This window comes from Pongo abelii, chromosome 3, assembly GCF_028885655.2.
Source record: "Pongo abelii isolate AG06213 chromosome 3, NHGRI_mPonAbe1-v2.0_pri, whole genome shotgun sequence".
Lineage (NCBI taxonomy): Eukaryota > Metazoa > Chordata > Mammalia > Primates > Hominidae > Pongo > Pongo abelii.
The window spans coordinates 135,750,175-135,894,353 of record NC_071988.2 but is presented as its reverse complement, the minus strand read 5'-3'; the positions used below and the strand labels follow the sequence as shown (position 1 = coordinate 135,894,353).

The 144,179-nt window shown below is 37.5% G+C and overlaps 1 protein-coding gene across 8 annotated transcripts in view; it reads left to right on the top strand.

Annotated features, from left to right (window-relative positions):
* The first annotated feature begins 135,149 nt into the window (after positions 1-135,149).
* The window catches only part of ARSJ (arylsulfatase family member J), a 92,792-nt gene continuing 83,762 nt past the window's right edge, over positions 135,150-144,179 (top strand). For 4 of the 8 annotated variants that reach the window (XR_010139767.1, XR_010139768.1, XM_054554389.2 and 1 more), the window contains exon 1: positions 135,150-139,484. Coding sequence is in view for 6 of the 8 variants with exons in the window: in XM_054554389.2 (XP_054410364.1) it covers positions 139,087-139,484 (398 nt within the window). In the remaining 2 variants the exon portion in view is untranslated. The remainder of the gene's footprint in view (positions 139,485-144,179) is intronic. The other 4 variants (XM_063723610.1, XM_063723611.1, XM_054554388.2 and 1 more) reach the window with 4 other exon arrangements.

The following is a 144,179-nucleotide window of genomic DNA, read 5'->3' as shown; positions in this document are numbered from 1 at the left end:
ATTGATTTGCGTATATTGAACCAGCCTTGCATCCCAGAGATGAAGCCCACTTGATCATGGTGGATAAGCTTTTTGATGTGCTGCTGGATTCTGTTTGCCAGTATTTTATTGAGGATTTTTGCATCAAGGTTCATCAACGATATTGGTCTAAAATTCTCTTTTTTTGTTGTGTCTCTGCCAGGCTTTGGTATCAGGATGATGCTGGCCTCATAAAATGAGTTAGGGAGGATTCCCTCTTTTTCTATTGATTGGAATAGTTTCAGAAGGAATGGTACCAGCTCATCCTTGTACCTCTGGTAGAATTCGGCTGTGAACCCATCTGGTCCTGGACTTCTTTTGGTTGATAAGCTATTGATTATTGCCACAATTTCAGCTCCTGTTATTGGTCTATTCAGAGATTCAACTTCTTCCTGGTTTAGTCTTGGGAGGGTATATGTGTTGAGGAATTTATCCATTTCTTCTAGATTTTCTAGTTTATTTGCATAGAGGTGTTTGTAATATTCTCTGATGGTAGTTTGTATTTCTGTGGGATCGGTGGTGATATCCCCTTTATCATTTTTTATTGCATCTATTTGATTCTTCTCTCTTTTTTTCTTTATTAATCTTGCTAGCGGTCTATCAATTTTGTTGATCCTTTCAAAAAACCAGCTCCTGGATTCATTTATTTTTTGAAGGGTTTTTTGTGTCTCTATTTCCTTCAGTTCTGCTCTGATTTTAGTTATTTCTTGCCTTCTGCTAGCTTTTGAATGTGTTTGCTCTTGCTTTTCTAGTTCTTTTAATTGTGATGTTAGGGTGTCAATTTTGGATCTTTCCTGCTTTCTCTTGTGGGCATTTAGTGCTATAAATTTCCCTGTACACACTGCTTTGAATGCATCCCAGAGATTCTGGTATGTTGTGTCTTGGTTCTCGTTGGTTTCAAAGAACATCTTTATTTCTGCCTTCATTTCATTATGTACCCAGTAGTCATTCAGGAGCAGGTTGTTCAGTTTCCACGTAGTTGAGCGGTTTTGAGTGAGATTCTTAATCCTGAGTTCTAGCTTGATTGCACTGTGATCTGAGAGACAGTTTGCTACAATTTCTGTTCTTTTACATTTATTGAGGAGAGCTTTACTTCCAAGTATATGGTCAATTTTGGAATAGGTGTGGTGTGGTGCTGAAAAAAATGTATATTCTGTTGATTTGGGGTGGAGAGTTCTGTAGATGTCTATTAGGTCTGCTTGGTGCAGAGCTGAGTTCAATTCCTGGGTATCCTTGTTGACTTTCTGTCTCGTTGATCTGTCTAATGTTGACAGTGGGGTGATAAAGTCTCCCATTATTAATGTATGGGAGTCTAAGTCTCTTTGTAGGTCACTCAGGACTTGCTTTATGAATCTGAGTGCTCCTGTATTGGGTGCATATATATTTAGGATAGTTAGCTCTTCTTGTTGAATTAATCCGTTTACCATTATGTAATGGCCTTCTTTGTCTCTTTTGATCTTTGTTGGTTTAAAGTCTGTTTTATCAGAGACTAGGATTGCAACCCCTGCCTTTTTTTGTTTTCCATTTGCTTGGTAGATCTTCCTCCATCCTTTTATTTTGAGCCTATGTGTGTCTCTGCACGTGAGATGGGTTTCCTGAATACAGCACACTGATGGGTCTTGAGTCTTTATCCAATTTGCCAGTCTGTGTCTTTTAATTGGAGCATTTAGTCCATTTACATTTAAAGTTAATATTGTTATGTGTGAATTTGATCCTGTCATTATGATGTTAGCTGGATATTTTGCTCGTTAGTTGATGCAGTCTCTTCCTAGTCTCGATGGTCTTTACATTTCGGTATGATTTTGCAGTGGCTGGTACCGATTATGCCTTTCCATGTTTAGCGCTTCCTTCAGGAGCTCTTTTAGGGCAGGCCTGGTGGTGACAAAATCTCTCAGCATTTGCTTGTCTGTAAAGTATTTTATTTCTCCTTCACTTATGAAGCTTAGTTTGGCAGGATATGAAATTCTGGGTTGAAAATTCTTTTCTTTAAGAATGTTGAATATTGGCCCCCACTCTCTTCTGGCTTGTAGGGTTTCTGCCGAGAGATCCGCTGTTAGTCTGATGGGCTTCCCTTTGATGGTAACCCAACCTTTCTCTCTGGCTGCCCTTAACATTTTTTCCTTCATTTCAACTTTGGTGAATCTGACAATTATGTGTCTTGGAGTTGCTCTTCTCGAGGAGTATCTTTGTGGCGTTCTCTGTATTTCCTGAATCGGAATGTTGGCCTGCCTTGCTAGATTGGGGAAGTTCTCCTGGATAATATCCTGCAGACTGTTTTCCAACTTGTTTCCATTCTCCCCGTCACTTTCAGGTACACCAATCAGACATAGATTTGGTCTTTTCACATAGTCCCACATCTCTTGGAGGCTTTGCTCGTTTCTTTTTATTCTTTTTTCTCTAAACTTCCCTTCTCGCTTCATTTCATTCATTTCATCTTCCAGGGCTGATACCCTTTCTTCCATTTGATCGCATCGGCTCCTGAGGCTTCTGCATTCTTCACGTAGTTCTCGAGCCTTGGTTTTCAGCTCCATCAGCTCCTTTAAGCACTTCTCTGTATTGGTTATTCTAGTTATACATTCTTCTAAATTTTTTTCAAAGTTTTCAACTTCTTTGCCTTTGGTTTGAATATCCTCCCGTAGCTCGGAGTAATATGATCATCTGAAGCCTTCTTCTCTCAGCTCGTCAAAGTCATTCTCCGTCCAGCTTTGTTCCGTTGCTGGTGAGGAACTGCGTTCCTTTGGAGGAGGAGAGGTACTCTGGTTTTTAGAGTTTCCAGTTTTTCTGCTCTGTTTTTTCCCCATCTTTGTGGTTTTATCTACTTTTGGTCTTTGATGATGGTGATGTACAGATGGGTTTTTGGTGTGGATGTCCTTTCTGTTAGTTTTCCTTCTAACAGACAGAACCCTCAGCTGCAGGTCTGTTGGAGTACCTGGCTGGCCGTGTGAGGTGTCAGTCTGCCCCTGCTGGGGGGTGCCTCCCAGTTAGGCTGCTCGGGGGTCAGGGGTCAGGGACCCACTTGAGGAGGCAGTCAGCCCATTCTCAGATCTCCAGCTGCGTGCTGGGAGAACCACTGCTCTCCTCACAGCTGTCAGACAGGGACATTTAAGTCTGCAGAGGTTACTGCTGTCTTTTTGTTTGTCTGTGCCCTGCCCCCAGAGGTGCAGCCTACAGAGGCAGGCAGGCCTCCTTGAGCTGTGGTGGGCTCCACCCAGTTCAAGCTTCCCGGCTGCTTTGTTTACCTAAGCGAGCCTGGGCAATGGCGGGCGCCCCTCCCCCAGCCTCGCTGCCGACTTGCTATTTGATCTCAGACTGCTGTGCTAGCAATCAGCAAGACTCCGTGGGCATAGGACCCTCTGAGCCAGGTGCGGGCTATACTCTCCTGGGGCACCATTTCCTAAGCCCGTCGGAAAAGCACAGTATTCGGGTGGGAGTGGCCCGATTTTCCAGGTGCCGTCTGTCACCCCTGGAAGGGGAACTCCCTGACCCCTTGTGCTTCCCGAGTGAGGCAATGCCTCGCCCCTGCTTCGGCTGGCGCACGGTGCACTCACCCACTGACCTGCGCCCACTGTCTGGCACTCCCTAGTGAGATGAACACGGTACCTCAGATGGAAATGCAGAAATCACCCGTCTTCTGTGTCACTCGCGCTGGGAGCTGTAGACCGGAGCTGTTCCTATTCGGCCATCTTGGCTCCTATTGTTTATTTATTTTTATTTTTTATTTTTTTTTTGAGATGGAGTCTTGCTCTGTCTCCCAGGCTGGAGTGCAGGGGCGTGATCTCAGCTCACTGCAAGCTCCGCCTCCCGGGTTCACGCCATTCTCTGCCTTAGCCTCCAGAGTAGCTGGAACTACAGGCGCCCGCCACTTCGTCCAGCTTAATTTTTTTTTTTTTTTTTTTTTTTTTTTTTGTATTTTTAGCAGAGACGGGGTTTCACCGTGTTAGCCAGGAAGGTCTCGATCTCCTGACCTTGTGATTCACCTGCCTCAGTCTCCCAGAGTGCTGGGATTACAGGCGTGAGCCACTGCACCCAGCCCTTTTATATTATTTTTAATGTTGAAGATATGTCCATAGACCTCAGTTCATTGGATTTTTTTTCATCAGTTGACTCATTCTAGAAAAGAGAGAGATTTATGTAGGCCAAATGTCTACAGGACAGAAGGCCCTTGGAATCCTTCATTGACCATCTGGTTGCTATTAAAACTCTGTTCTCAGATATGAAGTTTTGATGGAAGGCTGTTTGATAAAATTTCACTTCCCCAATTCAGGAAGCCTGGGGAGAATTGCAAAGAAGCTGGAGGCTTTGAAGGAGAACTCAGTCTCTCTAGGCATACTCTTCTTTCTAGTGAAACTGTAGCACTAATGTCTAAGTCTGATTTCCAACTTTTTTGTTGTGCAGCCTTCTATGTCAAGTATGAGATGTGATTCTACCTGCTCTCCTTTCTGGTTGTAATACCAGCCAGATCACAGGGAAACTGCCTCACCCTACTAGATTTCTGTAGTGGACAGTAGCAAAAATATATGTCTATCCTTAGGTCTATGGCCTTCTCTTGTCCTTCCATTTTATGGGGTTTTTCCCTCTTCAACCAAAAAGAAATAGAGTACGTTGGCATTAAAAAGTTTAGAGAGTGGTATAAAAATTTAAAGAAGATGAAAGTACAATTTTTTTCTCACCATAGTTTGTAAAATCAGTATTTACTCCTTTAAAAAAATCTAAGTAATCTATAAGGAAAAGGTTAAACTTCCTAGAAACTTTATTACCATATTCTGACTGTTCAGTTACTAAAGAAGAGTTAGTATATGGCGGATACATTAAACACTTGCCTTTGGCTGGTGAGTTACACAGTTTACTGAATAATCTTGGCTTTTTCCTGGATGTGTTTGCACTGGCAGCCTCTCTACCATTTTCTTTGCTCACCTTTGTATCCTGGGAAGAGAAGGCTGTAGGGGTGTGAGATACTGAGTCCTGTGCAGCTGCACTTTCCAGATTTTCATGTATCTTGGCTTCTGGCTGTTTCTCACACAGGAAGGCACTGGAGGGACATTGGAGAGTGGAAGAAGGGAGAGGCAGCCAGCATACTCCCGCCTCTGGGCCTCAGGTGGCATTTTCAATACTTTGTTACTCTCTCTCCCGATTCCTCCTGCTAGACCCATTATAATTTCATCTCCTGGTTGATCCTGTGCTCTGGAATTCGGGAAAACTACTTCTATTCTTTGTTCTTCAGTATAAGATTGGTGGCTTCCAGCAGTTAAATTCTGGGTTGCCTTGCCAGCCTGATGGCATCTTAATTCCTTTATCACATCTGTAACCAATTTCCTACATTAAATTTCTTCTGTTTTTCAAGTTCTTAGCGTTTTCCTACTTATACTCTGATACATCCCAAAGTCTCTGTATTAATATACATAGCTATCTCAAATTTATATCCAAATTAGTGAACTACGCTGATTCACTTTAGTGCTATGTTCTCAGTAGTCATTTAATCCTATTGACGATTAGGATTATATAAAAATAAATGCATATTTTAAACGCGTTTCTCAGATTCCTCCTCGAAGCCAAAAAAAAATGTTTCCTATAAAGGAGTTTAAATTTTTAAGAAGCTATATAACAGCAATAGCAGGTGAAATAATACTTTCATAACTTTTGCTTTATATAGAGTAGTTTTTATAAAACATACAGTTTTCTTTCTATTTTCCTGTATTTAACTGTGTATCAAAACTGAGCAAGTGAGTATCTAGACCTGATTTAGTTACAGAATCTTAAGGCATCAATTAATTATGTGCCAATTAACCAATAGCTGAATGCTATTATTTCAAATAATTTTAAAATATTAAATGATGTGGTATTTATTTTCTGAGCAACAAAATATTTTTATGTGATATAACCTGCATATATTCCCTTTTTTAATAAAAATAAAATAGTCTCTTAATTGAAAAAGTGTCAGATTTTATCTCCATGTTTAGTAAAGGTATCAACCCCCATTTTGTAGTTGAGAAATGGTTAGCTATATACCCTTAAGCATTGTATTTTACAAATCATGTGTTCTGGTTAAACAGGAAGAGCAATTCATAGTTAATAAAAACCAGTAAGAAATTTCCCTTAGAGTCACTTAAAAACTGAACTGAAGCCAATAGGTGTTTCCTTATAAGTACAGAATGGCCCATTTACACAGCTTTTGCTAATACAGTAAGGTTTCAGTGGGCCAAAGTCTTCTGAGCTTTTGCCAATAGACTTGAAAATTTCCTGTAATCATTACATCTGGGTATTTTGCTAGAATAATGTATGTGAAAAGGATTAGAAAAGTTATTGGGTAAATTGATCTGATAATTGTGACAGCTTTGTTATATTTTATCATTTTATTACAGTTTATGAGTTCAGCTGCTAATGGCTTTGGTTATTTACTTTGCATGAGGCTTGGAATTTTTTTCCATGAGACACTCTCTGCTCTTACGTACATAGCATGTTCCTCTATCGAAACCATTCGCTCTGTAACTTACTTTTTCTCTAGCTAGAACTCCGTAAATAGAACAAATTGACGCCCTGACACAGTGAGAAAATTATATACATACTTGGCATGATCCACATTTTTATTCACACAGAAGCACATATTTTGTCCAGATAATTAACACCAGGAAATTCTTGATAGATTTGTTTGCCTGCTGCCCTATCACATTACTCAATACTCTATTCTACAATATCACCAATCATCTAAGAACTTCAGAAATAAGTTAACCCTAAGTTAGCCCAATTTTATTCCCATACTGGAGATTAAAGTCACTTTCCTATATAGTAATACATGTGGTTATGAAACATTTTAACAAAAAATATCACGAAGAAACTAGAAGTCACAAGTAGCATTGTAGTCAAGAATTCTGCAAAGCAGGAGATGGGCATGATATGTCGGTATGGATGGGAGTGTGATGTTAAGGATTCTAAAAGTATAAAAAAGTGAATGAAGAAAAATTAGCAAGTAGTACAGGGAAGGTTTCCCTATGCCAATTATTAAGCTGTTGCCTCAGGGCTCTGCTATGGTCTGAAAGTTTTTTTCCCTCCAAAATTCATGTGTTGAAACTTAATCCCTAATGTACTGATATTAAGAGCGAGGCTTTAGAAGGTAAGTAGGTCATGAGGGTCGAGCCCTTGTCAATGGAATTAGCGTCCTTATAAAAGACGCATGAAGAAGTCTATTTGCCTCTTCTGCCATGAGAAGATATATAGAAGGCACCAATTATAAGCAGCAGGCCCTCGTCAAACACTTAATTTGCTAGCATCTTGATTTTGGACTTACCAGCCTCCAGAACGATGAGCAATAAATTTCTGTTGTTTATAAATTACCCATTCATAATTTTATATTTTGCTATAACAGCCCAAATGGAGTAAGACATGCTCCAAATCTATCTTTTTCTTCTCTGCATTCTGATATTGAATCTCAGACTTCAACCTACGTTTCTGCTTTGCCAGGTAAGATCAACGTTAGACTCTATCAACAGGAGGTACTGAAGGAAATTGAGAGCCTGGAAGAGGGAGGAGGGACTTGCTCCTTCCTGTTTGTTTCCTGTGGTCTTCCTGACTTCCTCACTTCTGTCCACCTACCAATACATTTTTTTTATTTTTTTATTTATTTATTTTTTTACCCAAACAAGGGCAGTTCCTTCTCATAGAAAATACTAAATCCTGGTTTCACTTTTTCCAACACTTGCAGAACCAGCTTCATCATGCACTGTTCTGTGGATGCACTAGCTCCAGCTGGCTCTTGCTCCTGTTTTCAAGGTCTGGTCCCCAGGCCCTGGGAGCTCTCATTTAAGCTTCTAAGTTTTAATAATTTCTATCTCTTCCCCAAGGGTGGTAGCTATTTCTTGCAGTTGCTCCCTCCACAAGAGCTTATAGTTCTCTTTTTACTCTTTCAATTACTTAAGTAACAATTGTATCCTTCCTTAACAATTCTTCATATTAAATTTTCTCTTTTTAAATATGTAATGTCATTTCTGTTTTCTAAATGGACCATGGCTGATAAGTTCTCAAAAGATGCAACCAGGTTATGAATTGTTCTTTAGATAATTGTAAATCCATTCTATCAAGACAAAAAGGTGAAGAGAAGGACCCAGGATGCTAGCAGAAGAAAAATAATAGTTACCATAAAAAACTTAAGCAATATTTTTTGAAATATGCATTGTATAATGGAGGAAGCCAATAAATGTCAAAGAATTCAAAGAAACATGACCTTGAGGGGAGCAATGGCACAGAGGCTGTGGCTTCTATTTCATCAGAGCTCACCCAATTCCCGTCTCATCTATGCTCCAATGATACTGAGTATGAGTTTTATAAAGATAAGCAGACACCAGGAGAATAAGGACTTCATGATATATGTAGTATTAATGATGAAACATATGTAGTATTAATAATGAAACATAGTAAACTCATAACTGTTATATATCTCATTATTAATTGTATTTCTATAAGTCAGCTAATATTCTTTTTAGGGAGGTGGATAAGACTATCTTTTCCATTAATATGCTAACATTCCTGGAAATTTGGGGAGACAATAAACAACATGAAACTTGTCTTTACCAAACTAGTCACGATGAGATCTAATTAAAAGATGTGGCTGATTCAGAATCTATAAAACAGAGTTTTATGAATAGATCAATGTGTTATTTCCGGTAAAACATGTGTAAAATAAAAAGCTTAATGAATGCTATGGTTTGAATATGTTCCCCAAACAGCATGTTTAACTTAATCCCCAACACAGCAATATTGGGAGTTGGGGTCTAAGGAGTGGCATTCATGTCATAAGGGCTCTGCCTTCCTAAGTGGATTAATGTCAGTTATAAAAAGGACTTACGGTTGCAAGTTCACTCACATGTCCTCTCTTGCCCTTCCACCTTCCACTATAGAATGATGCAGCAACAAGGCCCTCACTAGATGCCACTTCTCCAATCCTGGAATTCCCAGCCTCTAGAACGGTGAGCAAATAAATTTCTGTTCATTATAAATTACCCAGCCTCAGTTATGCTGTTATAGCAACAAAAGTGGACTAAGGCAATGAAGAAATGAAGCAAGCAAACAACTGAAAGAAACTGTAGGTGAATATTTATATAATTATGGAGTGGAATAGGACTTTTGAGACAAAATAGTAAGGTCAGAGACCATTGAAGGGAAACATTATAAACTTAACAACATTAAAACTTAAAACATTTGTACCTCCAAAATGACCACAAATAAAAAGTAAAGAGCAAACTAAAAATATTAGTCACATAAACCTTACTATATTTCACAAATCAATATAAATTGATGAATATGCTAATGGGAAAAGATGGTTAATATGTAATTCATAAAATAGAAAAACTAGTCAGTAAACATATATAATAATAAAATTTAAAAAATAAATGAATTAAATCAGATAAAGTTCTTTAATCTATCAAACCATTGGCACCTTTATACACTGTCAAGGAGCAAGGGGTGGAAGAAGAAATTGTCTCAACAGTTTCATCAAACAACTTGGCAAGAGATATATTTCTTAAAAACTTTGACGTATTCATACCTTTTAACCTAGACAATATTTTTCTACAAATTAATCCAACAGAAATATCAGTAAAGTGGGCAAAAATCTATATACTCTATAAAAATATATATCTTTATGTTGTTTGCAATTCTAAAACAACCTAAATACCTGCATTAGAGAATGTTATAATGTGTAGTTATAATATTACTAAAAAATTAGAATAATATAACAGTATCTATTGAGATGAGGAAAATTTAATATATTATTTTCTGAAAAAGCAAATTATAATAAGTGGGAGCTAAGCTATGCATACACAAGGGCATGCAGAGTGATATAATGGACCTTGGAGACTCAGAATGGGGAAGGTGGAAGGCGGTTGTGGGGTAAAAAACTACATGTTGGTTTCAACATACACTACTCGGATGACAGGTGCACTAAAATCTCAGAATTCATCACTATGTAATTCAGCCATGTAACCAAAAACCACTTGTACCCTAAAAGCTATTGAAATAAGGGAAAAAATTTTTAACAAAGAAAGCAAATTATAGGGGAGTATATGCCTTATGATGCTATTATTAGACTTCTATTACTCTGTCAGTATGCACTTTTCTGCTAAAAGGAACTATATTAAAATGGTCATTTTGATGGTGGGAATATGGATAATTTTGAAATTTTGTGCTTTTCTATGTTTTCCAAAGATATTAAATGATTAGGCATGGAATTTTTTCTAATTATGATTAAATTATTTTGTATAAGAAAAATGCTCAGCTGGGGACAGTGGCTCGCACCTGTAATCCCAGCACTTTGGGACACCAATGCGGGCAGATAGTTCAGTCCAGGAGTTCATGGCAATACCCTGTCAAGAATAGAAAAATTAGCCAGGCCTGGTAGCACACACTTGTAGTTTCAGCTACTCTGGAGGCTGAGCTGGGAGGATCACCTGAGCCCGGGGTGTGGAGGTTGCAGTGAGCCAAGATTGCACCACTGCACTCCAACCTGGGCGACAGAGCAAGACCCTGTTCTCCCACCCCTGAAAAATGCTAATTTTTATTTCTCATTTAAAAAGAATATGAACATGCCACCATTAGCAGGGTTACATAAACATGAAATGATATTTTTGATTTATATTAAAAAGATGTTCAATATATAATGGTTTGTGTTTACATAAATTAAAACAGATTGGTCGGGTGCAGTGGCTCACACCTGTAATCCCAGAACTTTGGGAGGTCAAGGCTGGCAGATCATCTGAGGTCAGGAGTTTGAGACCAGACTGGCCAACATTGTGAAACCCCGTCTCTACTAAAAATACAAAAATTAGCCGGGCATGATGGCACGTGCCTGTAATCCCAGCTACTCACTAGGTTGACACAGGAGAATCACTTGAACCCGGGACGAGGAGGTTGCAGTGAGCCGAGGTTGTATGCCTGCACTGCAGCTGGGATGACAGAGCAAGATTCCATCTCAAAAAAAAAAAAAGATTATAACTATATAACATTGGATATTTGGAGTTCAAAAGAGAGATTGAACTAAATATTTATCTAGTTCATTTGAAAATATTATTTAATATAAAACTTTACAATTCCAAGAGTCTTTTTCACATATTATCATGTATTGTTTGATATATGAGCAAAACCCAGTCTTTTGAAACAGACAGACATGACTTTGTTTCTAATTAGTATTCTTTTCAAGTTACTTAAACTGTCTAGTAATTTGGATCTTTCATTTTTAAAATAGTTACAATAATTCCTAATCCAGGGGGCTGTTACCAGGGATTAATGAGATAACAATATAAAACTGAGTATAATTCCTCAAATATAATAGAACAGTGATTTAGTACTGCAATTAATCTTAACAATAACTTGTGAAGTTGTCCATTAAAGTTTATAGTTAAGGTTGAGAAATTTAGTCTTCAAAAGATTAAGTTACTTGTTAATGTGAGAGTCAGAGGGTCCAATTGATCAAAACCTTCATGTTCTTCGAGATTTCTGGTGAGGGTTAAGGTATTATTGCTGGTTTACTTGGACTGGAGAGGGCAGCTGGACACAAGCCTCCTACTCCTTCCCTGTATGCATTGAACACACCCACTCACAGAAGCTGGAGAACTGCAGGGCTGCCCTGGGGAGTCGACAGATCCTGCATTTGGTCAGCACGTGGCACAGGGTCAGAGGACAGTACTCCTCCAGTACACTTGCTAGAGGCCAAAAGATAGGATCATACATGACCCCTAAAATTGACTTATTTTCTACTTGCTCTCCATAGGAAGTGCCCACTATTCACTTCATAGGAAAGAGTAAATGTGACATGGAAAAAGGGCAAAAGCACTCTCTACAATCTGTCCCCCATAGGGCAGAAGTGCAGATGATCCCCAACTTAAAATGCTTCGACTCACCATGTTTCAGCTATACAATGGTGAAAACTATTGTTTTTCACCTTTGTACAGAATTCAATAAATTATGTGAAATATTCAACAGTTTATTATAAAATAGGCTTTGTGTTAAATGACTTTCCCTAACTGTAGGCTAATGTAAGTGTACTGTACTGAGCATATTTAAGGTAGGCTAGGCTGAGCTATGACGTTTGGCAGGTTAGATGAATAAAATGTATTTTTTACTCAATAATATTTTCAACTTATGTTGGGTTTATTGGGACAACCTCATCATAAGTCAAGAAGCGTCTCTATTGGCAGAGTTTAAAATTGGAACAGGAGAAACAGGAGCAGTAAAATCTTACATTTGGTTAGTGAAGAATTTACTCCATTCAAGTCTTCTGGTTCCAAACTTCAGTACATTTATTAAGTCATAATGCTTGACTTGAAACAAATAAGATCTTGAGCAATCTTACCCATGTAAGTTTGGGTAAGATTGTGTTTTCTTTGATCATTACCTGGCCTTTAAACTTTAAACTAAACCAACTTTAAAGTTTAAAGGCCAGGTAATGATCAAAGAAAACACAATACTAAAAATACATAGTAAGGCTCTTTACAAAATATGTAAATTTAAAGTGAAACATTTAATTTCCTAAGGCACGAACATATTTTAAAAATAATTATATTAATACCTTGAAGTTGACACAAAATCAGCTGACAATTTTAGGTAAAATCTTAAATTTGGCCCATATATATGAAAAGGGGAAGGAGGACCTAATGTGTATGCTCCCCAAATGACAATCCACTGTGAATAAACTACTGAATAAGATTATATTTTGGCTGAATTTTTTAAATTCTCTTTGCCTTCCCGAATTTGTTCAATTATAGTGCTAAAATGTCTGTGTCCTTCTGTTTTTTCAGTTCCATCTCAGATTGCAGTATTTTTGTCACTGTTGTTAATCGTTGTTTGTTGGCCTTACTGCAGAGTTAAGGAAGAAATGTAAATAAAGAAGCATGTAAGCAATAAATATTTTGCAAAATTAAATAATAGATTCATGTTTTATTTTTATTATGTAGCATTATGAAATGGGTCTACAAGTTACCTCACCACTGAAAATATTCTATTTTCTCTCATTAAATTAAACCCTCATTCTGAACTCTAGTTCTCTTTTTGTTTAAAATGATTAAAGAAATAGAAGATAAGAGTGTGCATTATTGAAAGGAAAATTATCCTGTATTTAAAGTTATATATGCCATATTAACAGTTTTACATGTATACAGGTGTTTACCTTGAGAATGAAATTAGTCCTCTATTATTTTCTTAAAAGAATTCGAATTAAAATACTAGAACACTTTAAAATCAGTTTAAAAAATTGTTAAAGATATTTCTCTCTAATCTCAAGTCTTCTCTAAAAGAGAAAAAACAACAACAACAAAAAAACAATACAATCCATTCCTTAAAGTCCTGTGTAATAGTCAACTTGAAATATGTAAGTTGTGGTCAACAATACAAGGGAAGCATTTTTCCTTCAACATTTCCTGAGGACATTAAACAGAGTCAAACAGAGGTGTACAGTTTCGTAGAAGAATCTACAATGTGAGGACATTATTTAACCAGAGTGAAAAAACACTTCTCTTATTCCACACTTTTGAAACAAGGTTACCAGTGTTTAAATAGAAAAAATATATATTGAAGATGAATGGAAAGCCTTATCAAGTTAATTTCATGCCATTTTACCATAAATTCCTCTTAGTCCCCTGGGATTATACATTATGGCATGCTGGTAAAGTACATATTAGAAAATGGTTACACCATTGAACAGTCATTGAGGGCCACATTAAATTTAATAGATGGTAGTTGAAAGATTTTCCAGTGTAAATGCTACTTTTTAAATTGTGAAGGAAGCATGGGTTGGATGGTTATATATGAGATGGTTTTAATCTAATAAAGGAATTAATGCTAGAAATAACTAGTAATTTTGAAAAAGTTACAAGAAATCTATACATGCAAAGCTTTCTTTTATTTAATGGTGGAGTTGGAAGAGAGTAATTAGAGAATGTAACTATAACAACCAGAAACAGAAATAGTGACAATTACTTTTCACCATATATATATAGTGAAACTCATATCCTTAAGAATAAATGTGTCAGCTGGGTGCAGTGGATCACACCTGTAATCCCAGCACTCAGATCATCTGAGGTCAGGAGTTTGAGACCAGCCTGACCAACATGGTGAAACCCCATCTCCACTAAAAATACAAACATTAGCCAGGTGTGGTGGTGCATGCCTGTAATCCCAGCCACTCGGTAGCTGAAACTGGACAGTCGCTTGAACCTGGGAGGTTACAGTGAGCCGACATCATGCCACTGTGCTCCAGCCTGGGTGACAGAGTAAGACTCTGTCTCAAAATAAATAAATAAATAAATAAATGTGTCCTTGAAAATGCACCTTATTAATTACAAATTCACTTATTATTTTTTCAGTTGACTCTACAATATAAACATATATTTGTAGAGAGAAATTGGAATAAAATATTTTAGAATATAACTTATTGTATTGATAAATTCAATTTCATACTCTCTTACAGAACCAAATATTTTATATAAAACTAAGTTGAAATGTGTATCTGATACAAGCAGACCTTTTCTGTCATTTCTTTACTATCATGTAATATAAGTATACCACATGTATACAATATGATATCTGTACAGGATAATATAGATTTTACCTATCAAGCAAAAATCTAATTTTTTTCAGAATGAAGAACCATTTTTCTTCCAAATCCCATGCTTTTCTTTATATGGGAATAATTACCAACCTTTTCCAAGTGAAGAAGGTTACAGCTCTTAAATGCTATAACTTGAAATTCTGCAAGAGGATGACTTTAAACTATGTAAGATACCCTATTTCTATCCCGGTATATGATAAACAAAACATTTGCTTTAGCATTTCCTAAAATTACTCCAAAATCAATTCTCTTTCTACAGTGAGAAATATTAAACTCAGACTTTAAAACTTTGTTGTGATTTCTTTGCTTTAAGTTCCTAATCAGAGCCTTAGAGAATACATCTTTCTAGAATATTCTCAATGTGGCAGCACTAGTGTCAGGGAGAATGAATGGATTGAGGTTTTATAGCCTAAAAGAATGATGTTAACATCATTCAGTTAATTGCCAGACCCAACAAGCAACCAGGTTCTACACACCAGAAGAGACTATTTTCCTCCACAAACATTACTATCTAATCAGTTCTTGAATGTGAAATCATTGATCTTGGAACTTCCTTCTTAGCTTTGTTTATGAAATGAGGCAAAAAATGAAAACCTTAAGGAAAAAAAGCTTCATTTATACTGTCTTTTAAAGAATGCTGTTAACCTAGTTTTTCTTTATTCTTGGCAGTAGAATTTCTGCCCTATTAATCAGGGAAGGTCCTCTTGGTTCATCTCCCTACTTAGAAACAAATATTTTAATTCTCACTTCACTACACTCTAGCTAAGAATTAAAGGCCGGGTGCAGTGGCTCATGTCTGTAATTCTAGCACTTTGGGAGGCCAAGGCGGGCAGATTGCTTGAGCTCGGGAGTTCGAGACCAGCCTGGGCAACATGACAAAACCATGCCTCTACAAAAAATACAAAAATTAGCTGGGTATGGTGGCACGTGCCTGTAGTTTCACCTACTTGGGAGGCTGAGGTGGGAATAGGGCTTGAGCCCAGGAGATGGAGGTTGCAGTCAGCCAAGATCATACCACTGCACTCAAGCCTGGGCAGCAGAGCCAGACTGTTTCTCAAAAACAAAACAAAATGAAACAAAACAAAAAACGTCAAGAATTAAATATGTTACTACCCATGATTATATGCAAAGTACCATAGTAACTATAAGGAATATACAAGATACAATTCTGATATCTGATTATGGCCTCTCCTCACTTAGGATCTAGGGGTAACTTTAGACTGTTCTAAACTGATCTGGCTCTTTGTCTGCTTGTCTTACAACACTCCTGGTACTGTCCAATATGCTCTTGTTCTAGGTTCATTAATCAGACAATTTAACTTGAATCCTCTGTGTCTGACTGTTGTTGATATTTTTACACTGGTTCAACATCCAACAGTCAAAGATTATGGGAAATGGGTGTTACATTATTTATTTTTTGAAAAAGATATTCCATCCCCAATAGGAAAGGAAGCTTAAAATACATAAAATATTGGACTGAAAAAAGAATACAATAATATTCCTTTTGCTATAGTAAATACTATTTATATTCTCCACACGTCACCCAGAAAAGCATCTGAAAGTTTTACAGAAGAGAATTACTTCATGCTTAGTACCATTTGATTTACACTATGCTTTGTCCCACTACAAATTATACAAAACATCTTTGTAACTGAAAAATACATTTGCTTTTTATATTTCTTCTATCACACCTAACCTCTTCTACTCTTTAAGATGATGAAAATATTAATTACCAGTGGATCTTCTGTTCACTGGCCTTTCTCATATTTAAAGATAGTCTTAGGTGCTGGATGTGGAAATACTGGACAAATACAGAAGCCTGGATATAACTCTCTATTATGTTAGGGTGGTCTAGACATCAAGAAAATGAGATTCAGAGGATGAGCAGGAGACAGTGTGGGGAAAAAAAAGTTGATAATCAGTAGCTGAGGAGAATCTTGAGGAAGAATCATTTTGATATGAAATTTATTTGCAGGTTTATTTAAATTATTTACATATGTATTTTGTCTACTTGACATAAAAATAATCAGATTAAAAATCTTTCTTTGCTTGTAAAATATCCTCTTTTACTATTCCATACTTCCAACAATTTTTGCTTTGCAGATTTTGAAATTATGTTATTTAGGGCATGAATGTTCGTTATCTCTGTATTTTAACTGTAAGTTGGACATTGCAAATATAAGCCATTCTTTTTGCTATTTTAAGCCTTTTTGTCTTGAATTTTTATATCATCTGTTATTGATATTGTTGTTCTTGATTTTTTGTGCTTTCAATGCCTGGATAATATTTGCAATGTTTATTTTAGCCTTCTTAGTTTAATATTTTATTTTGTGTATCATAAGCAGAACGTCATTGAACTATTTTATAATTTATTTCTTTACACTAAGTCTCTTATTTTAATAAGACTTTGAACTCAATCATATTTATCATAAAAACTGACAACTTTGTTTATTTGTAATCTTATTTTATAATTTCTTATATTTCTCTTTTCGTTTTTATCTTCACGTATTGAGCATGGTTTCTTAGCTCATGCTTTTTCTCTAAAGACTCAAATGTTCTATATTTTGTTTTTAACTCTATTAATAGTTATCTACACACTTTTTAAAATGTGAACATATACTTTTCTAACATTATAAATCAAAAAACAATAATTACTCATTCCCTCATTTTAACATAAAAACTTCATTTTATACCCAGTTGCTTCTCTCATACTTTATTTTTGCTGTTGTTGTTGGAATAATCCAAAACTTACTTCCATATTTTGTTACTACTTTACAACATGTACCATTAATTTATGAACAATTTCACAGCTATATTAGTCTATTTTCATACTACCATCAAGAAATACCTGAGACTGGGTAATTTATAAAGAAAAAGAGGTTTAATAGACTCACAGTACCACATGGCTGGGGATGCCTCACAATCATGGTGGAAGGTAAAGGAGGAGCAAAGTCACATCTTACATGGTGACAGGCAAGAAAGTGTGTACAAGGGAACTTCCCTTTATGAAACCATCAGATCTTGTGAGACTTACTATCACGAGAACAGCACGGGAAAAACCTGCTCCCATGATTCAGTTACCTCCCACCAGGTCCCTTCCACAACACTTGAGGATTATGGGAGCTACAATTCAAGATGAGATTTGGGTGGGGAGACAGCCAAACCATATCAACAGCTGCATTATTTAGTAATAATAACCACAACTTTTAGACAATAACTTTAAGTTTCACTGGTTTTATTGCCCATTTCTTTTTATTATGCTTCCCCTTCTTCAATCTTGAGTGTTCTGATTTATTTCTCCATTGGCATAATTTTTCAAGGCATTTTTTTTCCAGGATGATTATGGGAGCTGTAATTTTTTTCTCATTCCTCATATTCCTAAGACTTTCAATTGCCTTCACACATAAATAATAGCTTGGTCATCTTCTCATGTAATATATTTCCCTCAAAACTTTAGGGATTTTTTTCCCAAGGAACTGTGTTAGAGTTTGATACTAATTAATTTTTATTATAAGACAATGTTTTTATTGCTTGAGTTATGTAGATTTCTCTACACCCTTTATGTTTTATCATTTCAGACTGCCCACACACATTTGTTTCCTGCACATCTTCAGCTCTGTTGTTGCTCTTTGGTCCCATTATTCCACATATCAGAAATTCTTCCCATTGAATCATGACTAAGTAGTTTGCAAAACATACACCACTTTCTTCAACAAGCCTTTTCCTATTGCTTTAGCATATTTAAAGTTTGAGCTTGAATCCTAGCTCTGCTGATTGTCTGTGTGACTTTGGGCACATTGCTTAACCTCTCTATACTTCAGTGTCCTCATATGTAAAATGGTATAATGCATACATTAAGGGACTACTTTAGAGAATAAATAACATAATGGAAGCAATTTTATATTTAATAATATAAAGTGAACACAATGGCTGTCTTCTTGAAAGGGGTCATTCTCTGGTCATTGTTATTGCTAATGTTACCTATTGTAATAACAATGTCTAAGTATTAAATAGAGAATTAAGCCATTGTAACAGTCTTGTTTGTTTAACGAAATTTAACCTATTCATATTATCAAACTAATATTAATGTGGGATTTGGGATAGATTGAAGTAATAGCTAAAATGCTTATTGCTATGTGATATATTGGTGTTTTGTTTTTTTAAATAGGATTATAACCATATGCCTAGTAATATACAGTGACAACATTTGAAGTGATGTGAACACGTATGCAGTGATGTAAACAGAATGATATTTCAGCATAAAGGGAAGGTGATAATTGCAAAGATGCCTCATTTTCCTGTTCATAAATCATTAGCAGAGAGGAATGCTTTGTGTTTCTACAATAAAGCACAACATGTCTACATTACTTTTTTTTCCTGGCAAAATTCCACCAGACAAATCTGTTTGCTATTCCAAAATGATACGGATATCTTCCCAGAATTGATTTCGGAGAACAGAATTGAGCATATTCTCAAGTTTTACAGGATAATTTTCCCCAGTTTTTCATGACCAGATTTAAAGGATACTGTTAAAAAAGTCTGCAGGGAAAAAATTCTCTGAGAAATCTCAGTTTAAAATTACCTCATCCAAAAGAAATCCCACTGCCATATGTTTGCTTGGCCTAGATTTCATTCAACAAGGTTTCCTCCTCATACATTCTTCAGGGAGAAACAAAATTAAGAGTAGTGTGGTTGCCAGCCATCAAATGCCTATGGCCTGTGTCAATTTTTAATCAGACAGATCCTGTAGTAACTTTAACAGATTCTTGCTTTATAGCTTTAAAATCATAGAGAGAGCAATGTGATTGGAATTTTTAAATGCTAAGAATTCTTAGTTCCTGCTTTTCTTTCAGTAAAAATATTGTCTTTTTTCCTTATGGAAATGCAAAACTCCCTTCATGTTCACAATCCAAGTTTGTTTATTTAAAATGTATGTGCTGTCTTCCTTCTTGTTTTAATGTCACCCTTGATGATTTGTTTGCTTCTGATAACTTTATGAGGATTAGTTATTGTTGTGAAAATTGAAGCTATTTAATAACATAATATATGAGGAACCATTATTCTTGACCCACAGTGTACATTCAATGTTGAATGAACATTAAAAAGAGAGGGCGGGGAGAGAATATAAAACTGAAGTATTGGGCAAATGAATTGATGCAGAGTTACCATCTCTACTTGAAACTGAGGTGATAGTGCAGAAATCAGTTGCTACAGTTAAAATAATATAATTGTTAGAAGTATAATTACCATAAAATACTTGGTAAAAAAAACTTTAAAAACTTGTACGCTGTCAGTATTAAAGATTATATTTATGAAAGCCTGTCACTATTATTGCTGGACTGAAATTTACAAATAATACCTCATATTCCAGGCCATAAATATGGTGAAACTTTCTCCATAGAATCATCGAGCAGAAAATTTTCGTTGACAATGACTATCTACCATCTCTACACGATGTCTGTTCACCTGTTAAGAGTCAGGATTCATCTGGTATTAGGTTTCCCTTTTATTATCAATAAGGCCACCAGCAACTTTATGGGAATGTTATTTTACATGCTCATAAAGACTTCCATCCTTTTCAAAAATTTCCTGCATCATGCCTCACCAGGATAATTTGCTCTTATAAAATTGAAATGTTGGTATTACTCTGGACTATGCCATAAACATTCTGAAGTTGCAGAAATAACTCTCATGCATAGTTTGTGGAGTGCTTTAAGGAAGTGTCCTGCATTTTTTGTCAAACCCTCCTGAATCCATTGGTGTACAGGATACTTAATCTAATGGAGCCAGGTTCTATGTACACCACTCAATGCTCAGGTTTAAACACACAGTAAAATAATCTAGTATTTTGTTAAGTAGGAGAACACAAAATATGATGTATGTTTTTATTTTTAAAGAACCCAGGGATCAAAATTTTCCTTTATATTGCATTAATAATTATTTCTAAAAACAACCTAAAAGACAAATGCAGAGGCATAATTTAATTATCCATTAATATACTACACTATATTAATGCCAAAATATTCAATAATGTACCCCAAAATTCTCTTTGTCCTCTATTCTAAACATTCTTAGTTAAAAAGCATCTTTCCTGCTCTTTAATAAGGATTGAACACAGAGAAGCCAGTTATTGCCTGCTATTCTCAATGGAATTCTTTTTAATTGCATTTTGAAATTAACTACTAATGAAAGGTGAAAATATATGCAGAGCCCTGGAGACAGACAAAAAAATAAAAACTGGAGGTAGACACCTAAAGGAATACAAACTATTTTGAAAATAAGTGTACTCCAGAGGATTATATAATATGAATAAAATATTATATAGTACAATATGAAACAAGTGGTTTATGACAAAATTGAGTGATACTCTGTAGAATTTAGACCACTGCAGAAAAGCGAATGTATTTTTTACAAAGGGTTTTTTTTTTCTTATACTTTCATTTATAAGACAACAAAAAGATAACATTGCAAGCCCTGCTTAATGATTGAAGATGACCTCAGGGAGCTGTTGAGCTTGCTGTGAGCTCCAGGATAACAGACAATCGCTGGGAAAGGGTTATAGAGAAGAGAACACAGTAAGATGTGTGAAAGTGGTTAAATGACAACATGACTATCTGCAGCAAACTGTAACTCTCAAATGTCAAGTGTTGAAAAATTAGATGATCTCCAAGGGACATTGCAGAACATGTATCCAAAAGCTTTAAGTTCAAATAAATTATTTAATAAGTGAACTATGAGAATCTCCATTTAGTCTAATAAGCCTTTTCTTATCAACTCTAATATGTTATTTTACATTTAAAAACTCCTTTTTCTGTTATTTCATTAATTATGCTTTGTTCTTGGTTCAGTGTGTTTAACAAAAAATGTTTGAGTTGTAATTTAGTGGGAAAAGAAACACAGCTAATTTAAAATAATTATTACATGCAGATTTGTTTTTCACCATTATTCCTGAAAAAATAAAGTGTAGATGGTCATGAACAAAAGCTGCTTTTTAAGAATAATTATTTTGCATGTTAAAACCCTTTGAAATCTGTTCTAAGCAATTTTGAAGTATACATTATTATTAGCTATAGTCACCATGCTGTGTCATAGATCTCAAAAAACATATTTCTTCAACTGAAACTTTGTACCCTTAGAAAAATATTTTTATAGCACCCATTGCAAAATAAAAGCATTACTTGTTTATGAATTCTGTATAGAAAAATAGGGCTTGTCTTTTCTAGCTGTGTGACTCTGTGCAACTCAGTAAATCCAATTAATATCCATTTCTTATCAGTAAAATAGGGGTAGTCACATTTATTTTACCTGTTTTCATGAAGAGTAAGTGTGAGAGCCTGTGTAAAGTGCTCCACACATATTAAATTTGATAAAATTATGTCTCCTTGCCTGTCAACTCTGGGCAAGGTACTGTTGCATCGCCCCTAAAGAGTCTTTATTGACTCTGGAGTTTATATGAAGAGTTATTATCATTATTATTATACTTTAAATTCTAGGGTACATGTGCACAACATGCAGGTTTGTTACATAGGTACACATGTGCCATGTTGGTTTGCTGCACCCATCAATTCATCATTTACATTAGGTATTTCTCCTAATGCTATCCTTTCTCCAGCCGCCCACACCCCGAAAGGCCCCGGTGTGTGATGTTCCCCGCTCTGTGTCCATGAGTTGTTGTTGTTCAACTCACCTATGAGTGAGAACCTGCAGTGTTTGGTTTTCTGTTACATGAAGAGTTTTTAAATGAGCAATTATAAAAAGAGGAGGGGAATTAATAAACTGTAAATGAGCGATTTCAGTGCTATTAAACACATATTCTTATTGAATATGGTTTAAAGTAATTTAAGATGAATGATTTTAAACTACATGACTTTGTTGAGTTGAAAGAACATGGAATCTGAGATTTTAAGGTTCTAAAAATTGGTCATTAATGTAAGTTTGAACTATAGTAATATTAATAACCATCTAATGGTTTGGTCATTTCCTCAGAAGTATTAAACATTTTTTAATCTAATTCACATTCATAAATCATCTGCTCCTATGAGTTTCTTTATGAAAACTGTGATTTTGTGAATTTATTGTAGATGAGATTGGATAAGGGGCATAATGATTGAAGAAACAAACTAACAGAGTGAGTTTAGAATCTAACTATTTCTCTTGCCTGCTTTCTTCTTTTCATGTGTTCCCTCTTTTTTTGACCAGAGACACTGATGTTATTAATAATTCCTCCAAGTCATAAAAGAGTAGAACCAAATAACACACACTTCTGTGTGTGTGTGTGTGTGTGTGTGTGTGTGTGTGTGTGTTAAGTGATAGGAGAAAATTAAAAGGGAGAGAAAATACAGAGACACAAAGAGTGTTTGTGGTGTGAGGGTTAAGGGAGTCCTCTCTGACAGGTGACACTCAAGAAGGAATCTGAATAAAATGACTAAGTTACATGGGTATCTGAAAGCAGAACATTCCAGCGAAAGGGAATAGTAAGGATCTGGGCAGAAATGTGGTTGGTATGTTCACAGAAGGCAGTGTCATTTGAGCAGTGTGAGGGAGAAAGTATTCATTGCTAAGGCTGCCATAACAAAGTACCACAAACTGGGTGGCTTAAACAACAGAAATTTGTTTTCTCACAATTCCTTAGGCTACAATCTTGAGTTCAATGTGTCAGCAGTGTTGGTTTCTTCGGGGGCCTCTCTCCTGGGCTTATAGATAGCCATTTTCCTATGGTGCTTCCTCTGTATGTGTCTGGGTCCAAATCTCCTATTCTTATAAAAACATCAGTCAGATTGAATTAGGGCCCAGCCTCTTAACTGTCTTTAATTTAATTATAGGTTGAAAGACTCTCCAAATATATAGTCACATTCTGAGGTACTGGGAGTTAGGACTTTGACATGTGAATTTTGACAGGCACAATTCAACCCATAACAGAGGGAAAGACGGTAAAAAAGAACAGTTGCTTATTTAATTTGTGGTTTTATTTTATGTGTGTGTGTTGGTTTTGCCTTTTGTTTTTGTTTTTGAGTGTTTGGGGTAAGCCAAAGAGACAATGGAAGGAGAAGTGGGACAGCGAGTTTGGGGGAGTGAGTTTGGGGTAGTATTGTGGCATGGAGTTTTGATACAAAGAGGAGCAGCAAAATGCAGCAGTAACCTGAGAAAGCATGTGGCAAAAGGGAGGGCCCTTTTTAAACTGAGAGATTGCATATCGTGCTTCTGTTCCCTTGGAGAAAAGAAAATAGATAATTGTAGGGAAAATGTCTTTTTAACACAAAATAGAGATGGTGTTTATGCATTCATGAAGAGGTTCAATTTAAACAGGAACATGGACAAGCAACTCCACTGTACCTTCATTCTTGGGCTTCTCCATCTGTTTAAATGCATCTCTCTATCTCCTACTCCCACAATCTTTTAAAAAGCAAGGGAGAATGGGAGGGTGGTTAAATGTTTAAGGCTTATGAATTGGACATTTTAAAAAATAGTTATCCCAATACTTCTTAGAAAAAGAGCTATCTTTGGAAACTACCTGTTGGCAGGAGTAGAGCAGGAACTTTGAAAACCAGCTAGAATGGAAGATTTAGAGAAAAGGAGCAATTGCTGTGTCAAAGCTAAAGGAAAGGGCTTTGGAAAGAAAGACAAGAGTAGAAATGGGCTGCACTGAGGGACATGGGGGAGGGCAAAGGACCTTCAGTGGCAAGAGAGCCAGAAAGCAACTTTTGGAGAACAAAGAATGTGTAATACAAGTTTTTAAGTGGTTTCATTACTTCCTGTGGCCAAGATAGATTAATAGGAACCAGATTTACCCTCCTCCTGCCAGCAACAACTAAAGAACTAGATAATTTCTTTTTGACAGAGTCTCGATCTGTTGCCCAGCCTGGAGTGCAGTGGCATGATCTCGGCTCACTACAACCTCCACCTCCTGGGTTCAAGCGATTCACCTGCCTCAGCCTCCTGAGTAGCTGGGAATACAGGCACCTGCCACCACGCCTGGCTAATTTTTGTATTTTTAGTAGAGATGGGGTTTCACCGTGTTCGCCATAATGGTCTCGATCTCCTCATGATCCTCCCACCTTGGCCTCCCAAAGTGCTAGGATTACAGGCGTGAGCCAACACGCCCAGCCCGACAAAATATTTTTACAAAAAAAAGGCAGGGCAGGACAGTGATTCCTAAAAAAGCAGTGACTGAAATCATTCCTGTAATTAGCCTAGCTATTACCTCCAGAGAGTGTGGCAGCCTAGGCAGGGGGAATCTTGGTAGATCCCAAAGGTAACCCTAGGAGGAAGAGACAAAGTTGGAAGACCAGAAAAGCCAAGCCAACATTTAAAAGGCAGAGGACAGAAGAAGAGAGAGCTGCACAGAGAGAGAGCTCCAATGACTCTCTGATGAGCATATTTGCACAAGAAAACCACCCAAGGCCAGGCAAAGAAATACTAAAAGAAACAATCCCTAGACCTCAAACAGGTCTGGGAATAATTATATTCTCATATTCTCACTACAAATTCTCCTTGATTTACAATGGGGCTATGTCTGATAAACCAATTGCAAGCCAGAAAATATTTTAAGTAGATATGCATTTAATATACCTAACCTATCAAACATTATAGCTTAGCCTAGCCTACCTTACATGTGCTCAAAACACTTACATTGGCTTACAGTTGAGCAAATCATCTAACACAAAGCCTATTTTATAACGAAGTTTTGAATATTTTATGTAATTTATTGAGTACTGTACATTACATTGGAGTTGTGCCAGTTTCACACCATTGTAAAGCTGAACCATGGTAAGTCAGGGACTGTCTGTAGTCAGATTGGAAAAAACTTGTAATTTGCAGGGTGTCAGGTAGATCACCTAAATGGTGCAGTAAAATTAGCTTTAGACTAAAGGTTGTTCCATGTCCCACCTTAAAGAAGAAAAGGAGGAGGAGAAGGAGGAGGAGGAAAACAAGCCTCAAAAAGATCAAACTGTTTTGATGTAACTTAGCTACATCCCAGATCAAAGCTCAAAACATCCAACAAGGTAAAATTCTCAGTGTCTGCCATCCAGCTGAAAATTACCAGCTATGCAAAGAATCAGTAAAATACAACACTTAATGAGGAAAAAAAATCTGTCAATAGATGCACACTCAAAAATAACAGAGACAAACCTAGATGATAGATTAGGACATTAGAACAGTTTTTGAAGCTTTTCCATAGAGAAAAAGTAAAGCCGGAATATACTGAGTAGAGATATGAGAAGACGTTTTTCTAAAAATACAAAAATCAAACTTATAAAGAAAGAAAGATAATATCTAAAAGAAAAATATGCTGCACTAGGTGAACTGCAGATCAGACACCACAGAAGAAATAATTAGTGAACTTAAAAAAAATAGCAATATGAACTACCCAAAATGAAAAACAGAGAGAAAAAAGGACTGAAGAAAAAATTCAAAGAGCCAGTAAGCTGCAGGATAACATCAAGTAGCCTAATTTACATGTAATTTAAGTCCCCAAAAGAAGGCAGGGAAGGTGGAGACAGAACAAAATATATATATATGAAGAGGTAATGGCCTAAAATTTTTGAAGTTAAATAAAAGCAATAAATCCATAGATCTTGAGAAACCCAATACATCTCAAGTACAAAATTTAAAGAAATTACCCCAAGGCACATCAAAATCAAATTGCTTATAAACATCTAAAATGAAATCTTAAAGGGCAGCCAGAGGGAAAAACATATATATGAGATTTACAGAGGAACAAATAACCAAAGATTTCATGTCAGAACAAGGCAAGCCAGAAAACAGTAGATCAATATCTTTAAAGAACTGAAAGTTTTTTTAAGGTAACTAGAATTCTCTACTTAGTGAAAATAATTTTCAAAAATGATGAAATAAAGACTTTCCCAGATATACAAAAGCTTAACAGTAGACCTTCACTGCAACATTTTACACATGCATGTATGAGGCCTTCATGCAAAAAGAGGATGATAACAGATAAAAATCTGGATCTACAGAGAGGAATGCAGACCACTAGAAATGGTAAAAATGTGGGCAAATATAAAACACTTTTCATTTCTTTTTAGTCTTTTCTAAAAAGATAATCAAATACTCAAAGTAAAAATAATAACAATATATTTAGGGGTTCTTAACCACATGTGGATGTAACATACACAGTATTATAAAAATGGCAACAAAGTCAAGTGTGACCTTCTGGTCTCCAGGTGACCTCATTCATTCTGAGTCTGCTGTGCTTTTCTATACGTCATATTTATCCCATCCTTTAGTCAAAAAATTACATAAAATGGGAAAAGCATGTCTTTATATAGAATATTTTTTATATATTCGACTTTATTGAAGACCTAGGGACAGGTGAGTAGGTTTTTCAATGTGTGGTCCAACAAGGTAGTCATAAATCCAAAATAATGTGTGTTCCTTTTCCTTATACAGTTTTATTGAGGTATTAACTGACATATAAAAACTGCATGTATGTAAAGTGTACATTTCCTTTTGAGTTTGGGGAACTTGTTTATTCCTGAAAAACTGCTTCACAATCAAAATAAGGTACACATTCAGAGAATGAATCTAGTTATGTAGGAGTCACAAGGCATCCATGTCAATTGATCTAGAAATATGCAGAAAGGCAAGGTAGAATTAAGGATATTTATAACAAATTTTCTCAGTGATATGGGTTGGCTTTGTGTCCCCACCCAAACCTCATATTGAATTATAATCTGCATGTGTTGAGGGAAGGAACTGGTGGGAGGTGATTATATCATAGGGGCAATTCCCTCATGCTGTTCTCATGAGAGTGAGTCAGTTTTCACAAGATCTAATGGCTTTATAAGGGGCTCTTCCCCCTGCATGCTCTCTCTCTCTCTCCTGCTGTTTTGTGAAGAAGGTTCCTCACTTCCCCTTCCACCATGATTGTAAGTTTCCTAAGGCCTCCTCAGCCATGCAGAACTGTGAGTGAATTATAAACCCCTTTTTATTTTATAAATTATGCAGTCTCAGGTGTTCTTTATAGCAGTGTAAAAAGAGTCTAATACACTGAGATATTAAAAAAAGAGTGTGGCCCCCAGCTGATCAATGGGTTATTTGAAATAGATTTCAGTTATTTCCTATTTTTCTTTTCAATAAGAAATTGTGTCACATTTTGTCATAGTTCCTGAAGTTCCACTTGCCAGACCATCACACAATTGCTGAATAACATCTACATGCAACATGAGTTACAATACAGGAGAGAGACCCTGAGCTTAGGGAACTCAAATCTTTTATTATGAACAATAAGCATGCGGGCCCTTTACTCCAAATGGAAATAATATTTCTATCTCCCAAGGCTGTTCCTATACAAACATCTGTGTAAAGATAATTCAGAATAGTCAGTCAGCGCCTTTGCTCACAAGATGCTAAAAAACATGAGGCAACCTTATTGTGTCCCAACAAAATCCACTCCTCACTTTTACATCATCTTAACTTCTGGTGAATTTTTTCATGAGTACACCATTTCACAATTCCATCAGCCACTTTGATTAATTTGACTCACAGAGCCTCAAACCAAATCCATTCCATTTGTCCCATGCAACATTTAATTAACACTACCATCACAGGATGAGAGCAACTAGCAGTACTGACCTCAACCAGGCCCCTAGAGTTCTGGACTCAAATAGCTTCACAGATGCCACAAATGCTTAAGGTCTACCTTAGAAAGTGTTTTAGACTGCTAGGGCTGCCATAACAAAGTAACCACATATTAGGTTGGCTTCGACAACAGGAATATATTTTTCTCACAGTTCTGGAGGCTGAAAGTTGAAGATCAAAGTGTCAGCAGATGGAGAATGACTTTGACGAGCTGAGAGAAGAAGGCTTCAGACGATCAAAGTACTCTGAGCTACGGGAAGATATTCAAACCAAAGGCAAAGAAGTTGAAAACTTTGAAAAAAATTTAGAAGAATGTATAACTAGAATAACCAATACAGAGAAGTGCTTAATGGAGCTGGTGGAGCTGAAAACCAAGGCTCGAGAACTACGTGAAGAATGCAGAAGCCTCAGGAGCCGATGCGATCAAATGGAAGAAAGGGTATCAGCCATGGAATATGAAATGAATGAAATGAAGTGAGAGGGAAGTTTAGAGAAAAAGGAATGAAAAGAAATGAGCAAAGCCTCCAAGAAATGTGGGACTATGTGAAAAGATCAAATCTACGTCTGATTGGTGTTCCTGAAAGTGACAGGGAGAATGGAACCAAGTTGGAAAACACTCTGCAGGATATTATCCAGGAGAACTTCCCCAATCTAGCAAGGCAGGCCAACATTCAGATTCTGGAAATACAGAGAACACCACAAAGATACTCCTCGAGAAGAGCAACTCCAAGACACATAATTGTCAGATTCACCAAAGTTGAAATGAAGGAAAAAATGTTAAGGGCAGCCAGAGAGAAAGGTCAGGTTACCCTCAAAGGCAAGCACATCAGACTAACAGCGGATCTCTCGGCAGAAACTCTACAAGCCAGAAGAGAGTGGGGGCCAATATTCAACATTCTTAAAGAAAAGAATTTTCAACCCAGAATTTCATATCCAGCCAAACTAAGCTTCATAAGTGAAGGAGAAATAAAATACTTTACAGACAAGCAAATGCTGAGAGATTTTGTCACCACCAGGCCTGCCTTAAAAGAGCTCCTGAAGGAAGTGCTAAATATGGAAAGGCACAACAGGTACCAGCCACTGCAAAATCATGCCAAAATGTAAAGACCATCAAGACTAGGAAGAGACTGCTTCAACTAACGAGCAAAATAACCAGCTAACATCATAATGGCAGGATCAAATTCACACATAACAATATTAACTTTAAATGTAAATGGACTAAATGCTCCAATTAAAAGACACAGACTGGCAAATTGGATAAAGACTCAAGACCCATCAGTGTGCTGTATTCAGGAAACCCATCTCACGTGCGGAGACACACATAGGCTCAAAATAAAAGGATGGAGGAAGATCTACCAAGCAAATGGAAAACAAAAAAAGGTAGGGGTTGCAATTCTAGTCTCTGATAAAACAGACCTTAAACCAACAAAGATCAAAAGAGACAAAGAAGTCTATTACATAATGGTAAAGGGATTAATTCAACAAGAAGAGCTAACTATCCTAAATATATATGCACCCAATACAGGAGCACCCAGATTCATAAAGCAAGTCCTGAGTGACCTACAAAGAGACTTAGACTCCCACACATTAATAATGGGAGATTTTAATACCCCACTGTCAACATTAGACAGATCAACGAGACAGAAAGTCAACAAGGATACCCAGGAATTGAACTCAGCTCTGCACCAAGTGGACCTAATAGACATCTACAGAACTCTCCACCCCAAATCAACAGAATATACATTTTTTTCAGCACCACACCACACCTATTCCAAAATTGACCACATAGTTGGAAGTAAAGCTCTCCTCAGCAAATGTAAAAGAACAGAAATTATAACAAACTATCTCTCAGATCACAGTGCAATCAAGCTAGAACTCAGGATTAAGAATCTCACTCAAAACCACTCAACTACATGGAAACTGAACAACGTGCTCCTGAATGACTACTGGGTACATCACGAAATGACGGCAGAAATAAAGATGTTCTTTGAAACCAATGAGAACCAAGACACAACATACCAGAATCTCCAGGATGCATTCAAAGCAGTGTGTAGAGGGAAATTTATAGCACTAAATGCCCATAAGAGAAAGCAGGAAAGATCCAAAATTGACACCCTAACATCACAATTAAAAGAACTAGAAAAGCAAGAGCAAACACATTCAAAAGCTAGCAGAAGGCAAAGAAATAACTAAAATCAGAGCAGAACTGAAGGAAATAGGGACACAAAAAACCCTTCAAAAAATTAATGAATCCAGGAGCTGGTTTTTTGAAAGGATCAACAAAATTGATAGACCGCTAGCAAGATTAATAAAGAAAAAAAGAGAAGAATCAAATAGATGCAATAAAAAATGATAAAGGGGATATCACCACCGATCCCACAGAAATACAAACTACCATCAGAGAATACTACAAACACCTCTATGCAAATAAACTAGAAAATCTAGAAGAAATGGATAAATTCCTCAACACATACACCCTCCCAAGACTAAATCAGGAAGAAGTTGAATCTCTGAATAGACCAATGACAAGAGCTGAAATTGTGGCAATAATCAATAGCTTACCAACCAAAAAAAGTCCAGGAACAGATGGGTTCACAGCCGAATTCTACCACAGGTACAAGGAGGAACTGGTACCATTCCTTCTGAAACTATTCCAATCAATAGAAAAAGAGGGAATCCTCCCTAACTCATTTTATGAGGCCAGCATCATCCTGATATGAAAGCTGGGCAGAGACACAACCAAAAAAGAGAATTTTAGACCAATATCCTTGATGAACATTGATGCAAAAATCCTGAATAAAATACTGGCAGACAGAATCCAGCAGCACATCAAAAAGCTTATCCACCATGATCAAGTGGGCTTCATCCCTGGGATGCAAGGCTGGTTCAATATATGCAAATCAATAAATGTAATCCAGCATATAAACAGAACCAAAGACAAAAACCACATGATTATCTCAATAGATGGAGAAAAGGCCTTTGACAAAATTCAACAACCCTTCATGCTAAAAACTCTCAATAAATTAAGTATTGATGGGACATATCTCAAAATAATAAGAGCTATCTATGACAAACCCACAGCCAATATCATACTGAATGGGCAAAAACTGGAAGCATTCCCTTTGAAAACTGGCACAAGACAGGGATGCCCTCTCTCACCACTTCTATTCAACATAGTGTTGGAAGTTCTGGCCAGGGCAATAAGGCAGAAGAAGGAAATAAAGGGTATTCAGTTAGGAAAAGAGGAAGTCAAATTGTCCCTGTTTGCAGATGACATGATTGTATATCTAGAAAACCCCATTGTCTCAGCCCAAAATCTCCTTAAGCTGATAAGCAACTTCAGCAAAGTCTCAGGATACAAAATCAATGTACAAAAATCACAAGCAATCTTATACACTAATAACAGACAAACAGAGAGCCAAATCATGAGTGAACTCCCATTCACAATTACTTCAAAGAGAATAAAATACCTAGGAATCCAACTTACAAGGGATCTGAAGGACCTCTTCAAGGAGAACTACAAACCACTGCTCAAGGAAATAAAAGAGGATACAAACAAATGGAAGAACGTTCCATGCTCATGGGTAGGAAGAATCAATATCGTGAAAATGGCCATACTGCCCAAGGTAATTTATAGATTCAGTGCCATCCCCATCAAGCTACCAATGACTTTCTTCACAGAATTGGAAAAATCTACTTTAAAGTTCATATGGAACCAAAAAAGAGCCCGCATCGCCAAGTCAATCCTAAGCCAAAAGAACAAAGCTGGAGGCATCACGATACCTGACTTCAAACTATACTACAAGGCTACAGTAACCAAAACAGCATGGTACTGGTATCAAAACAGAGATACAGATCAATGGAACAGAATAGAGCCCTCAGAAATAATGCCACATATCTACAACTATCTGATCTTTGACAAACCTGAGAAAAACAAGCAATGGGGAAAGGATTCCCTATTTAATAAATGGTGCTGGGAAAACTGGCTAGCCATATGTAGAAAGCTGAAACTGGATCCCTTCCTTACACACCTTATACAAAAATCAATTCAAGATGGATTAAAGACTTAAACATTAGACCTAAAACCATAAAAACCCTAGAAGAAAACCTAGGCAATACCAGTCAGGACATAGGCATGGGCAAGGACTTCATGTCTAAAACACCAAAAGCAATGACAACAAAAGCCAAAATTTACAAATGGGATCTAATTAAACTAAAGAGCTTCCGCACAGCAAAAGAAACTACCATCAGAGTGAACAGGCAACCTACAGAATGGGAGAAAATTTTTGCAACCTACTCATCTGACAAAGGGCTAATATCCAGAATCTACAATGAACTCAAACAAATTTACAAGAAAAAAACAAACAACCCCATCAAAAAGTGGGCAAAGGACATGAACAGACACTTCTCAAAAGAAGACATTTATGCAGCCAAAAAACACATGAAAAAATGCTCACCATCACTGGCCATCAGAGAAATGCAAATCAAAACCACAATGAGATACCATCTCACATCAGTTAGAATGGCAATCATTAAAAAGTCAGGAAACAACAGGTGCTGGAGAGGATGTGGAGAAATAGGAACACTTTTACACTGTTGGTGGGACTGTAAACTAGTTCAACCATTGTGGAAGTCATTGTGGCAATTCCTCAGGGATCTAGAACTAGAAATACCATTTGACCCAGCCATCCCATTACTGGGTATATACCCAAAGGACTATAAATCATGCTGCTATAAAGACTCGTGCACACGTATGTTTATTGCGGCATTATTCACAATAGCAAAGACTTGGAACCAACCCAAATGTCCAACAATGATAGACTGGATTAAGAAAATGTGGCACATATACACCATGGAATACTATGCAGCCATAAAAAAGGATGAGTTCATGTCCTTTGTGGGGACATGGATGAAATTGGAAATCATCATTCTCAGTAAACTATCGCAAGAACAAAAAACCAAACACCGCATATTCTCACTCATAGGTGGGAACTGAACAATGAGAACACATGGACACAGGAAGGGGAACATCACACTTTGGGGACTGTTGTAGGGTGGGGGGGGGGGGAGGGATAGCACTGGGAGATATACCTAATGCTAGATGATGAGTTAGTGGGTGCAGCGCACCAGCATGGCACATGTATACATATGTAACTAACCTGCACATTGCACACATGTACCATAAAACCTAAAGTATAATAATAATAAAAAATAAAAAAATAAATAAAATTAAAAAAAAGGAAAAAAAAAAACCACAAAGTGTCAGCAGGTTTTGTTTCTCCTGGGGCCTCATTCCTTTTCTCACAGATGGCTGTTTTCTTACTGTATCTTCACATAGTCTTTCCTCTATGTTCATGAAGCCTTTGTGTTTCTTCTTCTTCTTATAAGGACACCAGTCATACAGGATCAGGACCACATGCTAATAGCATCATTTTAACTTCAGTTCAAGATCAAAGTGTCAAAATGGTTAGTTTCTTCTGAGAACCTTTCTCCTTAGCTCACAGATGGCTGTCTTCACATGGTTTTTCTTCTGCGTGTGTTTGTGTCCTGATCTCCTTGATTTATACAGACCACAGTCATATTGCCTTAAGGTGCACCATAATGATCTTACCAAACTTAATCACCTCTTTAGAGACCTCATCTCCAAATATAGTTACATTCTGAGGTACTAGGGGTTAGGACTTCAACATACGGATTTTAGGGAAACATAATTCATCCCAAAATAGAAAATGAGGTGGCTTTCTGTTTAACTTTCTGTATTGGCCTTTCCACTTGGTGATTATAGAGTCCACAATGGCATGTGAGGATAATTCTATCATCTATAACAATCCTGGACAGTGAGAGGAGGCTAAACTGTATGCCTTCCAGGGCTTTAGCTAAAGTTAGGGACAAATTTCTCACAATGCTTTCCTAAATGAATGATTTGTATCACAGGGATAACTGCCAACAGGGGCCATGTAATTAATGACTCAGTGATTCATCCAGGAAGTTCCCCAGAGTAAGCAACAGCAGCTTCATATTGGAAAGAACTCCATGTCATCTGATAACTACGTGATCTACTAATGGTATTCCTTAAAATCTAGAGAATCTCAGATGACTGCCTCAGAGGAACAAGTAGTTGTATTTTCAGGAGGGAAGCAAATGAATGCCTAGAATCCACACAAAATGTTCAGTCCCAGAGACACATATGGTGACTCTAGAAAGAAAAGGTTGTTTGCAATAATTGAGCCCTCAGTTGGGGTAGCACATGTTAATAGTGCTTCCAAATTGTTCTCATATCCACATGATGGATCTTAGGGTTCCCAGTTCAGTTCAAAAACTGAATTGAGTCCTTTGGTTTTGGAGACAGCAAGTGAGGGAAGTAAGTCCAAGCAGTTGTCTTGCCTTATACCATAGCTGGGTGGGATTTGTGTGCTCTGTGGAACAAGCAGCAGCTCCAGGAGTGGAGCTGATACAGACATCTGGAGGTGGTGACAGATGTTTTGCATGGAAGATGCAGGAGCTCGGGCCATCCTCTGTTATTTCCAATAAATTTCTTAGTAATATTAAGGGGAATGATTGTCAAATTGTAGTCAAAGCTGTCCAGCAGAGGACAGAAGATTCACCAGTATGCTAAATTTAATTGCAACAGTTTGGAAAAGCCACCCAAGTCATTTCTCATTCATGAGAAAGGCTATAGGGCTGATTCCAAAAGAAAAAAGATGATTAATATCCTTCCCTTTCCAGTATTTTCTGTGGTCTGAGTAATTTCTTTCCCATGCCAAAGTCATTGTTTTCCTTTCACTGCCACAAAATTGATGTGTCTCATTCCAGTAGCTATAACTTTACCTTTTTTAAAAAACATTTTTTAATCACACCTAGGCCTTTCTTTTGTAAGAGTCTGATACAAGAAAGGCAACAGCATTTTTTTTAATTTTTTTTTAGTTTAATCAATTTTATTCATACAAAAGTTTACAGTTATAAGTTTAGAACAAGTCACTGCTAAAATACAGATTGGATTGTTTTCAGTATTATGCTTTGGGTATATATTGTCACAATTCTTTTTCTTATTTTTAATTTAATTTTAGATTTGGAGGTACATGTGCAGATTTGCTTTATGAGTATATTGCATGATGCTGAAGTTTTGGCTTCTAGTAATCCCATCAGCCAAGTAGTGAACAAAGCACCTGATAGGTAGTTTCTCAACTCTTATTTCCTTCTCCCCTTTCACCCTTTTAGAATACCCAGTGTTTATTGTTTCCATCTTTGTCTCCATGAGAACCGAATGTTTAGCTCCCATTTATAAGTGAGAACATGTGGTATTTGATTATCTGTTTTGGATTAACTCACCTAGGATAATGACCTCCAGCTGCATCCATGTTGTTACAAAGGACAAGATTTCATTCATTTTTATGGCTGCATAGTATTCCATGGGGCATATGTGCCATATTTTCTTCATCCAGTCCACTGTTGATGGACACCTGGGTTAATTGTATGTCTTTGCTGTTATAAATAGTGCTGTCATAAACATACAAATGCAGATGTCTTTTTGGTAGGATGACTTATTTTCCTTTCAGTATATATCCAGTAATAGGATTGTTGGGTTCAATATAGTAATGGGGTTATTGAGCTGAATGATAAATCTCCAAACTGCTTTTCACAGATGCCAAAATAACTTGCATTCCCACCAACAATGTATAAATATTCCCTTTTCTCCACAACTTTGCCATCAGTTATTTTTTTACTTTTTAGTAACAGCCATTCTGACTAGTGTGATATGGTATCTCATTATGGTTTTCATTTGTGGCTCTGATGATTACTGATGTTGAGCATTTTTTCATTTATTTGTTATCTACTTGTATATCTTCTTTTGAGAAGTGTCTGTTTATGTCCTTTGCTGACTTTTTAGAGGGGTTGTTTCTTCTCTTTGATTTTTTTTAAGTTCCCTATATATTCTGTATATTAGTCATTTGTTGGATGCATATTTTGCTAATATTTTCTCCCATCCTGTAGGTGGTCTGTTTATTCCATTGATAGTTTATTTTGCTATGCAGAAGCTCTTTAGTTAAATTAGATCCTGTCAATTTTTTATTTGTTGCATTTGCTTTTGAGGTCTTAGTTATAAATTCTTTGCCTAGGCCAGTGCCTAGAAGAGTATTTCCTAGGTTTTCTTCCAGTATTTTTGTAGTTTGAGGTCTTACATTTAAGTCTTTAAATCATCTTGAGTTAATTGTTGTATATAATGAGAGGTAGGGATCCAGTTTCATTCTTCTGCATATGGTTAGACAGTTTTCCCAGTACCATTTATTTTTCCATTGTTTATTCTTGTCAACTGTGTTGGTGATCAGTTGGTTGTAGATGTGTGGCTTTATTTTATTTTATTTTATTTTATTTTATTTTATTTTATTTTGAGATGGAGTTTCATTCTTCTCGCCCAGGCTGGAGTGCTATGGCACGATCTTGGCTCATTGCAACCTCTGCCTCCCAGGTTCAAGCAATTCTCCTACCTCAGCCTCCTGAGTAGCAGAGATTACAGGCATCCACCACCATGTCTGGCTAATATTTGTATTTTTAGTGGAGACAGGGTTTCACCATGTTGGCCAGGCTAGTCTCAAACTCCTGACCTCATGTGATCTTCCCACCTCAGCCTCCAAAAGTGCTGGGATTACAGGTGTGAGCCACAGCGCCTGGCCAATGTGTGGCTTTATTTCAATGGTCTCTATTTGGTTTACTTTTGAACTAGGTACAGGAAAAGAATCTGTAGATTGTTTTCAGCAGCTTGGACATTTTAACAATATTGAATCATCCAATCCATAAGCATAGAATGCTTTTCCATTTGTTTGTGTTTTCAGCAGTATTTTCTACTCCTCATTGTGGAAGTCTTTCACCTCCTGGGTTAAATGTAATACCAGGTATTTTATTTTTGCATGTGGTTAATGTAAGTGGTTTTGTGTTCTTGATTTAGTTCTCAGCTTGAACGTTATTGTTGTATAGACATGCTACTGATTTTTGTCCATTGAGTTTGTATCCTGAAACACTGCCAGATTCATTTATCAGGGCTGGGAGTCTTTTGGCAGAATCTTTAGGGTTTTATGGATAAAGAATCATATTGTCAGTGATGAGAGATAATTTGATTTCCTCTTTTTGTATTTAGATGCCTTTTATTTGTATTGCCTGCCTGATTGCTCTGGCTTAGCTCTTCGATACTAAGTTGAATACTATTATGTAATGAGAGTGGAAAATCTTGTCTTTTTCCAGTACTTATGGAGAATGCTGCTAGCTTTTGCCCATTCAGTATGATGTTGGTTGTGGGTTTTTCATAGATCGTTCTTATTATTTTTAGATTTGTTTCTTCAATGCCTAGTTTGTTAAAGGTTTTTACTATGAAAGGATTTTGGATTTGTCAAATGCTTTCTTGCATCTATTGAATGATTATATGGTTTTAGTTTTTAATTTGGTTTATATGGTGAGTCACATTTACTGATTTGCATATGTTGAACTATACTTGCATCTCAGAAATAAAGCCAGCTTGTGGAGATTTAACTTTTTGATATGTTACTGGATTAAGTTTGCTAGTATTTTATTGAGGATATTTGCATCTATGTTCATCAGGGGATTGGCCTATAGTTTTCTTTTTTGTTGTGTCTGTGCCATATTTTGGTATCAGGATGATACTGGTTTCACAGAATGAGGTTGGGAGAAGTTTCTCCCCCTTTATCCTAGTTTCAGTAGGATTGTTTCCAGTTCTTCCTTGTACATCTGGTAGAATTTGGCTATTAATCCATGTGGTCCAGGGCTATTTTGCTTGGTAGGTTACTTATTACCAATTCAATTTCATTAATTGTTATTAGTCTGTTCAGAATTTAATTTTCTTCTTGGTTCTATCTTAGGAAGTGGTATGTTTCCAGGAATTTATCCATTTCCTCTAGAATTTCTAGTTTGTGTGCATAGACATGTTCATAGTAGTCTCTGAGGATCTTTTGTATTTCTGTGTGATTTGTTGCGATGTCACAGTTGTCATTTCTGATTGTGCTTATTTGGATCTCTTGTCTTTTTTTCTCTGTTAACACAGCCAGCAGTCTATCAATCTTGTTTATCCTTTCAAAAGGCAACCAACTTTTTATTTTATTGAAACTTTGTATGATTCTTTTGGTCTGAATTTCATTTAGTTCTGCTCAGACTTTAGTTATTTCTTTTCTTCTGCTAGCTTTGGGGTTAGTTTGCTCTTGTTTTCCTAATTTCTTCAGATGTGAGGTTAGGTTGTTAATTTGAGATATTTCTATCGTTTGATGTAGGCATTTTTAGCACTATAAGCTTTCCTCAACACTGCTTTTGCTGCATTCCCGGGGTTTTGGTATGTTGTGTCTCTATTTTCATTTGATTCAAAGAATTTTTATATTTCTGCCTTAATTTTGTTGTTTATCAAAAAGTCACTCAGAAACAACTTGTTTAGTTTCCATGTATTTGTGTGGCTGCAAGAGCTACTCTTGGTATTGATTTCTATTATTATTCCCTGTGGTCTTACAAGATGGTTGTTATGATTTCAATGTTTTAAAATTTATTAAGACTTGCTTTATGACTGAGCAGGTGGTAATCTTAAAGTATGTTCCATGTGCAGATAAGAATAATATGTATTCTGTGGTTGTTGGGTGGGATAGTCTGTAGATTTCTATTACATCCAATTGGTCAAGTCTTGAATTTAAGTCCAGAATTTTTTGTTAGTTTTCTGCCTCAATGATTTGTCTAATGCTGTCGGTGAGGTTTTGAAGTTCCCCACTATTATTGTGTAACTGTCTAAATCTTTTCTTACATCTGGAAGTCATTGTTTTAGAAGTCTAGGCCCTCCAAATTTGGGTCTATATATATATTTAGGATAATTAAGTCTTCTTGTAGAGTTGAACATTTTATCATTATGTAATGCCTTCTTGTGTTCTTTTCTACTGTTGTTGGTTTAAAGTCTATTTTATCTAATATAAGAAAAGTGGCCACTGCTCCTTTCTGTTTTCCATTTGTGTGATAGATCTGTCTCTATCCCTTTGCTTTGAGACTGTGGGTGTCATTACATGTAAAATGGGTCTCTTGAACACAAGAGAAGGATGGATCTTGTTTCTTTTTTCATCCAATTTGCCAATCTATGTCATTTCAGTGGAGCATTTAAGTAATTCATGTTCAAGGTTAATAGTGATATGTGAGCGATCGTCTGGAGCCAAGATGGCCGAAGAGGAACAGCTCCAGTCTACAGCTCCCAGCGTGAGCAATGCAGAAGATGGGTGATTTCTGCATTTCCATCTGAGGCACCGGGTTCATCTCACTAGGGAATGCCAGACAGTGGGCGCAGGACAGTGGGTGCAGTGCACCGTGCATGAGCCAAAGTAGGGCGAGGCATTGCCTCACTCGGGAAGTGCAAGGGGTCAGGGAGGTCCCTTTCCTAGTCAAAGAAAGCGGTGACAGACAGCACCTGGAAAATCGGGTCACACCCACCCCAATACTGCGCTTTTCCAATGGGCTTAAAAAACGGCGCACCAGGAGATTATATCCTGCACCTGGCTCTCAGGGTCCTATGCCCACAGAGTCTTGTTGATTGCTAGCACAGCAGTCTGAGATCAAACTGCAAGGTGGCAGTGAGGCTGATGGAGGGGCGCCTGCCATTGCCAAGGCTTGCTTAGGTAAACAAAGCAGCCTGGAAGCTCGAACTGGGTGGAGCCCACCACAGCTCAAGGAGGCCTGCCTGCCTCTGTAGGCTCCACCTCTGGGGGCAGGGCACAGACAAACAAAAAGACAGCAGTAACCTCTGCAGACTTAAATGTCCCTGTCTGACAGCTTTGAAGAGAGCAGTGGTTCTCCCAGCATGCAGCTGGAGATCTGAGAACGGGTAGACTGCCTCCTCAAGTGGGTCCCTGACCCCTGACCCCTGAGCAGCCTAACTGGGAGGCACCTCCCAGTAGGGGCAGACTGACACCTCACACGGCCAGGTACTCCTCTGAGACAAAATTTCCAGAGGAACAATCAGACAGCAGCATTTGCAGTCTGTTCTGCAGCCACCGCTGCTGTTACCCAGGCAAACAGGGTCTGGAGTGGCCTCTAGCAAACTCCAACAGACCTGCAGCTGAGGGTCCTGTCTGTTAGAAGGAAAACTAACAAACAGAAAGGACATCCACACCAAAAACCCATCTGTACATCACCATCATCAAAGACCAAAAGTAGATAAAACCACAAAGATGGGGAAAAAACAGAGCAGAAAAACTGGAAACTCTAAAAAGCAGAGTGCCTCTCCTCCTCCAAAGGAACGCAGTTCCTCACCAGCAATGGAACAAAGCTGGACAGAGAATGACTTTGATGAGTTGAGAGAAGAAGGCTTCAGATGATCAAACTACCCGAGCTATAGGAGGAAATTCAAACGAAAGGCAAAGAAGCTAAAAACTTTGAAAAAAATTTAGAAGAATGTATAACTAGAATAACCAATACAGAGAAGTGCTTAAAGGAGTTGATGGAGCTGAAAGCCAAGGCTTCAGAACTATGTGAAGAATGCAGAAGCCTCAGGAGTCAATGCAATCAACTGGAAGAAAGGGTATCAGTGATGGAAGATGAAACGAATGAAATGAAGTGAGAAGGGAAGTTTAGAGAAAAAAGAATTAAAAGAAACGAGCAAAGCCTCCAAGAAATATGGGACCATGTGAAAAGACCAAATCTATGTCTGATTGGTGTACCTGAAAGTGACGGGGAGAATGGAACCAAGCTGGAAAACACTCTGCAGGATATTATCCAGGAGAACTTCCCCAATCTTAGCAAGGCAGGCCAACATTCAGATTCAGGAAATATAGAAAACACCACAAAGATACTCCTCAAGAAGAGCAACTCCAAGACACATAATTGTCAGATTCACCAAAGATGAAATGAAGGAAAAAATGTTACGGGCAGCCAGAGAGAAAGGTCAGGTTACCCACAAAGGGAAGCCCACCAGACTAACAGCGGATCTCTTGGCAGAAACTCTACAAGCCAGAAGAGAGTGGGGGCCAATATTCAACATTCTTAAAGAAAAGAATTTTCAACCCAGAATTTCATATCCAGCCAAACTAAGCTTCATAAGTGAAGGAGAAATAAAATCCTTTACAGACAAGCAAATTCTGAGAGATTTTGTCACCACCAGGCCTGCCCTAAAAGAGCTCCTGAAGGAAGTGCTAAACATGGAAAGGCACAACCGGTATCAGCCACTGCAAAATCATGCCAAAATGTAAAGACCATCGAGACTAGGAAGAGACTGCTTCAACTAACGAGCAAAATAACCAGCTAACATCATAATGACAGGATCAAATTCACACATAACAATATTAACTTTAAATGTAAATGGACTAAATGCTCCAATTAAAAGACACAGACTGGCAAATTGGATAAAGACTCAAGACCCATCAGTGTGCTGTATTCAGGAAATCCATCTCGTGCAAAGACACACATAGGCTCAAAATAAAAGGAAGGAGAAAGACCTAACAAGCAAATGGAAAACAAAAAAAGGCAGGGGTTGCAATCCTAGTCTCTGATAAAACAGACTTTAAACTAACAAAGATCAAGAGACAAAGAAGGCCATTACATAATGGTAAAGGGATCAATTCAACAAGAAGAGCTAACTATCCTAAATATATATGCAGCCAATGCAGGAGCACCCAGATTCATAAAGCAAGTCCTGAGTGACCTACAAAGAGACTTAGACTCCCACACAATAATAATGGGGGACTTTAACACCCCACTGTCAACATTAGACAGATCAACGAGACAGAAAGTTAACAAGGATACCCAGGAATTGAACTCAGCTCTGCACCAAGCGGACCTAATAGACATCTACAGAACTCTCCACCCCAAATCAACAGAATATACATTTTTTCAGGACCACACCACACCTATTCCAAAATTGACCACATAGTTGGAAGTAAAGCTCTCCTCAGCAAATGTAAAAGAACAGAAATTATAACAAACTGTCTCTCAGACCACAGTGCAATCAAACCAGAACGCAGGATTAAGAATATCACTCAAAACCGCTCAACTACATGGAAACTGAACAACCTGCTCCTGAATGACTACTGGGTACATCACGAAATGAAGGCAGAAATAAAGATGTTCTTAGAAACCAATGAGAACAAAGACACAACATACCAGAATCTCTGGGACACATTCAAAGCAGTGTGTAGAGGGAAATTTATAGCACTAAATGCCCACAAGAGAAAGCAGAAAAGATCCAAAATTGACACCCCAACATCATAATTAAAAGAAATAGAAAAGCAAGAGCAAACACATTCAAAAGCTAGCAGAAGGCAAAGAAATAACTAAAATCAGAGCAGAACTGAAGGAAATAGAGACACAAAAAACCCTTCAAAAATTAATGAATCCAGGAGCTGGTTTTTTGAAAGGATCAACAAAACTGATAGACCGCTAGCAAGACTAATAAAGAAGAAAAGAGAGAAGAATCAAATTGATGCAATAAAAAATCATAAAGGGGATACCACCACCGATCCCACAGAAATACAAACTACCATCAGAGAATACTACAAACACCTCTAAGCAAATAAACTAGAAAATCTAGAAGAAATGGATAAATTCCTCAACACATACACCCTCCCAAGACTAAATCAGGAAGAAGTTGAATCTCTGAATAGACCAATAACAGGCTCTGAAATTGTGGCAATAATCAATAGCTTACCAACCAAAAAGAGTCCAGGACCAGATGGATTCACAGCCGAATTCTACCAGAGGTACAAGGAGGAACTGGTACCATTCCTTCTGAAACTATTCCAATCAATAGAAAAAGAGGGACTCCTCTCTAACTCATTTTATGAGGCCAGCATCATCCTGATACCAAAGCCGGGCAGAGACACAACCAAAAAACAGAATTTTAGACCAATATCCCTGATGAACATTGATACAAAAATCCTCAATAAAATACTGGCAAACAGAATCCAGCAGCACATCAAAAAGCTTATCCACCATGATCAAGTGGGCTTCATCCCTGGGATGCAAGGCTGGTTCAATATACACAAATCAATAAATGTAATCCAGCATATAAACAGAACCAAAGACAAAAACCACATGATTATCTCAATAGATGCAGAAAAGGCCTTTGACAAAATTCAACAACTTTTCATGCTAAAAACTCTCAATAAATTAGATATTGATGGGACATATCTCAAAATAATAAGAGCTATCTATGACAAACCCACAGCCAATATCATACTGAATGGGCAAAAACTGGAAGCCTTCCCTTTGAAAACTGGCACAAAACAGGGATGCCCTCTCTCACCACTCCTATTCAACATAGTGTTGGAAGTTCTGGCCAGGGCAATTAGGCAGGAGAAGGAAATAAAGGGTATTCAATTAGGAAAAGAGGAAGTCAAATTGTCCCTGTTTGCAGATGACTTGATTGTATATCTAGAAAACCCCATTGTCTCAGCCCAAAATCTCCTTAAGCTGACAAGCAACTTCAGCAAAGTCTCAGGATACAAAATCAATGTATAAAAATCACAAGCATTCTTATACATCAATAACAGACAGAGAGCCAAATCATGAGTGAACTCCCATTCACAATTGCTTCAAAGAGAATAAAATACCTAGGAATCCAACTTAGAAGGGATCTGAAGGACCTCTTCAAGGAGAACTACAAATCACTGCTCAATGAAATAAAAGAGGATACAAAGAAATGGAAGAACATTCCATGCTCATGGATAGGAAGAATCAATATCGTGAAAATGGCCATACTGCCCATGGTAATTTACAGATTCAATGCCATCCCCATCAAGCTACCAAAGACCTTCTTCACAGAATTGGAAAAAACTACATTAAAGTTCATATGGAACCAAAAAAGAGCCCGCACTGCCAAGTCAATCCTAAGCCAAAAGAACAAAGCTGGAGGCATCACACTACCTGACTTCAAACTATACTACAAGGCTACAGTAACCAAAACAGCATGGTACTGGTATCAAAACAGAGATATAGATCAATGGAACAGAACAGAGCCCTCAGAAATAACGCCGCATATCTACAACTATCTGATCTTTGACAAACCTGAGAAAAACAAGCAATGGGGAAAGGATTCCCTATTTAATAAATGGTGCTGGGAAAACTGGCTAGCCATATGTAGAAAGCTGAAACTGGATCCCTTCCTTACACCTTACACCAAAATTAATTCAAGATGGATTAAAGGCTTAAATGTTAGACCTAAAACCATAAAAACCCTAGAAGAAAACCTAGGCAATACCATTCAGGACATAGGCATGGGCAAGGATTTCATGTCTAAAACACCAAAAGCAATGGCAACAAAAGCCAAAATTGACAAATGGGATCTAATTAAACTAAAGAGCTTCTGCACAGCAAAAGAAACTACCATCAGAGTGAACGGGCAACCTACAGAATGGGAGAAAATTTTTGCAACCTACTCATCTGACAAAGGGTTAATATCCAGAATCTACAAAGAACCCAAACAAATTTACAAGAAAAAAACAAACAACCCCATCAAAAAGTGGGGGAAGGACATGAACAGACACTTCTCAAAAGAAGACATTTATGCAGCCAAAAAACATATGAAAAAATGCTCACCATCACTGGCCATCAGAGAAATGCAAATCAAAACCACAATGAGATACCATCTCACACCAGTTAGAATGACAATCATTAAAAAGTCAGGAAACAACAGGTGCTGGAGAGGATGTAGAGAAATAGGAACACTTTTACCCTGTTGGTGGGACTGTAAACTAGTTCAACCATTGTGGAAGTCAGTGTGGCAATTCTTCAGGGATCTAGAACTAGAAATTCCATTTGACCCAGCCATCCCATTACTGGGTATATACCCAAAGGACTATAAATCATGCTGCTATAAAGACACATGCACACGTATGTTTATTGCAGCACTATTCACAATAGCAAAGGCTTGGAACCAACCCAAATGTCCAACAATGATAGACTGGATTAAGAAAATGTGGCACATATATACCATGGAATACTATGCAGCCATAAAAAAGGATGAGTTCATGTCCTTTGTAGGGACATGGATGAAATTGGAAATCATCATTCTCAGTAAACTATCGCAAGGACAAAAAACCAAACACCGCATGTTCTCACTCATAGGTGGGAATTGAACAATGAGAACACATGGGCACAGGAAGGGGAACATCACACTCTGGGGACTGTTGTGGGGTGGGGGCGAGGGGGGAATAGCATTGGGAGATATACCTAATGCTGGATGACGGGGTGATGGGTGCAGCACACCAGCATGGCACATGTATACATATGTAACTAACCTGCACATTGTGCACATGTACCCTAAATCTTAAAGTATAATAATAATAAAATTAAAAAATAAATAATAAATTTTTTTGGAAAAAAAATTTATTTCTTTGGAAAAAAAAGAATAAAATCATGTCTTTTGCAGCAACATGAATGGAACTGGAGGCCATTATTGTAAGTGAAATAACTCAGAAACATAGAATAAATCACTACATTTTCTCACTTATAAATGGGAGCTCAATAATTCATACACCTGGATGTAGAAACTGGAAAAATAGGCAGTGGAGACTCAGAAAGACGTGAGGTTGGTAGAGGGTTTAGGAATGAGAAAATACCTAATTGGGGCAATGAGCAGCATTCAGATGATTTTTGCACAAAAGCCAATACTTCATCCTTATGCAACATGTCCGTATAATGAAACTGCTTTTATACCCTCTAATATATTAATAAAGAGAAAAAAATGGAAAAAAAATAGTGATATGTGAGCTTTTGTTCTTGTGGTATTTTTTACTAGTTGCTTTGTAGTTTTTAGTGTGGTTGTTTTATAGAGTCTGTAGGCTATGTTCTTATGTGTACTTTTGTGGTAACATACATTGTTCTTTCATTTCCATGTTTAGAACTCCCTTAAAAACTTCTCACAGGGTCTGGTGGTAATGAATTTCCTCAGTGATTGCTTGGCTAAGAAAGACTTTATTTTTCCTTCATTTATGAAGCTTAGTTTGGAGGAATAGAAAATTTCTGGTTGGAATTTCCTTTTTTAAGATTGCTAAAAATTGTACACCAATAAAGTTCTACTGAGAAATCTGCTGTTAATCTGATGGGTTTCTCTTTATAGGTAATATGACCTTTTTCTCTAGCTGCCTTTAAGATTTTTTCTTTCTCATTGACCTTTGATAGTCTGATGACTCTGTGCCTTGGGGATAGTAATTTTGTACAGTATCTCATAGGAGTTTTCTGGATTTCTTGTATCTACGTGTCAACCTCTAGCAAGATTGGGGAAATTTTCATAAATTATATCCTCAAATATGTTTTCAATTTGCTTACTTTCCTCTTTGCTCTCAGGAATTCCAATAAGTTATACATATGGTCACTTTACATAATCCTGTATTCCTTTAAGGCTTTGTTCATAATTTTAAAATCTTCATTCTTTAGTTTTGCCTGATTGGGTATATTTGAAGGATCTGTCTTCAAAGTCTGAAATTCTTTCTTCTGTTTGGTTTAGTATGTTATTAAAGCTTTCGATTGTATTTTGAAATTTCTGTAGTGAATTTTTTCAATTCTCTAAGTTCTGTTTGGCTGTTTCTTAATATAGCTATCTTGTCTTTCAATTTTTGGATCATATTTCTGCCTTCTTTGTGTTGGATTTCAATTTTCTCTTAGATCTCACTGAGTTTCTTTGCCATCCATATCCTGAATTCTATACAAGTCATTTCAGACATTTCATTCCAGATAGGATGAATTACTTGGGAACTATCCTTTGGAGATGATGAAACAATCTGGCTTTTTGTGTTGCTGGAATTCTTGCACTGGTTCCTTCTCATCTGAGAGAGCTGATTTTTTTTTTTTTTTTTTGATTTGCTATTGCTTGTAAGGAGCTTCTTGATTTTTAATTCTTTTTTCCCTTGAGGGTATTACTGTGGTGTGTGCTGTGTATAATTTATTGGCTTCATTTCTGGGTGCTTTCATGGTGTCAGGGCTCTGTACATGTTCCTTGGTTGCAGATAGGTTTGTGCTATGGTTTTCTCAGACATTGCATATGGTAGCAGTGTAACTTTGTATGGTGTTGTAATTCAGGGTTCAGTCCAGTAGATGGCACTTAGGAGTAAGAAATAGCATGTGGGGGCAGAAGAGGCAGTAAAGATGCGTTAAAAAAAAAAAAACCCTCCCTCAATCACAAAGTCAGGAGATCGAGACCATCTTGGCTAATACGGTGAAACCCCATCTCTACTAAAAATACAAAAATTTAACTGGACGTGGTGGTGAGCACCTGTAGTCCCAGCTACCTGGGAAGGCTGAGGCAGGAGAATGGCGTGAACCCGGGAGGCAGAGCTTGGAGTGAGCCGAGATTGCCCCACTACACTCCAGCCTGGGCAACACAGCAAGACTCTGTCTCAAAAAAAAAAAAAAAACAACCCTCCCCCAGTACACATTCACCTTCAGTGGGGTGAATGTGTACTGCAGAAGCCTGAGAAGAGGTCACTTTCAGCTCATGCTTCTCAGTCCTGATGGGAAGATCTGCTGCCAAGTCCACAGTGGTGCACTAAGTAGAGATGACCACCTCTCCACATCCATTCCTAAGCTTTGATGATAGCACCTTCAGCAGCTTGTGCCACAAATAATATTTTTATAAAATTCACAGAGAGACATTAGGCTTCCTGCTTTGGCCCTCATGAGTCTCTATATAGAAGAACTCTACCAGCAGGTATATTCAACCAAGTGGTCATTATTTGTATGATCTAGGACCATGTCAATCCAAGAGCAAACTCCAGATGGCTGAGCCAGAACTGAATTTGAATACACAATGCCCCCACTTTTGGCCAAGTTGTACCTGAAAGGTACATAATCAGGCTAATCTGGGGTTGCAATTAGGGGAAAGAAAGATGCATCATTCCCTGGAAAGGTCAGGTTGAAATTCCAAATTTTCAAAATTCATTTATAGCACCCTCCTTTCCTTCATCTTTATTATTACCCAGTATATTTGTTTCCCAAGACTGCTATAACAAATTGTCATACACTTGGTGGCTTAAAGCAGCAGAAGTTTATTCTTTCCTTGATCTGATGGCCAGAAGTACAAAATCAAGGCATAGACAGTGACATGCTCTCTCTGAAGTGTTAAGGAAGAATCTTTCCTTGACTCTTCCAGTTTCTGGTGGCTCCTGGAATTCCCTGACTTATGGCAACGTAACTCCAATTTCTGCCTTCATCTTCACATGGACTTCTGTGTGTCTCTCTATGTCCAAATCTCCCTGTGTTTTCTTTTATATATATTTTTTTATTATACTTTAAGTTCTAGGGTACGTGTGCACAATGCGCAGGTTTGTTACATACGTATACATGTGCCATGTTGGTGTGCTGCACCCATTAACTTGTCATTTACATCAGGTATATCTCCTAATGCTATCCCTCCCACCACCCCCCACCCCAAAACAGGCCCTGGTATGTGATGTTCCCCTTCCTGTGTCCAAGTGTTCTCATTGTTCACTTCCCACCTATGAGTGAGAACATGTGGTGTTTGGTTTTTTGTCCTTGCAATAGTTTGCTGAGAATGATGGTTTCCAGCTTCATCCATGTCCCTACAAAGGACAGGAACTCATCATTTTTTATGGCTGCATAGTATTCCATGGTGTATATGTGCCACATTTTCTTAATCCAGTCTATCATTGTTGGACATTTGGGTTGGTTCCAAGTCTTTGCTATTGTGAATAGTGCCACTATAAACATACGTGTGCATGTGTCTTTATAGCAGCATGATTTATATTCCTTTAGGTATATACCCAGCAATGGGATGGCTGGGTCAAATGGTATTTCTAGTTCTAGATCCCTGAAGAATTGCCACACTGACTTCCACAATGGTTGAACTAGTTTACAGTCCCACCAACAGTGTAAAAGTATTCCTATTTCTCTACATCCTCTCCAGCACCTGTTGTTTCCTGACTTTTTAATGATTGCCATTCTAACTGATGTGAGATGATATCTCATTGTGGTTTTGATTTGCATTTTTCTGATGGCCAGTGATGATGAGCATTTTTTCATGTGTCTCTTGGCTGCATAAATGTCTTCTTTTGACGAGTGTCTGTTCATATCCTTCTCTCACTTTTTTATGGGGTTTTTTGTTTTTTTCTTGTGAATTTGTTTGGGTTCTTTGTAGATTCTGGATATTAGCCCTTTGTCAGATGAGTAGATTGCAAAAATTTTCTCCCATTCTGTAGGTTGCCTGTTCACTCTGATGGTAGTTTCTTTTGCTGTGCAGAAGCTCGTTAGTTTAATTAGATCCCATTTGTCAATTTTGGCTTTTTTTGCCATTGCTTTTGGTGTTTTAGACATGAAATCCTTGCCCATGCCTATGTCCTGAATGGTATTACCTAGGTTTTCTTCTAGGGTTTTTATGGTTTTAGGTCTAACATTTAAGCCTTTAATCCATCTTGAATTAATTTTGGTGTAAGGTGTAAGGAAGGGATCCAGTTTCAGCTTTCTACATATGGCTAGCCAGTTTTCCCAGCACCATTTATTAAATAGGGAACCCTTTCCCCATTGCTTGTTTTCCTCAGGTTTGTCAAAGATCAGATAGTTGTAGATGTGTGGTATTATTTCTGAGGGCTCTGTTCTGTTCCATTGGTCTATATCTCTGTTTTGATACCAGTACCATGCTGTTTTGGTTACTGTAGCCTTGTAGTATAGTTTGAAGTCAGGTAGCGTGATGCCTCCAGCTTTGTTCTTTTGGCTTAGGATTGATTTGGCAATGCGGGCTCTTTTTTGGTTCCATATGAACTTTAAAGTAGTTTTTTCCAATTCTGTGAAGAAGGTCATTGGTAGCTTGATGGGGATGGCATTGAATGTATAAATAACCATGGGCAGTATGGCCATTTTCACGATATTGATTCTTCCTATCCATGAGCATGGAATGTTCTTCCATTTCTTTGTGTCCTCTTTTATTTTGTTGAGCAGTGGTTTGTAGGTCTCCTTGAAGAGGTCCTTCAGATCCCTTCTAAGTTGGATTCCTAGGTATTTTATTCTATTTGAAGCAATTGTGAATGGGAGTTCACTCATGATTTGGCTCTCTGTTTGTTTGTTATTGATGTATAAGAATGCTTGTGATTTTTGCGCATTGATATTTTATCCCGAGACTTTGCTGAAGTTGCTTATCAGCTTAAGGAGATTTTGGGCTGAGACAATGGGGTTTTCTAGATATACAATCAAGTCATCTGCAAACAGGGACAATTTGACTTCCTCTTTTCCTAGTTGAATACCCTTTATTTCTTTCTCCTAACTGATTGCCCTGGCGAGAACTTCCAACACTATGTTGAATAGGAATGGTGAGAGAGGGCATCCTTGTCTTGTGCCAGTTTTCAAAAGGAATGCTTCCAGTTTTTGCCCATTCAGTATGATATTGGCTGTGGGTTTGTCCTAGATAGCTCTTATTATTTTGAGATATGTCCCATTAATATCTAATTTCTTGAGAGTTTTTAGCATGAAGGGCTGTTGAATTTTGTCAAAGGCCTTTTCTGCATCTATTGAGATAATCATGTGGTTTTTGTCTTTGGTTCTGTTTATATGCTGGATTACGTTTATTGATTTGCATATGTTGAACCAGCCTTGCATCCCAGGGATGAAGCCCACTTGATCATGGTGGATAAGCTTTTTGATGTGCTGCTGGATTCTGTTTGCCCGTATTTTATTGAGGATTTTTGCATCGGTGTTCATCAGAGATATTGGTCTAAAATTCTTTGAATTTAGGGCCAACCCCAAATCCAGGATGAATTCATCCCAAGATCCATAACTAAGTACATCAGCAAAGATGGTTTTTCCTAGTAAGGTTACATTCTGAGGTCCCAGATAGACACGAATTTTAGGGGAGCACAATTCAACCTACTATACACCCAAGTAATGATTAAGGGAAAATAACTACTTTCAGGTGACGGCCACATTGAGTGACCAGTCTTACAAGATGTGTGAACCAGAAGAGGTGACAGAGGGTAAAATTAGAAATTATTTCAGTTGATTTTTGAGGAGGCCAGTTAAACATGCAACAGTATTAGTTTGGCTTAACAAACAGTTAGTGAGGCACAGGCATTTAGGGGAACCTCTGTGAACTGAGAGCCCTGTTGAGCCGGTTACTTTACTTTAGAAGTCTGAGTAAGCGATAAAGCTTCCCTCAAAAGAATAATTGTCACTTTTAAATGTAAAGCTGAGACGATGCTGGAGCCAAGCCAGCTGTGTTCTTGGCTATTTTATTTTCATTGCATTTTACAAGAGAGATGGACTGGGCTCTTCCTACAGTCAGAGTCCAAGTTGACCCATCCCAAAATGAAGACTATTATATTAAAGTCACAAGGCCTTCACTGGCCAGGCATTGAATTTCAATAAGATTCCATGGCAAGTTAATAGCTGCTTGTCAAAAGGAGATTTCCCAAGAGCCTATGACATGGAGGAGAGAAATACAAAACCCCAAGGGGTATACCTTAACACCAAAGGATGAAGACTGCCTCCCAAGGCCAGATGCTACAGTCCTTAAAATAATTAGTCAGAGAAACTTGTATCTCAAAGGTGTCACTAAGTTGTGGAGCCCCAAAGGTTTTTATTCCTGACTGAGGGACTCTCTGTGGCATTTATGGAACAAGAATGAATATACAAGCATATAGCTACTACATATTCAGATTGAAATCTACAGCAATAGAACATTGAGTTAACCTCAAATGACAAGTCATACAATGTCACACTAGCTTCCAATCACTACTGTAGAACCTTCTCAGGCCCCATCAGTTAAATTTACATTCGTCTCCCCATGTGGGACAGGCTAGGATAAAGATTTGAATGTCTTTCTCCAAAGAACCCATAAAAGTTTGAGTCCTTCTCATTTCTGAAGTTCCCCAGCATACTAAGACAAGTGCACATTGTCTAAAAAATTCTTTAGAGATGAGAAGATATTGGTGCCTCTGCTAATCATCTTACTACTTAAAGCAGCTGAGGTTAGGTAAAAGGAGAAAGTTAGAGATCAGGAGATGTGGAGGGAGAAAGAGGCTCCACACAAGTGAGTAAGGCATATTTGTATTCAGTTTCAAGCAGTATAGAGGCTGCTCACAGATGAACCAAACAAACTTCTAATGTTTTCATTACACCAAAAGCCGTATAAGAGGCAGCAAGGTTGCCATTACTGATTCCATTTATTCACCTTGGAGAATGCTTTCCCTAAGTAGACATAGCTCACATGGTCTTCTGTCTACAGCTGCAGGTTTATGCCCATCAGCTGACTAGGGATTGACTCGAATAGCAGTAACTTTTAAAAGCGATGCTGGTGAGGTTGTGGGAAAAAAAGATCACTTATACATTGTTGGTGGGAGTGTAAATTAGTACAACCATTGTGGAAAACAGTGTGTCAATTCCTCAAAGACCAAAACTGAAATAGCATTTGACCCAGCAATCCCATTACTGGGTATATACCCAAAGGAATATAAATTGTTCTATTATAAAGACACATGTACATATATGTTCATTGCAGCACTATTCACAATAGCAAGGACATGGAATCATCCTAAATGCTCATCAGTAATAGACTGGATAAAGAAAATGTGGTACATATATGCCATGGAATACCATGCAGCCATAAAAAAGAATGAGATCATGTCCTTTGCAGGGACTTGGATGGAGCTGGAGGCCATTATCTTTAGCAAACTAACACAGGCAGAAAACTAAATACTGCATGCTCTCACTTATAAGTGGGAGCTAAATGATGAGATCACATGGACACCTAGAGGGGAACAACACACACTGGGGTCTTTTGGAGGGTGGAGGGTGGGAGGAAGGGGAGGGTCAGGAAAAATATCTAATGGGTACTAGGCTTAATACCTGTGTGATGAAATAATCTGTACAACAAACCCCATGACACAAGCTTACCTATGCAAAAAAACTGTGCATGTACCCTTGAGCTTACAATACAAGTTTAAAAAGGGGCTAATAAGCACATCGAAAAACTATAAATAAATAAATATAAAAATAAAAGTGTGCATCTTAATCCAAGTCTTTTGCTGCTACGTTGTCATGATAACATCTCTCAAATTTTCACCAATTTTAACATAAGGGATAGGAGCAGTTTCTAGGACAGCAGGTCTGACCACAAGAATTTATCCAGGTCTTTTTTTACCAGTGTCTTATTTTACAGTATTTCACTTTCATCAGCATTATGAGCCTAATCCAGGGCAGTAAGATCCCAAACACTAGTTAATACCTTATTTAATGATTTCCCAGGGGAGTTTGTCTATCTAAGGGAAATCTTGATCTTTTGCCGTCATCTCTGAATGACTCTAAATTTGGCATGATAGACTGCATTGTGGCACAGTACGACCCTTGCCATTCTTCCTTGGCAGAAAGCAATGTCTCTATCAATGTCCCTTCATTACAAACTGTCAAAAATGATGAAGGGCATGAGATTTTATCCTTCATGCAAGCTAACAAGTTAGGTTGCCACAGTTTGAGAAAAAAAGAACTTGGCACAGCAAGTAGCCAACATATCAACATAGTTTTGCAAGTTCTTTGAACCCCATTTCCACAGGGTGATTAGAGTAGAGCCAGGTGACTGCTGCATATGCAGTGGTATGCACTATAGGAGAGAATCCTTCATTTCAGGGACCTGAATCTTTTATAGTGAGCAATAAACACACCTGCTCTTTGATACTGAGGGAGACACTACCTCTATCTTCCAAGACTCGCAGAAAATGTGAGTGACTCATAGAGAATTATCTTCTAATACCAACACCCCACCTATACTTTATTTATTCCCAAAGGTGAAATTTTTTTCATGACTTTTTAAGCAGATGTATATGTAAGTCTTTTTGGGAAATAGCACCTATACTGGGCAAAATGATAGATTATCTTCCAATGTGTCTAAACGTTACATGAGGGTATTGAGAAGTGTAATAGGGCAAAATGGAAACTGATTTTTTAATTAGATAATCTGAAACAAGAACAAATGAATGGGGTTCAAGCACAGGGAAGGTGAGGAATGTGGGTGCTGAATTAGCCAGCAAGCCATAGATACTATAGCTTTGTGCAGAGGTAAAGACCTGGGCCGAAATGTGGCAAAAATTACTGAATATAAGCCAAAACATATAGGGTGGAGAAAATACTCTAGCCAAGATATAAGGGAAATAACATGTAGTTATCCTTAGTCACTTGAAAAAAAGATCAATTGTTTCTCTTTTTTAATAAAAATGAAGCTTGTTATCTATAGCTCAATGACGACCTCTGAATTTGGTTGTAATCAAATCATTTATGAAACATTTCAGCAGCTCAATCTCACCTCCAATAATAACATGAATTTCAAATAATAATGTGAAACTCTATTGAGTTTCATATTATTGTACAAAGAACCTACATACATTCAGCATACATATTGTACAAAGAACCTACATAAAAGTGTGAGTGTGTGTGTTTCTTTTTCTTTGTTTTGCTTTTGTGAGACAAAGTCTCGCTCTGTCACCAGGCTGGAGTGCAGTGGCATGATCTCGGCTCACTGCAACCTCTACCTCCCAGGTTCAAGTGATTCTCCTGCCTCAGCCTCCCGAGTAGCTGGGATTACAGGTGTGTGTCACCACACCTGGCTAATTTTTGTATTTTTGGTCGAGACAGGGTTTCGCCATGTTGACCAGGCTGGTGTCAAACTCCTGACCTCAGGTGATCTGCCCGCATTGGCCTCCCAAAGTGCTGGGATTACAGGTGTGTGCCACCATGCCTGGCTAATTTTTGTATTTTTAGTAGAGACAGGGTTTTGCCATGTTGACCAGGCTGGTGTCAAACTCCTGACCTCAGGTGATCTGCCCGTGTTGGCCTCCCAAAGTGCTGGGATTACAGGCACTTTGGGAAAGGACCGCACGTGGCCCTTTCAAGTTTTCTTTAAAACACACACACTTGGCCGGGCGTGGTGGCTCATGCCTGTAATCCCAGCATTTTGGGAGGCCAAGATGAGCAGATCACGAGGTCAAGAGATCAATACCATCCTGGCCAACATGGTGAAACCCTGTCTCTACTAAAAATACAAAAATTAGCAGGGAGTGGTGGTGCATGCCTGTAGTCCCAGCTACTCAGAAGGCTGAGGCAGGAGAATCACTTGAACCCAGGAGGCGGAGGTTGCAGTGAGCCGAGATCATGCCACTGCACTCCAGCCTGGTGACAGAGCAAGACTTTGTCTCACAAAAGCAAAACAAACAAAAAGAAATACACGCACTCACACTTTTATATAGGTTCTTTGTACAATTTATGATATTGGGAAAATTAATAAAATTAGTTAATATTTTATTTATATAAAATGTAAATTAAAATAATATACATATATTAATGAATATTAATGACACATTAGAAGAGGACCTATCATTTTTTGCCTTTGATCCTTCCACCTTATAAAACAGAGCGAGTACTATTTTCCTGACATAATGAAACAGATCAAAGATGCCAAAACTCTGGTTTTTCTCACTGCTAATCTAATACTCCAATCACTAAATTATGATCCTGGAAAATCCGTTTTATAATCTCACCAGTGTCTGGCAGTGAATTATTATATACTAATGTGTACATTAAATCATTACATCATTGATCATATACTCATGCATAATGTTTGCATTAGTTTCATGACAGCTTGTCAAATGTACAAGGACTGTTTAAAAATCTGTTTTACATTAGTGCTTTATGAATCATGAAAATAACAACACAAATATATTTTAAGGGTTGAATAATTCACAGCAATTTCACCAGACCACACATGAAACATTTTTCCATAGTTAAACATATACCTTTATATTACATGAACTTGCAAACATCTTTGTCATAAACTACGAAGTATAGTTTCCTCAAGAATTTAAAAATGAATGTTTTCTATATATTTCTGAGATTTTATAAAACCTACAAATTCTAAGTCTGAAAATTCCATGCTTAAAATATTTACTTTTAATTGTTGTTTCACTAGCCAAATTTTTGATGACTATTTCATGGCAACTCTGTTCGTTCGGGTAAAAATCCAAAGAAAAAAATTTAATTGTTCAAGTAAGCTGAATTTGCCTTTTATGTTTTTTAAATTAAAATCCTTATTGCCTTAGAATGTTCTCTCCTGAAGTCATTAATGAAGCTTATGTCACTTTAATTTCTTTAAAGCATTCTTTTGCACTGGGTACATATGGACATAAAGATGGGGACAATAGACACTGGAACTACTAGTCGGGGAGAGGAGGAGAGATAGGGCTGAAAAACTACCTTATTGGGTACTATGTTCACTACCTGGGTGGCAGGATCATTCATTCCCCAATCCTCAGTATCACGCAATACGCACATGTAACAAATCTGCATATGTCCCCCCTGAATCTAAAATAAAAGTTGAATTAAATAAAAAAGAAGCTGTGGGTTTTTTAAAGGCCTAGAAGGCATTTTAAATTAACCATGAGAATGAGAAGCCTTATTAGAAGGAAAGTTCTAGAAGAGCACATGTGAGGCTTCAATCAACTTTTAGTTTAGAAATGTTTAAAAAACACAAACTTTAAATCATTCATAGATTAAAAATGAATAAATAATGTGATTGTTTAAGAGAAAAAAAGAACCTGGAAACAAGTTAACTATAGTTAAAAAGGTTGAACTAGATCCATAAATACCAATATAAATATATCTCTAAAACATAATAGGAAGAAAATGAAAAATATAGAGGATATACAGAAAAATATCACAATAATAATAATAATAAAGCATATTTTGGGCATATCTCTGCCTTGTTTTTAAACTTTGAATGGTCTATTTGGACACACATCATGTAAGCCAGGAAATGAGAGTTTTCAATGGCCAGAAACTAGCCATATTTCTCACAAAGGGAAGAAGCCCCCTAATTCTGCTTCACACGCTTTGCACATGCCATTTTTTTCTCCTGAAGTAGACTCCTATCACCTTCTTATTTGAACCAAGGCTTTTGTCACCTCCCCTAAAACTGCTCTTTGAAAGGATGGAAATGGCCTCTATGTTTCTAGTCCCAATAGTTATTTCACAATCCTTACCTTATTGAAGTTATCAGAAACACTGACACAATTGATCACTCCTTTTTCCTTGAAACATCTTTTCTGTCTTCTGAGACAGCTCACTCTCCTGGTCTTTTCCTATTACATGACTTGTTCTAAGTTTTCTTTGCTGGCTTCTCCTCATCTCCCCAATCTCTACATGTTGAGGTGTCCCAGGACTCAGTGCTGAACCTCTTCTCTATTTACCCTTACTCTTCAGTGATATCACCCAGCTTCATGGCTTTACACACCACGTATCTACTGAGAACTTATATGTACATATCCCAAGCCTGGATTTATCGCCTCAATGCTGGAATCTTATATGCAACTGGCTACTTGACCTTGTACTTTATCTATCACCTTGTACTTGGATGTTAAATAGATTTCCAAACTTAACATGTCCTAAATTGAAAGCTTGATATTTGCTTTAAAAACTATTCCTGGCCAGGAGCAGTGGCTCACACCTATAATCCCAGCACTTTGGCAGGCCGAGGTGGGCGGATGACGAGGTCAGGAGTTTGGGACCAGCCTCACCAACATAGTGAAACCCCATCTCTACTAAAAATACAAAAAATTAGCTGGTCGTGGTGGCAGACGCCTGTAATCCCAGATACTTGGCAGGCTGAAGCAGGAGAATTGCTTGTACTGGGGAGGTGGAGGTTGCAGTGAGCTGAGATCATGCCACTGCCCCACTCCAGCCCGGGCGACAGTGTGAGACTCTCGTCTCCAAAAAAAAAAAAAAACTATTCCTCCAAAGCTTTCCTCAAATTAGTAAATGAAAATTCCACTGTTCCAATTTCTCAGGCTTTAATCCTTAAGGTCATCCTTGACTCCTCTCTTTCACATCCTACTTTTATTTCATTGGCCAATTTTATTCATATTCTCCATTATTAATACTCACTTTCAAGACACCTTTCTCTCTCTTTCTCTCTCTCTCTCTCTCTCTCTCTCTCTCTCTCACACACACACAGGGAATATTAAATATTCTTCTAACTGGTTTTCCTGGTCACTTCTCTCTTCCAATGGCTTTTTGTCTCATTCATAGTAAAAGAATTCTCCAGATTGTCTACTGGGCCTTTCAGGATTTAGTCCCTGACCTCTGTGATCGCATGCACTACAATCCCAGTGGTTCATCCTGAGCTCTCCCTGCAGCAATTAAGCTGGACCTTAAATGGAAGAGTGAAATTTCAATGATCAGGTAGGGAAAGGAGGGGCTGCCATTTTAAATAGGTATTCTCACCAATAGGAGAACATTTGAACAGAGACCCAAGGGAGGTGAAAGAGTGACCATGTGGCTCTCTCAGACAAAGATGTTTCCACTAAGGGAACAGCGAGTGCATAAACTCTGGGGCAGCAATGTGCTTGGCAGGTTGAAGAAATGAGAGGAGTCTTAAGTCCAAAAGGCCAGCCTAACAGCCCAGGTGAAAAGTACAGAAGATACTACCTGTTTTGGTGTAAATAGGAATTGAAAAGAAGAGACAAGAAGAAATGACGTAAAAACAAATTATTGCATTAACAAATGTTTATCAAGTAACTCCTCTAGGCAAAGCAGTTTCTTAGACTTAAGAGATCCAGTTAGACCAAAATGGTGCCTGCTTTCAAAAAATGTATAGTCTTATATAGAAGACAGATACTGAGTGACTGGCAATTGCTTTTATGTTGTAAGGCAATAAAGAGAGGGGATTTCAAAATGCGATTTGAACTTTGGTGGTAGTTCATGAACATAGTTGTATATGAACTGAAATTTACATAGGACTTCTATGAAAATTCTTAGAAACTTCTTTATGGATGAGAAGCTCTTCAACAATGATCCCAGTGAGAGGGGTTTCTAATTAGACATGTAAAACAGGCAATACACTCAGTTGAAAAGAGGCAGAAGAACACACTGGCAACAAAGACAACTAGCCCTGGGTTTAAAATTCTGTCTCTGTTACCTAATCTCTCTAATCTTCAGTTTCCTCATCTGAAAGATAAGGATAATCATTGTACCATCATTACAAGGCTGTTGTGAAGCTTTAGGTAAATCACCTCACATGATAATTGCAATAAACATTCTATATTTGTATAATAGCTAATACGTGTAGAGAGACTTGAACAACTTAAAGACTTTCTGAGACAATACCTACTACTGATGAGGAAGCTCTCATAATATACATCTTATTAAAAATTTCTGTAATAACCTAGTGAATCAGTGCTTGTATAAGGCTTTGTTTTATTTTTGATGGAATGAAATAAAAACCAAATAATTTTTTATCTTTCATTTTATTTATTTGCAAAATCCAATATTCTTCCACCTCATATAAAAATAGAGATGAAAGAATTTATTATATAACTTAGAATTTCCTTAGGTCATTTAAGTGAAAGAAAGTTCAGTGCTGAGAAATATTTGTGACAGCTAGCATTACCCATTCACTGTGATATTCAATATCCTCTACACTAAAAAATGCTAACAGCATTAATGCATGCTCAGTTTTATAGAAAGATGTCTGGTAATAATCTATGGGATCTACTTTTTATATTATGAAATTCCATTATGAGTAAGAAAAGGGCACTATTATCTATTAAAAAATATTTACCAAGATAAAAATCAACGCAATGAGTGCTGAGAGCTGTACTGTGCAGAAAGATAATCACCATCTTCTGAGAGCAAAAAATTGAAATCGGGCAGTTCAGTGGCTTAAAAATACAAGGAGCAGTGAGAATATGGGCCCTGGACAGATAGTAATCACAGATCAACTTGAGTTAAATGCAGGTATTTTGATTAAAGAGTCTAAAGATTCTGAGTTTTGGGTCAAGATAACAGATTTAATCCCTCTTGAAAATATATTATATGGCAGAAAAATAATTTTCAAATGAGCAACAGTCAGTAACAGTAAAGATAATTGAAGATGAGTAGGGGAATAAATAGATAAGCTGTATTAAATAAATTTTAAAATTCAGAAAGCAGATATAAGCATGGGAAGGACACCACAGCCCAGGGGAATATGCTCAGAGCTCCTGATGCAATTGTGGATTTGTCCAATTCCTGAATTTCTTATAGTATATAAAGCTTAAAATTATGATAAAGGCATAAAGATAAATCTTTTATATTTTCTTGTAATATGCTATATTTTCCAATATAGCAAATTTCTTCTTTCTGTTCAAAATGTGTCCTTCACATGAAAATATCTTTATTTTGAAATCATATTTGAATTTTTTGGCAAAATAAAAAACTTCACATTTAAAATAATTCTTATTTCAAACTTTGAGGCCACTTTATATTAATCTGGCTTCCATTTCTTTGTAAGTTACCTATACTTCTTTCACTACTTTTTGTATTCTCTCTTCATTTGGAATTCTGAAACTTCACCAAGCTCTCTTTGGGTGTGGGCCTTGTTATTAACCCTACCTGACACCAGGTGGACCCTTTGGAACCTTTCCCAGGTGAACACTGGAACTTCTGGATCGATTCTTCACATTTCTGAATACTTTTCCCAGACTTTGCACTTTTTTATCATGTCTCACAGACTAGTAACTTGCCCAGGCTTGCTTTTCTGAGTCACTAATTCAGTCTTTCCCTGTGCTTATTCTCCTAGTACTAAATCTATCTAATGATGATTTATTTTTAATTGAAGCAATCACATTTTAAATTTTAGTATTCTTTCCTCAAAGCAAGTTTTGGTTTCTTTTCTTGTTTTATGAATGTGATATTCTGTTATGCTTCTCTACTGATGTTAATTTGACTTATTTTAATATATTCTGTTTCCTTTATTAACTCTGTTCATTGAAATATGTTCTCTGTCAGCATTAACAATTCTTAGTTTTCTGTTTGTTTTTTTAAAACAATTAAATAAATAAGGTCTACACTTGAATGCTTTTTGTGGCTAAGACGTATTTCTTAAATTCATAACCCCAGTTGTATTAGACTGGAAATGAATACAGATCTAATTATAGAAGTCCTCCAGTGATTGCACTTGAGAAGTCCAAGTGGACGTGTTGTTTCTGAGGGTGGCTTCTTGGTAAACCAAAAGTAGTTATTTAATCCTCAAACTTAAAAGTTTCATGGTAGATCCCGAGGTCAAGAGATAGAGACCATCCTGGCCAACATAGTGAAATCCAATCTCTACTAAAAATACAAAAAGATTACCTGGGCATGGTGGCTCATACCTGTAATCCCAGCACTTAGGGAGGCTAATGCAGGTGGATCACAAGGTCAGGAGATCAAGACTATCCTGGCTAATGTGGTGAAACCCTGTCTCTACTAAAAATACAAAAAAAAAATAGCTGGGTGTAGTGGCACGCACTTGTCTCAGCTACTCGGGAGGCTGAGGCAGGAGAATCACTTGAATCCAGGAGGTGGAGGTTGCAGTAAGCCAAGACCACACCACTGCACTCCAGCCTGGTGACAGAGCAAGACTCCGTTAAAAAAAAAAAAAAAAGTTTCAATGCTCAGGCCATCCTCAAATTATTAAATCAGAATTTTGAGAGGTGGGATGTGGAGTTTATTTTTTTCAAATTCCGCAGTTTATTCCAATGTGTGGCCAAGTATGAGAACCACTCCATTAGAGCACTTCTATTTTTCTAGTGCCGCACGTGCTGCAGAAACCCCCCTGCCAGAGCTCTCCTTTCGATATGCTATTCTTAGCTTTGTGCCAATGCAGGCATCAGACATCCTTAGAAGAGTAAACTGACTTGCCTCTTTCATCCTATTTAGTTACTTTTTTCCAGTTTTATGGTCTCTAACCTTGGGATAGTCCCAAAAGTCAGCTGGGAAATCTCCCTTGTTTTGCCACTGCCTGTAATTAGAGACTTCAACACTCCACTCTCAGCATTGGACAGATCATCTGATCAGAAAACCAACAAAGAAACATTGGATTGAAACTTCACTTTAGACCATATGGATCTAACAGACATCTCTACAGAACATTTTATCCAACAGCTGCAGAATACATGTTCTTATCAGCACATGGAACATTCTCCAGAATAAACCATATGTTAGGGCACAAAACAAGTCTCAACAAATGTTTAAAAATAAAAGTCATACCAAGTATCTTCTCAGACCACAATGGAATAAAACTAGAAATAAATAACAAGATGAACTTTAGAAACTGTATCAATGTATGGAAATTAAACAACATGCTCCTGAACAACCACTAGATCAAGGAAGGAATTCAAAAGCCAATAAAAAAATTCTTGAAACAAATGAAAATGGAAACACAAAATACCAAAACCTATGGGATACAGAAAAAGCAGTGTGAAGAAAGAGGATTATAGCAATAAATGCCTACATCAAAGAAAATACAAAGATTTTAAATAAACAATTTAATGATGCATCTGAAGGAAATAGAAAAGCAAGAACAAGCTAAGCCCAAAATTAAGTAGAAAAGAAATAATAAAAATCAGAACAGAACTAAATGAAATAGAGACTAAAAAATACAAAGCATCAACAAATATAAAGTTTTTTGAAAAGATAAAATTAATAAACAGCTAGCTAGATAAACTAAGAAAAAAGAGAGAAGATCCAAATAAACAAAATCAGAAACAAAAAAGAGACATAACAACAGATACCACAGAAATGTATAAGGCCACCAGAGACTATTATGAACAACTATATACTAACAAACTGGAAAACCTAGAGGAAATGGATAAATTCCTGGACACATACAACCTACCAAGACTCAATCAGGAAAAAAATATAAACCCAAACAGACCAATAATGAGTAATAAGATTGATGAATAAGTAACAAAAAGTCTCCCAACAAAGGAAAGCCCATGACCAAATGGCTTCACTGACAAATTCTACCAAACTTATAAAGAACTAATAACAATTCACTTCAAACTATTCCAAAAATTTGAAAATGAGAGAACTCTAATTCATTCTATGAAGGCAGCACTATCCTGACACCAAAACTAAACAAGTACATGACAAAAAAACAAAAACAAAAACAAAACTACAGCCCAGTATCCCTGATGAACATAGATAAAAGTGTTCTCAGCCTTGTTGGGTCTTAACATCAATTGGTTACCATCAACCTTATGTTATACAGAAATTCTGCACTATTGTGATCTATTAGTAATACCACCTTTGAGTCACCAATGCTGCTATGAATTCATGTTATCTTCTTTCATTTTATTGTGACAGGAAGGAATCCTATTCCACCAAGATCTAGAAATAATCAAATTTGTGTTCATTCTTCTTCAATTTAACAAGTAGACATTGAGTCCCTGGTCTATGTCCTAAGTTCAAAGAAGAGATCAGAAGTACAGATCCAGCCTCATGTGTGTTTTTACATTCTAATGTATTTTTTATAGTTAAGTCCCCACCCCCAGCAAATAAGAAGCAATCTAAATATTCAATAATATATTATTGGTTCAATGAGTTAAGGTAACATACATATATTGAAATACTATTCAGCTTTTAAGTACACTTGAAAATTATGGCATAAGAAAAATTCTTACAATATAAGGTTAACCAGAAAAAGCAGGATGCAGAAGGACACATAAAGCATAATCTCAGCTAAGAAAAAATAATGGTTTTTGCCGCTGGATTGAGGCACCCTGGACAATTACTGCAATCTTGTGTATATTTTTCTCTTTTTTTAAACTTAAGTTCAGAGGTACAAGTGCAGATTTGTTATGTAGGTAAACTTGTGTCGTGGGGGGTTGTTATACAGATTATTTCATCACACAGGTATTAAGCCTAGTATCCATTAGTTATTTTTCCTGATCCTCTCCCTCCTCCCATCCTCCACCTTCCAAAAGGCCCCAGTGTATGTTATTTGCCTCTGTGTGTCCATGTGATCTCATCATTTAGCTTCCATTTATAAGGGAAAATATGCAGTATTTGGTTTTCTGTTCTTGTGTTAGTTTGCTAAGGATGATGGCCTCCATCTCCATCCATGTCCCCACAAAAGACATGATCTCATTCTTTTTTATGGCTGCATAGTATTCCATAGTGTATATGTAACACATTTTCTTTATCCAGTCTGTCATTGATGGACACTTTGGTTGATTCTATGTCTTTCCTATTGTGAATAGTGCTGCAATGAACATATGTGTGAATATTTCTTTATAATAGAATGCTTTGTATACCTTTAGGTATATATTCAGTAATAGAATTTGCTGGGTCAAACAGTATTTCATTTTTCTGGTCTTTGAGAAACTGCTACCCTGTCTTTCACAATAGTTGAACTAATTTATATTCCCACCAATGTATAAGTGTTCCTTTTTCTCCACAAGATTGCCAGCATCTGTTATTTTTTGACTTTTTAGTAACATCCTTTCTAACTGGTGTGAGATGGTATCTCATTGTAGTTTTGATTTTTATTTCTCTAATGAACAGTGATATTGAGCTTTGTTTTTTATATAATTATTGGCCTCAATCATGTCTTTTGAAAAGTGTCTATGTTTTGTGCACATCTTTTTACAGGGCTATTTGTATTTTTCTTGTAAATTTGTTCCTTTGAGATTCTGGATATTAGACCTTTGTCACATGCATAGTTTGCAAATATTTTCTCCCATTTTGTAGGTTGTCTGTTTCTTTTGCTGTGCAAAAGCTCTGTAATTTACTTAGATCTCCTTCATCAATTTTTGCTTTTGTTGCAATTGCTTTTGGTGTCATCATTAGGAAATCTTTGCCCATGCCTATGTCCTGAATGGTATTGCCAGAGTTGTCTTCCAGAGTTTTTACAGTTTGGGGTTTTACATTTAAGCCTTTAATACATATTCAGTTAGTTTTTGTATATGATGTAGGGAAGGGGTCCAGTTTCAATCTTCTGCATATGGCTAGCCAATTATCCCAGCACCATTTATTGAACAGGGAATACTTTCCCCATTGCTTGCTTTTGTCACCTTTGTCAAAGATCAGATAGTTGTAGGTGTTTAGTCTTATATCTGGGTTCTCTATTCTGTTCTATTGGTCTATGTGTCTGTATTTGTACCAATACCATGCTGTTTTGGTTACTGTAGCCCTGTAGCATAGTTTGAAGTTAGGTTGTGTGATTCCTCCAGCTTTGTTCTTTTTGCTTAGGATTGCCTCAGCTATTCAGGCTCTTTTTTGGTTCCATATGAATTTTAAAATAGTTTTCTTTAGTTCTATGAAGAATGTCAATGTTTTTCAATATCTTCTAATGCAAACATATCTTTTTAATACAGTGTTTTTAATTTACTTTCTTTGAATAAATTAAAGTACCAGAAATACGTTTTTATGTCATATCTATTTTAATAGTAAAAGTGCAAATAGCAACAGACAGGACCTAACTATCCCACTTTAAATTATCAGTGGGCACAGACCTAGAAAATAAAACTTGCAACCCCAAAATCAAGTGAACCTTTAAATTTCCCTTAAATATTTTATAGTGTAAGTCTTGAAAGAAAGTGGTTAAAAAATCTTTTTTGATGTGTTTATTTTTGTTTTGGTAGAGCACCTTGCTAACTCATGTGGTTCATTAAGAATTATTTCAGCAAAAAATAGATGATACATTTTAGGTCAAAGGATTGTTGCCCTATGCAAATTTTAGGCTTTCACACTGAGTCTCTTGCCTCAATGTAGGTTTGCTTGAAGGCTTTTAACTCATAAGCTCTACTGATCCCACTCCATGTCAGTTTTGAGGGGGATAATACTACACAGAATTTGGCACAGCCCCTTCTTCCAACCCAACCCATTATTAATAAATGAGAAAAAGGAATAAAAAAGTAGAAAGTGGATAAGGAGGTAATAGGGATGCCAGATATATTTATTGTTTATATATCTTAAAGGCTTTGAACCAAGGTAATATGAAAGTGTCTTCTTAAAAGTCAAAGCTGGTGGAAAACGCAAGCAAGAAAGTTTCCTTCCACTTTTGGTTAATGAGCCTCTTCTTGTTTGTCAGCCAGCCAACCACACTGTCTTGACTATGTAATATCTAGAGGTGGCTTGGAGATCAAGCATTACCTTCCTAAGAAAATATTGCCACTGCTGCCCTCCAGAGCCTCTCTCTACAAGGGTGGTGCACAGCCATGGGGAATCCAAATATACATGAGAATATAATCGTTCTACTGTGTAAGAGAGCAACCTGATCTATAAAAAGCTCTGGGCAGGGCTGCCAAGATGCATTGCACTGACTTTGAAGGAGACAGTTACAGTATTTTCCATTAAGTACCATAGAAGATGCTAAAATTGAGTCAATATTTCCTGTGGTATATTAAGAATGTAATGGGTCATATTAATTTAGTGGTTCACTAGCCAGAAAGATAATGTCTGACTAAATGAAAAACCAAATTTTAGAATATTTAATTACATAAAAAAAACTATGTAATATCTAATCTGTTAAAAATTACATGTAGAAATTATTCTAACAATAAATTGTTTTATCCATTATTACCCCTATTTTTGTGGTAATATAGTTTTGTTTCTTTTATGGCGTTACCATACTGCCAATTTTGATGAATAGTACTCTTTTATTCCAAAAGGCACTACCAAATGTTTTACGCAGTTGTTCAAATATTTTTTTAAAAAAACTAATATATTGATCTTTGGAGGAGCACTGGGTTTACCATTCATTTTAATAGCAAAAGAAACTTCTTTTTTTTTTTTTTTTTTTTGCAGTTGCAAGATTTAATAGAGTGAAAACAGAGCTCCCATACAATGTGAGGGGACTGAAAGGGGGTTGCTGTTGCTGGCTCGAATGCCTGGGTTTATATCCCAATCATTGTCCCTCCCACTGTGCTCTCAGGTGATAGATAATTGGCTATTTCTTTACCTCCTGTTTTTGCCTAATTAGCATTTTAGTGAGCTCTCTTTACTATCTGATTGGTTGGGTGTGAGCTAAGTTGCAAGCCCCGTGTTTAAAGGTGGAAATGGTCACCTTCCCAGCTAGGCTTAGGGATTCTTACTCGGCCTAGGAAATCCAGCTAGTCCTGTCTCTCAGTCCCCCCTCTCAACAGGAAAACCCAAGTGCTGTTGGGGAGGTTGGCCAATGACCACTTTAACTGCTTCTTGCTGAATTGGGGCATAGTAGGGGTTGTGCAGTTGAGATTTCCTTGGGAGGGGTGCCTTCGATGTCATTAACATCAGAGCATGGGCTAGCAGGCCAGTCCAGAGGTTCATGGTAGATCTTAGTCATGGACTGCATCTGGGGCTCCATTTGAAGAACTATTTGTAGTTTTACAGCTTTGATTCTGGAAGAGACAAACTTAACAAGGAGGTTAAAGATACAGGGATTGAAATGTATGGCCTGCAGTGCAGGGGATTATTCCTTTGGCACACTTTACAGGCCCTGACTATCTGCTTGACAGTTTTGAAAAGGCCTGGTCCAGTAAATAATAATTTGGCCATCTGATGGGTGCTATCATTGCCTAAGTGGAAGGTTTGGTGAAGGGCTTTAAGTAATTTCTATTGGTTAGCTGCAGGCAAAAGTATTTTTCTTTCTTCAGTAGCTAGCCATCCTGAGGGGAGGAAAGTATGTCCTCATGAGGTTCCCTACTCTATTTCTCCTGCTGAGTACTGGGGCTTGGTTTCCTGGAGGGGATTACCCCATACTAGAGGTCCTTCTATAAGAATTTCTAATGGAGGGTCCTGCCTGTGTTTCTTCTGGCTTCAATATCTGCTTGGCTGCTCCCTTCTATTTCCCTTTCTTTTTGGATGACCCCAGCAGTATACAACTGCCACCTCTTTAGGTTTCTGTACAGCCAATAACAATTTCCTAAAGGCTTCCTGATGTTTGATAGGTGTTCCCTCAGAAGTTAGGAATTCCCTTTCTCTCCATATTGCTGTATGGGCATGGAGGACTAGGTAAGCATACTTAGAGTCTGTATATATATTTACCCTTTTTCCTTCTCCTAATTCTAGTGCCCAAGTGAGGGCTCTTAGTTCTGTCAGCTAAGTGCTAGTTCCTGGAGTGAGGGGATTACTTTCAAGTATTCCATTATCACTGACCACCGCATACCCCACTTTTCAAAGTCCTTTTTCTACAAAGGAACTTCCATCACTATACAAGTTGAGGTCGGGATCAGTCAAGGGAACCTCTAAAAGGTTCACTTGAGTGGCGTAAGTTTGAGCAATTACTTGTTGACAGTTATGTTCTATCTTTTATTCATTGTCTGGAAGAAATGTGGCTGGGTTAAGAGTTGCACAAGTGTGCAGTCACAGCACTGGGCCTTCAAGTAATAGAGCCTGATATTTAAGTAAACCATTGTCTGACAGCCACAAGTCTCTTTTAGCAGTGAGTATGCCATTCACATCATGAGATGTCCACACAGTAAGATCTCTTCCCTGTATTATTTTAACTGCTTTAGCTACTAAGACTGCTACTGCCACCACTACCCATAAACAATGAGGCCAACCCTTTGCCACTACATCAATTTGCTTACTCAGGTATGCCACAGGTTGCAAGCTTGTCCCTCAGACTTGTGTAAGGAGTCTAGAGCTATTCCTGTATTTTCTGTGACATATAAAGAAAAGTCTTGCCCTGTTGGCAAGCTTAACACTGGGGCTTGGGTTAGGGCCCTCTTTAGGGCCTGGAAAGCCACTTCTGCTTCAGGTGTCCATCTTACTAAATAGGTATTGGCTTCCTGAGTTTCCTTAATTAGTGTATATAATGATCTGGCTATTTTGCCATACCTGGGAATCCATATTCGGCAGAAACCTGTTATGCCAAGGAACCCTGTTAGTTGCTTTAGGGTTTTGGGATGAGGATAAGCCAGTATAGGCTTGATACGTTCCTCACTGAGGGCCCTGGTGCCTTTGGATAATTTAAGCCCTAAGTATTTAACCTGCTGTGAGCAGAGCTTAGCCTTTGGTTTGGAAACCTTGTAGCCACAGGTAGTGAGGAAATTTAAGAATGCTTGGGTGGCTTGATGGCACAAGGTTTCTGAACGGGTGGATAAAAGTAAATTATCCATGTACCGAAGGACAAGAGTGTCCAGGTATGAGAATTAGTTCAAGTCTTGGGCTATTGCCTGGCCAAATAGATGGGGGCTATCCCTGAACCCTTGGGTAAAACAGTCCAGGTAAGTTGAGACGTTGAGTTCGAAGGATCTTCAAAGGCAAACAAGAATTGAGAGTCAGGATGTACAGGGATGCAGAAAAAGGCATCCTTAAGGTCCAGGATTGTAACCACTGTGCTTCCTCTGGTATTTGAGAAAGCACAGTATAAGGGTTAGGTACAGCTGGGTATAGAAGGACAACAGTCTCATTGATAATCCTGAGATCTTTCACTAACCTCCACTGTCTGTTGGGTTTCTGTACTCCTAAAATTGGAGTATTACAGAGGCTATTGCATGGTTTTACTAGGCCTTGGGCTTTTAGGTCCTTAACAATCTTTTGGAGTCCTTGTTGGGCCTCGGGTCTAAGGGGGTACTGCCTTTGGTAGGGAAAGGGGGTGGAATCCTTTAGTTCAACTTGAACAGGATGGGCATTCTTTGCTCATCCATATTGTCCTTCTGTTGCCCAGACTTCAGGATTAATTCCTTCCTCAAGCAGGGGACAACAAACAGGTGTTCCTTCTCCCATGTTCAGGTGTATAATGGCCCCTGCTTTTGCTAGAATGTCTCTCCCTAACAAGGGAGTGGGGCTTTCAGGCATAATTAGAAAAGCATGTGAAAAGAGTAAAGCCCCGCAGTCACAACTTAGTGGCTGGGAGAAGTATCTAGTGACTGGCTGTCCTAGGACGCCTCAGATAGTGACAGATCTGGAGGACAGTTGTCTGGGACAGGAAAGTAAGACTGAGAAGGCTACACCAGTGTCCTGGAGACAGTTAACCTCCTGGCCTTCAATGGTCAAGCATACCCGGGGCTCTGTGAGGTGATGGCATGGGCTGGCGCTTGCCCCTGGCACCCTCAGTCCTGCTGCTGGATCATCTGGTTAGTGGCTTCTGACTCAGAGGACCTTCATCCCCTGTGGCAGTGGGCCTTCCAGTGATTCCCTTGCCATAAGGGGCATGGACAAGGGGGTGGCTTACTTCTACTTGGACAATCTTTTTTAAGGTGTCCTTGTAGACCGCACTGGGAGCAAGCCCTATTAGGCATTCAATTTTCCCAGATTTTCCCTTTTCCAGAGCCTCCAAAGTCCACTTGCCTGAGGGCCATAACTAAAAGTGGTGGCCTTTTTTTTATTTCATTTGTCCCATTCCACCTGCTCCTCCTGATCTCTATTATAAAAAACCGAGGTTGCCAAGTTCAATAGGGTTTCTAAGTTTTGCTCCAGGCCTAAGGCAGACTTTTGAAGTATTTTTCTAATGTCTGCAGCTGACTGAGTGATAAACTTATCTTTTAAGATCAGTTGGCTTTCAATAGAGTCAGGTGACAGGGAGGTATGCTTCCTCAACGCCTCCCTTATTCTCTCCAGAAAGGCAGTAGGATTTTCTTCCTTTCCCTGTGTTATAGTGGACATCATTCAATAATTCATAGGCTTCTTCCTAGTTTTCCTTAGTCCTTCTAGCACACAAGTTAGCAAATGCCTGCAGCACCAATCTCCATGTTCTGATTCTGTGTCCCAATGACGGTCTACACTGGGAACTGCCTGCCAGCCTGTGGGGAATCATTCTCTTTCCTCTCTTGTCATCCTATCATTGACCTGACTGAGATACCAGAGATCGCCAAACTCTCGGGCGGCAGTTATGGCAGCACTTCTCTCATTCGGGGTTAGTGTCTGATTTAGCTGTAACATTATATCTCTCCATGTCGGATCAAAGGATTGTCCTAACCCTTGTGAAACATCAATATAGCCATCAGGGTTATCTGAGAATTTACCTAGGTCTATTTTAATTTGCTTTAAGTCTGACAGAGAAAAAGGTACATGCACTCTGCCTGGGCCGAATTCTCCTCCTCCCACTGCTTGGAGGGGGCATAATCGGGGAATATTGGCACTCTTTGGTTCATTGTTTACCCCTTTGTTTATCTCCTTTTGGACAGTTTGGGTTGAAAGGGGGTCCTTATTAGTTGGAGAAGGAGTCGGGGGGACGCTGGGGTAGGGAGCTAGATTCTGAGGGCTTACTGTAGGGCATAAATCACACTTTTTACATAATTGCAAGTTGTCTCTTAAAGAAAAGAAAGTTTGTACATACGGCACTTCACTCCATTTGCTTTCTTTTCTACAAAAGAGTTCTAGCTGTAAGATGGTGTTATAATTTATACTTCCCTCAGGAGGCCAGGTTTCTCCCCCTTGAAGAGGATATCACGGCCAGGCAGTACTGCAGAAGAATATAAGTTGTTTCTTTCTTAGTGTCTGAGGGTCAAATTGGTCCCAATTCTCCAGAATACATCTTAGGGGCATTTTTTGCCTGGTGGGGGGAACATTTCCCATCTGAAAAAAGAACATAGGGATGCCAGCACCCCTAGTCATCTTCCAATGAGCGTTAGTGCTAGAGCGTCCTCTAAGGGCCTAATGCTTATTCTTTTCCAAGGTGCGCAACCACCCATGGACCTCTGCTTATCAGATTAGTTATGCTCACTGATGTAGCAGTCCTGCACCCCTTTTCCTGCCTTTCTTGACCACAAAGAAAGGGGCCTGGGCTGCTGGATTCTAGTGGTCATTTACCAGAGTGCCCAACATTGCCTTTGCACTCAGAAGTGAGTTCCTTTCCAGGGTGCGTAACCGCCCATGGACCTCTGCTTATCGGATTACTTATGCTCACCGATGTAGCAGTCCTGCACCTCTTTTCCCACCTTTCTTGACCACAAAGAAAGGGGTCCAGGCTGCTGGATTCTAGTGGTCCTTTACCAGTGTGCCCAACATTGCCTTTGTGCTCAGGGGTGAGTCCTAGGGTTAGGCTGGGTTCCTGAGTATTTCATAACAACCCAGCTGCCCCAACAAGATGCATTCCCATAAAAGCAGTTATTATGCAAATTCATTTCAGAGAGGTTGTAGGTAACCTTTTGAGTCAGGGTTGAGATAGTCTTTTGATTCTGGAAGGCTTGACTGAGTGCAAAGAGCTCGCATGTTTGAGAAGACCAATTATTAGGCAATTTTTCTAACTCTGCTTCCACAAGAGTCTCTGTATCAATTATTGAATTGAAAACCACTGTGGTTTTTTTCCTCAATCACCTGGGAGGAATCATCTATCTTCCTGTCCTGAAGGGAATTCCTCCTAGGTCTGGTCGGACCTTTGTATGGTAATTAAGATTTAAATCCCCTGTTAGGAAATCTGCTGGGTTAAGGGAATTATCAGTCATTGTTGTTAAATTACCTTTTTTTTTTTTTTTAACAGAATAGCCCCATACTTTAAGATTTTTGAGTAAGCTACCTTTTTGCTTTTTTGACTTAGGATAGTTCTGAACCGGTGAGCTGTGCTCACAATGAGGTTTCCTCTAAAGCCTAATTTTCTACATTCTTCTGTTAGCAAAGCAGTTGCCACTACAGATTGAATGCATTTGGGTCACCCGCAGGTTCCTGGGTTAAGGATTTTTGATACGAAGGCTACTGGTTGTCAGTGTCCTCAGTGCTTTCTGGCTATGCCCTTATTTACACTGACAACAAAGTGGTATTGGAGTGTTATAGGGTCATGGAGAAGACCTTCAATTATCAATTATAGGTTTTAAATTTACCCTGGCTTTTAAAGGAATAGGGCACACTGTTTTTTGTTTTTGTTTTTGTTTTATTTTTTTCACTATTTCTTTCTCTTTTTTCTTTGACTCCGTCTCTCTCTCTCCCCTTCATCTTCCTCTCTCTCTCTCCTCCGTCTCTCTCTCTCTCCCTTTTGTCTCTCTCTCTCTCCTCCATCTCTCTCTCTCCTCTGTCTCTCTCTTCTCTGTCTCTCTCTGTCTCTCCTCGGTCTCTCTCTCCTCCATCTCTCTCCCTCCTCTGTCTCTCTCTCTCTGCCTCTTAGCCATTACAAACTTGGGGCCCTGGCAAGGGTGGTGGGGAATGGGTCCCACATAACTGCCCATGTTGAGAGCTGTATACCTAAATCGGGAGGGATACCAGGGATAAGACTCCCTGGGTATATAGCCTAGATGCCTAAGGATGCAGTGTAGAGCTTCCTTAGATCCCTTTGGAGATATAACTTGCTAAAGGAAATGAAAGTCTGAACCATTAGTACCTAGGAGGCAGGGATCAGAAGAAGTAGATTCAAAGGTAAGGAGAATTTTGGGGCTACAGTTGCAAGAAAGTCGTGGTTGGGACCCAGGAGGTATGGGTCAGAAGGAAAGGTAGGGGTGCACACATGGGCGACTGTTGAGTAGAGACTTCTGGCTGCACCATGATCTCAACCAGCTACTGCCAGGAGTTCAGGACTACAGCTTTCTGCCTCTAGTCAGCCCTCAGCTTCCCCAAGAAAACTCAAAGTGGAAGCTGGCTCCAGGTAGACATCCGTCCCCAACCCAGAAGGATTGAGGGTTGTTAGAAAGCCCTTCCCCAGATAGCCTCACACCTGAGTCTTAAGTCCTGGGGCCATGCTAATTGTTTTTAACTGGCCAACAGGTGCCTGGTATTTTCCTCCAATTCTAAGGAAGGATAAGACAGAATGGCAAGCGAAAGTGGTCCAATATTACTCACCACTTTGGAGGTCCCTTCATGGTTGCCAAAATGCTACCAGGGGGTCCTTGCTCCCAGAGCTCCCAAGATGGTGGCAAGCCTCCTGCTCTCTGACCTGGGGTTCTTGGCCTCATGGATTCCAAGAAATGGAATCTTGGGCCACGCGGTGAGTGTTATAGCTCTATTAGAAGCCGTGGGTCGTGGAAGAGAACCGTGGAACCCAGTGACTAGTGTTCAGCTCAATTAGGATGAACCCAGGCACTTAACCATGCAGGAACAATGGCAAGCCTCTAGCCCGATCAGGAGCAGCAATGGGCGCCTCACTGAATCAGGAGCACAGCGAACACCCTGCTGGATCTGGAGGGATGGAAGTCAGCGGCGGGTCTGCCGTGGCAGCCAGCAGCAGTGGTGGACGGCGGGCAATAGCTCAGCTCGAGCCGTAACAAACAAGGACCAGAAGAGTGCAGTTGCAAGACTGAATAGAGTGTAAACAGAGCTCCCATACAAAGGAAGGGGACCCAAAGGGGGTTGCCCAAAAGAAACTTCTTGAAATTTAGTTTTAAACTGTAAAATATGTACTGTGATCTGAATGTACAATATATTCTAAATGTTTAAGCATTTCTATCACTAAAGAGTAAATTATTCTACTGACTTTACCATGGATATTTAAATACTTGGAATAATAGTTATTATTTTTTCTAAATGCAGTTTCCATAGAAACAATACTCTTTACTTATTAGGCAAAAAAAGACCAGAATGCACTCCACTAAGCTGTGAAGTTCCTTTAACCTTTGAGTTTACAGAATTCACATGTAGATTAAAATGCATTTCAAACATTTAATACATTTTGTATAATACATACTTTCTTTTTCTATATGATAATATATTTAGAATACTAATGTTTTAGCGTGTTTTATTACATATTTGTTTATAGATATTTGCACAAACACACACAGAGAAAGTAAGAGACAGATGTAGATAATAATGATATGGTTACAAGTCTATTAGTTGTTCTGTAGAAATATTACACATTTAGAAATGCATTAATGTAAAAATATAGTAGTTTTCTTAAGCATATTTGCAAAGCTAAGTTTTTAAATAATCAAGATATTTAAACATAATATGCAGTCTACCATTATATATTTCAGTGTACCAATTCTCAATAGGTCAAATGCATCAGTGCTAAATTGGGGAATGTAGAAATGGCTGGTAAGTATTTGGGACCTGTTAAAAAAAAAACAAAAAACAAAGATAAGGGATGACATATAGAAGTGGAACACAGTGTGATTTTTTAAAAACTATTCTTTTTGAAAATGCTTTAACTCATCAAATGATTACTGGGTTAACTGCAAAAGTTAAGTCAGAGAAAAATCAAGCTTCTTGCAAAACCTAGAATATATAATATTTATAAGTAACACATATAGTTATCTCCATCTACTCATCAGTCCTAGTCCAGTAAAAGCTCATATTATCATATTTTCACAGATGCAATTACCCTTCCTTTTTGGTGTACTATACTTGAATGAATAACATCCTGTCTTGGAAACAAAGCTGTAAAATAAACAGAAATAGTGATGTAATTAGCCTTCTGTCCTTAACACCTGATATGGTTTGTCTGTGCCCCCACCCAAATTTCATCTTGAGTTGTAGTTCCCATAATCCCTATGTGTCATGGGAGGGAACAGGTGGAGATATGAATCATGTGGGCTGTTTATCCCAGCCTGTTCTCATGATAATGAGTTAGTTCTCAGAAGATTTGGTAGTTTTATAAGGGGCTTTCCCCCTTTTGCTCATTCTTCTTCCTGACACCATGTGAAGAAAGACATGTTTTCTTCCCCTTCTACCATGATTGTAAGTTTCCTGAGGCCTCCCAAGCCCGGCAGAACTGTGAGTCAATTAAACTTCTTTCCTTTGTAAATTACCCCTCTTGGGTATGTCCTTAAAGTAGCATGAGAATGGACACCAATACTTACTAGGATCTGAAAACACTCAGTAGCCAAAAAAATATTTATTTAATTTAATCTTTGTATGAATTTAAATAAGAAAAACGGACCTATTTGATCAAACAAATACAAAGCCAAGTTTTTAAGTGTGACAATGTGTGCCTCGTCAGTTCCTCTAAGGTTAGGGCAAATGGCAAAGTATTTAAGTTTACAGAAGAATGAGTTCTGATTAAGCATTAAAATAATGTCTTCATTATAAGAATTGTTGAATGGCAAATTGAGTTACAGAGGAAGTCATGGAGCTTGTTTTGTAAAATGATAGGATCCTAATGAGATCAGCCAAAGTCAAGGATGTGAGGTAAGTGAAGTCTATCTGTGCACCACACATGCACTTCCTATTCTAGATCTTAACTTCCTACCTCCACCCACTTACGTTTCTCCATGGCTTCCCCACTCCTCTATCAGATCTCACCAAGCAGCGTATACAACCAACCTACCCTGATAGAGTCCACATCTCCTCATCCATGCATTGCTCTTTCTCAATCAAACTTAACATCTTGTGAGCCATTCACTAAAGTTACTGTTAGCCATTCCCTAAAGTTAGCCATTCCCTAAAGTTACTGTTAAAGTGGGCTAATCACAAAAACAATGCCAGAAATATATGTTAATGATTGCTGCTTGCTTTATATATTTTTTGAACTACTGAACTATAGAAAGACAAAAAAATTATTTTCTTTGGTAAGTGTTCAAGTCTTACTTTAGGTACTTCGATTGTTATAAAATATTGTGGCTTCATTTAAATTATTTCTAAACTGCAGAAGACTCAATTTTGAGTGAGATGTTTCTTATATGCCAGTTTGAATTTCTAAATAACAAATTACATTAATAGTAAGATGTTCTCTGCCAGTTGACAAAAGAGAAGCCTAAATTCCGCATTTTTTTTTTTTTTTTTTTTTTTTTTGAGATGGAGTCTCACTCTTGCTGCCCAGGCTGGAGCGTGGTGGTGCCATTTCAGCTCACTGCAACCTCTGTCTCCCAGGTTCGAGCTATTCTCCTGCCTCAGCTTCCTGAGTAGCTGGGATTACAGGCTTCCACCACCGCGCCTGGCTAATTTTTGTGCTTTTTAGTAGAGATGGGGTTTTACCATGTTGGCCAGGCTGGTCTCGAACTCCTGACCTCAGGTGATCTGCCCACCTCAGCTTCCCAAAGTGCTGGGATTACAGGTGAGAGCCACCATGCCTGGCCAGCATTCTTTATCTATAACAGGATTTGAGATTTGATAAAACACACATGTGTTAAGAAGGAAAAAAACAGCAACAATAATTAGCTAGATTTTAAGTTATTTTGCTTTATTAAGTGATATTGTACAAAAATGTCATGGTATTTATTTGTGGAATTCAAAAGTGACCAAAGCTTATAATATCAGACAATTTGACCATGTAAGCCAGGCCAAAGAGATTATTACTTAATAAGCACTTTAATAAGAAAAAAAAGTTAGTACATTAAAAGGCAGGGTTTTTAATAGCAGAAACATTAACTATAACTTATTATTTCATTTCACTCTTCAAAGGAAATCAGTGGACAAATGATTCCAGTACACTTGAATAAAAGTAGATTGTTACATGCACGTAACAGCTGCAGGCAATTCCCATTGATTGGGATCTTTGTCCATGCTACAAGATAAAAATCTCAGCAAAGATTCCAAGAACACAGAATCATTGGTTTCCACATGTCCACAAATTGCTAAGATGTTACACTATTACCTGACATCTATGTAAAGAATGCAAGCATAAACAAAGAGGCAATAAATTAAATTCCAAAATTATTTTAGTTGGCATTTAAGAAACAAACATCGGGGCAAAATTGATCTCGGATCTTGATCTTAGCCTCTGCCTCTCTTTTCTCTCCTTAATGTGCTTACATATGAACTCCCTTTCAGTATTTGTCACTCACCTCATCAGCTCTGCTCTACTCCTAATCCAGAGAGCCAGATCCCTAAGACAAACCAGAACAGTGCCCCAGTCCTAAGTGTGACCTTGTGGGATGTCTAGCTCATATATTAATAGCTGCTTGATTTGGGGATTTGGCTGTACACTGTCCGCTCCAGATTGCCTCTCTGGACAGATGGCCAACTGTTAACATTTTCGCCTTCTTTTCTGAGCTTAGGTATTTGTGCTTTCCCACCCTCCCCCTAACCTCTGTGGTTTCTGATAGAGGCTTTTCACCCAGGGCTGAAGTTTCTGTTTCAGGGTAGCCTGCCAGGCTGAAGAGAGTGGTTTTTACCATGTGTGGCTACAGATGCTAGAGATAAGTGAGGAAGGAAAGAAAGGGATCTATGTCTTGGATGACCTATTACTTTCCAGAAAAGGACCTAGCCTCTTTACATGGCTTCCACTCAAAGCAACACTGTAAATTATGATTATTAGTTTCACTTTCCAGTTTAAAAAACTGAAAATCAAAAATAAAGTTTGCATATTTTATGCTGCTAAGCTGTCAACTGGAAGACAGGGTTTCTACTTCTGGCTTTGCCACTGAGTGACTTTGGTCGGCTCCCTCAATTTTGTTAGCCCTCAACCGCCACATCTTCAAAATACTGTTATTGTTATTAGGCTGATCTCTTTGAGGCCCAATGTTTCTCAAGTTCTGTGAAATTATGATAGAAAAAAGTTACTTCTGTGATTCAGATTGTTTAAATTCGATAGTGGGTAATGGGATTTCATTATACTATTCTCTTTACTGTTTTATACAATTAAAATTTGCCATAAGAAACGTTTTTTAAATCTCTATTATCTAAGGAACAATACACCAGCCCATTTTCACTAAAACATGTAAATTAGTGGTAATTTAGAAATTATCTTAATTATCTTCGTATTTATTTTGCACATGAAAACAGGCAAAAACTGCTACCAATGGCAATTGAATTTTTCCATCTGTTGCATATTTTGCTAAAACAAAATTCTTATGTAATAAAATCAAACAAGAATATTCTTCTCCACTTAAAAATATCCTCGAATCAAGCATTTCGTTTCTGTTGGCACCGACTCTGGTATAACTAACCCATATGTTTTATTTACAATTCTGCCAGACTTTCCCCAGATTCCTTTCTTTAAAGGGTCTCTAGCTGGACAAGAAACCTAGATTCTAACAGAACTTTCACCCTGGATATTGTTGAGTAGAGAGTTAGAGACTCTGACAGCTAGAAAATCCACCCTTTAAACCACACCACTTCTGTTGGGGTATGCAATGTTCACCAAAAATGAGCAAGTTAATTGAATGACAATTTCCCACATTACTAAGGTTTCAAAAACAATGCTATGTTCTCTTTTGAAAGTTCAGAGTTATGAACAGTAACAATTATGCCACTTCAATTCCATTCAATCAAATAGTGAAAGCTGGAATGCCTAAAATATAAATAACTAGCAAAACTCAACCAGATGTTTATCATGGGTGATTTTATTCTATTTTTTTATAGCTCAAATTCCCTGAACCAATTGAGGAGGAAATAAATAATCTAAGTTTTAAAATGTTTCCTTTAAATTTTTATTTAGTTGCTAAACTTTATCGTCTATAAGTTCAGAAAAGTGTGGGAATTCTTAGCTATCTTAGGACTATCTGTTTTTCTGGAATGGCAATTTCCCTGCACTCTTCAAAATTCATTGTGAGGCATACAACATTTGATTGGTTGAGAGGCCCTATTTGAAATGTGGAATTAAAGAGGTACTGCTTTATTGTGTCTTAAAATATTTGGAATCTCAAGCCAAATTAATATTTACAGATTGTTTGTGATTGTGAAACAATTGCATGTTAGAGTCCAGATGTATGAGTTTGATATTTCAAAATTCATTAGTTCAAAATTCAACTCTGGCCCACCCAGAAACATGAGATTAAACAAAGAGACCAAAAAACAACACATTCATCACATAGCCACTTGGTTGCTACCAGCGTCCTACAACACATAAATGTAAAGCACACATCTTTGGACATGAAAAAATTAGGCAGAAGTACTCTATTGCAGAAGCAAGTAAATGGTTTTAAGAACAGCCGTTACTGCTGCAGGGAGGGTAAATATTTGATTCTGTGACACAGAAAATACTAAGCAAACATGGTCCTTTAAAGAAAGGGCAGAGATGGGCATATGATACTTCCAATCAGCATTTCCAAATATTCTCATCCCACCAAAAGAAAGAACAGAAACAACTCCTAGTGAATACTTGAGAGAAAAATTACAGATATGAGCAGTTTTGTAATGGGAAAGAGGCTCAATGAAATAGAGTTTATTGAGACAACAGGACCTTGGAGATCAGAGCCTTTTTATAATTCATTGTTTTCCTTTTTGTACGTTCAGGCCCACATGATGTAAAAAGTACCCATTCTGTATGAAGAGGTTCAAATGACCAGCTCTAAACGAAGAGTTAGAGGGATGGAAGAGTTGATCCCAAATACAGGAATTAAAAACTGGGGCTAGAAGTTCAACTTAGTTTCCAGTTACATGTAAAAATGGAGTCAGTAAATGTAGCCCAAGACTCATGTTTGAAATAAATTTGTAAAATGCCATAAACTTCATAATTTTACCACTTTTGATCACTTCCCTCTAAAGACTAGTAGTAATGTACTAAAATTGTGAAAGGCTTATATTTTGGCTATTTTTATTAAAAAACCTCCCACCTTACCCACCATACTCTCCATCCTTCTTCATTTTGCTTGTGCTCCATCTGGGAGACTGATCTGTATGGTATGCACCAATAGCTGCCACACCCTCTGGCTTCTGGTTGGTTTGGCCAATGAGAAGCACAAGCAGATGTTGTGATAATAGAAAAGGATGAGTTTAGGGTATTTATGGATTCCCTTAGGATCCTCCCTGCTGGGTTGCTGGGAGTTGGTTTCATCTTTCCTGAAGGGCATAGCTTCTGCCAGGTGGCCCTCTCCATAAAGCCATTCTCCTTGGTTTTAGTGAAGCTTCTTCTCTTCTTACCCCTTCTCCTTTACCCCCTGAAAATATAGCAACCCAAAAGTGACACCACATGCCTGGGTGAATTGAAAAAATTAGTTCCACAACAAACAATCTTTTAAATATAGGAGAAGTTGATTCATACCACGTGTTCATCTAAATAGCTTGTTTGGCTGGTGCATAAGCTTGATAGGTCTTGGATAATGACTGAGTTATGTTTTAACCTGCAGCTCCAGATGAGGAAAAATCACTACAGTCTTCAGCAGCTAGAATACAGCTGTTGACTTAGCCAATTAAAAATCTGTCAAGGAAAATTAGAAGCAGTTTCATAGATACAAAAGTATATCTTTACCACATTGCTTCAGGACAAAGTCAACTCTCCTGCCCAGTGTCATAATTTAGTCCTTTATAGTCTTTATATACCACAGAATATCACACTAGCTCGTTTATTATGCTGATGCTGTTATACTAATGAGTCTGGGGATCAGGACTAGTAAGACCCATGTACATAAGAGGATAGCAACTAAACCCTGTGAAGTTTCAGAGGTTTGCCACATTGGTATAGATTCCTAAGAATCCAGTGATTTGGGAAATATCAGGATATTGCTTTGAAAGTGAGATATCTGCTCACCTCCACAGAGAAAGGCAGATTGCTTGGAGGGCATTTTTGAATTTTGGAGCAAAATATAGCAGGTTTAAAATGTCAGTGTGGAATGGGTTCCACATCAAGAAAAGGCTTTGCAGCAAGTCCAGGCTGTAATAAAAACCCTGCAGACACTTGGAAATTTTAACCCAGAAAAGCCTGTGGAGGTAGAAGTTCTGCTATATAAAGAATGGCACAGGGAGGAGGTCTGGAAGGCTGGAGGAGAGGGAGGTGCAGGTTCCTATTCCCTCAGCTACCTTCCGCCTGTTTTGGCTATCTCTACTGAAAGATCCTGTTCTTCTCAGGCATCTTTCCCCACAGAGCCTCTCTCCACCTTCTTGTAACTGCTCCTTTCCTTGCCTCTTTAGGCCTAGGAATGACAGTGGCTCCCGGCTGTGGCCTAGCCCATAGGACTGCACAAGTATTTTATGATGTTCCTCTGCTCTTTTGTAGTCGCTTTATTAACCTCTTCTGTTTCAAAGTGACATCTCTTTCCTGTGCCTGCTTGTTTTCAGCAAGAAAATAGAGAATCTGATGAAATAGGATCCAATTCTACAGAACAGAAAAGAAGCCTGTGGATATTTAGCAGTAGCACAATCACAGGAAGGTAAAATAGAGCTGTAAAGATAAATTGAGATATTAACTGTGAAACTCATTGTGAAACCTGGCACTTCCTAGGTTTTCAATTTATGTCATTCCTTCTTCCTTGGCCTCGCCTCTCTCTTCTATATTACTTCGGTTGCCATAGCAACTGTTCTTCAGTGACACCTAGTTTTTGAATGATGTACTTTACACAGTGTTAATCATTTTCGTAGCACCTCTGGTGAGGGCACTGTGCTTCCGTTGCCAATCACACTGTTTTCTGATGGTCTTTCTCTTTGTTCCCTGAGATATTTCTTCCAAACCACCATATTAAGGTAAGCTGATTAGGGAATCTCTTCCAATGTTTATGGCTATTATAGTAATGCTTTAATGTTCTGGGTCGTATCCTATATTCTTTTTAAGATTTAACCCATCTGCTTATGACTGATCAGTCTTTCATATGTAGGCACACTCAAATATGGGACAATTATGTTTCCTTATAATTACATGACAACTCCCCTCCACTCCACTTTTTTGCCCCTATTGGAAATTCCTTAGAATTAAACTTCTGTTATAGACTATTCTTTTTAAAAGGGTGGCAAATTTGCCAGACTCTCATCAATTCAACAAGTATTTATTGTGTGCCTATTTGATGCTGGGAATATAATAGTGAGTATATTTCTACCTTTAAGGAATTTGTAGTCCAATTAAGAGCTCCCAGAATGTCTTATCTCCAGAATAGGAATCCCTTCCTTAAGACATGGCATCCTATTTGTCTAAAGGTAGGTAAAGTTCCTAACTCTCCATCCCACCATGGAAAGCATTATTATTATATCAACTCAGACCTGAGATAAGAAGGCCTGCATTCAAATCGTGACTCCTCAAATCTTCACCTAGCCACTTACTAGCTGGGGGAGTTTTTACTGGATTACTTAACCTTTCCTCACAGAGTTGTTTTGAGATTTAAATGTAATAATATGTGTAAATCACCTAGTATAATACCTGGAACATTCATCAAATGATTACCACTCATTAAACAATCACTTCGAAAGAAATCTCCTAGAGAAATACATTATGGGTGAGTAGAGAGTTCCAGGCAGAGACATGGATCATGGTAGTCTCCAAGCATAGATTTTTCATAACTCAACCAATGTTCTCAGTTCTGTATTTTAAGTAGACTTATCTGTGTGTTGCATTTTTAAGACTTCCTTTAAATGCCAGATATTGCATTTTCAATTCAAAAACTTGATTTAGGCATCAGCCAAGAAATTACTTGCCTGCCACCATGCATGCAGAAATCAGATGCTTGTAGTAAAAATATTTTCATTTATTCAAGCTTCCAACCAAGTCTCTTTCTCTTACAACTTTCAACCCAGATGGTTTACTAAGCTTGCCTTGTTTTTTATATATTATCTAATGGAGTAATGCTCAATGAAGTACTCTACTTACTGAAGTACTAATGAAGTAGCTTTTTGATAAGTTACTACCACTGATTTTATAAAAGTTAATGTACATTTCTCCTTCTTCCTGTGATTCTTAAATAGTAAAGAACCTTGATAATGAGAAAAAATTAGCCCATTTAGTAATTGCACTTCATACTATTTTTATACTAAAACAAGTACCACTCTTTTTGTATTTCTTAGTGGAGCCAACTATCAGGTAAGTAGAGACTCAAGTCAAGATTGATGTGATCCACCCGTGCCATCTCCCTTGCAATTCTTTCCAGTGTCACACCAAGATACTGTTTGAAGAAACACTACTTTGGGATCTGTAGACATGATGCTTCTGCCAATATTGTCATTGGGTATATTTATGACCTCGGGCAAGTAATTTCACTTCACTTCATATCTGTAGCTCGAAGAAGGAGGGACTCATCCATTGTGACTCTTCCCTTTCTAGAAACCTACATCATGTACCAGACCCTTCTCTGTGTTTCTCTGGGTAGGTGTGAAGCACGCCTATTCATGCCTACCATGCCTATGCCCAAGCCACAGAACATTGACTTGATTTATGTTGACCATAAAAAGTAAGATTATTTCAGACATGAGAAAAATTTAAAAACATAAATAACACTGCTCTTCAAATGCACTGAATGATTAGTTAAGAATATTCTTTTTGTTTCAGTGACAATAGTCATGAAATAACAGACTCTAATTGGAAAGCAAATAACATTTCCCAAAAGGCTATCTTGAAAATGATTTTTGTATTGCCCATTGGATGTTTGCATACAACTTTCATCTTTGGCCAGAACCCGAATATAGACCAGCCTAGAAAGGTAATGGCAATAAAACAAGAGACTTTTGTAATGAAGTCTAGTAAGATAAAATAAAAGCATTCTCTAAAATACAAGCTTCTAACAATGGTTGCTTTGAATTCACCGCTATTAATGTTCCTCCACAAGGTAGGCATCCACTTTTATACAAAACTGGCAGTGTTAGAAATCCCATAAAACTCATTTAGTAGTATAAAAGCATCTCTGTTCCTTGTAAAAAAATATTTTGTCTGTGGTGATTTTGAGCTAATAACACTGTCAAGAGCACAGAGTTGGCAAAAAGACACCTTCATGGCCATTACATCCCAAAGGCAGGAGAGACGAGACAGTTTTTCACTTCAATTACTGCTTATCTACAGCTGAGAAAAATGTAAGTTCACCTAAGAATAGAACTTACTTTTGTTGCACATCCATGTCCATCTAAAATCTTTATAAGGAGAACTAACTTAGACATAAATGTTATTATCAAATGTCCTATGATGACAAGGTTAATTAGTTACTGATAAAATGTAAAGCATTCAAGGTCAAAGTGCAAAAACAATGCTAGCTTGGGGATTTGTGCTTATTGTGGTTTTTCTATTTGTTTGTTTTGAGACAGGTCTTTTTTTTTTTTTTTTGGCACATGCTGGAGTGCAGTGGTACAATCATGGCTCACTGCAACCTTGAATTCCTGGGCTTAGGTGATCTTCCCACCTCAGCCTCCTAATTAGCTGGGACTACAGGCATGCCATCATACTCAGTTAATTTTTTTACTTTTTATTTCTGGTAGAGATGAGGTCTCACTATGTTGCCCAGGCTGGGACTTGCATTTATTTTTAGAAGAGAGGTGGATTAAATACTAGCCTTTCTGCAGTGGAATTAGAATTAGTTCCTTCTTTCCTGCTTCTTCTTTGTCAATATAAAATTTGAATCTTGAAAAAGAAACAGTTAAGCATTCTTGAGTATAAGCAAATAAATCTTTCAATAATTCTTGCCTATGTGATTGCAAGAAACACTGTAAGGAGGAGAAACATCCAGGAGTTACCAGATGAGAATAAAATCAAAGTTCACAGAGTAGAATATATGAATGATTTCTTATGAAAGTTAGAAGTTAAAGTGCTTTTTTAGTTAATTAAAAATATCAGATAAATCAATTATTTTTTAAAAAATGACATGTACAATAAAAATCTTAAGCATTTTTTTCGGTTTCTCCGTTCAGTGATTTATATGTGAATGTATTCTAAAGTGATTTTAATAGAACTAAAAACACAAATCTGGGGCTTGAAATAGAGGATTGTCCAACAGTATTAATGCTGACTAATATTGGAGTAGCTTCTTTTATGAGGTAACCTCATGAGACTCTTATAAAGTATATTTAATCATTGTTGGGAATGCTGCAGTTGGTAAGATATTAGACATAAAGTAATATTCAATTTTTTTCTCATTATTTAAAGAATACTCCACAGCACTTTACAACAGCCAAAAGGTGGAAATAACCCAAGTGTCTATCAGCAGATGAATGGATAAACAAAATGTGGTATATACCTAAAATGGAATCTTATTCAGCCATCAAAGATGAAGTATTGATACATGCTACAATGGATAAACCTTGAAAACAATATGCTAAGTGAAAGAGGTCAGATACAAAAAAGCCACATATTGTATGATTCTATTTATATAAAACATCAAGAATAGATAAATCCATAGGGAGAGAAAGAAAATTGGTGGACTGGGCGCTGTGACTCACACCTGTAACCCCAGCACTTTGGGAGGCCGAGGCAGGCGGATCACCTGAGGTCTGGAGTTCGAGACCAGCCTGACCAATGTGGAGAAACCATCTCTACTAAAAGTAGATACAAAATTAGCTGGGCATGGTGGCGCATGCCTATAATCCCAGCTACTCAGGAGGCTGAGGCAGGAAATCACTTGAATCCGGGAGGAGGAGGTCTTGGTGAGCAGAGATCGCGCCATTGCACTCCAGCCTGGGCAACAAGATAGAAACTCTGTCTCAAAAAAAAAAAAAAAAAAAAGAAAGAAAAGAAAAAGAAAATTGGTGTTTGCCAGGTTCTGAGGAGAGGGAGGAATGGGAACTGACTGCTAAATGGGTGTGGAGCTTTCTTTGGAGTAATGAAAATGTTTTGAAGCTCAAAAGAGGTGGTGGCTGCACAGCATTGCAAAGTGTACTAAATACCACTGGATTGTGCTCTTCAAAATAGTTAGTTTTATGTTATGTAAATTTCACCTTAATTTTTTTTTTTTTTTAGACAGAGTCTCTGTCAGCCAGGCTGGGGGGCAATGGCAGGATCTCAGCTCACTGCAAACTCCTCCTCCCCGGCTCAAACAAATCTCCTGCCTCCTGCTTCCTGCCTCAGCATTCCGCCCGCCTCGGCCTCCCAAAGTGCTGGGATTACGCCACCGTGCCCAGCCCTCAATTTTTGAAAAGAAAAATAATTGTAATGTTAGGAAAGTTTGGTATCCCTGGAGGAGAAATAACCCAATAAGAAAATAGAAAACCTAGAAAATTCATATGTTTATGAAAAAAATATTTATTTCTATGATTATGTGTTGTAATTGTAAATTAAATTTAAATTCTGAATTAAATTTATAATTACCATTGTCATATTATATGGCAATAACATACGTAATTTATTTATAAAATTATACCATGGATTTGAAACAGAATAATCCACTTCCCCAAGATTTTGACAAAGTCCTAATGAGATAAGCATGAGAATATAGTCCCATATGTCTTTCAAATGAGAATTATATATTTATATATGTTTCCTAAATTTATTGAGGGTCAGAGAGATAAGTTGACGAGCCAGTTAGCTGTCAATTATCTATGACAATGGAATTATAGCAAATGGCTTGAATAAGTTGCTAATCCAAAAAGATTCATTCATTGCTTTGAAGATTGTTATGATTATTTTCAGGAGCTTTATCTCTGTGCTAAAATGTAATTCCATTGCTTTATTGCTGTCAGAATTAGATCCTAGCTTGGAAGCAAGAGAAAAACAACTTAGAAAAGCAAATTTACCATTATAGAGCAATGAAATGCCTGGAGTGATCTCATTTGTGCAAGCTATTCTCTTGTCAAATCACCTACTATGCACTTGTCTTTCTAATTCTGGCACCTAATTTAATTGTTTAGATTAAATCTACGAAGCAGGGATGCCAAAGTCTCCCTTCATCTTTGTCCACTTCAGAGTAAAGTTTACCTCTTCATTTTTATTTATATAATAAATAATTACTGATTGCTAAATATGTCACAGGCATCATTCTACATAATGGGGACAGAGCAGTGAGCAAAGCAAATTAAAATCCTTGCCTTCATAGAGTTTACCTCCCAGGGGAATAAATGCTTATCTCATCAGTGACCTTTATTCATGAGAAAGACATCAGTACCCTATTGACTGAAGGGTCTTCAGTGCCAGGGCAAGTTTATGATACAGTGCAACAGGCTCTTGATTCAAAAGATCTCCTGATAGAGATTTTCTATCCTGCCAGAGTCTCCATTTCCACTACAAAGTATTAACAAGACTAAATTCACAAGTTGTCCTAGGGATTAAATTAGATGACATGGGAAAAAAGAGTTTACAAATTTGTAAGTTACATATAGTTATATGTATGTGTGTGTATATATAAATGATTTACAGCTCTGTATGCCTGCTTTATGTATTCATATGATAGATATTATCATAAAATTGTTACATTGTATTTTGGGACCATTGTATGTCCTCAGTGTCTCTCATGATACCTGGTAAAGGGAAAACATTCATTAAAATTTGACTGGGTAAATTAATGGATTATTCACAAACAAGTTCCCTAATTATATGAATTTTATTTTTAAAATGTTCAATATTACTTCTATTCCCTACATAGTCCCACAGTTGCCTATTATTAAATTTTCCAATAAAGGGGCATTTTATCCATCAGGAAATGGTTGTATTTACTTTTAAATGAGAGCAACCAGTAAACTTTTTAAAGTATAAGATACAATTTACAATAACATGTACATTTTTAAAAAATACAAAATGCCAAATACAATAGCACTTACAATAGCAAAAACTACCAAATACTTACAATCAGTGTACAAAATACATTTAGCGTCTCTACACAGAATATTGTAAATCTTGACGGATAGAAATGTTAAAAGACCTACATAAATGAAGGAAAATGCTGTGATCATATATTAGAGGAACCAATATTATAAAAAACATTAATTTTTCTCAAATTGGTCTTTATGTTTGTTTTTTGCAGAGGTAAACTGATTCTAAGATTTATGAGGAATCACAAAGGGCCAAGAATAGCAGTGCACACTTGAAGGAAAATAAGGTAGGATTTGTTTTACTGATATCAAGACTTATTATAAAGCTGCGATAATTAAGGCAGTGTGGTATTGGTACAGAATAGAAAAAGAGTACAATGTAACAGAAAAAGGGAGATTATAAATATTTCTACCTAATTTTTGCCAAAGTGGCCCTTTAGCACAATGAGGAAGAAATGGATCTTTTCATAAATGAAGTTGGTTTAATTGAACACCCATATGAGTTCTACCTCACACCACACACAAAAAACAATTCCACATAAAATGGATATAAATGTAAAAGCAAAGTAATATAATTTGGTAAGAAAATACAAGAGCATATATTCACAACCTTAAGTAAAGATTTCTTAAATATGAAGCAAGAGTCCTAATAATTAAGAATAAAATGATCAATTAAATGACTTTAATATGTAGAAATGATGTTTATCAAAATATGGCATTAAGAAAGTTAAAAAACAAGTCATAGAATGAGAAATGAGCAAATATATTTGCTGCACATGTACGAGGTAAGGGGCTTACATGCAAGATAAATAGAACACAAGTACAAAAATCAATATAGAAAAAACACAACCTCAGAGAAAAATGAGCACAAGACCTATAAAACATTCCACCAACATATACAAAAGTATGGAATAGTACTAGTAATTAGAAAAATTAAAATCACAATGAGATAATACTGCATACCCATTAGAATGGCTAAAATAAAAGGCCTTTCAGTACCAAAAGATGGCAAGGATATGGAGCAGCTGAAATTCTCATATGTTGTGGGCTAATGTTTTAATTGATACAAGGAATTTGGAAATGTATTTGACATTATTCACCAAAATTGAACATATACACACCCTATAACATGACAATTCCACTACTAGGATTGTTTCTAACAAAAACGCTTGCACATGTATTTCAAGAGACATATAGAAGAATTTTCATAGCAGCATTATTCATAAAAGTCAAAAACTGGAAATAACTCCAATTTCCATCCACAGTGAAACGGATAGAAAAATTGTGGAACCTCTGTCCAGTGGGACAATAAATAGCAATGACAGAGAATGAAACACTGCTGCTCATAACAACGTGGATGCCTCTTACAGGCATAATGTTTTAAGAAAGAAGCCAGGCACAAAAAATGCATATTTTATGATCTCCTTTGCATACATTTCAAATCAGCCCAAACTAAACTGTAGTGAGAAAGAAGAGGATAGAGATTGGGAGTGTTTGAGGGGATAGGTCTTTCGGAGCACTGGTAATTTTCTATTTCTTGATTTGAAAGGTGGATAATTTGTTGATGTTTACGTTCTTATTTTATCTACTTTTTGATAAGCAGATGATATTTTAAATAAATTCAAAAGCATAATAGATCATATTTTTTCTTAGAAAAGTTTAACAGCCATAAGATACCATAGGAACAGCCAGGCTTGCATTAAAGGTAGAATTACTAAGCATTTAGATGACACTGTCACTGAGGAGAAAAACGTTCACGGTTTAGCAGAGAAAAAAAAAAAAACAACAGCTACGTTTTACTAGTCTTAAATGATTTAAATTTCCAAAAACCACTGGGAAGTTTCCACAACAAAGACTGAAAACAGGATTCTATCAACATGGGCAGGGTTGGAGGAACATTTGTCATCTTAACCAAGAAATTGGTTAAGAATAGGGGAAAAGAAATTTTTTTAAAAAAACAAATTTTACTCTCTGTATTAAAATGTATAAGAATATGAGTTACTATAACAACATGTACAATTTGACATTTTTATAAATAATCTTAATGGGTAAACAATAGCCTCTTTATGCTTACTTTGGCTAAATTTTGATAAAGGGTGAAAGTTTGCCTCCTTGATAGTCCCTCTTCTTTCCCTCTGAAATCTTTTTGTATTGCTCTTATTGTTCAATTATTCATTTGTTTCACAAATATTAACTGGGGATTATTGCATATAGGCATTGTGCCAGGCACTGAAATTTCAGTTGTAAATAAGCCAAAAGATGACCTCACTGAATTTCTATTCTTGATTATTGCCCATAGAGAACATGAGCAATAATAGAATATCGGCAATTATTGCCCATAGAGAATATAGGCAATAATCAAGCAAAAAAGTAAGCAAGCAAGATAAGTAAGTGCAGACTAAAAACTGAAATGAAGGAAAATAAAATGGTATAGTGTAATTTAATCTAACCATTGTTTCAGAAACAGTGGTTAGAAAAAGCCTGCCTTAAGAGGGGATATTTCAGCTAAGATCAGGGAAGAAATTTATGCATTTACTTAACTCAGCAAATACATATTGAGCACCTACTGTGTGACAGGAACCATTCTAGATGCTGAGAAATCAACAACAGACAAGAAAAAGATGTGACTTTCATGGCATTGACATTGAAGTCTGAAAGAAAATCTTACATGTTGATGCAACAATGACTTCAAATACCCTGGACAGGAAAAGGCTGTGATGGCTTCATTAAACTTCTGAAAGGCTAGAATGTCATTAACAGTGAACAACTGGGAGAGTGGTCTGCAATGGATTTGAAGAAGTGAATAAAAACCATAATATGGGTGATTCTGTAATTCGTGGAAAGAAGTCTGTCTTTTATTCTTAGTAAAATTAGAAGCCATTGATAGGTTTTATGCAGAGGAATAATATAATTTGATTTAACTTTTAGATCACACTTGCTGCTTTGTGGAGAATAGTTTAAAGGGAACAATAATACATAAAGGAAACAAGTTAGTAACCTATCTTCCAGGCAAGAAAGGATAGTAATCTGAACTGAGACAGGAAAGTAGAGATGGAGAAAAGTATACAGATTTGAAGAATAATTTGAGAATACAAGATACAAGAGAATACAAGATTCTATTGTATTGCTAATACAATACAACAGAATGTATTGATGGATAAGTACAGTAAGGGAGAAATAAATACATTTCTCTTTTGCTTTTAGAGGAAACAACTAAGTGGATTTTGATGATGTGTACTAAGGTGGCAAGGAGAATGGAGACTTTGGAGAGATTTAGAATAGAAAATCATGAGTTTCTGTTTTTGGATAGATTGTGTTTGCAAGGTATACATAACACCCAGCTGTGTTGTCAGATAAACATTCTGAAATGAAATTCAAGAGCTTGGGGATAAATATAAACATTTGGGAGCTATCAGAATAAATACTGAGTTCACATTTATGTCAATTGATGAGATCACCTAGAAAATGTTTGTTGAAGAAGCAAAGTAGATCTAGAACCTAAAATTAAGAAGCACAGATATTTAAAGGAAGGGTAACCAGCTAAGAAAATTAAGTAGATGTAACCATTAAGTCTAAAAAAATCAGTAAGGTGGTGGAACAGAAGCCACAGGAGAAAAGTGAGTGGGAAAAAAAAATTAGTATTTACTGTCTCACATAATGGTGAGAAATTGAGCAAGATATAAACAATGAAATGTTAATATTGACCTAGTTACGAGGTTTTTCAGTGAAATGCGGGGCTCAGAATTGGACAGAGAAGCCTGATCACAGTGGGTTGTGGTGTAAATGGAAGGGGAAAAAGTGAGACAGCACAATGAACAGCTGTGAACAGAAAGAAGTTATGGGTGGTTTGAAGAGAAAACAAAAGGTATAAAGTTCTCATTTTCAAAGTGGAAACATGATACTATCAGCAGAAAATGAAAGGATTAATGAGTGGTATGGAGTGGAAGTTTGAAATTTGAGATCACAGAGTCCTGTGATCTTTCTCCAGCAAAGTTTCCCCACTCAAATTAAATCATAAAAAGGCACATGGCCAAGTTTTTCAGGGTAACTAAAATGGAAGGAGAGAGGGGTAAGGGATTGAAGGATATTTGCCATGAAGTAATCTCATGATGGACAGAGATCACGAACACCAGGGTAAAAATGAAGCTTGGAGTGGTGATAACAGGTGTGGGTCAGGGTTGGAGTATTGATGTATTTGAAGAATTGTGGCAGTAGAGATACCTGAATAAATGCTCCAGATAAATAAATGATCATTATTGGACAATGGAATATTTAAAAACAAGATTTCAGAAGTGGTAAGTTCTCTGGGGCTGAAAAGACATTAAGTGAAAGTGGTTAGCCAGGAATGAAAAGAAATTTGGAGATGAGAAGGTGAAAGAACCAAGAAGCCTCCATTTTACATGTTTTATTTATGTGGATGCTGAAGTCACAAATAAATATACTGTACAGAATTTAGAAATCTATATGCTTGAATAAAAGGGCCTTAATACATAGGTAAATAGACAACAGTAACAAAAAGAGAGAGAAGGCATATGCCTCAAGAACAGTGGTAGGCATTTGCAGGAGGGAGATAGATAAAGAGCTAATATTGCAAACCAAAATCAAAGAGGACACCAGTCAACTCTGTCATATCTCATGTAATCACTACGAGAAAGAATAAGTTTCTTTTGAGAGGGCCAAGTAGAGCTGACAATAAAAAGGGACAGGCAGTTTTTTGATAAAGCAAGAACATAAGGAAATGTTCCTAGAAAAGATGACACATTTGAGGTGGTTTTGTTACAAAGAACAAGAGAAATAGGATGGAAGTGAGAGGATCAAATTAAGGGCTCGGCAGAACAGTATAGGGATGAGTTTTGTGAAGATAGATGTTCTTGTAGTCAGATGTCTAGCCATGACTAAGCAGTGCAGGACTATTGATCCATCTCTCAGAGGAAGTAGAGCATCTAGAACTACTCATCTTGTACAAAAATATTACCCTTGATGGTATAGAAGCTTATTAGATAGAAGTTCCACAAGGCTTGGACTAATGTGACTATGCATAGGCAACAATTCCCCAAGGCTAGGGGCAGGATGCTAGCACTCACAGGCTGCTAGCAGCTTCCTAGGACTTTGAACCATATAATGTCCCCTCAGCTGGCACGTATTTTTCACAGCCTTTCTCAGGTTTCACTTCCTGAAGTGAAACTTTACTCACCTTTCTAGACCACAGTGTTTGAATTCCTATTAAACTTATGGTCTGCACCATTCTTGTTATTTAACTACATAGCAACTTTGCTACAAAGTATATCATACATATTTAGCTCATTGTTACAAGTACCTAGTAAGTCTACAAAATGCAGATATTATATTTTATCCTCAGGTAAAGGTACACATTTCTCAAATCACAAGTTCAGGTCTACTAATAGCCCACTCAATTTTCCACAACTAAACTCAGTGTTTGCCCATTCTTCTTGATGGGAGAAATTTAATCTGATCAATTTCAAATATATTCAGACATTTAAAGGTTTCCCAAGAACATATAAATGGTATCTATAAGATATTTTCATCTATGCTGGCATATTGGGTTAAAAAGTTATACTTTAAAACTCAAAAGAATCAATTTAAAACAAATTAATCATTACCTCATACAGCTTATGATTGAACACTTTATCCCAGAAGGATATTTAGGCCAGTCATTCACTCAACAGATATTTAGTATATGCTATTGGTACCAAAGCTTACATTAGACACAAGAGACACAGGTAGGAGACAAAAGTTAATCGGACACAGTTGCTTGTCTCAGAAAACTTGGAACATATTAATAGAAATATAAATTATTTCCCATAACTACATGGTTTATATTTTTTATAGCTATGATGGATCTATAAAATGACATTAGTATACACTATTTACAAGGACAGGATGGAGTGAATAAGCAAGAGAGTAAAGGAGAAGGGGATTTGATGCAAGTCCTCAACTTTTGAGGATGATGTCAAGAAAGAAAAACCACCCCTTCCATAGGACCACCACAACCACTGTCAGTATCTAACAGCCCACCTCAAAATAAACAGATCAGAGGAGCAGATCTTATGTTTTTACACTCTAAAGTCAGATATTTTCAATAACAGTGAAGGTCATCTGTCTTCCTGTGGAGTACAAGTCTCAGTGTGTGACTCAACTACCATTAAGGGGTTATTAAATGTTTTTATCAATAAACCATTGCATTTATGATATTGTAAATGAGCTATTAATTGAAAAATGCATCTGCCAGATAAGGCATGTGTATAAGTGGCAGGCCCCACACATGATCCTTTAAAAATGGTAAACCAAAAACTTAGGCATTGTCTAATTTATGATAGTTACATTCAAAAATGATAATCATTCATTTATGTCCCCAAAAGAAAATACTACACTTTTACTATGCATTCATCACCTAGAAGATCTTAAAATATTTGTTTATATTGATTTATATTTCCAAGCAGTATTTTTTACAATCCGAAAACAAATATTTCAATGTTTCTTCTGTTTTTTAACACAGAAAAATTTTTCCTCCACCCAGGTGTATAAGCAAAAGTACTTGACTTTAATATAGCAAATATGCAGAGGTAGAAAAAAATAAGTTTATTAAGTGCTCATCATTATTCATAAAATACACAGCAAATGTGACAAAATCGTAACAATTTATATAATACTGGAATAGTCTATAAAAGATGGTTGTCCTTTGGTTTAAATGATACAATTTTGAGATTAAACATGTTTTAACAAGCTTTTTTTTTTTAAACTAGTAGACCATGGGGATAAAAAACCTAGAAGGGTCATGAAGAAACTAATAGAAACCAAAATAAGCAAGATACAAAGTATGCCTTATTTAATTAAAGCTCAGATAAACGAATGTACACATACTACAAATTTAAGCTGTCCCTAGGCATTACTAACCTATATAATCAAACCTTACATAGTTGATTTTTGTTGGGTAATCTAGCATTACTACAGTTTGTAGTCAATATTCAATGAGTTTTCTGAATTTTGCTCCTTTTTCTTCTAGGTAAGAGAGTCAAGTTACTAGTCAAATAATTGCCTAAAAATTAATTTACAAATGGTAATTACACTTGATCTTTAAAGGAAAAAAACCAACACTGAAAGTAACAGGTAGGTGGTTTTCAAAACTTAAATATATGTGGCCTCAATAAAAGAATTCCCATTTTAATTAATTTGCTAAGAGTTAATTACCTAACCTGTATTTATGTCCCAAGCTAAAATGTATGTGATAAAAAAAGATGATAGATAGATAGATAGATGATAGATAGATAGATAGGCAACATACAATATAGGTTATTTCTGTTATATTCTTAATAATCACATACATATGCATATATAACATATACACACAGAAATCTTAAACAGAAAGTTTGATGGCATTCTTAGAACGTCATAAAATGCCTATTTATTTAGTGCCCGTTCTATTTTTGACTTAGACTAAATTTGACTTTTGAATTGTGATTCAGACTTCTTCCTACTTACCATAAAAGAAAGATTTATCCATATTCACCAGAATAGAGAAACATATTAAAATGGGAGGAAGTAAAACTGACTACACTTGTTTAAAGAGGAAGCAAAGGCTAGTAGATCTTTCAGGCTGGGCCAATATAAAGTATGCTTTGCAAGAATACAGTAAACAAATATCTTCTTAGAAACAGGTTTACATTTCCACTCACTCCACACTCAAACATCACAATATTTGTAAGGAACATTTTCATGGGTAGAAAATGAATACAAAATTAATTTAAAATCCAGATTTTATTTGAAAATTAAATAGATTTCATTTAGAACTAAGTTACATAACAAAGAAATTGTGAAGGACCCTTTCAGTTACTTTGTTCTTGCCATAATACAGATAACAATAAATTGCCTAAGTGACAGCTGTTCTATTGGGAAGTTAAAGGCAAAGGTGGAAGAATGTTTCCTTCAGCATCTTCATCCATGTTCTCTAAATTAATTTAGCAACTCTTCTATTAAATAGTACCAATTATAAAGCCTGGAGTAAGCTCTCCATCTCTGTTAGTTATTGGGTTAGTTTGCTAAGGTTGCCATAACAAAATACCAAAAACTGAGTCACTTGGATTAAGGCCCACATCACCATTCCCATTTTAATGTAATCACCTCTGTAAAAGCCTTATCTCCAAAACAGCTTTATTCTGAGGTACTGTGGGTTAGGATTTCAACATATGAAGTTGGAGGGGATACAATTTAGCCTGTAACAGTTATTATTAGTGTCATCATGTTTATTACATTAATTCATTTAAAAATATTGTTTTACTTAATCTTCATAGCTACACTAAAAGGTATGTATTTTTTTTTATCTCCATTTAACAAAAGATTCTAAGACCTCAAGTATCTCCATCAAACTTCTTAAACAAGAAGTGATGAAACAAGAATGCCTTCTGTGAAATTAAGTTTCTTCTGGAAAGTGTGTCACCAAGAAAAGTTCCAATGTGGACATTTTTCCATATCATCACTCTTTCCAACCTTCTGCTAGGAAAGTCCAACTTGTAGCTTAAGAACATGCTCCCTTTAGACAGGCACAGCAGCCATACACAAATTAACAGTAAAAATTGTTGGCCCAGCAAAAGCTCTCCAATTCTTAGTTGCAAATTCTTTCTCACTGGTCAGGATTCAAAGCTTCAATCCCAAAGAGTTGATGAGCATTTATTCTTCATCACAAGTCTTCTTGCTTCAGAGTTTCAGCTTTAATATTTGGAAATGAAAAGCCAGTGTCTTGAAAATGGCCCAAAGGGCATATCTAAATATGTGAAACTGAAACACTCATACTTGCTTGGGAGCGTAGTATGGTTACCATGGCAGCAGCTTTGGGGACAGACAGCAGGCAGCAGCAGCTACAGATTCTTTTAGCCGTATTACATATATTATATATATGTAATATATGTGATTATATACATATAATATACCAAGTATTCAAATAGTCTGTGCCACAAAACAACATTTCCATCAATGATAGACCACATGTACAATGGTGGTCCCATAAGATTATAATACCACATTTTTACTGTACCTTTTCTATATTTAAATATGTTTAGATACAAAAATACTTGCTGTTGTGTTACAATTGCCTACAGTGCTCAGTACAGTAACATGCTGTGCAGGATTGTAGCCTAGGAGCAATAGGCTATACCATATAACCTAGGTGTGTAGCAGGCTATACCACCTAGGTTTATGTAAGGACACTCTATGATGTTCACACAATGACAAAATCACCTAAAGATGCATTTCTCAGAATGTACTCCCATCATTAAGTGACTATATACTATATACTATAAGCTATTCAACTGAGCTCAACAAACATACTCTGGAACCCTCCTCTGTGGATTCTACGTTTGGGAAGGTCTGTATTTCACTAAGACTAAGCTCTTATCAGAAGTTCCAGTACTTTCTCCAGTATATAGAGATCTCTCTGCAGGCCTCCACATCACATTATTCTATCAGACCACACAGATGTCTTTATTCTTGTTTTTCTTTCACTCCTTATTTCATTCCTTTCTCTTTTCTCTAAGGAATAAAGTAACTGAAAAAAAAGTGCTTTCCAACACAGGTTCCGGCAAAAATCTAATGAGTTACTTTATTCTGATTTAGAAGCATTTAGATGTAACAAAGAAAAACTGCTAGGGAAATAATATTGAAAGCTATGACTAAAATGGTATATTTTATCCTCTATAATTTTCACTTGTTTACATTCATAGTTAGGAATAAAGATATGCTATAAGAATCTCTAGTGATTTAAGCTGGCAGGATATATTTGCTTATTTTGTCACATTATATTTTCCAAATTCAAAACTGTTAAATAATTTTATTGTTCTCTTACTCCTAAATGCCACATAATGGAGTAATATTTTGAATTAATTCTTCTTGCTAGTTTATACAGATTATATATAATATATATTTTTATATATATAAATATATATGTTTTCTCTATGTTTTTCCAAATGGGTGACATTTTAACAGGTGATATCATTTCCTTTTAAACAATATAATGACAACAACCACTGATTTAAAAAAAAATTCCATTTCAAAAAGAAAATTTGCTGTACTACATAAAAATAACAGGATATTTATGTCCTCTTTACTCATTCCATTATTCCACCCTTTTATAAATCATACTGTTTTATTCTACTATAAAAAGAGAGAAATATTGTAGCCTTCGGTGACTTTCTGAATATGCCATGCATCACTGGTGTGAGTGGTCCCTATGGCCTTTTCAAAACAGACTTCCTGTGAACCAGTTTAGTTTTTGTGCCTCCACCCTACTTGCTATGATAAGGCAGTTCTCAGGCTAAGAAGTGTCACAGTGCCTTTCAAAACCAATTGATTTTAAATAGTTTAATTGCCATTTGGAAAGGAAAAGTACATGAGATATACATGGGTTGGGTTTTGTTAGGTTATAAGATAAGTTTTCTTTATACAAGAAAATACTTAACAAAGGAACCAGTTAATTTGTAACAGAATTTTATTGGTAAGTCTATGAAATGGCAGATGTCCTTTTTCTATTTATGTGTTAAGTTCAGTGCTGGCATTAAACTCAATAACATGCAGAGATACAAACTTTGAGAAGGTTAGTTTCAATACAAAAACCTATATGCTGACCTTTTAAAAATTTTATGTTGGTCAGAACATAGGAAGTTGGGAATAAATTCTTAAATATTGTGCAATCAACCTATTGGTAACACATTCTCATGATTTCTGCCACTTGGCACAAGCATAGGAACTTTACTCACAAAGTATAAGTTTAATAAATTTATTTTTTTTTAAATGAAGTGGTTGGAATTTGAAAGAACAATTAGTATATAAACTCTTACTAAGTAGAAGTAACTGAGCTGATCCTGAGTATAAAACAAGGCCTGAAAAAAGAGGCTGTGCCTTTCACAAGTTTACAACATACTTTCAAAAAAAATGCTTAAACACAAAATATACCAACTCAAGAAACTAGTCACCAAATCCTATGATTATGAGAAATAGGATATTCAATGGATGAACAAACATTCTCTCACCATCTTTAATGACTCTTAAGACATGTTTTCTCTAAGAGGTTATCTTACATATGTAAAATAACCTTCATCTGCAAGGCCAACTGTTTTTTCATAAATCTTTAAAAGGACTGCATCCTGAGCTTGCCAGATTTTCAGGACTCTAAAAAAAATTATTGGCTCAAAACTATGAAAATAAAATTATAAATTAAAATTATTAACTGATTAATAAAGTGTTTTCAAAATGGTATATTATACCAACTATTCAACTACATTGAAACACAGTTTATCTAATTACATATAAATGATGTTGAATGTGGGATGTGGGACCATCTTAATATATTTGACATAACACAGTCAAACCTCTAAGACAGTCTAGATTCTATGAAGGCTTTTGAATGGTCATGTTCCAGCCAAAGCAGTCACATGACACTGCTAAGCATTTTGAGTAAACAACATTTTTAAACAAGAAATCAATTTTTAGTTCTATCAAATGATATTGTTAAACATTTCAGGTAAACAACACTCAAACCAGAAATTAATCTTTAGTTCGGTCTAGTACTTACATAATTAGACAGCAGAATTAAAAACATATGAATAATTCTACAAAACTCAAAGGAAATAGAATGTCTTTACTAAAATAAAAAAAAGAATACAAAAGATATAATAGTCCTCTGATCTGAACTATGTAGTAAAATTTTAGTAAAGGTAACACCCAAATCACTGCAGTGACATTCTAATTGTTCCATTTTCAATCATTTCCTCCACTACTGCTAACTTTGTTGACAGATGAATTTTCTCTCTGAAAAAATTGTCATTCTTGCCTCCAAGTCTCAGTTCATGTTTCCCTCACAGGTAAACTCTCTTCCCAGATCCAAATCTACCTATCTCTTCAAACCTTGCATTGAGAGAAAAACATTTTATGTGAATTAACAAAGATGTGATGTCTTATTGTTACTGGTCATGAAAGACAAATCTATTTCTTTACATTTTTTTCTTCAAATTTAAGAAGAATTTTAACGGCCTTAGTCTTTTTATCTGTTTCTTTATATCCACACAATGGGAGCTAAATGGGGAGAACTGCAATATCACCTCAGACACCACGGCCCAGAACCATCTGTGCTCATGCAAGACCCATAATTGTGTGCTCCCCATTGCCTATTCCTATCCCATGAATCCAAGAGGGCTGCCTCAACAGTAACCTGGAGTTGGGCTATACACACTGTCACTGGTGAATGATCCCCCGTCGCTGGGCTCTGATCTCTCCTGCCCGGGTTCTGCCTTGGTTCTTGATCAGGGGTTCTGGGACATTCTCACTAAGTTCTGGATTTGTCCCGTCTATGGTCTATGCTTCAACACTACTGACAATTTGGTTATTGCTCTCTTTATGGTTCTGATCTTCACTTTTTACGCTTTCCCGCTTTAATGCCTTCTCCATCACTCTGAATTGCTCATCCATGTCCTCATTCGCCATTTTCCTTTCTTCTTACGTTATTTTTTAACTCTCAACTTCTGAACTCTTCTCTAATCTTACTTAACCAATCTTGTTCTCCTGGTTGAAATTATACATCCTACACTATAACATTTATTATTGTTTTTAAAACAATTTTATTTTTCCACAGGTTTATTGAGGTATAATTGACAAATAAAAATTATATATATTTACAGTGTACAGCTTGATGTTTTGATAAGTGTATACATTGTGAGACATCGTGGTCATTGTATACATTGCGACACACTATAAACCTTGTGAAACATGCTAATTGATTTTTTAAATAATGTTATCCTGAGTAACAATATTTTGATAGATATTTTCCATATGATTTACTCTAATCTGGCAGCACTTTACAAAGCAGGTTATCATTTTTTCCTCATTACTATAAGAAAAGTGAGACTCAGCAAACTTAGATCTTGGTCTCACTGACTTCAAGTCTACTTTCTGGCCATTACAATAGTAGCTCCCAAATTAGATTCCAAAAATAAGATTCAGGACATATCTTGGAACTTCTGATTCTAAATGTTGCAGGGGCCACTCCAAGTGATTCTAACAGTGATACAGGTTTGGGAACTGCACATATTGTCACTACCCTACTGTAACCTCCAGTATGATGCAATCCACCTTTGAAATTAAACCAGAATCATTTTTAAAACCACAGTGTGTTCTTACAGATTCATGAGACATATTTTGTTCATAGGCGTTTCATATACTAGTCTGCTCATATGAAGAATATATTATATCGTGTAGATTATTTGCTAGACTCATTCTTTCTCCTGCTCTGGCTTCTTACCCAGACCCATTTGAATGGCAGTTAGTTAATACCAGCAGTTCAGTTTAAATCTTGGAATGAGAATTTTTCTCTGTAGGCCTCGCAGACCTACAAAAGGACCAAAACCCTGTCCATGAGGTCATAATCATATAGCCATCTCTAAGTTGCATTGTGTATTGGGAAGAAAGAATAAAGTACCAACCTGGTCTTCTATAATAATTAGCATTGAAAAGTGTATGCAATTGTATTGCTTATATAAGGAGATCAAATTTTAACCTAAGTATTCTAAAGAAATATTTCTCTTGGAATATAGCCATGAATATTTTTCATGACTTGAGGATATACTTTACTATATTGCTATACTCCAACAAAAATGAGACAAAATTCCATTATTTCCTCTCAGACCTTCTAGGTTTCAACCTAAAGCCACGTATTTTAAAAATGCAAAATGAGATACATAGAATACTTTTATATATATATATTTTTTTTTTGCTGCTTGTGCTTTCCACATCAAATGTATATCAAAACACTCAAGAGCTTTAGAACAGTGAGGAAATCTTCAGACTGATGGACTTACAAAATAAGAACAAAGCATCTAGACCACTATTTACCAAACATGGTAGTGACCACAATTTTTCCACATTTATACAGGCAAGGAAATGAGGTATGGAGATATCCAGTAATCTTCTAAATCAGTTAAGGATTCACCAGAAGATACAGAGAGAAAATCCAGGATTTATGACTGAAGACTGTTTATTGGACTCAGTAGTACCTCATGATGCTGTCATTAATGTTTCTACAATGCTTTCTCATGGATACAGAATTCTCTTAGTCAACACTATCAATTGTGTTTGTCCTGTAAGTCAATAAAATAATTTTAAAAGATTTTTTTTAAGAGATGGGGTTTTGCCATATTGCCTAGGCTGGTCTCAAGAAATCTGCCTGCCTTGGCCTCCCAGTGCTGGGACTAAAGGCGTGAACCACCATGACTGGCCCAAAAAACTGATCTTTCTTTTTTTTTTTTTTTTTTAATTGAGACGGAGTCTTGCTCTGTCGCCCAGGCTGGAGTGCAGTGGCGCCATCGCGGCTCACTGCAAGCTCCACCTGCCCAGTTCACGCCATTCTCCTGCCTCAGCCTCTCCGAGTAGCTGGGACTACAGGCGCCCGCCACCACGCCCAGCTAATTTTTTGTATTTTTAGTAGATACGGGGTTTCACCGTGGTCTCGATCTCCTGACCTCGTGATCCGCCTGCCTCAGCATCCCAAAGTGCTGGGAAAACTGATCTTTTAAGCCCAATATAAAGAAGGCCAAAGGAGGAATGTTGCCTCTGCCTGGCTGTCTCGTCTGTGGTAGAGCTAAAAGTAAACAGATCAGGGCCTTGGTTGGTGAAGACTCCACTTTAAAAGTTTCAGTTGAATACAGTTTATTTTGGAAAAAGTCCAAAGAAGGAAGAAGGTTCTACTTGTGAGATGGAAGCCCATGAAGGCATTATGCCAGGAAAGATTTTAAAAGCCAGGAAATGAATCAGGATGATTGTGAATGGAGAAAGTCAAACACATCACTAAATCAGGAGGGCCAGGCAGATGAGAAACCAAAAAACGTAGCCAGCTTTGGCAAATGCTTATTACAAATGAAATTCCAGCCAGATGAGCTGATGGTTTATTCATTCACTCCATTGTTCTTTTTATCTATGACATAATGGTTCAGTGTAATTTCCATAAAGCAAGACATATCTATTCACTTTAGGTTGTTGTGTTCATTAAATGGAGAAATCATGTTTTCTAAATTCTGACCTATTGTTTGGTATTGCACCTTTCGTGAACTCCAAAAATAATCTAAGAGGAAGATCTTAAGCTTTAGTATAAGTGGCATCTTTTTTCAAGGATGAAAATTTAACATGTAAGCTAGTGTTAAATTCCTGACAAATATTCATTCATGTATTCTACAAACGTAGTTTCTACTGTACTCAAGACAGGATGGTGTTAGGAGCTAGAGACTGAGCATATTGCTAAATGGCCCTGGCCTTGAGATTTAGTAATGTGAATTTAAGGGGAACAAGAAGTTCTCCAGTTCTCCACTCAAATTATTATTGCTCAGAGCAAGCTATTAGATATAAATCTGAGAAACAAAAGAAAGACCAATTAGATAATCTATTTATGCCTTGGAGAACTAAGCAAAATGAGAATGCTTCTAATTTGTTTTGCTTGAATAAACTCCAATCAAAAGATTTCCCTTTTGCATAACAACCATAATAACATAGTAGATAGTTTTATAAATCTCACATTTATAATCTGAAGCTTTGACAAGGCATTTCTAAGTGGCATTTCAGGATTCTTATCAATTATTTTATTGACTGTAAAATTACGTTTAGTGACTTGCTTAAGCTTTCTCTGCAAATCAGGAGTTAGAATCAAATTCTTGCTTTACTTAATAATACTATTTCCGAACACCATAAAATGTTTCCAGTTACAAAAAGCACTATTTTGTCTGTTATATGGTACAGCTATGGGCTGTAGTAAAAACTACAAACTTTTTACCACTTTTCTTGGTCCTGAAGGAAAGGAGACAGAAGATGTCCACGTCTGCTTCATAAAGCATTAGAAAAGGTGATCTTACAGATGGAAAAACATTCAATTGAGATAATTGTAAAATTCAAACTAATTAAACCCTGGCATCGGAAGGTTTATTATTGCTTCTTCTTGTTTGATATATAATCATTGATAAAGCAATACCTCTAAAATGGGCCTTTGAAAACTATACATGTGTTTACTTTTTTTGTAGCAAAAAGGTGGGGAAATTTGAAAGTTAGCTTCTTTGTATGTTTATGTGTATGTTTTGAGTATGTTTAATTTCCTGCTTGTTTAGCTTTCTTTTATAATTTAATTTTGCTGCTTATGATAATACTAAGTTATATAAAGTACTTAGAAAAGACATATAGATATTTTAAAATTATATATGTAGTCATTAAATCCTCACGACAACCCTATGAGATAATAAATTATTGTCGTTATTTTGTGAATTGAGAAACTGAAGCACAAATATATGTAAATAACTTGTCCTGAACATTCTTATTTTATATTTCAACAGTATCACTGAAATTTGCTGTTCAAATATCACAAATAAACTATTCCTTGAAGGATTTTCATGTAATATAAAAATAACAGGCAGGGGAAATTCTCTTTCCAATTATTGATTTTTAAATTAAAATATAATTCCTGAATTAATTTATTTGTCTTTCTTGAAGTTAGACAGCCAATGTGTATGTGAGTCTAGGATTGAATTCAAGCTAGGTATTTTCATAGAAATTAACATATACAAATATAAGTCATTATTTTAAAAAATTTCCCTGCTATATATAAATAGAAAAGATTTTTGAATGAAGTAAACAGATACATTAACTCTTTTTCTTTCCCTCTAGATATTGATTTTTCTTTTTTCTAAACATAAGTATTTTTTAAAATTATATTTGTTTATAATCATTGATTTTACTTCTGTATTAAATCCAAAGCTGGGGGAGGGGCAGGGTGGCAAGATAGCCAAATAGGAACAGCTCCAGTCTGCAGGTCTGCAGCTCCCAGAGAGACCAATGCAGAAGGTGGGTGATTTCTGCATTTCCAACTGAGGTACCCAGTTCATCTCATTGGGACTGGTTAGACAGTGGGTTCAGCCCACAGAGGGTGAGCTGAAGCAGAGTGGGGCATCATCTTACCTGGGAAGTGCAAGCGGTCAGGGGAACTCCCTCCTTTAGCCAGGGGAAGCCTTGAGCAACTGTGTCTTGAGGGACTTTGCACTCCGGCCCAGATACTGTGCTTTTCCCACGGTCTTTGCAAACCACAGACCAGGAGATTCCCTCTGGTGCCTACACCACCAGGGCCCCGGGTTTCAAGCACAAAACTGGGCAGCCATTTGGGCAGACACCAAGCTAGCTGCAGCAGGGTTTTTTTTGTACCCTGGTGGTGCCTGGAATGCCAGTGAGACAGAACTGTTCACTCCCTTGGAAAGGGGGCTGAAGCCAGGGAGTTGAGTGGTCTTGCTCAGAGGTTCCCACCCCCATGGAGCCCAGCAAGCTAAAATCCACTGGCGTGAAATTCTAACTGCCAACACAGCAGTCTGAAGTCGACCTGGGATGGGATGCTTGAGCTTGGTGCGGGGAGGGGCATCTGCCATTACTGAAGCTTGAGTAGGTTGTTTTCCCCTCACAGTGTAAACAAAGCCTCAGGGAAGTTCAAACTGGGTATTGAACCCACTGCGGCTCGGCTCGGCAAAGCCGCGGTAACCAGACTGCCTCTCTAGATTCCTCTCCGGGCAGGGCATTTCTGAAAGAAAGGCAGCAGTCCCAGTCAGGAGCTTATAGATCAAACTCTCATCTCCCTGGGACAGAACACTGTGGGGAAGGGACAGCTGTTGGCACAGCTTCATGAGACTTAAAGATTGCTGCCTGCAGGCTCTGAAGAGAGCAGAGGATCTCCCAGCACAGCGCTTGAGCTCTGCTAAGGGACAGATTGCCTCCTCAACTGGGTCCCTGACCCCCATGCCTCCTGACTGGGAGACACCACCCAGCAGGGTTCCACAGACACCTCATACAGGAGAGCTCTGGCTGGCATCTGGTGGGTGCCCCTCTGGGACGAAGCTTCCAGAGGAAGGAGCAGGCAGCAATCTTTGCTGTTCTGCAGCCTCCACTGGTGATACTCAGGCAAACAGGGTCTGGAGTGGACCTCCAGCAAACTCCAGCAGACCTGCCAAAGAGGGGCCTGACTGTTAGAAGGAAAACTAACAAACAGAAAGCAATAGCATCAACGTCAACAAAAAGGACACCCAGGCAAAAACCCCATCTGAAGGTCACCAACACCAAAGATCATAGGTAGATAAATCCAGGAAAATGAGGAAAAACCAATGCAAAAATGCTGAAAATTCCAAAAACCAGAATGCTTCTTCTCTAAAGGATCACCACTCCTCGCCAGCAAGGGAACAAAACTGGACAGAGAATGAGTTTGACGAATGGACAGAACTAGGCTTCAAAAGGTCGGTAATAACAAACTCCTCCAAACTAAAGAAGCATGTTCTAACCCAATTCCATGGAAGCTAAGAACCTTGATAGAAGGTTACAGGAACTGCTAACTCAAATAACGAGTTTAGAGAAGAATATAAATGATCTGATGGAGCTGAAAAACACAGCATGAGAAATTTGGAAAGCATAGACAAGTATCAATAGCCAAATTGATCAAGCATATCAGAGGAAGAAAGGATATCAGAGATAGAAGATCAACTTAATGAAATAAAGTGTGAAGACACGATTAGAGAAAAAAGAATTAAAGGGAATGAACAAAGCCTCCAAGAAATATGGGACAATGTGAAGAGACCAAATCTATGTTTGATTGGTGTACCTGAAAGTGATGGGGAGAATGGAACCAAGCTGGAAAACAAACTTAAGGATGTTATGCAGGAGAACTTCCCCAGCCTAGCAAGACAGGACAACATTCAAATTCAGGAAATACAGAGAACCCCACAAAGATACTCCTCGAGAAGAGCAACCCCAAGACACACCATTGTCAGATTCACCAAGGGTGAAATGAAGGAAAAAACATTAAGGGCAGCCAGAGAGAAAGGTTGGGTTACCCACAAAGGGAAACTCATCAGACTAACAGTGGATCTTGTTGCAGAAACCCTACAAGCCAGAAGACAGTGGGAGCCAATATTCAACATTTTTAAAGAAAAGAATTTTCAACCCAGAATTTCATATCCAGCCAAACTAAGCTTCATAAGCAAAGGAGAAATAAAATCCTTTACAGTCATGCAAATGCTGAGGGATTTTGTCAACACCAGGCCTGCCTTACAAGAGCTCCTGAAGGAAGCACTAAATATGGAAAGGAACAACCAGTACCAGCCACTGCAAAATCACAAAAATGTAAAGACCATCAACATTATGAAGAAAGTCTATCAACTAATGTGCAAAATAACCAGCTAGCATCAAAATGACAGGATCAAATTCACACATAACAATTTAACCTTAAATGTAAATGGGCCAAAATGCCCCCAATTAAAAGACACAGACTGGCAAATTAGATAAAGGGTAAAGACCCAGTGGTGTGCTGTATTCACGAGACCCATCTCATGTGCAAAGACACACATAGGCTCAAAATAAAGGGATGGAGGAATATTCACCAGACAAATGGAAAGCAAAAAAAAGCAAGGGTTACAATCCTAGTCTCTGATAAAACAGACTTTAAACAAACAAAGATCAAAAAAGACAAAGAAGTGCATTACATAATGGTAAAGGGATCAATTCAACAAGAAGAGCTAACTATCCTAAATATATATGCACCCAATACAGGAGCACCCAGATTTATAAAGCAAGTCCTTAGAGGCCTACAAAGAGACTTAGACTCCCACACAATAATAGTGACAGACTTTAACAAACCACTGTCAATATTAGACAGATCAATGAGACAGAAAATTTACAAGGCTATTCAGGATTTGAACTCAGCTCTGACCCAAATGGACCTAACAGACATCTACAGAACTCTCCACCCCAATTCAACAGAATGTACATTCTTCTCAGCACCACATAGCACTTATTCTAAAATTGACCACATAATTGGAAGTAAAACCCTCCTCAGCAAATGCAAAACAACAGAAATCATAACAAACAGTCTCTCATACCACAGTGCAATCAAATTAGAACTCAGGATTAAGAAATTCTCTCAAAACCACGCAACTACATGGAAACTGAACAACCTGCTCCTGAATGACTACTGGGTAAATAATGAAATTAAGGCAGAAATAAATAAGTTCTTTGAAACCAACGAGAACAAAGACACAACATACCAGAATCTCTGGGACACATTCAAAGCAGTGTGTAGAGTGAAATTTATAGCACTAAATGCCCACAGGAGAAAGCTGAAAAGATCTAAAATTGACACACTAACATCACAATTAGAAGAACTAGAAAAGCAAGGGCAAACAAATTCAAAAGCTAGCAGAAGACAAGAAATAACTAAGATCAGAGGAGAACTGAAGAGGATAGGCACATGAAAAACCCTTAAAAAAATCAATGAATCCAGGAGGCAGTTTTTTGAAAAGATTAACAAAATAGACAGACCACTAGCCAGACTAATAAAGAAGAAAAGAGAGAAGAATCAAATAGACACAATAAAAAATGATAAAGGAGATATCACCACTGATCCCACAGAAATACAAACTACCATCAGAGAATACTATAAACACCTCTACACAAATAAAGTAGAAAATCTAGAAGAAATGGATAAATTCCTGGACACATAAACCCTCCCAAGACTAAACCAGGAAGAAGTTGAATCCCTGAGTAGACTAATTACAAGTTCTGAAATTGAGGCAGTAATTAATAGCCTACCAAACAAAAAAAGCCCAGGACCAGACAGATTCACAGCCAAATTCTATCGGAGGTACAAAGAGGAGCTGGTATCACTTCTTCTGAAACTATTCCAAACAATAGAAAAAGACAGACTCCTCCCTAACTCGTTTTATGAGGCCAGCATCATCCTGATACCAAAACCTGGCAGAGACACAACAAAAAAAGAAAATTTCAGGCCAATATCCCTGATGAACATTGATGCAAAAATCCTCAGTAAAACACTGGCAAACCAAATCCATTGGCACATTAAAAAGCTTATCCACCAAAATCAAGTCAGCTTCATCCCTGGGATGTAAGGCCAGTTGATACACCAACCAATAAATGTAATCCATCACATAACCAGAACCAATGACAAAAACCACATCATTATCTCAATAGATGCAAAAAAGGCCTTCGATAAAATTCAACAGCCCTTCATGCTAAAAACACTCAATAAACTAGGTATTGATGGAACATATCTCAAAATGATAAGAGCTATTTATGACAAACCCATAGACAATACCATACTGAATGGGCAAAAGCTGGAAGCATTCCTTTTGAAAACCAGCACAAGACAAAACCCTCACCACTCCTATTCAATATAGTATTGGAAGTTCTAGCCAGAGCAAGCAGGCAAGAGAAAGAAATAAAGGGTATTCACATAGGAAGAAAGGAAGTCAAATTGTCTCTGTTTGCAGATGGTATGATTGTATATTTAGAAAACTCCATCATCTCAGCCCAAAAATTCTTTAAGCTGATAAGCAACTTAAGCAAAGTCTCAGGATACAAAATCAATGTGCAAAAATCACAAGCATTTCTATACACTAATAATAGACAGAGAACCAAATCATGAATGAACTCCCATTCACAATTGCTACAAAGGAATAAAATACCTAGGAATTCAACTTACAAGGGATGTGAAGGGCCTCTTCAAGGAGAACTACAAACCACTGCTCAGGGAAATAAGAGAGGACACAAGAAAATGAAAAAAATTCCATGCTTATAGATAGAAAGAATCAATAGCGTGAAAATGGTCATACAGCCCAAAGTAATTTATAGATTCAATGCTATTACCATCAAACTACCATTGACTTTCTTCACAGAATTTAAAAAATACTTTAAATTTCATATGGAACCAAAAAAGAGCCCATATAGGTAAGGCAATCCAAAGCAAAAAAAAAAAAAAAAAAAAAAAAGCTAGAGGCATCATGCTACCTGACTTCAAACTATACTACAAGGTTACAGTAATCAAAACAGCATGGTACTGGTACCGAAACAGATATAAAGCCCAATAGAACAGAACCGAGGCCTCAGAAATAATGCCACACATCTATAATCATCTGATCTTTGACAAACCTAACAAAAACCGGTAATGAGGAAACGATTTCCTATTTAATAAATAGTGTTGGGAAAACTGGCTACCCATATGCAGAAAACTGAAACTGGACCCCTTCCTTACACCTTACACAAAAATTAACTCAAGATAAATTAAAGACTTAAATGTAAGACCTAAAACCCTAAAAACCCTGAAGAAAACCTAGGCAATACCATGCAGGACACAGGCATGGGCAAAGACTTCATGACTAAAACACCAAAAGCAATTACAACAGAAGCCACAATGGATAGATGGGATCTAATCAAACTAAAGAGCTTCTTCACAGCAAAAGAAACTATCATCAGAGTGAACAGGCACCCTACAGAATGGGAGAAAATTTTTTCAGTTATCTATCTGACAAACGGCTATATATGTAGAATCTACAAGGAACTTAAACAAATTTAAAAAAACAAAATTCCATTAAAAAGTGGGCAAAGTATGTGAACAGACACTTCTCAAAAGAAGACATTCATGCGGCCAACAAACATATGAAAAAAAGCTTATCATCACTGGTCATTAGAGAAACGCAAATCAAAACCACTATGAGATACCATCTCACGCCAGTTAGAATGACGATCATTAAAAAGTCAGGAAACAACAGATGCTGGAGAGGATGTGGAGGAATAGGAATGCTTTTACACTGTTGGTTGGAGTGTAAATTAGTTCAACCATTGTGGAAGACAGTGTAGCAATTTCTCAAGGATCTAGAACTAGAAATACCATTTGACACAGCCATCCCATTACTGGGTATATACTCAAAGGATTATAAATCATTCTCCTATAAAGACATGCACATGTATGTTTATTACAGCACCATTTACAATAGCAAAGACTTGGAACCAACACAAACGCCCATCAATGATAAACTGCATAAAGAAAATGTGGCACATAAACACCATGGAATACCATGCAGCCATAAAAAAAAAAATGAGTTCATGTCCTTTGCAGGGACATGGATGAAGCTGGAAACCATCATTCTCAGCAAACTAACACAGGAACAGAAGACCAAACACCACATGTTCTCACTTGTAAGTGGGAATTGAACAATGAGAACATATGGACACAAGGAGGGGAACATCACACACCGGGGCCTCACGGGGGATGTGGGGCAAGGGGAGGGATAGCATTAGGAGAAATACCTAATGTAGATGACGAGCTGATGGGTGCAGCAAACCACCATGGCACATATATACCTATGTAACAAATCTGGACGTTCTGCTCATGTATCCCAGAACTTAAAGTATAATTTTTAAAAAAGAGAGAAACAAAAATTGAATTAACAGAACATAAAGTAAGAGATGCTCAAAGCATGGTCAAAAGGTATAAATCTGTTTAATTGGAGTCCTGGAAGGAAAGGAGAGAATAGGGCAGAAGCAATATTTAAGGAAAAATAGCCTATTCCACAACCTTTTCTCTTTATTTCTGAATTTGTTATTCTGTCCTTCAGTGACAATTTTTGCCTCCAGTGTGATATCTGGTATCTGGTAAACATTCTCTTCTATTTTTGAATGGCTGCTGTCCGTATTGAGTAAATGGAAGAGCTGAGCTTGAAGGACAAGTCTTGCTGATGCCGGAGTTTAACGATTGCCCTTTCTGCTGTATCCTTCTCACCCTCTAGTCCCTGCTCCAAAGCTATATTCTCTCTCAGCGATATTCTTTTCATCTATGCAAATAGAAAGGCATCTTTTCATTTGCCACATTCCTTTCTTTTCTCTCAGGGATCACTGTCCTGTGCTGCTTGATGTTCAATATCTGAAAACCAGTATTTTACATACTTTGTTTTTCTAGTTGTTGCTTAAAAGGATAAATCTTGTTCCTATTGTTTTATCCTGGTGGGAACTGTTCAAGTCCATGTACATAATTTCTGTAACTACAAATGGTTGTTTATACTTTGTAAGGACTTCTTACAAATGGGGTATTTCACATAAAGTCAGTTCATGTAAAAAAAAAATCCGAAAGATATTGAACTGGTACCTGCGAATAATTGTATAAGGCAATTTCTTGTTAAAGTGATCATGCTTAATAAGTATTACACAATCAGATAAGGTCTAGGCAAGCCTTAAAAGAACATAGTCCTACTCAGGATGTTAGTGAAGGCGCACATCTACACTCAGGTGTGGGATGGCAACCATGCAAATTTCCTGAAAGAAGGCTTTAGATCATTCTTTGCCGGTGCTTCAGTGTTTTCTGGCAGTCTTTTCTATTTGCCTCTTCTACAGGGAACAGCAGAATTCCATGCATCTCACTCATAACTTTCAAGGTAGGTCTGCTTACCATTTGCAAAAAGAAAAAAAAAGTGATTTTTTAAAAGCTACTGCCAAGAGTTTTAGAACATTTACTTAGAGCCAACTGTGAATCACGGGAAGTCATTTTGTGGCCAAAGTCTGACTCTAACAATCTAACTAGGTTAGTAGGTCATTGAAATTTTTTTCCTTTACTTGAAGCTGATCTTTTTGGTGGGAGAGCAGTGGGGGGGGAGAATGCCATAATCAAATGTCAATGGGATTCATTTTTAATGATTAGCTAGGAAAGAGTGACAGTCTATGAATTACATTTTAGAGTCTAAAAAGAAGCGCCCATTTTGCCCATCTCTTTCGAGGTATGCTGCCAATGGTAGTGTGACTTAGGGCTCTTTTTCTAGCTCCTGTCTTCCAGTAACTTGCTCTCTTCACTGAACCAACTCATAACATAGGTAAATGTATAGTGTCTACTTTTATTTTACCGTGACAATGGTGAAAATTCCTGAATTTTCCCCTCAGTGCTTCCATATTCATCTGCATGTTTTAACACTGAGATGCATGTTCTTAGTTTTTCTATTTACACAATTCAATTTTGAACAATTGATTTTGTATCACTTCAATTATTATTCATCTCTAATTTTTAAATGTGAAGTTAAAATTCTTTTGTTTCTTTCATTTTTATTAAAAGATAAAAGTGCTTAGACGAGAAGAAAAGGCAGCAAAATGCGTTAGAAGTCGTAGTGGACAAGAGGGTAAGGGACCTGAGTCTAAAGCCCACTCATTCATTCAGATATTCCATAAGTGTTTCTATATCTCAAATTCTGTGCCAGATACTGGAAATAATATTGTGCGCAATACTTTCATCATTCCTGCTCTCATAACACTAACAGTCTGATGGGGAAGGCAGGAGGTAATCACATAATCACAAAATAAAAATTAACTAAAAAATGTGATAAGGGCATTATAATGCAGAAGAACTTGAGAGAGGTTAAAGAATCCCTCCTGGAGGAAGTGATATCTAACCAGAGATATAAGATATAAGGTGGAGAAGGGAGCAGGGAGCAGGGAAGACTGGTCCAGGCAGAGAGAAGAGTTTAAGGAAAGGCCCTGAGCCAGCAGAGTGGTTTAAAGTAAGGATGAGAGTGGCTTAAAGTAGTGTGTCCGGAATTGGTGGGTTCTTGGTCTCACTTACTTCAAGAATGAAGCCGCGGACCCTTGCGGTGAGTTTTACAGTTCTTAAAGGCGGCGTGTCCGGAGTTTGTTCCTTCTGATGTTCGGATGTGTTCGGAGTTTCTTCCTTCTGGTGGGTTCGTGGTCTCCCTGCCTCAGGAGTGAAGCTGCAGACCTTCGCGGTGAGTGTTACAGCTCTTAAGGCTGTGCATCTGGAGTTGTTCATTCCTCCCGGTGGGTTCCTGGTCTCACTGGCTTCAGGAGTGAAGCTGCAGACCTTCGCGGTGAGTGTTACAGCTCATAAAGGCAGTGTGAACCCAAAGAGTGAGCAGTAGCAAGATTTATTGCAAAGAGCGAAAGAACAAAGCTTCCACAGTGTGGCTGTCACCTCTCAGTAGGTAAGGGGAATAGAGGTTCCAGACAGGACAGGAGAAGTCAGATCTTGCAGGACCTAGTAGGACTTCTTAGCGATTTTGGTCATAAAGCTAGCAGCATTTCAAAGGAATTGAATTGATGTGATTAGATTTTCATTTTGAAAGAATTCTTGTGCCCACTCTGTGGAGAATAAATTAGAAAGGTGCAAGAGTAGAAGCAGCAAAGAGACTTTGCAGGATTTCAAATGTAGCCTGTGGTCCTTTAGGATTTCATGATGGATTATATATGTAGTGAATGAGAGTGTCAGCAGAGACCTGCATCTTGCCATTAACTGAAATGAGGAACATCTTTGTAAGGGAATATCATGGGTTTGGGTTTAGACTATTAACACTTTTAATATCTTTGAATGATATCTTTGAAACTGAGGCTTTCAGGGATTCACTTTCTATATCTATAAAATGAGAAAGTAACTAAATCAGCTCTAAGATACTTCTTTTTGCTATCTACTTTGACTTTATTCTGTCTCCTTTAATTCTTATCTATAGAAGAAACTGGGATACATTGCCTGATTATAACCAGAAAATTTTAGAATTGGAAAAGAAGGGACTTTATGCTAATCTTGACCAAGTATATTTTCAAAGTTAGAGGAAAAGATGTTCGAGGTCCAAACGGTCAACTATAGTTTATTGTTCTTGTCTCTAAACTGAATATGGCATTAAACTCCCTATCTGATTTATTTGCCACCTGTTCTCAATCGTTACAGGTCTCTTTTTCAAAGGAAGTGTGGGTATATTAGTTTGCTCTCACACTGCTAATAAAGACACACCTGAGACTGGGTAATTTATAAAGGAAACAGGTTTAGTTGACTAACAATTTCACATGGCTGGGGAAGCCTTACAATCATGGCAGAAGGCAAATGGGCAAAGATACGTCTTACATGGTGGAAGACAAGAGAGCTGTTCAAGGGAACCCCCATTTATAAAACCATCAGACCTCATGAGACTTGCTCACTACCACAAGAAAAGTATGGGGGAAACTACCCCCATGATTCAACTACCTCCACCTGCCCCATCATTGACATGTGGGGATTATTACAATTCAAGGTGAGATTTGGTTGGGAACACAGACAAACCATATCAGTGGGAGAACCCCAGTTATACCAAAGAATTTTTTAAAAGAAAATGCCTTTAAACAATAGTTAAAAGGTAGTAAATACACAAAAATAAAAGATCGATAAATAAATTTTCAGGTCAAGTCTACAAATGCATTCACTAATGATGCATATATCTCAACATCTAAATCATAAGTAGCTCAAGAAAATACTGCATTTGCAGTGATAATACAGGATTCTTCCTGAAAATAGTGGCAATTGCAGCCACCTACATGTGAATGCTGAAAGTAGGAATTCAGCTAGTGTAGAGGCTGCCTAGCCTCTAAGATGGCCCCTAATGATCCTACCTCTTCTCATTTACACAGTTCAATGAGGGCTATACTTATTGACTCTCTTCTAACAAACAGAATATGGCAGAAGTGATGGAATGTCATTCCAGTATGCAGTCTTCAAATCTCAAGGGAACAGCAAAAAATTTACCTATGCTCCAATCTCTCCCAAATTCCACCTCAGGCAAGTCTTCAAACAACATTAAAAAATCAAAAGACCATAATTTCTTGAGAGACCTTGACCTACAGGCAACCAGCCAAGACATGCTGGGATTTTGTACTCAGAAACTGTGACAGAATACATGTTTATTGTTTTGAAACACTAAGTTTTAGAGTAATTTGTTATGCAGCAATGGATAACTATTACAGCTACAGGAAATATTCACCAGACTTCATTATAAAACACTAAATTCAATTCTTCATGTAGTAGAACCATGCCAGTTTGGTTCATGAAAAACAAAATTTAATTACTCTTAGTAACTAATTTTGCTGTACTAAATCATCCTTCGTTGTATTAAGCCATGAGTCTGTAGAATTCCCAAGCCATTTTTCTATAAGAAATAAAGAGAGGATGTGAATTTCTGAATCAGTTCTTGATCTCTTGGCTGACACTGACTGCCTACCAGTCATAAACTTTACTTAACACAAGAAATAAACAAAAAAACAAACACTGATCTATATCATCTGTGCTTTCTTTAAAATAAATGCAAAGTGGAGAATCTTGGGCTATGGAGATCAGTATCTTCTGATGGGATTATCACTTTTAGTTGGAGATTGAGTACAGTTTAGGAAGAACCAAATTAGTGTGTTTCCCCAGACAGCAAGATAATATCAAATGGAAATGAAGGAAGAGGGCCACACTTCCACTTAGTATGTATAAATATGCAAAAAGAGCATCAATCTCAATATAACAATGAGAAAGAACTGGATAATCTATTATGTAAAATAGTCACTTTAATTGAGAGCTTACATCTCAAGGCAATCAGGTGAACTCCATTCCAAAGTGTGCCAAGCTACTCAGGAGAAATAGGACACATAAACTGTTTACCTTTGGCAGAGTACAGGAGGAAGAAGTGACAGTCACAAAAGCAGTTAAGAAAAACTCTGCAAAAATTGTAATAAACTGAGGGTTGGCTAGCATGAGCATTTAGAATCTCTGGGAGCCCCAAACACAAGGAGAGCCCCTATCCATTCATTAGCTTCACAAACCTCATCTAGGTGCTCAGAAGGAAGATTGGGGACAGGGCAGGAGACCTGAGAGACCCCTTCCTTGGTAGCGAGGTTTTAGTACCTGCCAAAGTCTGAGGGAGGTACAGGAATACCTAGAGAAGCCCATCCAAACTTCAGGTTCTGCTGCTGGGAGACAGAAACAAAACCCACCTGTGCTCCAAACTGTTCTCAGATATGAAGCAAAATACCAGAAGAGCGAGAAATCCACTCATGCCCAGGATCTGACCGTACATTGACATGAGGCCAAAGGTGTTTGCTACAGTTGTATGGGCATTCACACCTCTCTTCTTTAAGATCTGTTCTTACCAGATTTGCATTCCTTTCATGTTATTGAAGTTTTCATTCTGTTTTTTTTTTTTTGGTTTTACTTCCTCCATTAACTCCAGCAACTCTCCAATCTCTAGAGCTGTGTGATGTGTGAAGAAGTGCTCCTTAAGCCCTTTCGCCTTCTCAAACGTTCTCTGAGGTCTATTTATGATGCTGATGTTCACCTTTGGCAGGAAGGAGCACTCTCCCACCAGCCACCCAAACAGCCTTCCAGCTTCCATCCTCTTTGTTAAGGTTGACATTCCTAATGAAAACCTTGTCTCTTGGGGTTAGCCCTTAGCAACTTGCATGGTAAGGTGTGCAATAGGAAGCAAATGCATTGTCTTCCACTGAAGCTGATCTGAACAGGGCTTCACTGTAAGCTTCCAGAGGGAGATGGAAACTCTGCCATGTGGGTGGTGGGTTTTGTTTTATTTTTCCATGTGGGCCCCTATTCCTAAAGAGAAAAGAACATCTGCCGTACCAGGAAAATTGCACATTAACTCTTACAACCACCCTTTCTGGAAAGGAAAAACAGTCCTTCAAGGCAAGACAACCTCTGATCAGGGAAGGGGGCCTGTGGGCCAAAGTGTAATTACATTTTGCTACAATATTGCCATTGGTGAAAGAGGACTTGGCTAAATGGTCAAAACTCTATTATCCTTTATTCTAGTGGCTGGTGTGACATACTTCTTTAATGTTTGTTGAATAGAAATAGAAGAAAAACATAATAAATACAAGAGTTATGTTATTTTAGTGTTCTTGTGAAAGGCAACAGCAATCATTTTTCAGCCAGACATTTAGTAGAATTTAGCAGCAAGAAATAGCAACAAGACATTCCCAACCAAGCTTTCATTTCCAAAAGTGGGAGAGTGGGGTTATTCAATGAGGCATTTTTAGAAGCTAAGAAGCAATGAGAAACATGCCAGAACTTTCATATTCGCTGAAGATACTTAGACAATGTAGGAAGGACTCTGTTTCACGCAGCATCAATTTCCATGGTCCCTTTTGATTCAGCTAATATTTATGAAGCACTTGCTATGGAACAAGCATGGTGTTAGGCCCTGGGACTAGAACGGTGAACAAAAACTGACCTAGTCCCTTACTCTAGTGTGTGTGCTGGTGGGAGTGAGTAAGGACAGGAATTAATCAAATACCTACACTATCTTTATAAACTGAAATAAACATTGTGAAGAAAAGAAACATGGAGAAGATAAAGGGCAGAGCTGATGCATGGTCAAATATATGATTTTTTAAAAAACATAATTGCTGATTATAGAAAATGGATTGGAGGAAAGTCAAATAATTACAGACCTCAGTAAGTAGTAAAATGTTCTGATGTCATTTTGCAAGAGGATTGACTTTTATATTAGGTTATTAAAAATATACATAGAAGAAAACTCGTGCACTTGTCTGAAACTTTGTAAGACAAACTATATTCTATATGGGAAAGCAGTAAATTGGGCAATGTTCATGCAGAGTTTCTCTGTGTTCTTAGTGCTTTTGATGTGTTATTATATATTCTTTTCATGCATGTCTTAACTGGAGTAGGGACTTAGTGGGTGGTAGGCAAATATCCTTTGTTCAAACTTGTTCTAATTATTTGCTCCAAAATACAGTTCCCAGTGAGACCAGATTCAACTAGTTGTTTGTTATTTCTGAATCAAAGAATTAGGTCAACAACATGAATCTTTAAAAGAAATCACAATACAATATACACCTCTATAAAATAGATCCTTCTAGCTATTTCCTGAAAATAACATTGGTTTATAAGATGCAACGGATAGACATGATGTAGAAATGTTAAAATTAAAATAGTATATGAAAATGTTATGCTTTTATTGAAAGTTATTTAAATAAAATGTTTCAAAATGTATAATAAGACAACTATCACATTTTTATCTTTCCATCTACAATATTCTTTCAATTTTATCTTTTCCTATATAACCTAGAATTATTTAAAACACCACTATTTGCTTACCATTCCCTATCCAGTATTGAATTAAAAAGGCTTCAATCATCATAAAGAATTTACTTATTTTCCTAGCACTTTGGCCTTTTACTGTTTCACAAGATATGAGCAAAAAATTCTTTCATTTCAAACATCATCAAAGTTGACAGCAGTGCCAAAAAAAGAATAATTAACCAAAATCAAAATTTTCTACTTAATAGTTTATGAAATTGAAAAGCTCCCATCCCACTAGCTATACACATATAATTATTGATTATTTTATTTTAAATTCAAATACATGTAAGTTAATTGGATGATTCCCCAAGGAGATACTATATATTTAAATGTATATTTACATGTAATTTTTTTTTGCTAAAACTGTTAACATACCCTTGTAAAGAAAGTACAGGTTTCTTAAATTATTTCATACAAAAAGAAATTCATGAAAGTTACAAAACTAGTTTCTGTGTGGCATTAAACTGAAAGAAACGGAAAAAATATATTCAACTTATTCCCAAGGGTTTTTAAGGTGGATATTTTTAATTAAACTTAAGTCAGACTTTATGGCTCAGAATATTCAATATGCTAATAGAAACATCTGCAGAAAATCTGTTTTCTTATTTATTGTGGCAAGAAAGCACAAAATAATCACAAGGGGAAACATTTCCCATAAATTTATTTCTAAGAGCCAGATCTTTGATATTAAAAGGAAATTATATCAATTATAGTAATATTTAAATCAATGAAGTAATCAACATATTTCTCATGAGATTATTTTAATATAAAAATATGACAAGCCACATTTTAAAATATGAAATACTGTTTTAAAAAGTATTTCTAAAACCTTATCAGTGAAATAAGCATTCCCCATTTTGGGCAAGAAATGTTCTAAAACATCTGCATTTGTTTTAGTATTGCCAAACCACAGTCTTATTGCTTCAGTTGACCCAGTGATTTAAGATTAAATGTTTCCTAAGAGACTGGGGTGAGGGGCTGAACAGGGAAGGGAAAGAGGGGTACTCCTCAAGACTTTCATCATCATAGAAAGCATATTCCTTGACAGTTCAACTTGCTTTTTGAAAATTAAATTCCTTCTGAACTAAGTGTAAGAATTGACCTAATAATTTACCTATAAAATGCTATGTTTTAATTTTTTTTCTAAATTAAACTCTTCTGGTTAATATATGAAACAAGGAAGACACGTGCTTTAAAATAATAATAATAAAGAGCATGACATAATAAAAAAGCAAGCATGGAAGCCAAGGCAAGAGGCCCATACTTTTATTATCACTTAGGCAATGATTTGCTATGTACTTCGAGAAAGTCACATAACAATTCCTAGCCTGCCTTTGCTTATCCTGAAGCAGATACAAGGAAATAGTTACCAGCTGTTTCCAGGTTTAATGAGTCTGGGTGGGGTCTTCCTACATTACATAAGTACACTCCTGCCGCTAGGCCTGGCTGGGCCTGTACGTAGCAAAAAGGGATAAGCTCGATCACCACACAGCACCAGGCCCAAGCCAGAAACCACACAGGATGGCGCCAGGCAGCTCAGGTGAGAGTGTGCAAAGATCGAGGCTGGGCATCCTGGGAGACAGACTCTCTTTCAGTCACTGCAGAATCATGAACAGAGAGGGCAAATAAGGGCAAGGGGCAAAAAGAAAAAGTCAGGGCACACAATCAGCACATTTTGGGCACCTGCTGTAAAGTGCAAATAGCAATAGTACCTTAGAGAGAAATTATGAGAATTGAATGACTTGACTTTTACCCATTAAAACTTTAGCAAATTCCTCAAATAAGAAGTACTAAAAAATTGTTGGTTTTTGAGGAGTGGCTTGGAAGCCATACTGACTGGGTTCAAATCCCTATTCCAATACATTAGCTGTGTAAATAACTTCCCTCTGGCTGAGATCCCTTAATTATAAAATGGAGGTAAAGATATTACCTATTCATAGGGCTGATGCAAGGATTAAATGTGTTAATACATACATAACACAAAGAAAACAGTCCCTGGCACCAATAAGCCATTCAATACTTGTTAGAGGTACAATGAGCACATCACATCCTGTCAGGTACTGTGAATGATGCTTTTACAACTGCATCTCATTCCCTATGCCCAATTAGTGTTCTCTGGGGGTAAAAAAGGCTATCTGGTAATTTGAACTCTCTTAAAGCAAGATATTACGAAGAATGCATAGTGTTTCCAACCCAAATAAATATGATATACAATATTTTTAAATGGAGAGTATTGCACAACATACTATTACTAATCTTGGAGTATCCCAGTAGAAACATGTCCATTGAATTCACTTCTTTTCCACAAATATTTACTAAATATCCACCATGTGGCAGATGTAGGTTGAAACTCTGTATATATCATATTAAAGGAATCTCTTTCAAAAAGGGCCATTTTATTATTTTCCAAAGATAAAGATCAGAACAAACTTTCTTCCTAGTTCAGTATGTTATTACTTCCATTCCCAGAAGCCTTTTCTCTGGATGTGATTTTTCATTTGTCTTACAAGTTCTTCTTTTTATATCTTCTTTCAAAGGAATTTTGCATCTACTTTCAAAGAAACCATTCCACTCTATTTTCTCCTCACACTGGTCCCTGGAATCAGTTCTTATTTGTCTTCCCCTTCTCACCTCAGGAGGCTCCTCCTTTAGGACGAGCCTCCACCGATGCTGACCCTTTGCTGTCAGGTAGATGTCAGTGTCATTACCTGGGCACAGCCAGAGCCAAACTTCCCACTCAGCAGGAGGATGGGTACTGAATAACAACCTCACCCAAGCTGGGCAGCATAAAACAACCACCAGTTTATATGGTGATTCTGTGAGTAAACAGGGCAATTCTTCTACCCTGGGCCAACTTGCTGAATCTCTCTGGTCACCTAGTGTGACTCAGCTGGGGTGGTAGTCTGGGGTGACTTCATTCATAGCCATTAGCAGGCTGGCTAGGCCTAATGAGCCTCATCTCTGAGACAAGGGACAACTCATCCATGCCTCATGTTGTCTCTCATCCTCCCATAGGCTAGCCCTGGTTTCTACCCACAGTTGTCTCCAGATTCTGAAAAACAAAAACAGAAATGCCAAATCTCAAAGTACAAGCACTTTTTAAACCTCTACTTGCAAGTTTACTCATGTCCCATCAGCCAAAATGAGTCAAACGGTCAAGCCCAGATTCAAGAAGTGGAAAAATAAATGCCATCTCCTGACGGGAGGAGTTTTGCAAAGGGGCTGCACACAGAGATGGGAAGAATTTATAACCAGTTTGCACAGGAGACAAAGCCAAAAAAAAAAAAAGATAAGATGTTACAAATCTTGAAGGGAAAATGAAAGTTTTGATATTTCAAAAAGCATTAATGTGGTTATAATGGAAAAATCTGCACTTAGTTGAATTTCCTTATGATGGCACAGTATCTTGATGTTTTAAATTATATATGGAGCAAAGTTAGGCACAACTTCTTTTCATTACTTAGAAACTCTCTTTTAGTTATCCTCCTTCTCTTCTCCCTCCTCCTCTTCTCCTTCTTCCTCTTCTCCCTCCTCCTCTTCTCCTTCTTCCTCTTTTCCCTCCTCCACCTCTTCCCTACTCCTCATTCTCTTCTTTCTTAGTATCCATAGTTGATACAGTTTTAGAAGAAGCAATTTCAGAGTAAACTTAAAACTTAACAGCTCATGTTAGTTTTATAGGTCAGTATTATTAACATGGATCCATGATACATTCTTAGCATTTTAGGGTCAGAAGCTCTAGTTCTATTGCATTATTTCATATAAGCATAAGCAGGTAAAAAATTTATGTGTAAGCAATTTACACTAACTAAAACTATAAGAAAATGATTTTAAAAATCAGAATGTGGCCAGGTATGGTGGCTTGCACCTGTAATCCCAGTGCTTCAGGAGGCCAAGGTGGGAGGAACACTTGAGCCCAGGATTTCCAGGTTTCAGTGAGCTATGATTGTGCCATTGCTTTCCAGCCTGAGTGACAGAGTGAGACCCTGTCTCTAAAAAACGAAAACAAATCAGAATGCCAATTTATTATTTGATAATGGATATATCTTTTCAGTAGCCAGACAGATTGCACTTGCTATTTGATCTGGTTTGGCTGTGTCCCCACACAAATCTCACCTTGAATTGTAATCCCCATAATCCCCACATGTCTAGGGAGAGAACCTGATGGGAGGTGATTGGATCATGGGAGCAGTTTCCCCATGCTGTTCTCGTGATAGTGAGTGAGTTCTCATGAGATTTGATGGTTTAATCCGGGGCTCTTTCCCCTTCACTCTTCACTTGTCTCTCTCTTGCCACCATGTGAAGAAGGTCCTTGCTTCTCCTTTGCATTCCACCATGATTGTAAGTTTCCTGAGGCCTCTCCAGCCATGTGGAACTGTGAGTCAATTAAACCTCTTTCCTTTATAAATTACCCAGTCTTGGGTATTTCTTTATAGGAGCGTGAGAACGGACTAATACACTATCGAAGGTAACCGCTTTTTATTTTCCTTGTACTATTAATACTAACAAAAGGTCAATTTATATGAAATATATCAAGACAAATAGATGTGATGTTTCTTAGGAGATATTTCACTAGGCATAGATAGAAGCTCAGAGTAGCAAGGCTCCAAAATGAAGAGAAAAACAAATCTATGTGTTCTCTGCATTAAATTTAGCTATATCCTTTTGGTATCAGATAACCACATGCATGTAAGCATGAATTACATCACAGCCTATTTTACACTGATTACATTTCAGCCTTTCTTCTTCTTTTTTTTAAGACAAAGTTTAGCTCATGTTGCTCAGGCTGGAGTGCAATGGCGTGATCTTTGCTCACTGCAAACTCTGCCTCCCAGGTTCAAGCGATTCTCCTGCCTCAGCCTCCTGAGTAGCTGGGATTACAGGCATGTGCCACCACACTCGGCTAATTTTGTATTTTTAGTAGAGACAGGGTTTCTCCATGTTGGTCAGGCTGGTCTCAAACTCCCGACCTCAGGTGATCCGCCCACCTCGGCCTTCCAAAGTGCTGCGATTACCGGTGTGAGCCACGGTGCCTGGACTTAGCCTTTCTTTAGTTCTTACAAAAGCTGTGAGAGCAAAACTTCAAAATCATTAAGTAGCAAGGATGACCCAGCTGTGATTGAGTAGCATTAAATCAAGGGACACGCAGCAGCATGGAAACCAAAGTAAAGGAAATAGAGTTGTTTACCTAAAGTTGAAGTGCAATTGCTCCCACATTATATTAGGACCCTGTTTTATACTCTCATATAACTATATACATCACCTTCACAGCACTCATCAGAATTGTATCTAATCACTCAATATCCATTCCCCCAGTAAACTGTGATCTCCATGAAGGCATAGGCCATGTCTGTCTTATGTCCTGCTGTATTTATCTCCAATGACTGACTCATGGTGGACCTTAAATGGAAATAGTAGAATGAAGAGCAAGGTAAGAGGAAGAAAAGAACAAAGTGAAGACAGGAGCATATCTCAGAAATTGATTGAGAGAGTTTGGGGAGGGTGTGGCTGAGTTGGGTGAATGCATAGCAGAAAGGCCTGCCTGCATAAGTTAATAAAGGAAATGATCATCCACTGGTCTGATAGGAATGAAAGTAGAGGAAAGGCATGAGCAAAGATTTTCCATTTTGAGAGATCAGGAGGCCCAAAGTGAAACTGAGCCTAAGGGTGGTTAAAGTGGAGCTAAGTAGGAAGTTAAGCAATTAAAGAGGTTAATCAATTAGGGATCCAGGAACAGGACTTTAGACTTGGGCAAGAAGGGCACTTGCCCCATGTCCCACTCTATAGAGGGGCTACATTCTGTCCCTCCTCCAGTCCTGTTTCTCCCCAGAAGGCAAAGAGCACAGAGTAAACATGCCCCCTTCTAGATCACATTTTTAATATCTGAGACTCCAATATTTTATACACAGTTCCCTTTTCCAGGTCTGTCCCCCTGAGAGGGACCACATAGCTATTGTCTGCTCCCTGGATCAAGAAGAGAACAAGAGGGGACTGTCTGGGGCAGGGATGGTGGGGTGGTAGGAAAGTTTGGACATGTGTTCTAGGTTATGTATGTGGATCCAAAGGCCTCAGGAGATGCAGAGCAGGGACAGAAAGAGAAAGAAGTGAGCATGGGCTGTTGCCCAACCACCGGAACCACCAACTCATGATGTGGAACTCCAGCAAGCCCAGGAATTTGAATCTTGAACCAGGCCTCCAGATCATTCTGAAGGGAAATATACCTTCCCTTTCTTCTAAATATACCATCTAATTCAAACTAGAATTTGAACTTGGTCTTCAATAATCCTTTTATTTTTCAATTAAGGAAATAAGTGATAGCTTTACAAAATGTGAAGGTTTCTGTTAACAAAAAAAGGTATGTAAATGTAAGTGAATACATATATGTCGTTTTACCATGAGACTATGGTGTGCTAGTCTTTGAAAAGATCAATTTCTCAGTTGGCTTCTGTTTGAAATCTCTCTGACTTCATGATTGTAACTGGAGTCCAACTGGCTTCTGCCCTAGAAATCCCGCACTTTCCTTATTAAGGAGAGAGAAAGGAATATAAAAGGAAATCAAAGAATGTAATTTTAGGGCTTGAATTCAGTAACTCTTTGTATTTACTTGAGGCCACTGAAGTTCAGAAAAGTTAAGTAAATTGCCGTATATCTCAAAGACATAAAACAGAGCTGGGCATGAAACCACATCAGATTTAGAATTCTCAGGTTTCCCTTTTCTCTGTGTCCTCTGAAACAAACTTCACCCATCCAGTGAATTTTATTATTTTTTCCTTATGTTTGTATCATCCCCTATTCTGTTTAACACTGTCTCTGCCAATTATTCAAAATTACCAATTTGAAACTATATATATCTTATGTAGAAATAAATATGTATGTCTTATATAGTTAACATATATTTAATATATGTTATAGTTCCGATATATAAAATATCTTTTTCAGTTTCCATATGTATTACATTATAAGCATATTTTAGGTTTATTTATTCAAAATGATCACTTCTAATGGTCATAGCATCATATCAAATTAATTCATTTCCTATTATTTAATATTAAGGTTACTTCTTTTTTTCCATCTTAATGTTTACCAAATATTAAGGTTATTTCTATATTTTCTATTATAGACGGTTCAATCATGACCACATTCATGAATATACCTTTGAATCCTGCTGAATCATTTTCTTGAGGTAAATGTAAAAGGATGTTATTACTAAGCTAATGTATAGAGATGTTTGTATTATTTGTGGTCATTGCTATGTTATTTTTAAAAGGACTGTATCAAATCAATGTTCTCAGTAAATTGTTGGTTTCACTGCAATATTACCAGTATTACATATCATATACTATTATTTCTACTAACTTACTAGATATAAGTATATGCCATATATTTGCTTATTTTATATTTCTTTAATTATAAGATACATATTTTTACTTTTTTATTCATTTCTATTTGCATTAATTGTTTGCTCAAGCTCTTTACATATTTATTATTGGTGGTTAAGATATTTTTCTTATAAATTTAAATGAATTTTTTTATGAAATACATATTAAACTCTGTTAATTTCCCGGAAATATTTTTCCACTTTATTTTCCTTTTTAGGTTTAGTTTTTAAATTAATTTTCATACAACTAAAAATTTTAGATCTAATCGTTACACTGAACAAGCAAAACCAGTTATTTGAGCATCTTTGTTTTTATTTCTCAATGTCACACTAAATTCTGTGGGCCTGACTTCTCTGACCTCTGAGACTTCTGGAGTCACTCTTAACCAACAAATGATCTCATGGGTGCTGAACATCACAAAACCTGATCTCAACTTAGAATTTGGATGTCCAAAAAGATATCATTATAAAAACTACAGAGTTTAGTTAAAGTAAACCTTTTGTCCTTTCCCAGGTCAGTACTACTTCAGTGTGGAAAACTAGAGTATGTCTCCCTTTCTCTGCCTAGTATTGCTGCTACTCCTTCCCTAGCTTGACAACCTCATGAGGAGCCAGCCAGCTTCTGTAACTGCCTCTCTTCCTCTGGTTCATCAGCAGCCGGTCCTGAGGCTTTCCTAGTATTTCCTAGCTTGTTAACTTGAACTTCTCCTCCTCCAGGATCAATGTGCAGACAGAGACAAAGGTTCTTAAATGACCAATATGGTGCACTCTGGGGCTGGTAGGTGTACAAAGGTGATCTTTTGAATACAGGCTCCCCACCAACCTCTGAGTATCTCCTATCTACAGTTCCCTTGAAATGGGACAAGGTATCTCCAAGCATATTCTGTGGAGTCAGCCCCTTAGAGTGGAGAACTACCCTTGATTCTCTTTATAGAGGTCTGTTCAAGACTGCAAGAAGCCCTCCTGCACAGGACCAAAGGCAACCCCAGGCCAGCTTTTTTCACATGTGGCCCACACCTGGTTTCCAGGGAACACTCAAGTATCCTTCACCCCGACAAACTCGTGGAGAGCTAGCCAGCTTCTGTAACCTCCTCCCTTCCTGTGCTTCAGTAGAAGCCAGTCCTGAGGCTTTCCTAGGCAGAAGCCAGATGCCACTTGAATTTCATGGGTCAGGTCAGCACCTTCCATCTTGGACTATGTAGGCAGGTGTAGGCGTACTCAGGGCACATCAACTTTCAAAAAATGTCTCTCACAAATCCTCTGTGATGTGACCCTTTTATTACCTTGATATGAGTAGGAATTTTAAGAGTTGTCCAACTGGTTTTTAATAATCTTTGAAAATTGGCACCTTGTTCTGGCACACCTCTTTGGAAAATCACAGCGTTGAATCTTGGCACCTCAGTTAAGACTTTTGATTTAATAGTCTGTTTAATGTATTTTATAATCAATCATATGCTATTGAAATTTCCGTATCATTTAAAAACTGAAAATAGAACAGTTTACACACATATATTTCAATTAAATTTTCTGTTGGGTTTCTTTAATTTAATATTTTTTATTTAGCTTTCCAATTTCAACTAGATATGTTTTTCTTTTGGCATGTGCTATAAGATGTGGATCAATTTTTTTAGGATAAGGTCTCTGGGAATAGCTAACTAACGCTTTTTTCTTATCTGTGAATTCACAGTCATTAACAAAGATATAGTTCCAAAGTGTCAAAGTATTGATAAGTACAAATGAGCTTGGAAAGAAAACAGGGCTTTACCCTGAAATCTACACAATTATGCAACACGTATCAACACATTTATTCAAATGTTGTTTATTACTCAGAATGCTTACCCTTTATTTCATTTTGAAAAGTTTATGTTCACATATTATTTTCTTATAGCTTGAGATTTATTTTTTGTCTCTCCTTTCTTTCATTAACCAGTATTTATTATTGGTGTATAATATTATGTTCTACTATATAATAAGGTTGGGGCCTTCTTGTTACTGCTTTGAGATTACCTTATGTTAGGTTCCAAATTATTGTCATCAGATTGAGGTTTTGATGTAAATGACATTAAGCTATAAATTAATTTATGAAGAATTATAATAGGAATAGCAAATTAAAACAAACATTAATATTGCTTACAATGGACCTAGCACTGTTCTTATGTGCTTTTCACATATTAACTCATATAATTCTCAAAACAACCATGGTAGATATAATTATCAGCCCCAATTCTTCCTGTTTTCTATGTCCATAGCTTTGTTATAACCTCTTCCTGGGAGGTATGTATTTCCCATCTCTTGACTCTGGGCTTGGTCATGTGTTTTGCATTGGCCAATGGGATATAAGCAGATACTCTGAGTCTGATATGTGCTTCCTTGATGGGGCTTGCTCTCTTTTACTTCAGCCATTGCCACGAAAGAACATGTGTCTATATCACTAATCTCAGGAGGACATGGGAAACACTTGGGGCAAAGCTGGCCCAATGCTTAGATTTGTAAGAATAAATTATTGTTGCTTTGAGTTTTGGGATGGTTTGCTAAGCAGCATTATTTGGCAATAGCTAATGAGTGTGACACACTAGGAAGTAGCTACTATTATTATCCCTATTTTAGAGATGAGACAAATGAGGTAAAGAGAGGCTAAGTCACTTAGCTAGCAAGTGCACAGGATGGCTTTAGAGTCTATGCTCTTAAACATCTTTATAATAGTTAGTTCTTAGTTTTGAAAAAAAGTATATTCAAACATGTTTATTCAAATTCTTTCATCTTCCAATATAAACACATACTTTTATGAAATACATATTAAATTTGAGGTCACTGAAGCTCAGAAAATTTAAGTGAATTGCTATGTATCTCAAAGACATAAAAGGAAGAGCTCAAAGACATAAAAGGAAACCACATGTCTCATCTTGTTTATTTTAATGTTTATATTTTTTGGTGGTTATCAGTTCTTTTATATAGATTTCAGGGTAAAACCTTGTTTTCTTTTCAAGCTAATTTCATTTATCAATACTTTAACACTTTAGAACTCTGTCTTTGTCAATGCCAGTGAACTCACACATAAGAAAAAGGCGTTAGTTAGCTATTCACAGAGACTGTATCTTTGTAAAGTAAAACCTGCTAGAATATGTGCCTTATGACACTGGTCTTCTTGATTACTCTTGACTCTATCAACCTCTCCCACTCCCTGGTGTGCTGGTTTACTGGCCCTTGGCTATATGATATCCTGCTCTCTTATGATGTTCCTATTCTGCCTCCTACTCTTTGTACAGCCACCTGGTGTAACTCAACCTTGGTTTCCTCATAAGTCCCTACCTGCATAGGGTGGTTACAAAGAGCAAGGGGATAGTTCACGTAAAACCACTTAGCATAGTTTGGAACCATACCATTACTAAGTAAATCTCAATAAATGCTGCTATCTTTACAGTTACGTTTCTCTCATGACTTCTTGTCTCCTTATGGACCTCCTGTCATTTTCCCTATCCTTAAAGAGTTCTCTCCCAGACCCTGTTCTCACTACTTATTTTCCACCTTTCCATGGAAATTTTGTCTACCCTATCTAGAGGCCAGTGGAATTTCTCATCCTGCCCTCTTCCCTGAGGTGAAGGCCCATATATGCACCTCCCTACTGCACCCCTCTATTGGGATGCTTCATAGACCTCAAAATCAAAGTAATTTTTTTCCACCTATTCACCAAACCTGCTAAATTCCTTCAGGATTTCTACCATTATAAATGGCACCACTATTCAGTCAGTTACCCAAACCAGAAACTGAGGATAATCATCTATTCCTCCCTCATTTTTATTCTCCAATCACCAACTTCTATTGATTTTACCACTGGATGCCTTATTAATTCACATTATTTTTTACTGCTTCCTGGATGCCACATCAGGCACTCACTCTTATGGATTAGTCTGACCCTGGATTCCACATCTGTCTAGACCCATTGAAACTAGACAGCAGCCCACTTTAATCTCATGAAGTTGGTGCCTCCCACTTCCGGCCCATGCCACAAGGAGAATGCCAGGAATCTTGCCTAAAGACTTCACTTTGGAGGAGCTGGATTTAGAATTTATCTTGTTTCCTGGTCTTTTGTTTGAATGTATCTGAATCCAGCAATGCCTGCATGGACTGTTGCCTCTGGCATCCACCCACTTAGGCTTTAATGCCTCTCCCTTCTTTTCTTGATCCTGGTGACTTGGCCATATCTCAACCTTGCTGCTTCCTGCCATCTGACAGAAATTAGGTGTTCAGCCCTCAGATGTTTCGACTCTAGACTTGCCCATTTGTTTTTCAGCTGTTTCCCATATTGCATTTGGTAAATGACTCCAACTTTACCAAGTAAGCAGTCCTATTAAAACTTTTTCATGATTCAAATTGTAAATCAGTGGTTTTCAAAACTCAACACACACAGGATCATCTGCAGCACTATCTGTAACATAAATAGTTGCAGACTATGGGTATTTTGATTTAGGTCTTGGGTCTGGGAATTTTCTTTTTTAAAAAAAGATCCTTAGGACAGACATGGTGGCTCACTCCTGTAATCCCAACACTTTGGGAAGCTGAGGTGGGCAGATCACCCGAGGTCAGGAGTTTGAGACCAGCCTGGCCAACATGGTGAAACCCCGTCTCTACTAAAAATGCAAAGTTAGCTGAGCATGGTGGCGGGCACCTGTAATCCCAGCTGCTGGGGAGGTTGAGGCAGGAGAATCGCATGAACTCAGGAGATGAAGGTTGCAGTGAGCTGAGATTGCACCATTGCACTACAGCCTGGGCAACAAGAGCATAACTGTGTCTCAAAAAAAAGATCCTTAATGGATTCTAATGTCCAGGTAGGTTCAGGAATTGATAGTCTAAACAGAAAATTTCTATGTAAATAATATAGAATTTTATTTACAATTTAAGCAATAGGAGTGGATTTTTAAAATGTAGAAATTTTAGGATTTTCTCATCATAAAAATTTTCTTTAAAAGTCTGCTTTTGGGTAAAGATGTTTATTGAATGAAAGAAAGATCTTTTTGACAGTTTAAATTTTCTGAGTTTCTGATGTCAAAAATCTTGCTACTTTTGGGTAGCTACATTTATACATGGTTGGAACTTTAATTTTCCCACATCATTCATCTTTTCTTGACAAATTATTACTGTTACTAATCAACAGAGACTTTCCAAAAAAAGGAAGCTGTATTAGTCTGTTCTGATGCTGCTAATAAAGACATACCTGAGACTGGGTAATTCATAAAGGAAAGAGGTTTAATGGACTCAGTTTCATGTGGCTAGGGAGGCCTCACAATCATGGCAGAAGGCGAATAAGGAGCAAAGTTATGTCTTACATGACAACAGGCAAGAGAGTGTATTCAGACGAACTCCCTTTTATAAAACCATCAGAGATCATGAGACTTATTTATTATCATGAGATAGCAGCACAGGAAAGAGCTGCCCCCAACATTCAATTACCCCCCACTGGGTCCCTCCCATGAAACATGGGAATTATGGGAGCTACAATTTAACATGAGATTTGGGTGCGGACACAGCCAAATCATATCATTCCAAACCTGGCCCCTCCCAAATCTCATGTCCTCACATTTTAAAACCAATCATGCCCCCCAATAGTCCCCAGAAGTCTTAACTCATTTTAGCATTAACTCAAAAGTTCACAGTTCAAAGTCTCAACTGAGACAAGGCAAGTCCCTTCTGCCTATGAACCTGTAAAATAGAAAGCAAGTTAGTTACCTCCGACATTCAATGAGGGTACAGGCATTGGGTAAATATAACAGTTCCAAATGGAAGAAATTGGCCAAAACAAAGAGGCTATAGGCCCCATGCAAGTCCAAATTCCAACAGGGCAGTCATTCCATCTTAAAGTTCCAAAATGATCTCATTTGACTCTGTGTCTCACATCCGGAGCACGTTGATGTAAGAGGTGGGCTCCCATGGCCTTGGGCAGCTCCACCCCTGTGGCTTTGCAGGGTACAGTCCCACTCCTGGCTGCTTTCACAGGCTAGCATCGAGTGTCTGCAGCTTTACCAGGCACATGGTGCAAGCTCTCAGTGGATCTACCATTCTGGGGTCTGGAGGACGGTGGTCCTCTTCTTACAGCTCCACTAGGCAGTGCCCCAGTGGGGACTCTGTGTGGGGGCTCCAACCCCACATTTCCCTTCCACATTGCCCTAGCAGAGGTTCTCCCTGAGGGGTCCATGCCTGCAGCATCGAGGCATTTCCACACATCCTCTGAAATCTAGGTGGAGGTTCCCAAAGCTTAATTCTTGACTTCTGTGCACCCACAGGCCCAATACCATGTGTAAGCCACCAAGGCTTGGGGCTTGCACTGTCTGAGCTGTACGTTGGCCCCTTTTAGCCACAGCTGGAGCTGATACGGCTGGGACACAGGGCACCATGACCTGAGGCTGCACACAGAAAGGGGGACCCTGGGCCCAGCCCAGGAAACCATATTTTCCTCCTAGGCCTCCAGGCCTGTGATGGAAGGGGCTGCCACAGAGATCTCTGACATGCCCTGGGGACATTTCCCCCATTGTCTTGGTGATTAACATTCTGCTCCTTGTTACTTGTGCAAATTTCTGCAGCAGACTTGAATTTCTCCCCAGAAAATGGGTTTTACTTTTCTATTGCATAGTTAGACTGCAGATTTTCCAAACTTTAATGCTCTACTTCCTCTTGAATGCTTTGTGGCTTAGAAATTTCCTCCCCCAGATACTCTAAATCATCTTTCTCAAGTTCAAAGATCCACAGATCTCTAGGGTAGGGGCAAAATGCCACCAGTCTCTTTGCATAGCAAGCATGATCTTTAATCCATTCCCAACAAGTTCTTCATCTCCATCTGAGACCACCTCAATCTGGACTTCATTGTCTATATCACTATCAGCATTTTGGTCAAAACCATTCAACAAGTCTCTAGGAAGTTCCAAACTTTTCCACATTTTCATGTCTTCTTCTGAGCCCTCCAAACTGTTCCAACCTCTTCCTGTTACCCAGTTCCATAGTTGCTTCCACATTTTCAGGTATCTTTACAGCAGCATCCAACTTTTCTGGTGTCAATTTACTATATTAGTCTGTTCTCATGCTACTAATAAGGACATACCTGAGACTGGGTAATTTATAAATAAAAGAGGTTTAACTGATTCACAGTTCCACATGGCTGGGGAGGCCTCACAGTCATGGTGGAAGGCCAAGGAGGAGCAAAGTCATGGCTTACATGACAGCAGGAAAGACAGTATGTGCAGGGGAACTCCCCTTTATAAAACCATTAGATCTTGTGAGACTTATTCACAGTCATGAGAACAACACGGGAAAGACCCTCCCCCATGATTCAATTATCTCCCACCAGGTCCCTCCCACGACACATGAGAATTGTGGGAGCTACAATTCAAGATGAGATTTGGGTGGGCACACAGCCAAACCATATCAGAAGCAAACTCAACTTAACATTTACTAAACCAGCAAGTTAGCCATCCTACTTGGTCTTGATCAGAAAGTGGATGTTGCTTGTGATAACGTAATGGCTCAAAGCAGCCTAAGTTCCATAGCCTAGTGAAGAGTTAATAATACTTAATAAGGAGTTTATTATATGTCATCCATGTCAAAATGATTGTATTAGGGTAAACATCTGTTTTAGACTATTTGTGTATTAATTTAAACACAGTGACATTCCTTCATTTTAAGTATTTAATGTACTTATAAATGCAACCAAGCAGCAATTGGGTTTTAAATCTTTTTAATAGTCTGTAAATCTCTGGATTGGCTGTTTTCACTATTTTTAAACATACACTTAGCTGTATCTTTTTTAAATTTGAGTATATGTTTAGCTGAAAATAAGTACCTACAGAAGAAATGGGAATGGTGTGTCAGGCATGCTGTCCTACTAGGCATCCCTTCAAATATTTTTTTAGGTATATGTAATTCATAAGCTATTCAGTCCATGCATACTGGGAGGCTGTGGGAAATGTCATTTTAACGGTGAGATTTAACATCGATGTTTCAAAGAAATACTGTTTAGCTACCCACTTTACTGTTTGCTTGTGATTTTCTTAGCTTTTATGTTGACTGACAGGCTCCCCATACCCAATCCGTCACTCCACCCTCCAACCTCTGGGCATCCAGTACCCTTGGTCTGTCCCTTGAGGAACCCCGGGCACCCTGTGGTGCCTTATTCATACCATCCCTTTTTGTTAACGGCAATTCTCCCAATTTAACCTACTCATTCTTTTCTATTATCCAATCAAACAAGGTCCTATCTTGGGTCCCTTATTCTTTTGTCCCTTTTGCCCTCCTCTTAGTTGATTAAATCTTTCTAAGTTTTTAATAAATGCTCTTCTGCCATCAGGTAACAAAACCAAAGCATAGTTTTTTAACCTAAGGAATATTTTGCTGTACAATTTTTACACACTGTGGCAGTTGTGTGATTCTAGTCTTTATTCTGTCAAGTCTCTCCCTGAAAATGCCCTGGGAATTCTTTGGCTATATTTTTCATCATGTCTTACTCTAACCAAGAAAAAAAAAACTCAATAAGAAGTCAACAGGTTCAGTACTCTCAGAGTAAAGTTACAACTCTTCAAACTTTGATGGACTGAAGCAGCTCATTTGTAACTTCTAGTCCTATAAATCCCAGAAATCACTTCACTAAAATAGTTTGTCATGTTATGTCCTACTCAAAGGATTTCATTCCTTCTAATGCCCTCAGAATCAAGTTCCAGCTCTTCATACTTTTTCAAAGTCCCTCAAATCTGGTGTCACCTGAACTTCCTAACATTGTTTCCCATAATCTTCCAATCCAAACATGTGTTCAGCAAACTGGCTTTCTCTTTTCTTTAATTTGAAATGTCCTTCCTTTAACTTTCTCTCCTCCTTCCTAAATTTTTATCATACTTTAAGGCATAGCTTTATCTCACCTCCTGATTAACCCTTACTTGAATACTCAGTCCATACAGATTTCATTTCTAGGCAATTCTATTTTTCTTTCCTTTTTTTTTCTGAATCAAATAACAGCTTAAATTTTTATATAACCATTCCACAACTAGAGTTTATGTGTAATATAAGCATATTCAAGCTGAAATCAACCTAAGATGGAAGTCTGTAAGGGCAGCTGATACCTGAATACTAAAATGCAAATACTAAAATGCTGATTCTAAAATCAGGAAAGATCTAGTAAGTTACAGAGGGTCTTTAACTGGAGACTTCATGAGAACACTAAAACTGTTGCTTAGAGCGCATGAAACCCAAACCTATAATGAGAAATGCAAATCATACGTACTTATACTACCAGTATATGCACTATAAAGCTTAGAGCATTCAATAGATTCTGATGTCATTCTCCCTGTCTTCCTTAGGGATGTGAAATAAGTCCTACCTACTGTGGGTAGGGCACTCAGCTGACTTTGATTTTCCTCTTTGAGTCACATCTCATTTGGTCTACTGTGGCATGGCCATTCTTGTTTCTTCGCTGTTATTACTAATTGTTAGTAGTTCTTAGTCTTTCTTAGTGTTAGTACTGCTTAATCCAGAAATGACCTTTTAGGGCCTGAATTCAGTCCTTCCATCCTGAGCGTAGAGTGTCTGCATGCCTCGTGTGGGGATTAGAATTCCAACTCTGGCAGCTGTGTTATCTCTGTGCTATGTGGCTGGCAAAGACTTTAAAGCCCATTTGTAGGAAGAATATCTTTTGTAAACCATCGGCTTTGAAGTCAGATTTCTAAGTCTAAATTTTCTGTAGAAAGGCAATGGCAAACAAAATAACATGCCCTCAGTTTAAAGATCATTCCCCTGAACCACCTCACCCAGTAATTGTACCCAGTCTAAATTGTTTTTTGTGTTTTAAAATTTCTTTGAAAATGTTCCTTTTTTCAGAACAGTTGTATAGTAAGTAATATAGTAAGTCACTGTTGGAGTTGTAGGGTGATTCATTGATGAATGTATTTCTTCTCCACTCTGGTGTATATTCCAACAGAGCAGAGACTGATTTATTGCATCATTACCTTCCTGTCCTCTAGCATTGGCCCAGTTCCCCAAATACTTGTTGAATGGAAGAATACCTCATAATGTTGATATAGACGGAAAAGAAATAAACTGTATGCAGCACTATATAAACAAACATACCCAGTCAGCCCTCTGTATTCGCAGGTTCTACATTATGGGACTCAACCAACTATAGACTGGAAACATTCGAGGAAAGAAGGAAACAAAAAAAAATAACAATACAACAATAAAAATAGTACAGTCCAACAACTATTTTCATAGCATTTACATTGTATTAGGTATCATAAGTAATCTAGAGATGTTTTAAAGCATAGAAGATATATTAATATGTAGGTTTTATACACATAGTGCACCATTTTACATAAGGGACTTGAACATCCATGAATTTTGGTATCCCTCAGAGTTCTGAAACTAGTCCCTGATAGATGCAACTGTATATGTGTGTATGTATCAGTATATAGAATACTATGGTTAACACATGGTAAGTATTCCATACATTTTGATTGTTTTTTTATTATTATTGCTTGGAACCTCAACTGAAAATGTGTCTCCTTCTCGCACAGAACATGGATACTTCTTGTGCTATGTCACAAGAAGTCACTGTCTCCCCAAATAAAAGGCTAGATTGATCAGAATGTTTGCATCTTTCCCATTCAAGCACCTGGCTAGGCCCATTAAACCTAGGGCCCTACCTCTCAATGCTTTTCAATCCCCTGACACTCAGTACTCTCATTACATATTTGGTGACTTAATTTACAGAATTGCTAAACTCACATTTCTGAACATGGCTTCTAAAACTGACTATCTCTCCCCAGATTAGCCAGAAGGGCTGCAAGGAAGAACAGAGACCAGAAGGCCTACAGCAGCTAGCAAGGTTAACTTCATGGAGCACCATCACGCCTTTCAAAGATCCCATTTCACAAAATTTTGCCTGGGAACTCAGCAGAAACTTTAGCAACAGGAGAGAATTAGAAATAAGTGGCTAAATGAAACCTAGATTTATGTTTCAGTCAATTGAGAGAATCTAACATGGTATGTGCCAGCCCACAGTAGGTATTCAGTAAGTAACTGTTGAATAAATTTGGTGGTAGAAAAAAATATCTCAGTGGCTCTTGGCATTCATTGCCTCTTCTATAAAGAGAGACTGTACTATACATCCCTCTTCTGCCTTTGAGCAGGACTTGAAAACTCTATGACTCTAGTAAAATCAAGAGTATTTTCACAACCAAGACGAGTTTTTACAATGGTTTTACTCCACATGGTAAAAAAGAAAGAAGGAAAAAAATGATGAAGCTCCCTGAATTACTGGATGGGAAACACTGGCTTCTTTAATGCAGGAATGCAGACTGGCTTCGCAGTTCTTGAAGGAGAAATGCATAACTCTTCCTCTCCATGCTTTTGGCTGGAGACACCCTGTGGGTAAGTTAGGGGAGAGGTAAGAGGGAGCGGGCAATTCCAGTATCTTCACATAGGGAAAGGGTAACGAAGAATCAGGCTGTAAAAGCCAGCTACTGGGAGAGGAAATAAAACTTAAAAATTTGTCATCATTACTGGAAAAAAAAAAAAAAAGGGACAAAAGGAATAGGAAAATGATGGGGGTGGGGGGACTAGTAAAGGAAAACCTGAAAAGGAAGTTGGAAAGAGGAAAGAGTGTCATACGCATTTTGTTTTTACTCCTGCTCCTTCTCTCTCACTCCCTCCAGAAGCTAGAAAAAGTTTGCAAGCGCAACTTTAGGGACGGGAGACGGGGCTCTTCACCAACAGACCCACGAAAAGAAGTGCCCCTTCACCCTTCCCCATTCGCGCCGCCCTCCTTTCCCTCTAGCGGGGTGATGGGCAGGAGGCGACACTCTTGGGACGCGGTAGCCCAGGCGGATCCCCCGGAATCCCGTCGGGCTCGAGCAGCACGCAGCTCTCCCTCTGGCAAAGCCTCCTCTGCCTTGGCCATCCACCTCCCGGAAAAGAAAAAGGAAAGATCGAGCCTCTAAACCGTCCTTTTCCCCCTCCCCCTCTTCCCGGGGGAGCTAAGGAAGAAAGTACCGTTCTGTGATTCACTGGAGAGAAAAGAGGGAGGAGGCAAAAGAACTCGGAGTGCCAAAGCTAAATAAGTTAGCTGAGAAAACGCACGCAGCTTGCAGCGCCTGCGCCGGGTGCGCCAACTACGCAAAGACCAAGCGGGCTCCGCGCGGACCGGCGGCGCGGTTAGGCACCCGGCTTTGGCCTTCAGGATCCCTAGCAGCCGCGAAAAGGAATTGCTGCCCCGAGTTTCTGCAGAGGTGGAGGGAGATCCGGAAACGGCTTCTTCCTCACTTCGCCACCTGGTGAGTGTCGGGGAGATTGGCAAACGCCTAGGAAAAGACTGGGGAAAATAGACCTGGGAAAGTGGAGAAGGTGATCAGGAGGCCGGTCCACTACGGCAGTTTATCTGTCTGATCAGAGCCAGACGCGACGCGTCCACTTCGCAGTTCTTTCCAGGTGTGGAGACCGCAGGACAGACGGCCGATCCCGCCGCCCGCCGTACCAGCACTCCCAGGACAGTCAGCCTCGCTCCCCAACGTCCAGGGCGCTCTGGCCACGAAAAGTTCCTGTCCAGTGTGATTTTCAATTCCTTGCTTGGTTTTTTTCTCCAGAGAACTTTTGGGTGGAGATATTAACTTTTTTCTTTTTTTTCCTTGGTGGAAGCTGCTCTAGGGAGTGGGGAGGAGGAGGAGAAAGTGAAATATGCTGGAGAAGAGCGAGCCCTCCTTGTTCTTCCGGAGTCCCATCCATTAAGCCATCACTTCTGGAAGATTTAAGTTGTCGGACATGGTGACAGCTGAGAGGAGAGGAGGATTTCTTGCCAGGTGGAGAGTCTTCACCGTCTGTTGGGTGCCTGTGTGCGCCCGCAGCGGCGCGGGGCGCGTGGTTCTCCGCGTGGAGTCTCACCTGGGACCCGAGTGAATGGCTCCCAGGGGCTGTGCGGGGCATCCGCCTCCGCCTTCTCCACAGGCCTGGGTCTGTCCTGGAAAGATGCTAGCAATGGGGGCGCTGGCAGGATTCTGGATCCTCTGCCTCCTCACTTACGGTTACCTGTCCTGGGGCCAGGCCTTAGAAGAGGAGGAAGAAGGGGCCTTACTAGCTCAAGCTGGAGAGAGACTAGAGCCCAGAACAAATTCCACCTCCCAGCCCCATCTCATTTTCATCCTAGCGGATGATCAGGGATTTAGAGATGTGGGTTACCACGGATCTGAGATTAAAACACCCACTCTTGACAAGCTCGCTGCCGAAGGAGTTAAACTGGAGAACTACTATGTCCAGCCTATTTGCACACCATCCAGGAGTCAGTTTATTACTGGAAAGTAAGTGTTCCTACTTCTTATATTTATTCCTTGGAGAAATCTTAAGCATTTAATGAAGATCCAGCTCCAAATTTAAGGGAGTGACAGAAAGTATGGGGAACAACTGAATGAATGAAGAATGAATGAATGATGTATGGTACTGGGGTACCGTGTTAAAATGGATACAATGTTAATAATCTTAATTTTCTAGTCACTAATGTAGTCTAGTTTTCCTTTTTACAGAGCCAGTTGTAAGTTTTTAAATGAGATGAGAACGTATAAATACCCACCAACCAGAGATTTCCAGAAATGGTCTCCTGTTTCAAATCTATTCTACTTTTGAGCATGCTCAGATTTTGTTTCAGATGTCATACTAGAATTCACACTCACCATCACTGATAAGAAAGATCAAAAATTTTTTTTGCTCTTGGTGCATTCTTAAATCTAGAATTCAATTATCAGAGAAAATGAGCCAACGAAACAGATACTGAGTAATGTAAAATATGACCAGTTTATGTATGACTCTGCTTCGGTCTTTGATGGGTCATTTTCTCTTATAAGACCCCCTAATGAAGGCCATATTTAATTAGCAAAGCAGTTCTCAAAATGCAAGGAAATACAACGGTAAGTACTCAAGAGGAGTCAAACTTTATCTGCAGTTTTCTGCTGCTCTTCACAGGTCTGGAATTTTCTGACTAACCAACAGAAATCAGACTATTTGGATGCTTAAGTAAAGTGCTTCTCATATTGTTGCTGCTTTGCTAAGTAGCTAAATCTTCTACTTAAATTGTTCACACATTTTCATACTTTTACTCTATCCTATCAGAACACAGGCTACTGTAATTGATTTGGATGTACAAATTCAGCCTGTGGAACGAAGATAAACTAGGAAGGGCAGGGGTTAAGCTGGACAGAGGTAGAAGAAAAGCCTTAGCCATTTCAATCTATGTCTTGTGATTTCAGTTGCAGGACAGGGAACCCTTGCTTCTGAGAAGTTGTTCTTGGAATTGGATCCTATAAAAGTAGCCAGTATCCATTGGAAAAATAAAGACGATTTTGTAAGAATCTCTGTCTCGCAGAGACTTTTGCTTACAGCATGATTTCCACTGCTTAGCAAACTGTCAGAACTTAACATCATTGCCAGAAAAGAAAAAAATTATTGTCCTTCCCTCTCCTGAGAATGAGAAAAGTCTCACTGTACTTCGGGGTCCTTTTAAAGGTTAACTGTGGCATCAGAAAATCAAGGATATTTGATATTTATAAAGGAGTAGATTATTGGCTGGAAAATAACAAGTCCATCTGGTGGCCTAGAGGTCAAGTTCTTCATGTCTAATTCCAAACACCCTTATATTTGGCTCATGAAATAAATGTCTCACAAAGCCTCACTGGACCTCTTCAACTAACTTATAGAATTTAGATTTACACAGATAGCCAACAGTGGTTGAAAATATGTAACTGAACTATATGAATTTATTTTTCACAGTAAAGCATGTGTTCAAGGCTTTTCACCAAACAAGAAAATTTGTTCTTAAACATTATCTTGCACTGAAACAATATGTAGGTTTTATCTTTTAACCATTATGTTTATTTAATAAAATGAAACAGAAACTAAGCTGGAAATATTTCCTAATTTTTCTCTTTGGTGAAAGATTAATGTCTCTGTAATTTCAAGGCAATCAAACATCTGATGAGATTTCTTTTCTCATTAAAAGTTTTTATTCAGTGCAACAGGTTGTATAACTTTTATAGACAAAAAGTACAAATAGCTACTGTGATTTGATTTAAATTTCTATTTGAATTAAACATTTGAATACTTTTTCACTTGCAATTTCTCCTTTTAGACAAATTGCTGGAACCTTCATTTAAATGAACACAGATGTAAGAAATAAAGCAGTTATGGAAGCCCAGTTCTGGACTCATTATTAACCCATTTATGCCTGAGGTTGCAATTTTTTGAATTTTTGCAATCAGACCCTGGCAATGATCTTGAGCAGTAGTATATAAATTACTCCCACATGCTTAGAATTCCAATAATGGAACACTAGGCATAAATGAGTTAATAATGCAGGTCCCAGAGAATTATGGTCATTTGTTCTCTCTATGAACACATGTCTATGCCTTGTGGATCTTCTAAATTAAAAAAGGAAGCCATAAAAAAAACTGAAATGAACTAAACTATTTTAAGGGAAATAAAATGGGTTATGTGAAACGTGACATGATTCAAATATCTTCACATGACAAAGAGTTTACATAATTGAAGCTGAAGTTACTTTTGATACTATTAACAAAACAGCCCTCCCTTTATATTTTTCTGGAGTCAAAAATTAAAAATCCATTTTCTTTTACTACACGAATCTGTAACAAATTGCAGATTCCCTTAATAATTTACATCATACTAGTCTGGCAATATTGATTATCAGTCAGCCTGTCAATAAGCATTCATGTGTACAGACCCCTGCATTGGAGCTATGAAGAAGAAACAAGAAGTGAGCCCTAATCTCTGGATAGTAGTTCTCAAGTTGTAATGTGCAAAAAGAATCAGTCCAAATGCTAGTTAAAATGCAGATTTCTGGGCCCTTCAGCTTTGGTAGGTCGGGGGTTAAGTCTAGAAATCAATAGTGATTTAATGAGCATGTCAGGTTATTGTGATGATGACATTATCAAAAATAAATTAAGACTGTTAGTATTAAATGTTAGCGTCTACTGAGCAGTCACTGTGTTCTGGGGTAATGAATTTTATATGCATTGTCTCATTTAATCCTTGCAACAACTTTAGATAGTTGCTCCTGTTATGCCCATTTTATATTGAAGTGGCAACAGATGCTAAGAGGGGTAGTGATGTAGGGATTCTCTGCACTGGGCTTTGAGAAACAGCATTCTAGGTGTTCACAGTTGTCCTGATGAGATAAAAGGTTGATTGGGAAAGTGACTGCCTGTGTTTGATTTATTTCAAAGTAATTTACTCACTTTTTTTTTTTTACAGTTTTGCAAATAAAGATATGGATTAAAAATATCATTTTTTTCTTAAAAGAGAATATAGTGAAGGCTTCATAAAGTGAATTATAAGTTTTGCAAAACCTAGACATGTTTTATGCAGACTTCAGAGGAGGAAATGTTGACAATCTGAATTGAATTCATATCTTTGATAGTAATTTTGTGTTTTTACTATTTTGTTACTCATTTATCCCACTTGAAATACCATGATGATCGCTGTTAACAAATGCGAAGGTAACTCAAATAATGTTTATTTCTAATAGGATATTTGATAAATTCACTGTGCTTAAAACAACCCGCTACCCAACTGGTATCCCTCACCATGGATAATCACTCTCCCAGTTTCTCATACCTTAAATTAATTTTGCCTGGTTTTGAACTTTATACAAATGGAATTACAGAGAGGGTACTCTTCTATGTCTGGTTTCTTTTAGCATTATGTTTGTAAAATTTTTCCATGTTGTTGCCTGTAGATATTTACTATCATTGAATAGTATTCCTTTGCATAAGCATATTACAATTTATTTACCCATTCTACTGTTAATAGACATTTGGGTTGTTTTCATAGTTGGGTTATTATAAACAGTGCTATCATAAAAATACTTGTATATGTTTTTTGTGAACGTAGGTTATGCATTTCTCTTAGATATCTATCAAGAAGTGGAAATCCTGGGTTAAAGGGATGTCTATGTTCAGTTTTGGTAGATAATGCTCAAGTTTCCCAAAGTGATTCTACCAGTTTGTACTCTCACCAGTAATTGTATGGAATGTTCTACTTGCTTCACATCTTTGTTAACATTTAGTATCATCTTTTTTCATTTTAGCCACTCTGGTCATTATGCACTGCTACATCATTAAGGTTTAAATTTGCATTTTCCTGACAACTAATAAAGTTGAGCATCTTTTCACATTTTTATGGACCGATTTTATATCCCCTTTAAAGAAGTATTTATTCAAGTATTTTGCCTAATTTCTCTTTAGATGATTGTTTCTGCCTTATGAACTTGTGGTAGTTATTTATACATTCTATTCCTTTGTTAGATGTTTGTATTGTAAGTCTCTTTTCCCATACTGTGGCTTGCTTCTTCACTCTCCTCAAGTGTTTTGGTTTTTTAGTGTTATGTTTTTTAGTAGTTTTGGTGTGTTTGGTTTTTTTAGTGACTTTTCATTTTTTTATTAACAGGAGGTTTTAATTTTCTTGTAATCCATGTTATAATCTTTTTCTTTTTATGTCCTATTTAAGATATTCTCCCTACCCCAAGATCATGACCATGGTCTTTTATCCCAAAGAGTTTTATTGTTTTGTTTTTATATTTAGATTACGATTCATCTGAAATTAGTTTTTAGTATGGTGTAAATGAGAGTTCAAGATTATTTTTTTCCATGTGTATACCCATTTGACCCACACTGTTTATTAAAAAGACCATACCGTCTCCATTGCACTGCAGCATCACCTTTTCATAAATCAGATGAATGCACATGTTTGATCTGTTTCTGCACTTTTCCATTCCAATTCTCATTGTTTTCGCTGTCAATTTGTTGTGTCAATGCTATGGTCTCTTAACTACTATAGCTTTATAATAAATATTACTATCTTGAATGTAAAACCTCCTCCTTGTTCTTCAAAATTGCCTTGGCTATTTTTATACCAGTTCATTAATTTTCCTAGGAAAGAAGAGAGAGTATAGATGTACAGATGCAAATAGCTTGGAAGATTTGGTT